Source organism: Camelus bactrianus, chromosome 19 (genome assembly GCF_048773025.1).
Source record: "Camelus bactrianus isolate YW-2024 breed Bactrian camel chromosome 19, ASM4877302v1, whole genome shotgun sequence".
NCBI lineage: Eukaryota > Metazoa > Chordata > Mammalia > Artiodactyla > Camelidae > Camelus > Camelus bactrianus.
The window spans coordinates 29,613,397-29,754,678 of NC_133557.1; the positions used below are offsets into that span (position 1 = coordinate 29,613,397).

Sequence of the window (141,282 nt, forward strand, 5' to 3'; positions counted from 1 at the left end):
GTAGCTCTCAGGGGCTGGGGAGGATGGAGAGACGATTTGGTAGAGCCCAAATGACATTTAGGGCAGTGAAGATGCTATGTATGATACTGGAAAGGCGGATATGTAATTATAACTTTGCCCAAACTTACAGAGTACACAACAGCAAAAGGCAACCTAAGGTAAACTATGGGCCTTGGACAATAATGATGTGTCAATGAAGGACCATCAATTTTAATTTTCACTTCAGTGGGGGATGTTGATATCAGGGGAGTCTATGCAGATGAGGAAGCAGGAGGCACATGAGAAATCTCTGTGCTTCCCTTTCAATTTTGCTGGGAACCTAAAAAATACATTCTATTTGGAAAAAAAAAAAAAAAGGTAGTGATTAAAAAAAAAAAGAGGAACGTCAGTGGCCAGGTAATGAAAAGCCCTATAGACATGTATGGAGACCGGATCTTCTGGCTCTTATCCTCAGAGCGCTAGGAAGTGGCTGCTGGGTGTTTGTATTGGCTTCCTACGGCTCTGTAACAAAGTACCATAAGCCGGGGACTTAAAACAAGAGAAATTCATCCTCTCATCGTTCTGGAGGCTGAAAGTCTGAAATCAAGGTGTCGGTAGTCCTGTGCCTTTTTTGAAGGCTCCAGGATTTTTTTTTTTTTTTTTTTTTTTTTTTTTGGTCTCTTCCATCGCCATCTGGCTCCAGTACTCCTTGGCTGCTTCTGCTGAGGAATTCCTCCAATATCTGCCTCTGTCTTCACACAGCCTTCTGCTCAGTATCTCGTAAGAACACCTGTCATTGGATTTAGGGCCCACCCAGATAATCCAGGATGATCTCCTGGATTAAGTTAAGATCCTTAACTTAGTTACCTCTGCAAAGACCTCTTTGCAAATAAGGTCACATTTACATTCCAGGGATTAGGACATGGACATAGCTTTTGGGGGACCCCCATTCAACCTACTGGGATGTTAAGGCACTTAAACTACATCCATTGGGTTGCTGCATTAGTCAAGGCTCTTTAGGTGACATTTGAAACCTACTCTGGTTAAACAAAGCCAAAAAGGGAGTGGGGGAAAGAGAGTTATTGGAATATCACTGGAAAGGTCACAAAATTGAAAGGAAAGTGAGCAAGCTGGCCTTAGAGAGGTCTGTGGTGACTTTAAGGAACTCATCAGTGAGAAGTCACGAATTATGCTTTAGGTCAGGGGTTGGCAAATATTTTCTGTAAATGATCAGATTGCCAATATTTTCAGCTTTGCAAGCTGGACGGTCTCCGTCGCAACTAGTCAGCCCTGCTGTTTGTGAAGGTGGCCACACACAGGACGGAATAAAGGGGCACGGCTGCTGCCCAATATTTATTCCGTGTTTATTTATAAAATTTTCTAACTTATTTTCAAAAACAGGGGAGGGTCCGATTAGTCTACTGTGGGTCATCTGCTCACAGTATAGTGATGGATGTGCCCACCAAGACCAGAGGAAGTGCTGAAGCAGTTACTGCACACAGGAAGATCAAGATACTCCTACCAAATTGACAGGGGAAGATGTTTCTTTCCCGGTACCCTAGTGTCTGTACCAGTGAATGAGTGTAGGGATGGGTCAGGCATGGAGGACCTATACGAACAAGAACCATGGCCACGGTTGCAGCTCCCGTGAAGCTCACCATCACACTGGGACAGGCGCCTATTAAAGAAGTGTACCATGACTGTCCAGTAACAGCGAAGACACATACGCCAAAGGAGAGAACATAGATTGACAACAGGTTTAATTTCCAGAATATATAAATAGCTCATACAACTTAATAATAAGAAAAACAAACCAAACAACTCAATCCAAAAATTGGCAGAAGACCTAAACAAGCAATTCTCCAATGAAGACATACAAATGGCCAATAGATGAAAAAAATGCTCAATATCACTAATTATCACAGAAATGCAAATCAAAACTACAGTGACATATCACCTCACACCAGTCAGAATGGCCATGATTAAAAAGTCCATAAACAATAAATGCTGGAGAGGGTGTGGAGAAAAGGGGAACCCTCCTACACTGTTGATGGAAAATGTAGTTTGGTTCAGCCATTATGGAAAACAGTATGGAGATGCCTTAAAAGGCTAAAAATAGACTTACCGTATGATCCAGCAATCCCACTCCTGGGCATATATCCAGGGGGAACTTTAATTCAAAAAGATACATGCACCCCAGTGTTCATAGCAGCACAATTTACAATAGCCAAGACATGGAAACAACCTAAAAGTCCATTTACAGGTGACTAGATAAAGAAGTTTGGTATATTTATACAATGGAATACTACTCAGCCATAAAAAAGAATAAAATAATGCCATTTGCAGCAACACAGTTGGAGCTGGAGATTGTCACTCTTAAGTGAAGTCAGCCAGAAAGAGAAAGAAAAATACCGTATGATATCACTTATATGTGGAATCTAAAAAAAGACAAACTATTTACAAAACAGAAAGAGACATACAGACATAGAAAACAAACATATAGTTACCAGGGGGAAAGGAGGTGGGAAGGGATAAATTGGGAGTTTGAGATTTGCAGATACTAAGTACTATATATAAAATAGATAAACAAGTTTAGACTGTCCAGCACAGGGAACTATATTCAATACCTTGTAGTAACCTGTAATGAAAAAGAACATGAAAATTAATATATGCATGTGTATGTGTGACTGAGCTGTTATGCTGTACACCTGAAATTGACACAACACTGTAAACCAACTATACTTCAATTACAAAAAGAAAAGCTGTTGGCAGGTGGCTTCAGGTCTTTCCATGTGGGTTTCTCCGTTGACGGCTTGAGTATCCTCACATGGCAGCCAGCTTTCCTGAGTGAGTGACTGATCCAGGAGGGCAAGGAAGAAGCTGCAACGCCTTTCACTACCTAGTCTCCAAAATCACACATCACCACTTCTGCTTTATTCTATGCACTAGAATCAAGTCACCAAGTATAGCTCACACTCAAAGAATTCAACTTTCTTCCACTAATCTCACCTTTACAAAGTTTTCACCCTGCACTTAGAGTGTCCATTGATGAGACCATATGCAGAGATATGTCCTCTATTCCATTAATATATTGTGTTGCATTAGTTTATTTTTTTGATATTAAAACAACCTGGCATTCCTGGAATAAATTCCACTTGGTTACAGTCTACAATCCTTTTTATGTTTCTGGATTTGGTATAGTTTCTTCTTTGCCTCATTTTTTTTTAATGGAGGTGCTGGGGACTGAACCCAGGACTTCATTCATGCTAAGCATGTGCTCTACCCCTGAGCTCTACCCCCTACTCTTTGCCTAACTTCTTGAAGGGGGAGATTAGGTTATTGGTTTGAGACCTTTCTCCTTTTCCATCATAGGTATTTATTTACCCCCATACATTTCCCTTTAAGTTTTAGGCTTTTCTAGGTTTCTTTTTGTTGCGGGTCTCTATTTTAATTCTTTTCTGAGCAGAGAACTTACTTTGTCTGATTTCAATCGTTAAAAGTTTATGTCTTAGGGGGAGGGTATAGCTCAAGTGGTAGAGTTATCAAGGCCCTGGGTTCAATCCCTGGTACTGCCATTAGCTAGATAAATCAATAGATAGATAGATGAACCTGATTACCTCCCTTCCTCCCCCAATAATAATAAAATAAATAAAAATTTTAAAAAAAGAAGCCTGAGTCTTGTTTGTGGTCCAGCTGATGGTCTACCCTGGAGAATGTTCCACGGGCTCTTGAGAAGAATGTGTATTCTTTAGCTTGTAGGTGTTTTCCAAAAACGTCAGGTCAAGTAGGTTGATAATGTTGTTCAAGTCTTCTATGTCCTTGATGATTTTTTTTTTATTGTGATAAAAGCACATAACATAAAATTTACTATCTTCCCTATTTTTAAGTGCACTGTTCAATAATATTAAGTATATTTACATTGTTAAGATATAGGTCTCCAAAACTTTTTCATTTTGCAAAACTGAAACTCTATACCCATTACAAAACAACGTTCTTTATCCCCGCACCCTAGCCCCTGGTAACCATCATTCTAGTTTCTGCTTCTATGAATTCAATTACTTCAGATACCTCATATAAGTGGAGTTAGACAGTATTTGTCTTTTTGTGACAGGCTTACATCACTGAACATGATGTCCTCAAGGTTCATCCATGTTGTAGCCTGTGGTAAGAGTTCCTTCCTTGTTAAGGCGGAATACTATTCCACTGTAGTGTAGACCACATTTTGTTTACCCAGTCATCCGTCAGTGACCACTCGGGTTGCTTCCACCTCTGTTCTTTCCTATTGTGAATAAGGCTGCTATGAACATGAATGTACAAGAGTCTCTTTGAGACCCTGCTTTCAATTCTTTTGGGTATATACTCAGAAGTAGAATTGCTGGATCCTATGGTAATCCTATTTTTAATTTTTTGAGGAACTGCCATAATATTTTCCATGGCTGTTGCTCCATTTTACAATCCTACCCTTGCTGACTTTTTCTGTCCAGTTGTTTATCAATTGTCAAGAACGAGTTACTGAATTTTCCAACAATTACTGAGTTGTCTATTTTTCCTTTCAACTCAGTCAATCTTCCCTTCACTTACTTTGGATTAAGCAACAGAGATTGACACGTACATAGACATTTGCAGCTGTTACCTCTAACTCATGTATTGACCCATCGATCATTATGATTTACCTTTGAATCTTGAAGTCTCTTTGTCTGATATGGATAAAGAAATGCCAGCTCTCTTATGGTTACTGTTTGCATGGTATATCTTTGTTTCTGTTCTTTTGATTTCAACCTATTTGTGTCTTTGACTCTACGGTGTTTCTGCTACAGAGAGCACACAGTTGGGTCTTGCTTTTTGATCCAGTCTGACAGTCTCTGCCTTTGGAGATTATATGGTCTATGTATGTGTAAGGACATTCCTGACATGATTGGATTTCTGCATGTCATTTTGCTCTTTGTTTGCTATTTGTCATATGTCTATTTCTCCATTATTGCCTTATGTTAAATATGTTTTCATGCAGTACTTTATCTGTTGATTTTTCACTTTTTAAAGTTATTTTATTAGTGTTTGCTATCAGGGATTACAATATGCATCTTGATTTAGCACAATCTGCTTCAAAATAATATTCACCTAATTTCAGTAAAATATGGAAACTTTGCTCCAGTATGTCTCATCTCCACCCCACCCCTATTCTATGTGCGGTTAGAAACCCAACCATACAGTGTTACAATTATTGCTCTGACCAACCGTATGTATTTCTTAAAAGCAAGAGAAGACATGGAATCTATTTATAGAATCTTTTGTATTTACCATTTCTGGCATTCATTTCTTTTTGTGAATTCAAGTTACTGTCTAGTGTTAATTTCAGCTTGAAGAATTTCCTTTAGTGTTGCTCATAAGGCAGGTCTGCTAGCAACAGTTTCTTTCAGTCTTTGTTTATCTGCGAATGGATTTATTTCACCTTCACTTTTAATATTTGCTGGATGGAGAACTCTTGTTTGACTGTCTTATTTCAGCATTTTGAGTATGTCATTCTGCTGCCTTTAGTCACCATTATTTCTGATGAGAAGTCAGCCATTAACCGTATTTCCTTTGTTGCTTCCAAGAAGAGGAGCTTACAAGGCAAAAATGTCACAGATCCATGCTGCTCTCACCTGAAGTTTGGCAATTTTCATTAATAAATGCTTCTCTGTTTGTTGAAAGCCTTTGGTCAATTTGCACAGGGCTGCAATGGCTATTTTTGATGGGTTTGTGCAGCTTTATGGGGGCAGAATTTGCTGACCTCACTCTGCCTTCATGCCAGATATAAGAAAATGGTTTGTTTTTCTTTCAGGTGACATGGAAGCCATGGAGGAGTGTCAAACAGAGGAGGGACAGCATCTGATTTATGTTTTAAAAGATCACTCTGGATACTTGTATTCATTAATTTTTGCTGCATGAGAAATGATCCCAAATTTACTGGCTTAAAACAACACACATTTATTACCTTACTGTTTCTGTAGGACAGAAATTGGGAAGCAGCTTAGCTTGGTGTTTCCGATGCAAGATTTCTCACAAAGCTGCAGTCAAGAAGTCAACTGGGATTTGACTGGGAGTGGCACATCCACTTCCAAGGTCACTTCCTTGGCTGGTGTACGTGGTCTCAGTTCCTCACCACCTGGCTGTATCCATAGGGCTACCCACACCCTGGTGTCCGTCTTCCTCCAGAATGATCCAAAGGACGGTGTGACCAAGATGGAAGTCACAGTGTCTTTTTTTTTTTAATTGAAATACAGTTGATTTACAATGTTATGTTATATTAATTTCAGGTGTACAGCAAAGTGATTCAGCTGTGTATATTATATATATGTACATATATATGTACATATATATATTATTTTCCATATTCTTTTCCATTATAGGTTATTACAAGATATTGAACGTAGGTCCCTGTGCTGTATAGTAGGTCCTTGTTGTTTATCTATTTTGTATATAGCAGTGTGTATCTGTTAATCCTAAACTCCTGATTTATCCCTCTCCCCCCTACTTTCCCCCTTTGGTAACCATAAGTTTGTTTTCTATGCCTGTGAGTCTATTTCTATTTCGTAAATGAGTTCATTTATATCATTTGTTTTAGATTCCACATATAAATGATATCATATGGTATTTATCTTTCTGTGTCTGACTTACTTCACTTAGTATGATAATCTCTAGACCCATCCATGTTGCTGCAAATGGTATTACTCATTCTTTTTATGGCTGAGTAGTATTCCATTGTAGATACATACAACGTCTTCTTTATCCAATCATCCGTCAATGGACATTTAGGTTGCTTCCATGTCTTGGCTGTTGTAAATAGTGCTGCTATGAACACTGAGGTGCATATATCTTTTCAGATTAGAGTTTTCATCTTTTCTGGATTTATGCCCAGGAGTGGGATTGCTGGATCCTATGTTGTCTATTTTTAGTTTTTCAAGGAACCCCATACTGTTTTTCACAGTGGCTGCACCAATTTACATTTGCACCAACAGTGTAGGAGGGCTCCCTTTCTCCACATGATCTCCAGCACTAATTATTTGTAGACCATTTCATGATGGCCATTCCGACTGGTGTGAGGTGATAACCTCATTGTAGTTTTGATTTGCATTCCTCGGAGTGTGTTTTTATGACCTATCTTGTGAAATCTCACACTGACTCTGCTCTATTCCAGTCATTAAAATGGAATAGCTGAGTTCGGCCCACCTCTTGAAGAGAGGAGTATTAAAAAAGTTTGTGAAGGCAAGTGAGTCACTTTGGAGAAGCAGAAAGGAAATTAAGGGATGGAAACTGTATGCCCTCTAAATCCTTATATGCGCTACTGCCAGCTTATTCTCCTCATATTAAAGTTTGTTCATGGGATTCTCCTGCTCAAAAACCATCATAGTTTTCCAGTGCCTGTGCCCTCTAGGAGAAAGATTAAACCCTTTCACATGTAATTCAAGACATTCCATGATGGCGCAGAACTTTCCCGTCTTCTCTCCCACTGCCCTTTTCTCTTTCCTGTGATCAACCAAACCGAGTCACTCCTTACTCCTCATACCTTTCCCTCTTGTTTCTTCTCCTGCAAATGCCCTTCCCACCAATCTCAACATCTCAAATGCTGCCTAGCCCACTGGTATCTGCTGAAAAGCCTTTTCTTCCAAGAAACAGTGCCTAACCATCTCAGCCAGAAATAAAATCTTCCTTTTCTGAATGTCAGGAAAACTTTATCAGAACTTCTCTCATAGCAGATGTCATTTTCAGCCTCGTGCTGAAATGATCCATCCATGTGCCATCTCTCTCCTACTGGACTTTCAGCTTCTTGATGGCCCGGGTCACATTTACCTTGGTCACCTGGCATCCTCTGTGGCAAGTCACCTTGGATCTAGAAGTTCAATAAGTCTTTGTTCATTTTACTTGCAAAAAACAGGGTGGGGTGTGCAATCTTTAGATTCTTTTCTTTTTGATCAAATGATTCAGCAAAATTAAAAAAGAAAAAACGTTGTGGATGTTAGGAGAATGGACTGTCATAGAGCAAGGGCAGACATAGAGAGGTTATTTTGAAGCTCTTGGAGTATCTAGGTGAAAGTTAGAGAACACCTGGACCAAGATGGTGGCGGTGAGATGGGGAGAAGTGGAGAGATTTGAGGTAGGTTTCTGAAGTAGAGCTGATACAGGATTTGCCTTTGGACTGGATGTGGAGGGGGGAACAGAAATTAAGGATGACTTGCAGGTGCTTGGTACTGGTAATTGGAGCTGGTGGCTCCACATCCTGAGAGCCGAAGAAGACAGAAGCACTGTATTTGGGGTGATCACGGGGATGCTGAGATGCTCATGGGGAAACCTAACGGTGAGATCAAGGTAGATACACAAGTCTGGAGATCAGAGAAGACACAAGGGCTAGTGGAACGAATTTGAGAGTTCTCAGTGTATTGATTGCTTTAAAGATGGGGGATGAATGAGGTCCCTTAGGGAGAGAGTGGGAAAGACAAGAGTCCAAGTCTCTGTGCTGAGGCTCTGCCGTCTCTAGAGATCACATAGGTTGAAGACAGAGAAGTGTTCTTTGGAGGTAGAAGGAAGGATGGCATCGGCAGGAGACTGGAGACAGAGAGGCCTGGGCTGAGACATGAATAGAAGATGAAGAATTTAAATATGTGGGTGTTTATTACACTGGTACCGGATAAGACCCTTCAAACTCTGTCTGCCCAGACTCCTAAGCATCTCCCAGCTGTATTCCCTCCATTCCCCCGCCTGCCTCAATCTCAGTTACTGTCGAGTCTCACCTGGACGTCTCATCAACACATCCTAACTGGTCTCCCAACCTCTGCTTTGCTCCCTTCAGAGCCTTTCTCTATGGCAGCCAGGATGACCTCTGAAAACCCTACATCTGACCATGCCACGCTCGTGTTTAGAAGCTTTCAGTGGCTACCCATTATCCTGGCTAAAAGGATAAAGTCCAAACTACTTGCAAATTTCTAGGCCAACTGGCTCCTGCCTATCTCTCTGGTATATCGCCCCCCCCCCCATTTCATCTCCGCTCTCCAGTCATTTTCTTTTACCGTCCTCTTTTCTTTACTGTGCCCTATTCTCTTCAACCTCCAGGTTCAAGTCTGAAGTCTCAGATTAAACATCATTTCCCTAGAAGGGCTTTTCCTTGCACTGTCTTTGAGGTCAAGACCCCTCCCCTCTGCCCTTCCCTTAACATCGGACGTGGCTTTTTTTTCCCTTTCTTGGCCATTAGCACGAGATAGACTGGGTTCATGGTTTACAGCTACATCACAGCACACGACACCGAGTAGGCACCCGGGAAATACTTCTTGAATGGATTAAGTGAAATCAACTTCTGATTTCCAAGGAAGTTCTCCACCAGAATTTTTCTTAAGTAGGAAAATATCTTAAAAGACTTGAGAGCACTTATGTTAAGTAATGCAAGCTAATTTGGACACTTCAGACAAGGCTGTTTAAAAACGACAGGGCAACAGTATCTCCGGAGGCAAGACCGACAGACCCAACTATTCTAAATCATTGCTGCTTATAGACTGAATGTGATGTTTCCATTAGGGATTGTTTCTTAATCCATTTAATAATAAGTAACCTTTTGGTTGAAGGAGAGGCGAGTTAAATAATCCCTGATTCTGTAGATGCAATTAGTTGTACACATATTAATTTGCCTGCATTTAATTCAGGCACCATTTTAAAAAAAAAAGTCCAAGAGGAAAGGTAGTGATAACAGCAGCCATCCATTCTTCGTAACATTTTCAGGAAGCAAATGAAAATGAACCCTGAAACAAGCCAACAGCAGGGGCGCTCCTTAACTTCATACACTTTAATCTTGTGAACAGAAGCTGGAGCCAAGTCGCTGAATCAGGAGCCGTAGACCTTCCCCTCTCCGGGCTCCTGCACCTAATCTCGGTGCAGGTGTCCTGACGGCACCTTCAGTCAGCACGACCCAATCTGAGCTCATTATCGAACTCAGGGTCCCTTGCTGCAACCTGTCCATCTCCAGGGCTCCCTGCCTCCGTGGTGCGCCATCGCTGGTGCACAGGCTGCAAGTCTCAGCAGCATCCTTCCAGGCAGGCTCCTCAGTCCCCCCAACCAAGGCTGCAGCATCCTCAGGAGTTAACCTGGATCACAGCAGCTCCACACCAGCGCCCCCAACCCTGCCACTTCTTAGCTTCCGTTAACTCCCACTGAGGCCTCTTAACTTGCATTCTCACCTCCAGGCTCCCTCCAGAAGGCCTGTGGCCTCACGCAAGAGAAGCAATTTCAAAAACCCAGATATGATCTGGTCCTTCCCTCAAAGTGAACAAACCAAAAAAACAAAAAACCAAAGAGCACCCCACACATTTCATCCTCATCATAATAACTAATACTTATGGAGCACCTACTGTGTGTAAGCTCCATGCTCGGTGCTCTACATACATTAGTGCCTTAAATCCTTCCCAATAGTTCTCGGCAAAAAAACCAATTCCCCACCGGGATCTCACCCCACCTGCCTGGCCCACTTCACCCAGGCCTCTCCCTGGCCTGCCAGCTGCCAGCCTCGGTGGCCTTTGGGTTCCAAGGATCCCTGGCCACCTTCGTCCTGTCAGCTCTGCTCTCTTAGTGTCCTCGTCCTGGTCCAGCTTGCTTTCCTCCTTTGCCATCTGACTCAGCTCAAATAGAAGTTTCTGGGAGAAGCCTTCTCTGATCGCCCCAAGCGGGTCTCTCCTAATGGTCTCAGAACAGCAGCACCTGTCACCTTCTGTCCTGATTTCACTTGTTTTCAGATGAGGAAAGAAGGGTTGCATGGAAGCACAGTGGGGCCAAGCCCTCTGCAAGTGGGCTGTGAGCAGTCTTCTGGAGCTCTTGTCTCTAAGGCTCTCTCCTTACAGACGTGGGTGTTACCCTTCACAGGATCCAAATCTGGTGGTGGTAACATCCCTGCTCAAAACTTCCCCTGAGTATCATCAGGCTTTGATTTTTTGACCACCTGCTACATGTTGGGAACCAAGCTACTGGCTTTCGAAGCATTCTCTCAGTTATCCTTAGCAACCACCCCACGAGGTAGGCCCCCTTTTCCAGGCCGCTCTGTGACATCCGTGGGCCCTTGACACTTTTGCCTTCTTGGACCCTTCTTCCATAAAGAAATATTAAAAATTGTATTTTACACATTTGTTATAAAAAATTGTATTTTACATTGTATTAGTACTTCATACCAATTATGTTTATACAAATCCAACCCTGGCTGGATTCATTATTACACTACTCATTTTTCTTCTGATTTTAACAGATATTAAAACATTTTCATGGCTCTACACGGTGTATCTGATAAGTGGGCCCTGCCCCTGTGCCCAGGTGTCAGGTGAGGAAACTGATGCTCAGAGGACCAAAAATCGCAATGAAGAAGGGGCAGAGCCGGGACCCGAACCCAGGCCAAGTGTGAGTCTAGAGCAAAACTTCTATCGGGAGCCAATGGGGGCCCAACCAGGTTGTGTCCCTGGATCAGTTAGGGATGCTTCTATTTGCAGCAATGTGGATGGACCCAGAGATTATCATACTAAGTGAAGTCAGTCAGAGAAAGACAAGTATTATATGATATCACTTATATGTGGAATCTAAAAAAAATGACAGAAATGAACTTATTTACAAAACAGAAACAGACTCACAGACATAGAAAACAAACTTATGGTTACCAAAGGGGAAGGTGGAGGAGCAATAAATTAGGAGTTTGGGATTTGCAGATACACACTACTATATATAAAATAGGTAAACAACAAGAAGTTACTGTATATTACAGGGAACTATATTCAATATCTTGTAATAACCTATAATGGAAAATTATCTGAAAAAGAAAGTATATATATCTATAACTGAATCACTTTGCTGTATACTTGAAACTAACACATTGTAAATCAACTATACTTCAAATATATATATAAAATCAGAAAATCACTCATATTTATTTTTTTCTCTTTCAAAATTGTTTTTATTATCCTTTTGTTTTCCTGTCTCAAGTTTTCTTATAATTATTACAGTTCGACTGCACATACACATTATATTGCGTGTAAATACATATATACCCTATACTGCACTTTTTTTTGGTTACATGTATGTACTAATTATTGTTTCTAAGAACAGATTAGATCTTTGGCTTTTTAAACTTATATAGTTATCAAAGGAATAAAGCCAACTACAAAGTAAAAATCAACAGAATGCGGTAATCCAATCATAAAGGACAAATATACTTACACATATTCAAGAAATTAATAATAATAACCCATATTTAAAAAAAATTCGTAGGTTGCCTCTGCCCTGGTAGGCTGCCCTCTGCGCCCCGCCCCCTGCCTCGGCCACGCCCCCGCCCGGCCCTCTGCCCGCCCCCTCGCTTCCCGCCTGGGCGGAGGCGCGTGTCCGCTGGGGGCGGGGCCGCGGGGCCGCGCGTGCGCTCGCCCATCCGCCGTGCGCATGCGCGATGCTCGCGCGCGCGCTCGCGGTAGAGGATGGCGGGGACCGCGCCAGGCGCCATCATGGACGAGGACTACTTCGGGAGCGCGGCCGAGTGGGGCGACGAGGCGGACAGCGGCCAGGTGAGGGGGGCACCGGGCGCCCCCGACGAGGCCAGTTGGTCTCCGTCGCAGGCGAGCCGGCCCCGCCCCCGCCGCATGGTCCAAGCACAGCCCGCCCCGCCCCTTCCTGCCGCGCGCGCCCCGCGCCCCCAGCCGCCGCGGGCCCGCCCCTCACGCCGCTGCCGCGGGGGCCGAGCGCGCGACCTCTCGGGGGCGGCGGGGGCGGCGGGGGCGGCGCGGGGCCGGGCAGCGCTGCGGGGACCCGGGCCCCCGGGGAGGGCCTGGCCGCAGGGCCCCGCCCCCACTGGTGACCGCCGGCCGCGCTGGGGCGGCCTCAGTGCCAGACGCTGTGGCTCCCGAGTCCCCGGGTGGGTCGGACGTGAGGTCGAAGGTGGAGGAGTCGTCTCAGCCACACGGTTAAAAAAGATAGTAATACTCTTCAAAAAACAGTCCAGCCCAGCATCATGAGGGGGAAAAGTGGGAGTTGGGCCCTCTCCCGTGTGCCTCACAGTTTTGAAAACCAGACTCGTGGATGCCTTGGGCGGATTTAAGCCATCCGTGGGCTAAGTGACTAGGAAAGGATCGTCCATCCTGGACCATCCGGCGTTTGCTGTGGAAGCTGAGGACAGGTCATAACCTTCCCCCCTGAAGACAAGGGTTGGGAAGCCGGAACCCGGCGTTCTAGCTCAGTCAGGGGACCCCAGCCTTACACGCATCTTAAGACCCATCTGAAGTGCTTATTTGAAATCCTCTTCTCAGGCCCCTCCGCTGGAGACTGCGAAGCAGTTGGTCTGGAGGGGAGCCTGGGAACCTGCCTTTTATCAGGAGTCAGAATTTAGGCATGTTTAGGACGTACTGAACCGGTGCTGGAAGGAAGGAAGCACAGAGCAGAGCTTACTTCGTTGAAGGGGCGGGTGGTGCAAAGAGGGCTTGGAAGGAGAAGTCCAAGGATGCGAAGATCGACGCTCTGTTCCTGGAGCTGAAAGGAGCCCTGTGTGGTTAGATGCCTGGTGGAAACTGGCGTGAGGTCCGGGAGGGAGCCGCTTCAGAGGGGCCTTTGAAAGCTGCTGAAAAGTACGATTTGTTCAACAGTGTGGGACAGGGAGTGACACCGACACTCGAGTGTTGGGTCATTCCACGGCGTTGGAGGCTTAGCGTGGAGTGCACGGATTCGGATTTAGCTGACGGAACCCCTGTGCTGGCTCTGGGCTTTCATGCATTATCTCATTCCACCCTCAGGATACTGAGTTGGCTGTCACGCTGCTCATTTTGTAAATGGAGAGAGTGAGACAGGAGGCGCTAGTGGCCTGCCCAAGGTCATGAAGCTAAGAAATGGAGGACTGGGGGTCCGATGCAGGTCCGTTGTCTCCATGGCTGCTGTAGCTAACTGCTGACCCACCGAAGTGGTCCAGGTGTGAGAACTTCGGTGTCAGTCAGTTTAGTGGGGGGTTGCGGTTTCCAGCGTCTTGTTCACCATGTCATAGTACTTGTCACCCTTCTAGTCAGAGGGGTTTACAACGAGGCCATATCTGAGGACCAGTGCCTTCACTTATTGACTGAGCACTCCAGTGATTTGCCTTATGCAGTTGGGACTGGCAGACCCGGGCCCAGACATCCCCCCCAGACAGGAGGTTGGACGGGGTCTCGGGTTTGGAGAACTTTAATCATGATCCTAATTTGGCCCACCGACCCTAACAGGCTCTCATCGATGAGAGGGGTGGACTAGGTGCTCATTTCATGTTCATTCTAACTTACTTCATGGAAGAGGGAAAGAAAGTCAAGGAATGTGACACAAACTGGATTTTGAAAGACAGCAGTAGATCAGTTTTTGTGACCCAAAATCTGTTCTCTTGACTCATGTTCGGCAGATCTGGGGAGGCAGGAAGATGGGTAAGGAGGCTACTGTGATGTTAAGCCCAGATGATGGACGAAGCTACTGAAATGCAGTAGTTTAGTCTGGCTGCAGGTTGCTGGTGGGGAGTGGCAAGGGATGGGAGTGGCCAGGAGAACCAGTGGAAGGGGAGGGTCATGCTGGAACTTGGATGTCTTTTCTGAGGGAGAGAGGAAACTTTAATCAAGAAAGAAACACCAGATTTGTGGCTTCTGAAGGTCATTGTGGCATCAGGAAGGAATGAGACTGAGCCTCTGGTGGACCGTTGCTACTGCAGGCATGCACACTATAAGGAAGGGTGGAGGGAGGCGTGCAAGGAGGGGCCACATTGGGTAGACATGTGGGGGACAGAACTGATGGGTCTTTGTGACAGGATGTGGGGGTGGGGTGGTGGATGGAAATTGAGGACCACTCCTAGGTTTTTGAGTTTAGGGTAACGGGTAGATGATGGAATCCTTTACTAAAATACGGGTTGTAGGAAGATCTGTTAAGAGGGAAAAGAGAGGTCAGTTTTGGACCTCATGAGTTTGGAATGGGACATCCCGATGGAAATGAGAAAAGAGAATTCTCAAGTGTGGAGCTTGAGAGAGAGAGATCTAGACAGATTCTAGATGTATGAGCAGGGAGGTGGCATGACCCAAGAGAAGATGTGGAGGAGCAGAGAGTGCCGGTAGGAGCACAGGCGCACAGGGTGAGTCTCGGGGCGCAGGCCGGCGCCCCTTCATGGCCTTACTCAAGGCGCCCACTCAAATAAGATCTGAGAGGAGGCCCCTGGTCTCCACAATGAAGGGATCTTGTTCCCTCTGCCCCCAAAGCATGCCTTCAGGATGTAAGTCTAGACCAGGGGTGGGCAAACTTCTCCATAAAGGGCCTGAGAGTAAGTATTTTTGGCTCTGCGGGTCTCTGTCACAGTTCCACGCGCCGTCACAGCGGAAAGCGACCGTAGACAATGTGTGAAAATACAGGCGTGGGCAAGGTGTGTGCCTAGTGTCCAGCCAGGCCTGCTGATTCGAGGCAAGTCGGAGATCTTTCTGCCAGCAAATTGATGGCTTGTGCCTTCAAGAATCACTTGTTGGAAAGCGTTACGTGGCATGTGTGAGAACAATAATGATCGCTGACAGCTATTGAACTTCTACTAAATGTCAGGTACCGTGCTTGGCTCTTCCAAAAATTAGCACACGGAATCCTCCCAACAGCCCAATGGGAGAAGGCACTGTTGTTCTTTGTGTAAGAGAGGAGGAAACAGGTGCCCAGATAACGTATCTTGCATGAGATGAAGGCACTTGTGTGACTACCGTACACACATGTGCCAGCGTGCAGTTGAGAGACCAGCCCACTTGGTGTGCCTCTGGCTTCCCTCTTCTTAGCCTGTCGTTACTGGTCCAGCGTACTTCCTGAGACTGTCGTGAGAGGCAGGTGAAACGCGTGTGGAATACTTTTGACATGGACGGCGTCATGTGGGTTTAAGGTGAGGATGTCTGTATTAATGAACAGGTGGCATGGCTGTTTTTTACCAACAGCAGGAGGATGACTATGGAGAGGGAGAGGATGATGCCGAGGTCCAGCAAGAATGCCTACACAAGTTTTCCACCCGGGATTATATAATGGAGCCCTCCATCTTCAACACTCTGAAGAGGTATGTGAGAAAGGTGGTTTGTTCGGGAGGAGGCGGGGATAATTTAGACAGTTTTGTAATAGACCCAGAAGATGACATGTAAAAGTAAGAATAATGGGATATTGGAATGGAAGGCTTCTGGGGTCTTCCCCAACTTAAAAATCTCAGTAACCTGTCTTCTCCTCTGCCCCTCTGAGGGCCCCCACCCCCACGCCCTGTGCCGTTCATCTGAGTGGCATAGCTGGTTCGTTGACTTTTCTAGGTATTTTCAGGCAGGAGGGTCTCCGGAGAATGTGATCCAGCTCTTGTCGGAGAACTATACTGCTGTGGCCCAGACTGTCAACCTGCTGGCCGAGTGGCTCATTCAGACAGGTGCTTTGTGGGCGCCCTGGTCATGGCTCGTCACCTCCCTCTCTTTATAATAGACCATTGGATCATTATAATGCTGGTAAATGGGAAAGGCCTTCTTGGTTTTCCTGGTTTTTAAGACTTCTGTAAGTAAGAACTGAACTTCTCACTCATTTTCATCTTCTTGATTCTTACCTTTTTTTTAGGGGCAGGGGAGGAGGTAATTAGGGTTATTTATTTATTTAGTTAGTTTTAGAGGAGTTACTGGGGGTTGAACCCAGGACCTTGTGCATGCTAAGCACATGCTCTACCACTTGAGCTATACCTTCCTCTTGATTCTTATCTTTGATTCAATAATCGAGATTTGCAGGTAGCCTGCAAATGTGATGCTCCCCGCGCTGTTCTCCCCGCCCTGTTGTATACAGAATTAGACAGCGCATGTCTAGTGCGTCACTTTTGAGGTGTGTTACAGCAAGCGGTAAATGAGGGTAGTTTAGGACTGGGTATGGTGATGGCTTTTAGCTAATATGATCAAAGTAGAGCTTTACTGTAAATCCACTGAACTGGGTACAGACGACATCACAGAGTGAGTACTGCCCGGAAACTGGTCGGTTCCTTGCTGTCATGGTGATTACATGCGAATGTCCCTCTTGCCTGGCATCTGCTCTGTTCTCCTGCGCGGGGTATGGTTTTCCATCCTCCTACCTGTCTATTGTGGACGTTTGTCCTTGTCCTTAGCAAGGCTTCGAAGATGTCACTGTCCTTTTCACGTGGACAGACATCCTTGTGTGTTCTGCCCTGTGCTCCTTTTTGGGTCTTACCGTTAACTATGATTAATATTGATTTTTTAAGAGGCCCCAAATCCGAAGTGGTCAGAGGCAGTCCTGTGATACCTGATGCACTTGTAGACTCTCGATCTCTCTACTTGTTCTACAGTAACACAGCGAACTGAGAGACTGCCGCTTTCACCCAGTTGCTTTCATCTTCTGTCAGGTGTTGAACCAGTGCAGGTTCAGGAAACTGTGGAAAATCACTTGAAGAGTTTACTGATCAAACATTTCGACCCCCGTAAAGCGGATTCTATCTTTACTGAAGAAGGAGAGGTGAGGAACCTTTTTCCTGTTTCTAATACCAGTTCCTGGAGTCTTATGCTAATTCCGCGTATACAGTGGAGGGCGGCGGGCTGTGTGAGTGTCGTGAGAGTTGGGGTCTGAAATCAGGGTGTGAGACAGAACTTGCAGAGACAGAACTGCCCGTTAAATGCTCTACTCAGGGCGGTGAGATCTTGACGCCAGGAGGCAGCTAGGTGCTGAGCTTGCGAGGAGGAGCAGTGGGGTCTCACCTCCCGTTTCGTGCCACTCCCGGGGCCCGGGCCCTGGCCTGTCAGTCACACAGTCGGAGAGCCAGAGGCACATTTTCGTGGCTGCTCCACATGACGACGGACAAGACCACCTGCGTCATGCGTCATTTCAGTCGCTTTATTCTCTTTGTCACGGGCACACGGCTGACGGCCGAGAGCCAGTTGGGCTGCAGCCAGTTGGGCTCGCAGCGCACGTGCTCCCGCCGGCCTCGGGCATCCCAGGAGGCGCCTTGCAGCTCGCTCTCGCGGAGCTGAGTTTTACACCGGCCAGAGTGGGCGTTCAGGGCTCTGGCTCTGCCACTCAGCTCCCGCGTGTCCTCGCCAGCCCTGGGCCTGTGGGGCCACGCTGGATGCTCGGGGCTTCTCCAGCCGCACTGTTCTGTGATTGTTCACAGGGCCCCTTATCTTGCCATTTGTGTCTTGTCAGACCCCCGCGTGGCTTGAACAGATGATCGCACACACCACTTGGAGAGATCTGTTTTACAAGCTGGCGGAAGCCCATCCAGACTGTCTGATGCTCAACTTCACCGTCAAGGTGGGAAGAGCCCTGGGGTAGAGACAGGTGTCTGTGAACAGAGTTATTTGGGCTGCTTGGTTGGTAGTCTCTTTCCTTTGAAAGGTCCCACCGGCTTGTTTGGTGAAGGTCTTCATCGTTTCACGTTAGTGAGTCTTAAATTGAGCAAGAAAACGGAATCTGTATGTTCTGGGGTTGACGTAGACTGTTTTAGGATTTGGCAGGAACACATCAGAGCCATTTGTGTTCAGAGAGGAGCCATAGGAAGGCCTGGCCCGTCTCCTCCATCTCCCACATGAAGAGCCAAGGGGGTGGTTGGCTGGGGCCACAAACCTAGTTAGTGGTGAAGCAGGAATCCGGGTAAAGGTGTGACCTCGCGACCAGGTTGTGCTTGTCCCTCCTCACCCCCCACCCCAGACGTGGCGGGTGGGCCTGAGGACACTGTGTTTGGCTGCTTATTTCTGCGTTGTAGCTTATCTCTGATGCAGGATACCAAGGGGAGATAACCAGTGTGTCCACAGCCTGCCAGCAGCTGGAGGTGTTTTCCAGAGTACTGCGTACCTCTCTAGCTACAATTTTGGACGGAGGAGAAGAAAACCTTGAAAAAAATCTCCCTGAGTTTGCTGTAAGTTCTTTACTTTCTGAAGCTCTGATTACAAGGAGGCTGTTTTGGGTCCCACGCGTTCACACATGAGGTGCTCTGTGTGGAGGCTGTCTGGCTCGGAAGGTGCCTCCCATGCAGAACGGTTGGCGTCTCGCTCTTCTGTCTACAGGTGTCACTGCTGCGATCATGCGTCCTAACACTCTCTCCCTGCAATTTTTCAGAAGATGGTGTGCCACGGGGAGCACACATACCTGTTTGCTCAGGCCATGATGTCCGTGCTGGCCCAGGAGGAGCAGGGCGGCTCCGCCGTGCGCAGGATCGCACAGGAGGTTCAGCGCTTCGCCCAGGAGAAGTGAGCGGGGCTCCCGGGTGCTCCCTCCGCACCCCTCCCATTGCCCTGTTTCCGCAAACGAAGGCTCTCTCTTCCATTTTGACATATAAGTAAACATCCTGGTAACCTGAAGAGCTAGAAGAGTCAGGGTGGTTCTCACTACATGGAGACAGCCTGCATTGTAAAGTTCTGCTCTATTGAATATTTTGTAAAGTATCTGATTATCGTTTAATGCACTGTTTTTATGAACCTGAATTCCCAATGTATTGGGATTCATCAGTGGCAAATGACAACAGTCCTGAAACAGTTACTCAGTCGTCTAATTGTTAGATTGCCTGTATCTTTGAACAAAATTAGCCCTTACTAGCTTTATTTTCTACTAACAGAATCTTAAGATACACAAAAAGTACATGGTTCCTTTTGGGAAGTCTGTGAGCCGGACTGAGTCATTCTTCCCCAGTTAGCTGTAAACGCTGTTTTCTCGGGTCCATTAGTGAACATCCGAGTGAATGCAGAAATAGGAAGAAACAGAGGGACCCCAAGAGTTGAAAGCATAAGTGTGAGAGAAGGAGGGAGGGAGAGAGGGAAGGGGAGGGCGAGGTGGGGTGCCACCTTGTCGATGATGGGGTATGTGGTTTTTTCCTAGAGGCCATGATGCCAGTCAGATCACGCTCGCCCTGGGCACAGCTGCCTCCTACCCCAGGGCTTGTCAGGCCCTCGGGGCTATGTTGTCCAAGGGCGCCCTGAACCCGGCTGACATCACGGTCTTGTTCAAGATGTTCACAAGCATGGACCCACCGCCTGTTGAACTTGTGAGTTGCCTTTCATTTTAATAAGATGGAAAAAAATAAATAAATAAGATGGGACACCCTCAATGCCAATTGGAAGTACTGCTTTGGAAAGTTGGTGTTCCTCTTACTTCTCTTAAGTCAGTGAGTGCAAATTCCTATTGAAATATCTCTATCCTTTCCCTGGTCCTTCCTCATCACGCGCTTGACCCTCGCACGCCCAGGGCGCCTGCAGGGGTGGATGTAAGCCGGCAGTCCCCCACAAGTGTGTATGGACTTACCTACCTTCTCTCTCTTTCCTTCTCAGTGAGTTGTGTGTTTCTCTGCAGATTCGGGTGCCGGCCTTCCTGGACCTGTTTATGCAGTCGCTCTTCAAACCCGGGGCCAGAATCAACCAGGACCACAAGCACAAGTACATCCACATCTTGGCGTACGCAGCCAGCGTGGTGGAGACCTGGAAGAAGGTGCCCTCAGTTCTGCGAGTTCTTGGACTTTCAGGGAGACAAGACACCTCTTCTCCTTGGTGTCATTTGGGCATTTTGGCTGCAAGAAATCATGAGCCCAACTAGTGTGAGAAGTATCTTTCCTAGTGTTTACACATCAAACAGTCAAAGTGCTAAATGTCTCAAGAAAATGTGCATCGCATCTATAATACTAATTCAAACTGTAATTGGAAGAGACTTAAAAGGTGAACTGATTTCCCTAGCCACAGGCAAACGACGGTCTCCTTGGCTTTCAGTTTCTGTGTGCCGTATGTGGCTGGGAAGTTTGACCTGGGAGATGGGGAAGATGGTTTGCAGAGAGAAGGGCGGACACAGGGTCACTCCCACCCCCAGGAGGATGTGTGCCCGTCGGGAGTCACCGGCTCTCCTGTGCTTTCAGAACAAGCGGGTGAGCATCAACAAAGATGAGCTGAAGTCAACGTCAAAAGCTGTTGAAACTGTTCACAATCTGTGCTGCAATGAGAACAAAGGGGCATCTGAGCTGGTGGCCGAGCTGAGCACGCTCTACCAGTGCATCAGGTGAGCACAGGTAACACTTCCAGACGGGGTTCTTTCGGGAGGGGGCCGTGTGAGTTTTCATGTTAAAAGCTCAGAAAGTATAAAAAGATTCAGAGATACTTACTCATTTTATTTATTTTTTCTTTGTTAAATGTATATAGAGAAGTTTAAACTGTTAGCATGAGTAATTTTCAGGTATTTACTTGCCAGAAGTCTGTTCACAAAAAGGAAGGAAAAAGGAAGGCCAACCAGAATACAGAAATTGATTTGAAGCAAAGGGTCTAGTTACAGTGAAAGATAGACCAATGAAGTATTGCCTAGATGGAAATGATTTGTGATTATGCCAATTATATAAATTAAGCATTTACTAGAAAAGCTTACAAGTAGGGTGCCCTCTTAGGCATTTGAATCTTTCCCCCGTTAATTTGTTCTAGGGTCAAAGAAAGGGTTTGCTAATTAAAAGTAAACTTCAGCCCAGTCCACCAGGCTCACTGACTTTCGCTTGAAAGCAGTGAAGTGGCCCCCAGTCACTGGGGGTGGAATTCGGGCTCCTGCACCGCACGTCTCAGAAGATGCTGGCTGAGCAGACGCAAGAGCGGATCAGTGGGACAGACAGAGTTGTTGTTTTGTAAATCTTCCCAACCATTCAGCATCGATGTTTGTTTTTTTTTAAGTTTTGTTTAAAGGAAACATTCTGCCTCATGTACCTGTAGGTTTCCAGTAGTGGCAATGGGGGTGCTGAAGTGGGTGGACTGGACTGTGTCAGAACCAAGGTATTTCCAGCTGCAGACTGACCACACCCCGGTACACCTGGCGCTGCTGGACGAGGTAGGCGGGCTGCGTCCTCTGCGTCTGTGCCTTTTCTTGTTTATTTGCCTTGTTGGAGTACAGTCAGTCGCAGTGTCAGTTTCTGGAGTACAGCGTGGTGTCCCGGTCGTGCCCGTGTGTACATACATTCATTTGCATATTCTTTTTGTTAAAGGTTATTACAAGATACTGACTATCGCTTGTGCCTGTCCCTCCAGCCCACCTGTTCAGTGCATTCAGAAGACATTCTTTTCAAAGCTAGTTATTTCTATTCTAAATGAGGATTTTCCTTTTAAGGAACTAGTCTCAGTGACTCTATAGATTTCTCCACTTTTATCAAGTGTCCCTGTGGGGATGAGGAATGGTATGGAAGCTGACCAGCCCGGGGCTGAGTGGTGGGGACTGCTGGGGGCGGCCGTAAGCCGTCTCTGTGGCCACAACGGTGATGGCGGTTATCCGTGGCTGAGGGTGCGCCCAGAGACCCAACCGCAGTGCTCAGGGAGGCTCCCTTTGGCCTGTTTGTAGATCAGCACCTGCCACCAGCTCCTGCACCCCCAGGTCCTGCAGCTGCTGGTCAAGCTGTTTGAGACTGAGCACTCCCAGCTGGACGTGATGGAGCAGGTGAGCGGGTGGCCCCAGGGTGTGGCATAGTGGGGGAGATGCCCCCTTTCTAAGAGACTGTTTGCCCCCACTCTTGTAGCTTGAGTTGAAGAAGACGCTCCTGGACAGGATGGTCCACCTGCTGAGTCGAGGTTACGTACTTCCCGTGGTCAGTTACATCCGAAAGTGTCTGGAGAAGCTGGACACCGACATTTCACTCATTCGCTATTTTGTAACTGAGGTCAGCAACACACCGTTTGTTTCCTGTTTCATTCTGTTTACCCTAGCAGTGCCCTTTTTGTCTTAATTTCTTTGTACCTAACTATGAGAACTGTGCGTTCTGATAATTGTGGTGATGACAGTGACACAGATAACAGCTTACCAAACAGCTCCCACCTGCAGGAACGTATTGTGAATTTTACCTGCATTAACCCCTGGGTGTCTTAGTGTTGGAGGTGGGAATTGTCGCCTGGAAGCAGCAAAGTGGGGAGGGAGGGTGGTTGCCCCACAGTTGCCACTTCCCCAGCTCACAGTCCGGCCCTCCTGCAGGTCCTGGATGTCATCGCCCCTCCGTACACCTCTGACTTTGTGCAGCTTTTCCTCCCCATCTTGGAAAACGACAGCATCGCAGGCACCATCAAAACGGAAGGCGAGCATGACCCTGTGGCAGAGTTCATAGGTAGGGCTGGCGGGAGGGTCTCCGCGGGTTTTATATGTCGTCATTTCCGTCGTGTCTAACCCAGTGCCTGTTTTCCTTCTGTCCCCTGAAGCTCACTGCAAGTCTAACTTCATCCTGGTGAACTGACTTAGAGCGTCCTCCAGGGCTGAGCAGAACATTCCAGGAAGCCAGCTGTGGAAGAACCCTTTCCAGAAGCTACGGTTGAAGAGGCCCAGTCAGCATCTTGGAAATGGGCTCTGGTGGGAGGAGGTGGGTAACTCTTTTAAAAAGGAAACTGTTAGCAAAGTGAAAACCTGCTATTATGAACGGTCCCCTCTCCTTGTAAGTCCAGGGCTGCCCATGAATCCTGTTTCCAGAATTCACTTCCCCCAGTATCGGAGCTGGGTTCCCATTACCTCTCGGGGTGTAGCCACCTGTCAGCCCCAGGGCGGTGGAAAGTCAGAAACCGAGACTTAGGTGAACTATTTTCAAAGATGACTTAAGGTTTTCACCAGACCTGATGGTTCGTTCATATTACTGTGACGCGTTAATTTTCCAAAAACAAGGAGAAGCCTGTCTGCGTTGGAAGGCGCAGGCCCTGGTGGTGCCATACTGCTGTGTAAATAAAGCACACGGGCTCGGGGCTGCTGTGAAGCTGTGCACTTTATTCATCACTGGGGCAACATGAGACCGCCGCCCCCTCCCCCCCTTTTCAAGGTGACTTAGGAGTCCGCGAGACGTCCGCAGTTTCGCTCTTCGCCACCGCACTGCAGCCCGGTCGCCAAACCATAGGCGGCAGGACACGGAGGTCGTGCGGATGGCTTCTCCGGTGGTTCCTGCCGCCTTCGTGGCAGGACGCTGTCCCTGCGGGCATCCCAGTCCTGCCCTCTCGGGCTCCCCTCGGGATGCTCCTTCAGCCTGTCTCACACTTGACGGCGCCCCCTGGGCGCTCAGTGCCCTCCCAGCCGTCAGGTATGTGACTGTGACCCCCTAGTTCCTTCCGCTCAGGCCTGAGACGAGGGAGCCTCTGGTCCCAGCTGGCGCTCTCATTTCCTTGGAAACTGCTCCTTCAGCGACATCCCTCAAACGATGGGGTCCCCGAACGAACACTGCCCCTCGATAGCAAGGTTGTAGTTGGCGCCCTTGCCATCCTTGTAGGTGCTGGTCACGATCCTCATCCAGCCCCGCTCGCCCTGGGGGTGGGACCGCAAGTCAGCTGTGTGTCTGCCCCCCCCAACCCCCCTCCCGGCTCTCCCTCCACTCTCGGCCCCAGACCCACCCCCTCCGCCTCTTCACCCACCCCAGGCTCGGGCACCTGAGCATCCAGGCCGCCCACTCGGCTGCCCCTGCCCTCTCGGGACCCCTATTCGGAAAGCGTTTGTGAAGCATTTAGCTTAGCAAACGTTTGACGTGAGGGGTGCTCGGCCCTGTGTGCCAGAAGCTAATCAACGCAATGAAACGCTGGGTCTTTAGACCGGACGCCTCGCCTGCTGCTCCCCCGTCTGTGGCCGTTTAATAGAAACTGCCGAGATTCATCGCTTCGACGTGAGTCATTTCCCCCCGCTTCATAATAGTGAATTTCTGTATCTTAAGCTGTTAATGGTTAATGCTAGGTCTTAGAAATGAAAAGGCAGTTAATTCCCTTAGATTTTTGACCCAAGTCAAAGTATTTTTGAAGAAACTCCACAGTGTTACTTAGGAGAGCTGGAACTATGACAGGAAAAAGAATGAGATGGTTGTAAAGGAATAAGCGAGCTAAACGGACACCTCCCAAGCAGTGCTGCTTAGCCGGGGCGGTCCCCCGCCTCCCCCAGGAGACACTGGCAACGTGTGGGGACACTTGGTTGTCACAGCTGGGGGGTACAGAGAAGGAACAACTGCCGTCTTAACGAGTTGGGGCCAGGGATGCTGTATGCCCAGGACGGGGACGGCCCCATGCTTGCTTCTGCGCGGGAGCACCAAGCCCCCCCCCCCCCCGCTCGGGGCCGCAGTTCTCAGCTACAGAACCGACAGAACCAACAGAACCACCAAAGGAAGCGGGGTCTCGGGGAAGGCGTCTTACCCACGGTTCTCCCCACGAATTGCGGACAATCCAGTACTCGATGCCGTTGCTGACACCCCACCCAGCCACGGAAATGATGTGGTTTATGAAGGCCCTCTCGTGGTATTCTGCGAAGATCCCTCCAGTGTAGTTAGACATCTTTTCTGTTGCCATTATACCGCAGCTGAGAGCAAGCAGTTCAAGAATGAGCACTTAAAAGAAAACAGTAGTATCTGCAAATCCCAGACTCCCCATTTATCCCTCCGCCCTCCCCATCCCCCCCCCGTTAAAGATGATGTGATGTACGTACATACGTACGTACACACACACACACACCACTGCCCAGCCATACAAAAGAATAAAATGCCATTTGCAGCAACATGGATGGACCCGGAGATCATCAGACTAAGTAAAGTCAGGCAAAGAAAGACAAATACCGTATGATATCACTTAGGTATGGAATCTAGAAAAATGACACAAATGAACTTGTAACAATAAAAACAGACTCACAGACACAGAAAACAAACCTACAGTTACCAAGAATTAGCACTTCAAATGGAAACTATTTACCATTGTTAGAAACACTCACGTACACCCACCTTGGGGAACGCGCATCCGATGACTGCCCAGACCTCCGTGCTCACCCCCTCGGCGCCCCCAGGCCCCAGCCCAGGCTGGTCCCGCGGCCCGCCTACCCCGGGGACCTCCCCGCGTATGTGCTTCACTCCCAATCCTCCTACGCCGGGTGCCTGGTCATTTCAGCTTTGCTTTGGAGAACTCAGTGGCAGCTGTGCCTCCGGCCTCGTGAAAGGGGCCAGAAGGAAAGGGGCGAGACGCCCGGCGACCAGCCCGGCGGGGTCCTGGCGCCTCACCTGATGGGCCCGTTGGCGTAGATCTCGGCCATCATCTTCTCCCTCCCGGAGAGGGAGCCGTAGTCGCCCACCTTCCAGAGGGTGTAGTTCTGGATGACATGGCACTCCTTGAACTCCGTGCACGTCCCACACTGGTTAAACTTGTCACACGCTGGGGGGACAGCAGGAGAGCCAGCGTGAGGCTGTTTCCTCATTCAGCTGCTGACAGGAAGCACCCAGATCTCACCTCCACCTTTCTCCCTGCGCTCTCCGTCCAGCAGCTAATTAATAATGGAAATCAGCTTGCCGGCGGGGCTGTTTAAATGACGACCTTTCAGCTGCAAAGAACTTAGGAAAAGCCCTTCCCCAGGCCATGGCGGAAAAGACAGATAAACATTAATTAGCGCATAGTAGGCCCTCAAAAGTTTATCTTTTCTTTTCCTTTAAAGGCCAGGAAAAAGGCCTTTTCACGATACTCTACAGCTGAGAATAGCGTGTACTCAAATCATTAGCTTTTAAGATGATAGTGTTTTTGGATAGTGAGCAGGCCCACACGTCTTTGAAAAAAATAAGTTTTTTTTGTTGTTGTTATTTTGGTTTGAGGAGGTATCAAGAATTAGACTTTTTTCCTTTTTTTGTTTTGGTTGGGGGAGGTAATTAGGTTTATTGTTTTATTTTTAGAGGAGGTACTGGGGATTGAACCCAGGACCTCATGCATGCTAAGCATGCGCTCTACCACTTGAGCTATACCCTCCCCCCAGAATTAGGCTGTTTAAAAAAAATTATAATTATAACTGTTAGTTCTGGAAGACTCCACACCATCACCTGCATTCTTCCTAGACCCTAGACATTATCACTGTTTACCCCACCCATCCTGCCTTGGGCCCTCAGCCCCACTTTTTACTGCTTTCATGTTAGCTGTTTCTGTTTAGTTTCTTATCTGTCCAGATTCCTCCCCCCAGGACATTAAATTCCTCGAGGATTAAAGTGTTGGTTTAATTCGTCCCTTGGACACCAAATGCCCAATACAACTGGGAAAAAGGTGGATCTGTGCCCACATTTGATAAGAAAGACAAGAATATTCATTGCAAACAACAGGTGATTAGCTCCACCTGGCCCTGTCCTGCTGCGTGGGCCCAAGGGCCCTGGGATGGACAAGACCAGTTCCCGGTGGGTGGAGCCCCAGGGACCACCTGATGCCCAATTCCGAGTCTTCAATTCCCCCATCCTCTTCATCAGGCATGGGCACCTCTCCTTGGTTCTCTGACCCCAGCTGTATCTACCAGTTCAACAAGACTCACCCAACCTGTCTGGGGGGATTCCTTCTGGCTGGGCCACATGGCCCAGGAGGCAAGGCGAGGGGCCCCCGTGGGCGTGCGATGGCGCCTAGGGTAGGCCCAGGGGCCAGAGCATACCTTTTATAGACGGAGATGGCAGAGGCAGGGAAGTCCCCGGGCTGCTGGCAGTCCTGCCCCTCCTGTCTCAGGCGGCCTTTTGAGTTTATCCTGGCTCTCTGCTCTGGTTACGAGGAAGCTCTGACTGGGACAGGTGACTTAAATCTACCCACTATGAGTGTAGGGCTTTTTTTCCTTTGGTTTCCAAGGGGAACAGCCTGAAGAATGTGCTAATTCCAGGCCAGCTGGGGTCCCCTGGTCCATGCAGTGCCCCCTCAGCTCCAAATCCACCAGAATCCTGGGTTCCAGTCGGAACTGCTGCTTCCATTTTGGGGCACAGCCGGCCTGCTCTCCCCATCCTGCTCCTGGAAAACTTACTCTCCCCTCGACAAGTGTTCCCCTAACAAAGGCCCATGAAAAACCACCAGAATGCCAGCGCATCAGAACCCAAATGCCATGGCCAGGCCTGGCCGCAGGACACACAGTCTGGAGACCCCTCCCCAAGTCTTTGTTGTTGGTCTTCTCAACAAGGACCCCAGGCCCCAGTTCCCTGATCCCCCAGCGGCAGGGGGCTCCCACCTCTGTCCCGCCGACCCCCAGTGCCCTGGCCACAGGGCCTGAGAAGTGTGTCTCTGGGGAAGAGGGTGACAGGTGTACGGGGGGCGGCCGGCCTACCTTGGTCCTTGGCCTGGTAGTTGTTGCAGGTCTCGTCGGGGATGCCGTGCAGGTGGGCGTACTCCCACACCTGCAGGTCGTTGCCCCCCTCGCAGGAGCCGGCGTCTGCGCAGTCGATGACGTGCTGCACGGACAGCAGGGCCGAGGGCCACGCCCCCTTCCTCTTGATGTTGATCCGGTCTGCAGGGCAGGGGCGGCGCCACCCGGTCAGCCTGGCCGCCCGCGCTCCCGGTGCCGCGCGTCCCTCTCCTCCCGGGTCTCCCATCTCCCGGGAGCACTCGGGGCCTCTTCCCCACGCTGGTGTGTCTGCGCACCACGGGGGCCGGGCCAGGAGTGTCCTGCCTGCAGGCTGATACAGACCTGGCCCCGAGGGAAGGTGTCCAACAGCACAGACCGCCCCACGGCACCCACCCAGGGCCCGCTGGCCCATCTCCCTTCTCACGCACAGACAGAATCCTGTGAGGCCCTGCAGCCAACCCAACGTGGGCCAGTCACCTCACTTTCCACTTTCCCAAGGCAACGACTCCATAGCCACACACCCCGCCACCCGCCGCGTGGCCTCGCCTAATGTTCACACCTCCAAGTCAGATCTCACCACGGCCCCACCCGTTCTTTACCTGATGACAGTGGCCAGGCCCTCTGCCCACGCCCTCCGCCCACAAGCGGCCCCCTCCAAGCGCACCCTTCCTTTCTTCCTGCAGCCCCAGGCCCACCTCACATCCCCAGGGTCACACCGCCCAGGCCCCCCTGCCCACAGGGCTCTCCAGCTACTCATCTGAGCAGCCCTGTGCTTTCTGGAACCTACCACCAGTCACCAGCCACGTGCCCGCAGCCTGTCCTTCAGGCCACCCCCAGCTGCATCTCCCCAGTGCTCTTCCCGGGGACACCCCTCTGTGGACATCCCTCCTTGGGCCCTCTTTCCAGGTCTCCCCAAGCTCCCTTCTCAGCAGTCCCCCGGCTGTCTCTGCCCCTCCCAGCGCCGTCCCGAGCCTCGCTGACCCTCCAGCTGGCACCACTTCACACACTCACTCTTCCCCTTACTTTCCTGGTCCGCGGCCCCTCCCACGGGGCTCCGTTCACAGCTGCAGCCCCTGGTCCCATCTGTGCTGCTCAACACACAGCAGGAGCTTCGCAAACGGCGGGAAGCCTGGCCCTGGCTGCTGAGCCCCTGGCAGCTCCGCTGGGAGCCTCGCCCCGTGCTGGGCAAGGCCTGGAGGTGGGGGACGGCCCCCTTCACCCCCACTGCTGTTACCCACTTCGCTTCCGCTGGAAATCTCCTGTGTCTTGGTTTTCTTACATGCTGTGGTTACGCAGGGATGACCCCATCCAGGGGAGACACTCGCTCAAGTATCGGGGTAGAAGCCAGAAGGCTGCAGCCACTTTCAGACTGGCTGAGAGGAGAGTACGTGTCTGTACACAGGGCACACGGGGCCTGGTCCTGTCCTCTGTCCTCCAGCTTTCCCAGCACCCCTGCACACTGTGCCACCTCCCTTCCCTCTCACTCGTTGTCCCTGCGGCCCCTCCCTCATTCCATGATGACCTCAACTCCACCTGCGCTGCTCCAGCCAGCCTGGAGAGGCTTCCACATCCCTGCGGACCACCCGGCCCACACTGGCCTTCTCCGCATTCCCCCAGCCCCTGCTCCAGCAGACAACCGGACGACCTGCAGCATCTTCCAGACCTCGGGTACCAGCGCCCTGCATCTCACATCGCCCATCCTCTCTTCAGCTCGCTTACCCCAGGGTCCCCACTCCAGCATTAGATGACCTTATGGGACCCCCACCCAATCCAGTGACAACCCATTCTTTTCAACATCCACCTCCTGCTATGTGCTCTCACCCTGCACCCAACTCAGGTCCCCAGCACGTCATCATCCTGCATCCCCCCAACCCAGGCCTCCCTTCTGTGGTCCTTGGTGGCTGAGCCAATCTCCTGCTCCTGGCCTGCACAGAGACAGAGAGCCCGGCCGGCTGGCTGTCCTCACGCCAGGCCCACCAGTCAGATGGGCAAATTCATGAGGGTCCCTCCCTCAGTGTCTCTCAACTCGAGTCCCCTGGAACTGTCCCTGCTCCATCTGAAGACTGCTTCTACTTCACTGAAGACTCAAAAGCAGGTCCCTCATCTCTCTGCCACCCAGTTCATCAACTTTCTGCATCACAGACCTGCTTCCTGTGACAGCAAGTGGCGTGTCCGCACCAGCCTGCCTGCCTAGGTCCCTCCGGCCCCTGGGTCCCTCTCTCTCACTGCATCAGCACCCACACATGCGTGTGGACCCTACCTGAAAACAACAGCCAAAAGCTCAGGCGACCCCACACCCAGCTCCACTCACTGCCCCTCTCTCTGCTGCTGAGCTCAGCTCCTGAAAGGGTGGTCCTACGCCCGCTCCCCCCCATCTCCGCTGCTGGCACCTTCTCTCTGATGCCCAAGCCATGCCCGTTTTTGTCCCTTCCCCTCTGCTGAAGCTGCTGGGGTCAAAGCCCTTGATCTCCAGGCTGACAGTTCTCTAATTCCTCATCTGATCTTGCCCCTCCCCAGCAGTGGTCAGCAGACTGGCTGCCCACCCTCCGGAAGCAGGTCCTGCCCTGGGTTCCCAGGCTGCATCTGTCTCCTATCACCCCCCTGCCTCACAGGAGCCCACTCCTTCCTTCAGGTAAGGGTGCCGCAGCCCAGTTCTGGCCTCCCGTCCACACCTGACTCTTGGATCCAATCCCTACCTAACCCACCCCTCGAGGGTCTAACTTGCTTCTCAGCACAGCCCAGATGCAACTGACACATCCCCTCCCCACCTGCTCTCTTGTCTTCCCCTCCCATCCACAGCGGCCCCTTCACCTGCAGTGCAGCAGGCTCTGTTCAGCAAGCAAAACAAAGCTCCCACCCATGTGAGGGTGCCTGGTGGGGAGATGGGACAGTAGACAGATGTAAACGTGAAAGCAGGAGAATGCAGGGCCGAGGAAAACAGGGGAGAAGATTTGGGGTGGGCAGCGCATCACCTACAGAGGGTGGCACCCATGGGAGGGGGACAGGGATCTAGCCTGAGAGGGGACCTCCTGTTCTGCAGCTCTTGGCTTCCAAACTGGGTCCCAGTTTACATAGGCTCTGTGGCAACTAAGGATTTTGTTTTATCGGCCTGAAATCTTGGGGGGTTTCAAGCAGAGCAGAAATGGACCCGATCTGGGTCAGAGCTGGTGAAGCTGGTCGAGGCCTGAGGCAGGGCGGCCAGGGGGCAGCAGCGGGACTGGTCAGGTAGCTCTGGCAAGAGCACGCACGGGGTATCTTAATGGGTGAGTGGGACTGGATGCTAAGGAGCCCCTGGGCTTTGGCCTGAGTCAGGGGAGGATGGTGGTCTCACTGTGTGAGTGGGGAGGCCAGGGAAGAACTGATTTGGGGGTGAAGGGGGTAGTGGAAGGACGAGCCTGTGAGGTTGGAGGTGTCAGGTGTCCAAGCGGGAGGGAAGGTGGCAGGTGGGTGCACAGATTGGGTCCAGATGAAGGGTCCTGGGAACCCGGTGTCCAGAGGTTAAGTTGGAAGGATGAGGAGCTGGTGAAGGGACAGAAGGAACGGCCAGGGCGGGAGGGAGAAAGCGAAAGGTGAGGAAAGCGTTTTGGTGGGGAGGGTGTAAGCAGGATGGGGACAGGGTGACCACTGGCCCTGCCACATGCAGCCCCATACTGGTGACTTTGGCCAGGACAGAACCTGTGGACTCTTCTAGGAGCCCAGAAATGGGGTGGCAGCAGGAAGCGGGGTGGCATGGAGGCCCCCTGCCCATTTGTTCAGCGAAGGCCGGGTCCCAGCCCCCAGGGTGGGGGGTGGGGGGGCGGTGGTTCAGATGTCAGACACCCAGGGATGAGAGGAGCCCGGCCAGTGAGGTGGCAGCTGGGCCGGGCGCCGTGGAAGTCCCCTTCTGGGAGTTTCTATTTTCTCAGTTAAAGAGGAAGAAGATGCTGGCTGCGGGGAAATCGTTAGAGGTCTGAGGAGAGAGGAGAGAAGCAGGCATCTGCCCAGGAGATTTCGAGGCAGTCAGTGGAGGTCTGACCTCTGAAAAGGCACCAGGTCAAAGGAGGGCTCGGGTCAAAGGAAGGCATCCGCCATCCCCTCCCGGCCCCGCCCTCCTTGACAAAAGCAAACCTTGGCCTGTGACTCCCTCTTGGAGAGCCCTTGAGGCTCTGACAGGCTCCTCCCCTGGGGGTAGGGCCCCTGGTGACCTTTTCAGCTTCCCCCTCACCCCACCCAAGCCTCACCACAAGGCCCTCTCAGTTCCTCAAGACCCAGGAGCCTTCCTGCCCAGCCTTTGCCCAGGGCCTCAAGGCCTGCCCACACCCTGCCCAAAGTCTGCCAGTGGCTCCACATTCTCCAGGGCCCATCCATCTCTACCCCAGTTTGCCCCGAAGCGCTCCAGCACCTTCAAATACCAGCCCCATCCTCCTCCTCCCTGAAGGGTCAGAAGTACAATCCAGCCCCAGGGATCTCCTCACCAGCCCCCAAGAAAGACCAGCAGGGCCACCAGGGAGACCCCACCAGATGCCCCAGCTACAGCGGGCCAGCCCTGGGGTCCAGACCCCATCCCGACTCCTCACCCTAAAGACAGCCCAGCAGAGGTCCTGGCCAAAAGCCCAGGCTTCTGGGCTCTGTTCTCAGCTGTCACTCACACATGGCCAATTCTCCCTGCCAGGAGCCTCAGTTTCCTCATCTGCAAAGTGGGAGCAAACCCAGGGCAGCTGGGAGGCTTAACTGGCATATTGCTTGAGTCCTAAGCCTTGGCCGGGACAGTGGCCACACTGCTGTTCATCTGATTAACACAAGGCCACACCTACAGCAGGCCTGCCCTATGAGCCACCCAAGTCAGGGAGTCTCTTCTGCGGTGGAATTTCAGCATGTCTGTAGGCTCTGGGAACCCTAGGCTGGAGATGGCAGAGCCCCCCACCTCCAGGCCGCCAGGCCGGCCTGCGGCAGAAGAAAGCCTAGGCTGGGGTTCAGCCTCTCAACCCCATCCCTCCCAAGGCAGCCCAGGGAGGCACGGACTCCCCCTCCTTATCGGCCACGAGCCTCCCTACCCTCACTGTGGCCGGATGGCTAAGGTCCCAACGGGAAAACGGCCAGCCTGGCTCAATATTCCAAGCCCAGGATAGACATTCTCTCAAATATTCACTCAGGCTGAAAATCGGCTTCACTTCCGGGCCCAAACACCAGCAAAGAGTTTAGTGAGTTTGCGGTCTGATCCCTAGGGGCCGAGGTGGGAGAGGAAAGGCCCTGGGAGCCATTCGTCACTGGGCTTCAGTCCTGTGACTGCTGGTCACCCACAGGGCCCAGGGAGGCCTGCCCCACACGGCACGTGTCACCGAGGCCTCCCCTAGGTCAGCTCCCCTAGGCCTGAGAGGCTCAGACACCCCATCACAGGCCCAGCCCTGGCATAGAAACACAGTCCTCTGGGACCCTGGGCTGCAGCCATGTGTGCAGACATGAAGGCAGCTGGACAGGCCCTTCTGGCCCACAGTTGAGGGGCCATGGGCCCCCTACCTACCCGCCATGGCGCTGGTGCTGCCGTGGGCCCAGCAGGAGCCGCAGTACTGGGGGATGTGCTGGTTCCTGGTGACACTGGCATAGTTGACCCCGTTCACGTTGCGCCAGTCCCAGCTCTTGGGCAGATCAGATGGAGACAGGTACTCATGAGGCCGGGGGTATGTCCTGGGAACAGACCACCACCAAAAGAATTAGCAGTAGGGCTCCTGGGTGTGGGGGTGGAGGCCAGGCAGCGCTCCCCAGAGCCCTCTCCCCTCCCCAACATGAGAGGGAGTGGGAGTGAGCCATCTCACACCAGGCGACCCCCGCCCTCTGGGGAGTAAGAAGGAGGCAGGGCCCCATGAGCGGCTGATCTGCTGTCTGCACAGGTGGGGCTGGTCCAACCCGCCAGTGTAGGAGAGCGCATCCCCAAAGCAAAGGCGCTGCATTTGACCCTCAGAGGTCAAGGGAGGCAGGGCGCCCCTGTTCCCCGCATCCCGAGGAGGCGCCAGGGGCCCCTAAAGGCGGGAGCACGCGCGAAGCCCCGCGAGACGGGCAGCCCCCCAGGCTGCGCCGACCTGCGCCCCAGCTGGGTCAGCGGGTCCCCCAGCAGGGGCCGGTAGCAGCTGCCGCTCGGGCGGAAGTGGAGGCCGGCCCGCGCCGCGCCCGCCAGCACCACGAGCAGCAGCAGCAGCAGCGGCGGCGGCGGCGGCCCCGGCCGCGCCGGCCCGGACGACCCCATGGCTCCCGCGCCGATGCCACTCCGGACCCCGATTCAGATCCCGCGCCGAGCACCCCTCCGTCGGCCTCCGCCCGCGCCCCGCCCGGCCCTTAAGGTGGCTGCGCCCGGGCGGGACACTCCCCCGGGGCGGGGCGCGCTCCTGTCCCCGGTGACCCGGCCCCGCCCCGCCCGCCCACACGCCCGCACGGCCGGCCGCCCGCCTGGGGTCACGCGCCAGGCCCTCGGGCCGGACCGCAGACCTGATCCCACCGCCAGCCGCTCGCCTCCCACGGAGCACATCGCAGTCAGACCTCGTTCACTCTCAGGGTCCTTGGATTCTTGGGACGCTGGGCCCGGGAGAGGCTGCCGCCTTTGCCTTCATCCCACCTGGACCCAGGCCTCCCAGGAATGATGGGCAGGGATCTCCCCAAGTCCTGGGAGGAGAGGCCGCTGTCTCCGTAGAATTATGCCCCGATCTTTCCTTATGAACACCCTTTCTGGAGGTCCCCGGCCCTTGCTGGGGAGGCAGGAGCCTTGTAGAAAGTGCCCCTAAAGGAAAATGTCACTTGACACATGAATCATTAATTCTACATTCCAGCTTCCAAAGCTGCTCAGCAAGGTTTCTGCCAACAAAGCGTTTCATCTCCACATGGAGAACCCAGAGCAGAAGTGGGACCCCCCCCCCCCCCCCCGCACGCTCCCGGGGCCTTGGTTTCATAACTCAGGAGTTTCCCTTCCTTGAGTTCTACCCGGGTGGTGGTCATGTGAACCAGCCACAGACTGGCCTCCCTCGTCCTGGAAGGAAGGGGACCAGGCATTTTGTTCTAGGGCCCACAGCCTTTGCTACAGGGTCCTCAGAGGAGAGAATTCTCTCCCGGGGACTAACAGGCACTGCCAACCCTCCCCCCCCCCCGTTTGTCCCCCTGCCAGTGCTAAGCCTGCAATCAGAAATCAGTGTCTGTCTTGTGTACTTCCAGCAATTTCCATGACCACCCATGGAAGCGCTGAGGTGACCACGGAATCCCAGGAGGGCTCAGTCCTGGCTCCTGAGATGCCATCACTGAGGCAAAGCTTGGACTCCGGTTTTACCCCCTGAGGTGTCTTTCATCTTCCTGGAAAGTCGGCTCCTCAGAGCCCTTAGTGCCAGTCAGTTCCTGGTTAGGAGGCGGGATGGGGTGGCCACCCACACGGTGAGAAAACGCTTGGGTTTGAGTGGAGAGGTTGGAGGCATGGGAACCAGGTCTCCAGAGGCTGGTTTTCCCCAGCAGGTGCACTGGGCCCGGCCCCAAAGCCTTTCGCTTCCCTCGTGGGGAGCTGCCAGTTGGGGCTGCCCTTTCCCACGCCTCCGCCCCCCACGGCTAAGGTGAGCTGACCAGGTGGTCCGCAGGAGGAAGGACGCCGGCCCCGTGACACCCGCCATCCAGCTGGGGTCTTCCTAAGAGGTGGGGTTTTGGTCTTTTCTAAAGAAAACGCTAAAAGCTCACAGTTGCTGAAGAATGACCAAAGTGGTCACAGTATTGCCCAGTGACAAATATCGTGGGGACTCCTGAGTCCTCATAGGCTGTCAGGGCCCACGAGGTGCAGAGTCTAATCGCGGGGTTTACGACATGGGAAACAGATGGCCCCCAGGCCTGGCCTCTGAAGCTGGGGCTGCGAGGTCCAGGGCCGCACCCCTGATGTCAGGAAAAAACAGCCCCGTAGCAAGCTTTTCTGTCCCTGCGGTGCTGGGAGACCGGCATGTTAGGCAGGTGCCCTGGGGCTCTCAGGGAAGGCCACGCGCTTAGGTGTTCCGATAGGCAGAGCCGGCCTCACAGGCATGTGACTCCTGCCAGAACACAGGGTCTCAAGACCTTGATGAGATATCAGGCTGCATGAGGCCCCTGGTTTTTGTTTTGAGAGGCAAATTCCAGAGCTGGGCCTGCCTGATGATCTGGCCACAACAGGTGGGGGCCTGCAGCAGGGGTCAGACAGCAGAGGGGGTGGTCATTGGCTCTGGAGGAGGCAGGGGAAAGGGAGGGATGGTGACATTTTCAGGCTGGTAAAGAATAGAACATCCAGAATTGACAGATGGCGGTACACCAGGGTTTCCCTGCCCTAGAAGCGACTGAGACTCAGAGTGATGGAAAAATCAGGCAGTAGGAGGGGGAGGGAGTCCAGACATCTGAAACCACAACTTTCAAGGCAGGGAGAAGTGAATGAGTTCTCATGTGACCCACTCCACCTCTTCAGCCCCTACTGACGGGTACAAAACACAAAGCCAAGCACCTGGGCCCTTTCTTCACCTCTGAATTTGGCTGTGGTCCTGGCTGATGGCTCCGAGGGTGAGCTGACTGTGTCACTTTGGGGGTGACTGAAACTTCCCTATGCTTCCTAACATGTTCTGCTGAGGGAGGTGGCTGCCGACCCAACTGCAGGATCTGGGGGAGCCTCGGCCCCCTGCCCGGCTGTTAGCCAAGGGCGTTTGGCCCCGGGAGCTCTCTGAACGGCACACAGATGTCATTCAAAGGCTGCTGGGATGGAGGAAGAGGAAGGACACTCCAGAGAACAGGCTGGACCGGCCGCCCCAGCCGCCCGCCCATCTCTCTTCAAAGCAGGTGCACCTGAATGGAGGTTTCGGGCCCCTGCAGACCTGGAGGCTTCTGTGTCCCTTCCTGACGTGGCTCTGCATGCCTGTGAGGGCATTTTGCAGCTCATGACTCATCTTATCTGCCTGGAACAGAGGACACTCCTCGGGGTAAGGCCTCGGGAACCGCTGCCCTCTGAAGCCCTTCTGGCCCGGGGCTGAGCCCGGACAGCTATCTCCCATGCCGCGTGTGTCCCTGTCCCAGGCCAAGCACAGCCAGTACACACTTGAGGCTCACACTCTTCCCTAAAACCAAGACAAAACTCTCTCCCTGGGAAACCGACTGGGAGTTTGCAGGGAACTGAGTCGTACCTGAAAGGCAGCTGCAGTGACATTCTAGAAGATTCTCCGGTCTGGGAAAGTCTTTTTCTAGTTTGATCTTTGGCACAACACTGTGAGCTGGGATCAGACGCTGTCACCCATTTTCCGGATGGGAAGACTGAGGCCCCAGAGAGGTCAAGACACTTGTACTCAGTGTGAGGCTCAGGGTGAGGCGGGGGAGCCAGGTTTGAATCTAGTCTCTTTTTTTAACATCCTGAAAAGTCTTCTGGCAAACCCCTGACCCAAGGCCATGACCCAAAAGCCTATTCATTTCTAAAAGTCAGGTGGATTTCTCCCCCTTGTCCCGATCGAGAACACATACACTTTACCGTGAGGCCGGGGCCAGCCCCCTCTCCCAACCTGCAGGGGAAGGAGATGGGGTGAGTGTCGACTGTGGAGTCGCCCCCATGTCCTCTCCTTGCTTCTTCCTTCGGGCCATGCTGTCTGGCTCCCACCCGGCAGGCCACACACATTTCCTGTGATTCTACATTCTTGAGTTTAGCCACATCCTGGAGACCGGGGGTTTGTTTTCCTGGATGCTGACAGGGCTGGCAGGCAGGTCTGGCTTTGCAGGGCACCACGGCTTCCTCACCGGCTGTAGGCTCCTCTCCATCCAGGTGGACACTGGGGCAGAGAGATGCTCATGCTGCCTCCCAGACACCTTTGCAGTGAAGGTGGGTCAGGTGTGGGGTGGCCCCTGCCACCATCCCCTAAAGCCACCGTGACCGCACCCTCTCCTGGCCTCACTCGGGAGGGAACTCCTGGGGGTCACATCCATGAGGCTGGCCCATCGGTATCACCTTCCGAACACGCTGGCCACTGCCCAGCAGGCCACATGTAGTCCACCCACTGGCTGGCCAGGAGCTCTTGCTGAGCAGCCTTGGTCATTCTCCCAATTCATTCTCTGAAGTCGGGTGGTTGGCAAGCACTGCTAGGTATCTGGTATGTGCCAGACCAGTGTCCCAGCCCCGGGGACATGGCAGTGTTAAGCCCCTGCCTGTCAGGAGGGACCACGCTGGTAAGGGGACATGCAGAAATGGGAAGAGGCTCGGAGGCAGGACGTGCTTGGAAACAGATCAAGGGGATGTGCTGAGCCAGGGTCCTCTCAGCCTTCCAGTAAGTGGGATTGACAGATGAGGACACAGCCCTGGACAGTGCTGGACTTTTCAAGCAGAAGGCAGAGCATTTCGAAAGGCCTTGAAATGAAAACTTAGAAGGATGACCAAGTGGAGGTGGGGAACATGGGGGCTTGGCAGCAGAGGTGGGTGGAGAAGAGGTGGGCTGGCCGAGGTCACTGAGAGCTCCCAGTGGCCGTAAACTCACCCTTGTCCTCTGGGTGCAGGACTCCTCTCCGGAGGACGGTGGGTCAGGTCCCGATGTTTTATGAGATCCCTCTGGAGGATGGGCAGATGGAAGGAGGACGGAGGGAAGGAGGCAGGAGTGGTCATCAGTTCCAGGCCGACCATGTGGTCATGGATGGGAGAGCTGGTGGTGATGGGTTAGGGATTCTGCTGGAGGGATGGTGAAGGTGGGCGGGTCTGTCTTGGAGGCAGGGCTGGCCAGACCCAGTTATGGGCCAGAGGGGAAGGGGTGGCCCAGCGGGGGGCCCTCTGGCCAGCCTGCCTCCTGACACCTCGAGTCACAGCCCCAGAGGCGGGGGTCCGAGGACCTGCCCCCTGTCTCTGGTCCTACCGAGTTACCCTGGGACCTGAGCATGCCGGCTCCCTCTTGGAGCCTCAGGCTGTTCTACACAGCGGAGAGAACCCCGCCCCTGCTTGGAGGTGCGCTAAGCAAGGGACGGGGTGGAGAACTCAGGAAAGGCCAGGGAAAGGGAACTCAGTGGATAGGGTCCCTCAGCCCTGTGTGCAGGGCCCACAGGTTCTGCTTCTCCGAGGTCCCTTGAGCCCCCGAATAGCACTCGGCCAATATTTGTTAGACAAACCAATGGGTTTCTGAGCCTCGTACGGCAGAGGTTTCCTGGACTAACCCCGGGCTTGAAGAAGTGTATGTATTGTGTTTGCTTTCAGCTCCAGGTGCTGCCCCCAGTGATGCTCCTCTGTCTGTCTGACGCTGAACACTGCTCCTCAGGGGCTGCAGACCCTGGGAGATGGGAGAGATGCCGCTGAGAAGTCAGTGTTTCCATACATACATTCCCAGGAAGTACGTGTCCTCCTTCTAAATCAGAGGTGCCACAGCCCAGGACGCTGATTCTCAATGTACCCAAAGAGGTGGCACAGGGTTCCCATTCTGGGCTTGGAAGCTGCAAAGGGGTGGAGAGCCTTCGGTGCGGACCCAGGGCGGCGGAGCACAGCGGGACAGGGGTCTAGAGCTCCTCCGCGTAGCTGGGCAGCCTGGTTTAATGCAAAACAGTGATATCCTCCGAGTCCCTTCCTCTGGCAGCTTCTTATTCATCCTCCCAGAACTTTCTTTTCCAGTGAGAGAACACACAACGAAGCAGAGCACAAGAAAGTGGAACTCGGTTCATCTGATATCTGCCCACACCCGCTGAGTCACTCATAATAGCCCCTCAGATATCATTTTCTTGCTAAGACATTTGGAAAAATTTCTGCTGCTGAATCACAAGCAAACACTCTAATTCAACAATCTTCTCGAAGTTATTCAAGGCACTTCGGTGCACTCAGAAGAGAAGATCAGGGGCGGATGAAATCAATGAAGTTTCTGAGAACTTTGTTTTTCTCCTAATTATGTTTCATTTGTCAAATAGAGGGTGGGGGTAGGGCCATCTGACCCCTGAGGGACATCTCCCGGGGGAAGTCTGCCAGCACCTGATCTGGGCTTTCTGGATGACACTGGGATTTCCTTATCATCTTGGTTCTGTTCCCATAATAGACCCAAGTATCATCCAGGAAGGGGTCGGCTCCTCCCCCCCGCCCCCCCCTTCCTCCCGTGGACGGATGGCTCCTTGCATGGAAGAGGGCGGGCCCGTGGTATGTCATCACCCCAGGGTCCCCAGGCGGCAGGCACCCCATCCTTGCTCAGGGAGGCTTTTGCTCCTGCCCTCTGCCCTCTGGAAGCTCTGCTCCAGCGCCGTCACTGTGACCTGCTTTGGCTGCAGCCCTTCTCAGGGGAAGAAGACAACTTTGTCATTCATCACCGATGGCCACTTTTAATCACTTGCTGCGGTTCAGGGCAAGGGGTCACCTTCAGCCTGGCAGGAGAGCAGACCTTGGGTCTCGCCAGCCTCTCCAGAGGCACCGTTCACCTGTGTTGCGAGAAGAGGTCGCTTCTCTTGGCCCAAGAAAGACATTGGATATTCAGCACCTCGCTGGCTGTCACTAACCTGCCAGCTGGGGTGGGGTGGGGGGCTTTTCTTAGGGGAACAGGAACTTCATGAATAAGGACAAAGGAGCAGAGCCAGGATGCACTGCCTGGCCTGCCACTCTGTGCTCCCCAGACGTTTTCAACTCAGGCAAATGGCCCTGTGTGCCTGCGCCTAGATGGAGCCTGGTACGTAGTCAGTGCTCCATACCTGGGTGCTGGGCGATGGTGCCATCTACACGGTCAGCCACATCGTGGCCTTCCATCCTGCGAAGCCGACTTGGAAAAACACTGGCCACCCAGGGGTGTTGCAGGCTACTGGGTCCTCACAGTCAGCCTGGGCCTGGGACCCTTATCCTGCTTTACAGCTGAGATGACCTGGGTTTGTGGGGGAGGTGGGCCCCACGGAGCTGCAGGCCTGCGGGGCCCAGGACCCGCACAGCCTCCCTGCCTGGTCTCTGCCCCCACACTCCACCCCTGGCAGCGTGCAAAGCTCAGCACACGCCGCAGAGGCTGAGTAAACACTGCCCGCCGTGCCCAGAATCAAAGCAAACAGGGTTTCTCTTCTTCCCCACTTTTAGCCAACTGCCCCATTAACAGAAAAACCTTTTAAGCGCTCATCTGGAAACCTGGCGTCTTCCCTCCCTGAGCAAACTGAGGTGACCAAGAGGACTGTGCTCCAGGGGGAGGGTGGGGGCCACCTAGGACACTGGACCCTGCTCCTCTGGCAAAGACTCAACACGGGGAGAACAAGGATGCCCCCGGGGCAGGGAGAGAATCGTGGAGGGCGATGGGTAGCGCTCAGGGGTAGTGCACACGCTTAGTGTGGGCGAGGTCTTGGGTTCAGTCCCCAGTACCTACATTAAAAAAAAAAAAAAAAAAAGAGTCAAGGATGCCCCTCTGGTCCCGCGGCAGCCTACGTGGCCCCTCCCAGCAGCTCTGCCAGCCACTGTGACCCATAAGGTACCGAAATGTCACGTGAGGTGACTCCACGAGCGACCCCAGCATTCTCATCGCTTGGAACAGTTCTTACTCTCAGCCTGGACCACCTCTTAGAGGACAGAGGACAAAGCCCTTGGCACCCTGCCGCCGCTGCACCCATTAGGACCCACTCGTGAATAAATACATTATCCACCCCAAGAAAACTTGCCGCTCTGAGCGAGGCGGCTCCGACTTGCCCCGCTGTTGGTTCGCACTCAGCAGTGACCGAGGCCGCGCTATGCGCGCCAGGCACTCTGGGGCCTCAAAGGTGAAACGACAGACACCCGCCGCCCTGGGCGGGCGCGGAGATATGGCAGGTGTAAGTAATTAGCAAACACGACCGTGTGTGGAACTGCCACGAAAGTGCCGGGGCCAGCGGGGGCGACGGTGTCCCTGCCCCTGGGGGCGGCCTGGGGACGTGACAGCCCCGCAGCTGCCTTGGAGCTGCAGGGGTCTGACGGGCAGGCGCAGGGGGGGCAGCGCCGGTGGGCGCACGGAAGAAAGAGGAAGGGATGGAGGCACCCAGGGAGGGAGGGCGCGGTGATTTCTACGGAAGCCGAAAGGTTCATCCTGCGTAGGTTTTTTTAATTTGTGAGAAATCCTGCTAAGCATGTGCAGATTTCTCCCTCTTGAATTTACACGTTGGCCTCTTCGCCTTGGCAGGGGGTGGGGGTGGGGGAGTTGCAGCTGAGTTTGGACCAGAAGCATCTGTGAATCATGTGGTCACTCAGATTCCAGAAGAAAAAAATCCCAAACTTAGAGGAATGTTGCAAGAGCACTAAACTTGTTTTAAATTGGGAAAGATTCACCACAGGTGCTTTAACCTCTCTCTCTACTTACCTCAGCGTTACTGTCATCACTTGGCTGTTTCAGAGAAAGTTGCATGGTGACCCTTGACCTTAAATACCTCATGACATCGCCTGAATATGAGGATTTGCGTTTGCATAGCAGCTCCCCACCCCCCACCCCCCATGATGAATTTCAGGAAATCCACAATATTATTTTCCAGTCTACATATTGTGTGTGCAGATTCCACAGCTGTCCTAGTGGTGGCCCTTACAACAACTTTCCCGCTGGTCCAGGACCTGACCCAGGGTCACATGGAGCCCTTAGTCGGCACGTGGCCATGAGGTCACCAGTTGATGGAGGACCACAGGAGGACAAAGTCCTTCTCCCCCTGCCCCAGGCTTCTCTTCCTATGCCCATCTCAAGATTTTCCTCTGTGGTTGAACTCCTGGGAGTAGTTGAGGCTGTTTTCCCCCAGAAAGAAAACCCATTGTTAGTAACTTCCCTGCCTTTATCACCGGCCTCACAGCCTGGTCCTCATCAGGCCTGTAGAAAAGGTACACAGTTGAGGAATTGATGGTCAGGATGGAGCTTGAGGGGTGAGAGGTGATGGGGCCTGGGGCTGGTTTGGTGACCCCTTGCTGGGGCATCAGGGAAATGTGGCAGGGGGTCCGTTTGCCTCTGGGGGACTTCATCCGATAGAGGAACCAACAGCAAACAAGGAGCCCCAGACAAAGAGACAACAACAAAGGGGCAACAAAGTGTGGCGTCAGGGAGGGCTAGGGGTAGCCAGACCCTGACCAGGCAGAAGGCCGGGCAGGACAGTGACAATATTTTGCAGGAAGAGAGGGCCTTGGTATGGCAGGGAGGGGATGAATGGACACTTGTGTGAATGTGTGTGATGGGAAAGTGCAGTCCTGGGCCAAGAGCCCAGTGGTCCAGCGTGGAGGTGTCTCTGGAACCCTCACCACACAGGACCACAGGGGACTCTGGGAAGGAAGTCTAGGGCCAGGTTAGGAAAGGTCTTGATGGCAAGTTAGGGAGTTCAGATTTTCTCTCTTGATTTTTGTTTCTCAAACTCCCAAGAATCACATGTCACTCTTACAGATTTGGCCATGTTCAAAAAGTAAACTTTCTCTTATTATCTTTTTACTATTTTAAATACTAGTTTTTTTCTCTATTAACATTACCGTATACAACAGAAAAATAAAAACCTCAGACTAGTCCTTAGGCTGGAGACAATGGGAGCCATGGCAGGTTCTGAAGGGAGGCGGGGGAGATGTCTTACTGGCTGTGTGACTGTGGTGAAGTTACTTCTCTCTCTGGGATTCCTAGTTTCATCTGTCAAGACTTGACTTTAGACTACAGGATTTCTAAGGCTACAACTGGCTTGGATGGGGAATATTCTCTGGAGGTGGTCCTGGTCACCCGAGCGAGCCCAGAGCCTGCGCTGGTGCCCAGAACCCACCATGGCACCTCGGCCAACTTCCAGGCACTGGGCACAAAGGCAGCCTTTGGTCTTGAACTCTAGGAAATGACAGGGCAGTATTCTGTGTTGGGAGAGGAAAACGACCCCCCCACCCCCGCCACCCTTCACAAGGGTGATAGAGAACAGAGAAGGGCTGGGGCTGGACTTCTGGGCCAGACACACCCTTGGGTCACACTGGGAGGGTCGCTTGGTCAGCCGGTCCCTTCTTTGCAGAGACCAGAGTTGCGTGGAGTCACGGCGGTGAAGACAGCTCACCCAGAGACTGAGGACTCTCTGAAGATCTTGTACTTGTGTGCAGAGCAAGGATGCGTGAAATCGTACACATTCAGATCGGCCAGTGTGGTAACCAGATCGGGGCCAAGGTAAGGAAAGTTCCATGACTAGCGCTAGCTTTTCCATGCTCCGTGGTGTAGGCAGCTCGGCAAATGCCCTAAGGTAGCAGGGGGAACAGTGAGCCTAGAAGACTGATGTGTTTGTGGGACGTCTGACTTATTAAACAATGCCTTTGGTTAAAGAGATGGAAGAAATAGTAAAGGCTTAAAGGGTTAATTTCATTCATGTTAATTTTGTTGACAGTTACATGTGTATAACACACCTGTCAGTCATTTTTGCTTTTACCACCTTAGCAATGAGCTTTTCCTATCTAAAAACAGTAATTCGTCTCAAAAACGTTTTCCAGAGTTTCTTGGGAAACTTTTTACACCATATCACTAAGATTTCTTTCTCTCCCCTCCCACGTTTATATTACAGAGTTTAAAAAGATCCACTACTGTTTTATTTCAAATGCAGCACAAAATTAAAGAGGTAAACCTAAAAGCTTTTTGTGTCCAGCAACAGAAATAATTAAAATATATCCTCTGGATTATAAATGAGTTTTTCTCCTTACCCCCTTAAGTTTTTCTACAAAGTACCTGGTTCTGTTGGCTGGCACTAAAATAGAGATGACAGCACAAGGCCTTTAACTTGAATTTTAATATGACCAGTTCTACTGTGTAACAGCTGTCTGATCGTTCTCTTTGCTATTTTGAAATTACTTTTACTAGGTAGGAATTTCATTAAAAATTTAATTGCAGGGTGGAGGGTATAGCTCAGAGGTAAAATACATGCCTAGCATACAGAAGGTTCTGGGTCCATCCCCAGTACATCCATCAATAAAATAAATAAATAAGAAAATCTAATTACCTCCCTGTGCAAAAAAAAAAAAAAAATGACTGCATTAAAATTTAAGGGGAGTGGGTATAGTTCAGTGGTAGAGTTCATGCTTAGTGTACACCAAGCCCTGGTTTTGATCCCCAGTATCTCCATTAAAAAAGAAAGAAAGAAAAAAAAAAAAAAGGAAAAACACCTAAAATTTTTTTGACTTGTGGTAAAATACAGCATGAAATTGACTATTATAACCATTTTTAAGTGTACAGTTCAGTAGTGTTAAGTATATTCACCCTGTCGTGCATCCAGACTCCAAAATGCTTTTCTTTTTGCAAAACTGGAACTCTGTACCCATTAGGAACGCTAAATCTGCATTTCCCCTTCCCGCAGCCCTGGCAACCACCCCTCTGCTTTCTGTCTCTGCGAATCTGAGTACTTCTGGTATCTTATATAACAGTATTTGTTCTTTTGTCACTGGCCTTTTTCACTTAGCATCATGTCCTCAAGGTTCATCCCTGTTGCAGCCTGTGTCAGAATTCCCTTCCTTTTTAAGGCTGAATAATAGTCCATTGTATGGATGGACCACATTTTGTTTATCCAGTCATCTGCCAGTGGGTGCTTGGATTGTTTCCAACTTTTGTCTATTGTAAAGAATGCAGCTACAAAAACATGAAAGTCTTTTAATACAGGTGTTTAAGACCTGGGCAAAAAAAAAAAAGACTGCTTGAAAAGAAGTTGTCATCCTTCCTTGCCAGAGTGATAAGACGTTCAAAACTAAAACACATAGAGAAGTGGGAGGCACGAGCCCTCACTGCCCTGAAGGTGGAAGATAATATAGAGAAAGGACCTCAAGGGGGAGTGCAGGGTCTAGATAGGGCCTTAGCTCTTGCTCCAGAATTGCCTTGTCTAGTGCTTAGAGCCCCAGCAACTCCTTACTATTTGGGGCCATAAGAGCTTTTTAAAAAATTAATTAATTAATTTTAAATTTACATATATGTACTGTTCATTGTTTCTAAGAGCAGTTTAGAGCTTTAGCTTTTTAAACTTATATAGTTATCAAAGGAATAGAGCCAACCACAAAATACAAGTCAACAGAACACAGTAATCCAATCATAAAGGACAGTCAAATGTGCTTACCCATAGTAAGAAATCGTCATCTAAGCTGTAAATAATAAGTAGTTCATTTGTGTTCCTTGTTTCCTTAGATTCCACATATAAGCGATATCATATGGCAATTTTTTTTCCTCTTTCGGGCTTATTTCACTTAGAATGACAAGCATTTGGGGCCATAAGAGCTTTAAGACACTTTTCCTTTGTGGTGTCATAGAACTTTATTTTTTTACACCCTGAACAGTGCCAATAATTTACTATAAAACAGAGCCTTGTCAGTAAGGCCAAAGCAGAGCCCTGATTTACAAGATACGGTTGGGAAAACACCCTTGGGGATGTTAACATGAACAAATGTATTTTCATTGCACTTTTTTTTTTCGTGGGATGGGGGTGGGAGTAATTAGGTTTATTTATTTACTTATTTATTTTCCAAACGGAGGGACTGTGGATTGAGTCCAGGACTTTGTGCATGCTCGGCATGAGCTCTACCCTCCCCAACTCTTTGCACTTCAGTACGTGCTTCTCCAGGGGCATGAAAAGGGGCATCTCAGTAACTGTTTCTGTGGGAAGAGCTGGCAAACACCTATATTAATAAATACTTCTTATGTGATTGAAAGCGTAATCTCTTTCAAATTGTTACGAGAGCATGTAGATGTCCCAGTTACAAGATTTGGGGAAAACTGCACAAAAATAAATCCGTGAAGTGAAATGAGACATTGTTGTGAAATCAGATAAGAAGTCCGTTTATTTTCGTGTAATGGGATCTACGCTGGCTGGAAGCACTGGGAGACGAGACTAGAGACACCCTGTCTGATGCGAAATTCCAAAACAATAGCTTTAATGTAGACAAGGGCCTGAATTTAATAGGAGCAACATCCAATCTCATATTGTATGTGTTGACATTTTATTTAAGCAGTGCGGGTGGGTATAAAACGCAATCATCATATTCATGGTTAGCCGAGCAAGAGGAAAGGACACAGTGGAGCGGGCAGTTAGGAAAAGGGCCCCAGAGGAGGCTTTGGGAAGGGAAGCAGCCCACAGCCCTCACTTTCGGTCTTTCTGCTCTATCTGCTGGTGCCAACGTGGCTTTTCGGGATCCCCTGTACACTGACCTTCCCTCTTGCTTTCAGTTCTGGGAGGTGATTGGCGAGGAGCATGGGATCGATGTGGCTGGGAGCTACCGTGGGGACAGTGCCCTGCAGCTGGAGAGAATCAGCGTGTACTACAACGAGGCCCACGGTAGGACCTGCACTATTAGCGATGATCGCCAGCCCTGGGACACGCAGAGCGAGGAGGGCCCCCCGAGAACAGAAGGCCAGAGGAGTGATGTCCAGGCAGAGCCCAGAGTCCCAGGGTGACGGTCACCCCCGTCCAAGGACAGGACTGCCGAGGACATCACTGAGGGTGGGGCAAGCTCTTAGCACCAGCAGTTTAAGTATCAACCTTCCTTTCTGATGTTTTAATGAAAAGCAGAATTGTTTCCAATAGGAGCAAAACCTCTGTCACTGGTGAGACAGCCAACAACATAGACAGTGATGGAAAAAGTATTCCTGGACTATTTTACTGATGGGTGTGATTGCTGTTGAGGTCAAAGATATGATTTCAAGTCTTTCTACCAAAGACCTACCTTCTAGAATCACTTTTTCTTTTTTGTTTTTTTTTTTTTTTTTTTTTGAACCAGTGTCACAAGGTTTTGTTTGGATGAAACATTAACCTTTAGAAAAACAAGTTTGCTGACATCCTCCTATTTTTCTACCCAGGTAAAAAGTACGTGCCCCGAGCAGTCTTGGTGGACCTGGAACCTGGGACCATGGACAGCATCCGATCCAGCCGACTAGGAGCCCTTTTCCAACCAGACAGCTTTGTCCACAGTAGGTTTTTCTGGGAAGGGTCGCCCAGGAAAGAGAGGAGCATGCCTGCGGGGGAGGGGAGGGGAGGGGAATGTCCTGGCTCCGCTCCCTGCCCCTCCCCCAACCCGGCCGGGGTAACCGGAGTCCCTTGTGCTGCAGGTAACTCCGGAGCCGGCAACAACTGGGCCAAGGGCCACTACACGGAGGGGGCCGAGCTGGTGGAGAGCGTGCTGGACGTGGTGCGGGGCGAGGCCGAGGGCTGCGACTGCCTGCAGGGCTTCCAGATCGTGCACTCGCTGGGCGGGGGCACGGGCTCGGGCATGGGCACGCTGCTGATGAACAAGATCCGCGAGGAGTACCCCGACCGCATCCTCAACTCCTTCAGCGTCATGCCCTCCCCCAAGGTGTCGGACACGGTGGTGGAGCCGTACAACGCGGTGCTGTCCATCCACCAGCTGCTGGAGAACGCCGACGCCTGCTTCTGCATCGACAACGAGGCGCTCTACGACATCTGCTTCCGCACCCTGAGGCTGACCACGCCCACCTACGGGGACCTCAACCACCTGGTGTCCCTGACCATGAGCGGGGTCACCACCTCGCTGCGCTTCCCGGGCCAGCTCAACGCCGACCTGCGCAAGCTGGCCGTGAACATGGTGCCCTTCCCGCGCCTGCACTTCTTCATGCCCGGCTTCGCGCCGCTCACCGCCCAGGGCAGCCAGCAGTACCGCGCCCTGTCTGTGGCCGAGCTCACCCAGCAGATGTTCGACGCCCGCAACACCATGGCCGCCTGCGACCCGCGCCGCGGCCGCTACCTGACCGTGGCCTGCATCTTCCGGGGGAAGATGTCCACCAAGGAGGTGGACGACCAGCTGCTCTCCGTGCAGACCAAGAACAGCGGCTGCTTCGTGGAGTGGATCCCCAACAACGTCAAGGTGGCCGTCTGCGACATCCCGCCCCGGGGGCTGAACATGGCCGCCACTTTCATTGGCAACAACACGGCCATCCAGGAGCTGTTCACCAGGGTCTCGGAGCACTTCTCGGCCATGTTCAAGAGGAAGGCTTTCGTGCACTGGTACACGGGCGAGGGGATGGACATCAACGAATTCGTGGAAGCTGAAAGCAATGTCCATGATCTGGTGTCTGAGTACCAACAGTTTCAAGACACCAAAGTGGTTCTGGAGGAGAACGAAGAGGTGGTGGCCGAGGCAGACCAGGAACTAGAAGGTCAGGGACATTAACCAGAGAGAAGCTGTGTGAGTGTCGTCTGCGGCGTGGTCACCTCCAGAGCAGTTTCTCTCAAGTCTTAAGAGGAGCATTTCCCCGCAGTAAAGCCAAAGCGATTCTGCACCGCAGCCCAGCGAGCCACAGCAGCGACAGCAGCCACCCAGTATGCGCTTTGACACAGCACCACGGGGCTGGGTGCGGGGTGGGGGGAAGTCAGTAACTGATGGGCATTGGGTCTTCGGCTGGCATTTACTAACCTTGAAGAGTTTGCTCTTCAATGCACACTCTAGTCACTTGTTTTTAACAGCCAAGTGAATTCACCGTTTGTTTAAAGGTCGGGAGGGGGCAGTTCTGTACGCATAGCACGGGGCCAGGCATCAAGACTGCACATGTGGACACGCGGGGAGGGCGCCCACTGCCCTTGCCTTTAGGTTGTAAACGCGTTAGCGCCCCGGTGAGCGCTCCGTAGTCTGTTCTTGGCCTCCCAGGGCTGCTTCGGCTCTTCCTGCAGGTTGCCTCTTCTTAACACGCTGCCCCGCACCCACCTGCTGGCCTCCAGAAAAGCCGGGTGGCTGCTTGGTGTGTGGGAGCCTCGAGATAAATGGGAGTCAGTGTCCACTAGCAAATCATGGAGACCCCATGTACACTTCAGCATCCTAACTGCAAAGGGGAGAAGGGCAGAAAGGAAAGCCGTGGTTCTTCCCACAAAAATACCCACCAAAAAATAAAAAATGACAAGCAAAACTCAAGAGCTCCAATCTTCTGAATAGCTAGCTTTCAACATATATATTTATATACTTTATGTTTCTTATTAGTCTTTGATTCCAGGAATTCATTAATCATCATCTTTGGTTTTCCTTGTAGAGGCTACTTGGAAGTGCCCTTTTCACTTGCATTCAGTAATCACCTCCTGAAAGCTGCTCTGCTCTTTAGAAAGGGCACACGCACGCCTGGCGACCATTCAGATGCAGAAATGAAATAAGCAGCAGCGGCTGCAGTGTCCTTCGCATGCTCAAGGAGGACATGGTCTCATTAGGGAACTTCTACAGTTCAAATTAATTTGCAGAAGTTGCCATAAATGTTTGCATGATGACACAGCTTTAACCATTACATGATTTTAATCTGCTCCCATTACACCAAGACCAGATACACAAGAGCGTAATCAAATCATCCATAACTTCTTAATTACAGTTTACCTATTTCTGACATACAGTGCTGCCAGCCCTTCCAGCACTGTTAGGGTTTTAATGGCCTTCTTGAATTACCACGGAGCTATACTGTTTAATCCACGGATGGCCAGTGATGGGAAGATGCTGTGACCCTCGCTGCAGGAAATAGGTGCCTGCAGGCAACTGGGTTCTCCTCTCCCGATCTGCTTTGGAATCTGCAGTAACGAGGCAGCCAGTAGATGGATGACAGCAGCTCATTTTGAGAAACTTCACTCTTTTCACATATGCATCATGAGGAAATAACCAAAATATATACTAAGAGGAAATGAAGTCTTGCTGTTTATACCATGATAGGCCTTGTATTTATGGAATTTTTAAAGAAGTTTTAAACACTTTCTACTTGTGGTTCAAGAGGCACTAAAAAAAAAAAGCAAATTGAGGAAGAAGCTGCACCTAAACTTAGTCTGAAGTTCGTAACTTCCTTAGATGCTAAAGAGACTTCTAAGTTGTGATTATATAAGAATTTATACACGTGCTTCCTATAACACTTTTCCCCTCAAATCTAAAAAGGCAATTAAATAGATGCAAGAAAGGATATAGATCTAAAAGAAAAAAAAAAAACCTGCTGGTTTATATTACTGTAAAGATTTTTGTTTGCTTGATGGTAATCATTAAAGTACAAAGAAATTCAATTTTAAGTGGTTAAATTACTTTATTTCAGACTAAATAAATTCCTTTTCTTGGAGCCTAACCGCCCAGACTGATTAATATGAGTTAAAAATATTTCAAAATGCATCTCACCATCCTACTCTTTGGTATGGTAGAAATAGATTCAAACAAGAAAAAAAAAAAAAAAAAAAAAAACCACAAGAAACCAAAAGAAATATGTCCCCTCTGATTTTGAAGAGCCTGTTTCTTTAGCGGCATGGTTGCTACAGCGACACTGGTCTCTCGGAGACCAAGACAGTAGAATCAGAATTTTAGAGCTTGTCCGAGTCCTTCACGTCACACACAAGATCACCGCATGAGTGAAGAGACCGACTCTCAAAAATCGCCCAGTTAGTGAGTGAAATACCCACCGCTGGACATGATCGAGGCCCCTGGTAACCTGGACACAGTCGTCCTGCCGGCTGCCCAGCAGGGCTGGATACAGGTCCTCCGAGCATCAGTTCAGCATTTTTTTTAATCACAGAGAGCGAGCCTTAAAGAATCTTTACTGAGCAGTGATTCTGTCTTTCACTCAGTTACTTGGAGCCTTTCACAAGCCCCAAGTCGCACCTCTATCCCACAGCCTCCCTCATAAATGACTTATCTCTAATTAACTTGGCTGGAAATAATTTAGCCCTTTGCCTACCAGTTACTTTATCTGGTATCAAAAAGGCCGGCCAACCTTGTGATTCATTTATTCCTGTCCCTGTGATGAAACACACGCTTCCTGATACCTTCATCTTGGGGACTGAAGCACTAACTGAGGGCCATGACTTCAACCAGCAGGACAACAGCCCTGAGGTACAGGGCTCGAGGGGCCCGCGGGGCTCAGGAGCTGTTTCTGGCCAGCACCCCAGCGCCTCGCTGTGTCCCCTGTGCTGAGAGCCAGATAAAACCTATGGGTCAAGGGTCCCGGGGCAGGAAGTCCAGAAGCTGAGAACAAAGATGTTTTCTTGGGCTCCTCCTTCTCTGCACTGTTGAGTGACCCTGGTAGATTATCCTTAGCTTAAGGACCAAGGTGAGAACCGGTCCTGGTGCAGAAACTCAACAGTGCTTCAAGATTTCCTGTCCAAATGCATTACTCCATTCTCCCAAAACAGTGAACACTCAAGCAGCTAACTCTGCAACGGTGTTTCAGTCGGCCAAGTGCTTCCGAGTTTCAAAGACAGAAAAACACAGCACTTGCAACAATTCTTCACTCCTAAACACTTAACGAATAAATCACCACAAACACTACAGGGCTGCTGCCATCACGCCAGAGGCCTCAGTCCAGAAGCTTCGATTTTCAGCACAGCTGGGCCATCAACTCAGTAAGCAAGTCGCTGAAGAGCTCTGCCTTGCTTCCTGTGAGAAATGCTTCCAGAATAGGAGGGTTAATTTATAATATAATGTGAAAAGCATTTTTTTTTTTTGGAAAAGCATTTTGTGCTTTGTAAATTCCAACATTAACAGTCCCTCTCTATAGGTTTTAAGTGCACAATAAAAAGTGGACACCGCAGTTTTGTTTCTTCCCTGCAAATCTATGCTTTTAGTAATTAGTCCCACTGAGCCTGTGGGCGCAGCAGCATCCCCGAGACCCCGCCGCGTACACCGCGGGGTGAGCCAGCAGACAGGTGCCCGCACCGGCTCCGCATGGCTTCTACAATTCAAAGACGGCCCGAGAGAGCCTCGATTACAGAGCCTAGTTCTGTCTTGAAAAAGAGAACTTTCTATTTTGAGACATTTTCAAAATGTCTCCTGTATTCCTTTGGTCACTAGATATGATATCTGCTCCCCGCTTTAAAAAACCCCAATTTCTATGGTCGTAACTCTGCAGCTGTGCAGACACTCCCTATAAAGAGAAAGTCTGATGGACACCAAAAACCAACAGCACGAGTGAGCCACACTTCAGTTTATTGGCATCGTCAACCTATGAGCGAGACAGGACGCTCCCCATGAGGTGAGATTGTTCTCCCTCTGCCGTCACACGTGCCCACACAGCTTCCCCTCAGAAGGGCAGCATTTCAAGCTGAAGTTGGGGTCTAGGAGGAAAAGAGAAAATGCAGGTTGTCAGTCTGTCATGCTTTCTTAAAGATCCAGTATGCATGGGGGAAGTAACTTCCTTATATTGGAAGGTACAATATGACCGTGGTTCAGTTTACTCGGGTGGTGATAAACCTTGTCTCTCAGCTGTAAAAAGTGCTGGTTCCCGTGCTCGGCCTCAGTCCAAGAGGCACTTCCCTGCTAAGGAAGTCAAACGTTCTCCTGGCAATGCAAGAAACACTCTTCCTTTAAAAGATGCTAAGGCCCCTGTGCTGAGATGGCAGGGCCACATCCACTGCAGGACATATAGAGAACGGTCATTGTTCTGTTTACATTCCTGGCCCCAAGGATATCACAAGCGCAACGGAGTTCGCTGCAGAAACTGGCTCGGCCATGCTGCAGACAGAGGCCGACTAATTTTTCTCAGCTAGCTCATTGTTAAAAGAAAACAACTGGACCTAAAACCAGGTCTCATTCCTTAGAATTAGGAGATTAGACAGAGAGCCCCAAGAACAAGGGGTAAATTCAAAACACTGCATCTTCAGACCTGTAATAAAATATTTACTAATTCAAAATGAAAATGAGAAGTGCCTAGGGGAGATGGTTCCAATAAGTAAGATTGCTCATCACCACAAGCTGCCAAACGATTAATATTTATCACATTTCCTTGCTACTGGAGGTCTGAGGCTCTTGTAAAGCAAAACAAGAAAATTAAATCTGAAAAACATATCTGGTAATTGGCCTCTCTTATCTTTGAAATAATAGTGTCAAGAAAGTGGTTTAGAGATCAAATCACTTGAGTAGTTTGGAGACAAAAGTCTCAAACTTATTAACTGTACAAAACTGTCTTTTATTGCACAGAATGTAACTCGGCATTGCCAACACCTTTTGAGACGTAAAATGAACCAAACTCTGAAACCACAGTACATTTAGCAAAGCATTGTTCACTGCGGGGTCTTGCAGACTTTAGTGCCTGATAGAATAGCGGGACCCTGGCCATACTTGTAGCCCTTATGCTCAGGAAGCAGTGATTTGTGAGAACATTAGCAGATGTGGGGGAAATAAAAACTCAAAGAACTGTAATTTTTCATGCTCCTGAACTGTTATGTAACTCCAACAGCAATTATTAAAGTGGGGAGTCTATCCTCTGAATTACTTGATTTTGTGCAAACGAAACAGGTTTAATTAAAATAAGATGGCCCTCTACATAAGCATTGCTAAATGAACTGACAATCAATGTGCCAATTACTTCTGCTTGTCAGGGCCCCAAAATGACATCCTTTGATTACACCACAGGACTTCTATGAGCTGTATGCCTTAGATGATTGCCCCACTAACTTCTAAACGTACTGATTGATCAGAAATGGACAGACCTCAAAACTAAAATCACTCTGATTTTAATAAGTGCTCCGAAAACTTAAAATGTAACTCTTTCTCTAAATCAGTCAGCAACTTACAGATTATTTATTCCTTTTTCACTTTCACAATTTTTACGTTGCTGCCAGAAGCCTTCTCAGCGTTTGCTCTGAATTCTGTCTTCAGGGCATCTCTCACTGCTTTTGCACAGATCTGGGAGTATCGGATGTAGCTGGGACAAAAGAAGAGGCAATATAAAGCTAATTATCAATGATCCAGCCAGACTGGCCATGTCACTGTGTTTTTGTTTTTCTTCCTATGCTTTTAATTTTGGTTTGAATGTACTATGATTATAGACCTGAACTTAAAAATGACCTAATGCCAAAAGGCATCTATACAAAGAAAAAGACCAGAAAAAAATGTATCAAAGTCTTAATTCGGGTTAGAATGGGTGATTTTTGGTTTTTCTTCTTTGTACTGTTTTCTCTCTTTAATATGTACTGATTTAAAATAAAAAAGGCATAGAAGCAAAAAACCAAAACACAACTCACAGCGCAGGAAATATTCCTAAATATTAACAGAGGCTATAACGTTAAGTGACTTTTTTCCCACTTCACTACTTAAAATTTATTATTATTCTCACAAGGTTTTCATGAGAACACTGGATTCCGTTTCCTAAGCCTGCTGTTGAGAACGCTTCTCAGTCAAGGTTTCTAAGCTCAACTGAGAAGCCCTTAGAGAACATCGTCAACTCTAGAAAATATCTAACAGTCTGCTTCCTGTTTGGTAGACGGACTCCTATCAACATCTTATTTTCCAAAAAATGTCAGCTCACTTTTTACACTTTTTGAAAACAGGAAGGAGGGGGAGGGTGCCGACTATATGCTCATGTTTCAGACTTGTTTTTTTGAGCCAGAGGTAGGAGTTCCAATTCCTGCTTGCACTCTTACTAACTGGTGACCTTCAGGCTGTTCAATCTTTTCGGCTAATTTATTCACCTGTAAAAAGCAATAGAATAAGACAGAGAGATAATAATATTTGCTCCACTGGTACTTGGGGGGAGGAAAGACAAAGTGTGGAAAGCAAGGATCACCACCCTTGTCTTGTAGGAGGTGCTTAATAAATGGTACCTGTGACTGGGATCATCATCCTTCCACTGCTACAGAACCTCGCTTGACCTGGGAAGTCAGAAAACTCCTGGGTTGCCCGGTCATATAGCCACAGAAAGTCACCACTAGGAGGTGCTACTCAATCTGGCTAAGTAGCAAGGTGTGTGACCTGGAGCCAGGTGAACTCACGTAGGTCCACAGGTGCACAGGTAAAGAAATCAGGAGACACCTGGATGCACGGTTTCTCCATCTCATTAGAAGCCATGTCCTCAAATGGGCTCCGTATCTGAGCTCTCCAAGCGCTAGCACTCACCCTTGTGGAGTGCCCTTTACAGTTTACTCGTTTAACCCATAAAGTAACCTGACAGCAAGATGAGTTAATTAAAAAAAAAAAAAGCGTGTACATCTTGACGCTGGAAAGAGAGGTCAGTTATGGCGAGTGGTTAGAGAGACCTCTCTTCACTCCGAGTTCCCACGTTTCAGGTGCCAATGTAACTTCTCCAACGTGAGGTGATCCGGCTCTCGAGGACACCGGCCCTGCCCGGGAGGGCCGCTGACCTGGAGCAGGCACGGCGCTGTCGAAGCCGGTCATGGCAGCGCGCAGGTGCTCGGCCGCGCGCGCAGGGCAGGTGCGCGCAGGTGCACGGTCGGCGCCTGCACCTGGAGGCCGGGACCCGGGGACGCCGGACCCCCGGCCGCAGGCCGCCATCTTGGGCCGCGCTCGCCCGCCCACCCCCCACCCCGCCGCGCTCCGTGACCTCCGACCCCGGCCGCGCCGGGCCCGCCCGCGCCCCACTACCCGCCCCTGCCGAGGCCCGGACCTACCTGAGTCCAGCCTGTCGCCAGTAGGCCACCATGATGTCGCGAGGGTGGGCGCGCTGGGTCAAGTCGCGAGGACCGGTCAACGTCGGCTCAGCGCACGGCCCAACTGCCGGAAGGTCAGGCCCAGGGAGCGGAAGGGGCGGGGCTCCGCGCCTGCCAGTCCCATCGCCTCTGGCCCCGCCCCCTCCCGGGCGGCCTGGCTGCCCCGCCGCTGACGCCCCCGCGCCGGGAGCCAATAGGGGCGCGAGGCCCGGACCTCAGGTGCCAATCCCCGGGCGGGCTGCCGGCCGCGCCTGCCTATTGGCTCCGCGGGCCACGCGTTTGTGCCCCGCGGGCTTCCGTAGCGCCCGGTCGGCGGCCCGGCGGGAGACGCACAGGAGAGAACCCGGGGGTAGCACGAAACATGGCGCCGCGGCCGGTGTTCCCCCGCCGACCGGCCCCGGGGTCACGGCGGCCAGGCGGCCGGGCTGCGGCCCGCATGGAGCACCAACCCCAGTTACAGTGAACAAGTGACCCTCGGCGGGTCCCCGGTGTGACAGCCCGGGACGGGGCGCAGGAGACCGTCGGGGAGACAACCCTCGACTCCGGGCGTCCAGCTTGGACGGAGCCGATCTCGCCGTGCGACGCCCGCTTGTAGCCTGTGGCAATTAAGCGCATTATTACTAGGAGAAAGTTTTTTTTCTTCTAGGAAAAACATTACTTTTGCTCTTTACAGTTATTGAAAACAAATTATAATCAGGAAAAACATCGTAGTTAAAAGGAAGTTTTTATTAACAATAAAATTTTTTCTTAATTCATGTAAGATCCATCTTTAATAAAATAGGAAAATATGTTCCATAGTCCGAGTCTAATTCTAATCCACGAGCACTTTGTTCCAGGTCAGTCATCGCAAATGCTTTCTATGTTACTTGTACTTAAACAGGTATAAGCCACAAACTACCAGCTACTTAACTAAAAGAAGAAACTGCTGGAAAATAAAAATTTATAGAATTTTATCATTGGATCAGAGTAAAAAAAAAATAAACAGGATAAAATTTTGTTTAGAAATCCTTTTATCGTTAGGGTGTTACCCCCTTTCAGAACAAGTATAATTTTCAGAAATTATACAACGCAACTTATCAAATATCAGTATTTAGCAATGTTTTGCTTAGCTGAAATTTTATTTTAATTGTAAAAACCATCTCTGGTTACAAAAAAATAATCATAAACCTTATTGGCTTTAATCTGCTTTTATAAATGTCTTAAGAAGTTGTAAGCTAAACAATATTTTAAGTAGAAAACCAGTAATGTAAAAATAGTTTGGAATACTATTTTTGTGGTTTATATACATATTTTAACTGGTTTCTTCTACAGGAATCCGGACACTAGAAGTTTATCACATTAAGCATTGTAAAATAAAGGCAAGGGCTGACCACCTTCTAACAAAAATACTCTGCAACAATTCCAAGTATCAAAGATATTCTTATTTAGTGGTTGATAATTTATTGCCTGCTACAAAATACAAAACAAAATACATTTACTGGGTTGTTTTTCAGATTGCAGCTGCCCTCTGGCATCTAAAGCAAGGATTTCCCATAAATAAAAGCTGCAGTTAGCTTAGGTCAATGCCTTTTTCTCCCTATTATTTTTTCTTCTCCACCGTCCCACCCCCGGCAACGACACAGTATTATTAAAAACATTAAGTACCTGGGATTTATGCTTCAGATCAAGATATCATTTGAGTAGTTTCAAATGATGTACAGCTCTTCACGTAAAAAAAGCTGTTTCATGGTCACAATTACTTCAAAAGTAATTATGTTCAAATAACCTGACATATCATGCTTTAGCAATTACAGAACCATGATTTTGACACATGGCAATTTATAAGTTAGGCAAATGTGAAATGCTAAAAGATGTGAACAGCTGTTCTTCTGTTTAGAGTGCTGCAAAATTCCAGTAATGACTTTATTTTTTTAGTTAACAACCAGCCCACGACACAGCATACTAAGTCACAAAGTACAAAGCCAAGGAAGGTAATACCTTTACTAAGTTACAAGACTTTGGCAAGTCAATACAGTACTCTTTAACACAATCAAGTGATATTTTTGTTGGAGTCATTTCTACTTTTGTGATAATTTTTACTCCAAGAATGTTGAGTACCAAATTAAAACACTTAATTTTTAATGGTAGTTTATAGCAGAGCAAATTACTTATATGTCTTCTGAAAATTAAACAATTTCTCCTTTTAAGTGAGTTCCCTCATGAAAGTTCTTGAAGTTTACTGCATCAGAGCAATTGTGTGTATGTAAGAGGTGGCTCTGCTTTGTTCTGGGGTTGGTCCAAAGCCAGGTAGACTTCCAAAATGTGAAAAGCTTAAAGATTCTACCTGAAGGAGATTTAATAAGCCAATACCAATTTTCAAGTACTTTTCAAAAATTGTTAAATTTTCACATAAACCCTGGAATCCTCAAAATTAGAGACAGTCATTTCAAACAAAACTAATTTCAGATGATCCGTTTTATTTAGAAACCCTGCACCTCTTTGTTTTGATCAAGTCACATAGCCTTTCTTCAGCTTATTAAAAAAAAAATCTACCTAAAATATGGTTGTATTTTTTAAATAACAAATAAATACACTGCCAGCTTCCAGGGACCTGGGGAGCCGGGCGCTGTGCATCAACCTTCATGATCATTTCTCCACAAGTGCCGCCGCAGCCATTGGTGTCCTTATGCTCCCTCTCGCTGAAGCTGTCAATTCTTCAATTTCAGCATTTAGTTTATGTATTACCCATTCCATTGCTTCTCGGCCCTTAAAAAAATCCGGTACATTTATTGTTACCAAGTGAGAGCAAAGGCACATATCAAATAAATGGCATATCAGGAAGTAACAAGGAGCATCACAAACCTCACCATAACTAAACCTCACTAGGAAGGATGGTTTTTATCTTTGCTTTTTCTTCTTTAATGTTATTTACCAAATATCAAATGCCTTGAGCAACAGGCTTGGTCTATACACACTGATTTTGTATGCAAAAGATGTTCTCAAAAGAGTCTACAATTAAATGACAGTGATATTTTACTATGATTAGTGATCCCCCTTTGGGCTGGTGAGGTCAAACTCCTTTCTTCTTTTTATGTCCATATTTTAAACCAAAACCCTGTACAAGGCTCTGAAAGATCTGGCCCCTGACTTCCTCTTCAACCACTCCCTCCTGCCACTCTATGCAGTTCCCTGAGGAACAGAAAGAGGAACATTCCCTGCTTCCTGTCTCAGGGCCTTTGCACATGCACTGCCTCTTCCTAGCATACCCCTCACAGCTTACCCATCCCTCATTCAGAACTTGCTAGAAACATCACTTACTGAACACCCATTAAACACTCATACCTTTCTGTACTTTTCCTTTCCTAATGACGTGTTGTATGATTAATGTCGCCTTCCTCTTAGCTCCACGAGGGCAGGGACCACGTTTGTTTTGCTCCCCGCTGTATCCCCAGTCTAGCCTAGCACTCTGCCTGGCACAGAGAAGGCATCTATGAATATCTTTTGACTGCTAAATGATTATATTAAACATGTGTTACAAAACAGTGCATTAGGCATCTTTCTCTAAACTTTATTTTAAATCATGCATTCTCAGTGGGGCAAAAATTAGTTGAGGGGGCGGATGGAGAAAAATCTCACTCTTTTAACGTATAAAACACAGGCATATATATCTACATATCTATACCCACAGATACAACCTGTGGTATTAATTCCATGGGGTGGGAGATGATAATGGAAAAAAAAAAAAAAGGCTCAGAATCGATGTGTCCAACAGTGACACACAGCTACACACCATCAGCATGCCCCATGAGCTGGGCCCTGGGCCTTGGGCCTTCCATGTGGGATCGCATTCACTCTTTATGCCCAACCAAGTGAGGTGGGTCATCGGTCCCCACAGACAGGAAACGGAGGCAGAGAAAGACCACTTCAAGCCCAGGGTGAAAGGCTGGTCAGAGTTACAGTGTGCGCATGACTCCAGGCGCGCCAGATCCCAGAGCCTTGTCAGTAACCGCCCCCCACCCCAGTGGCTGAGACTCAGCTCACAAGGACAGCTCTGGCAGGGAACAAAACCCAGGAGTAAGAGCAGGCGGGGAGCAGCCTCACTTACTTTATTCGCATTTGAAGATATTGTACTTGCCATCAGTCCTTCAAGGTAACTCCCGAGACTGACCCCTTTCACGGTGATTATGGCTTCTTGCGTCAAAACAGTTCTGGAACAAAACACATTCACACAGTTTCAGGATGACCTAACTTTCATTTTTTAAAGAAATATTTGATAGAAAAATTAAAACACACTGTAAAATAACTTTGCTAAAACATTTTCTACTCACTTTTCTGGGTCTTGAGGATGTGGTTTGTATATAAGTCTCTCATCTACTGAAACCATATTTGTAAACGAAATCTACAGAATCAAAAAAAAGCCACATCATTTTGGAAACCAAGATTGAACACATGTCCAAAATTAATTCACAAACCAAAATCTTGCCAGCTAAATACACAAAGCAGCAGCAGACAGCCCACTTTCGTGCTGCTGTGCAAACAGAGCTTTTCACTATGTGTTACTTCCTTTCATTAAAAAAACAATAAATTTGACAAAAGTATTATAATGGTAACAACACGCACACGAGTCCAAATTCATTTCATCAAGGGCCGCCCCCTAGAAGCGATCAGCAGGCTCACCAGGGCGGTGAGGCTGAGCTGCGAACAGGCGGAGACAACAGGGCATGTAAGCTCTGATTTTCTAAACCAAAGTCGAGAAGCACAAATTCATTTGTATGTCAACTACAAAACAGACGAAAAAATTAAGCAAAATAGTTTAAAAATAAAACAAAAGGGAGCTCACACTTACATTAGTAGATTTCAGTTCCATTGTTTTCTCTACAGGATCCACCACAGAATGCTCCTGCACGTACGTTTTGGTTCTTGCTGCGCCAATAAGCTAGGTCAAACACTCAGAGTTAGTAATCAGAGGAAGCAGGCTTTCTCAACAAGGGTATCAATATTTTATTTGAAGGTAAAAATGTGTTAATATCTTGAATCAAAAATCTGTTTCATAAAATACACGCAGAATCAGCAAAGGTCAGAAAGGAGGCCCACTGAAGGGGAAAAGGAATTCACACACACACCATGGAGATGAGACTGCCAAACACTAAAGCTCTCCTCAGGGGCAACGAGCACCCAGCCCACTGAGAACGCATGGGGAGCCAGGCAGGATGCTGAGACCACCCGGACGTGACGGTGGAGCAGCGAGCCCGGAACGTGGAAAGCATAACATTCGGGGGAAACGTGGCATCGAGAGAAAGGAGCGCTTCAGAGTATCTGTCAGTGTTTCCTAGAGCAGCCCAAGGCAGAGGATGTGTGGCTCCATTCTCCACACAGAAAACCAGCCCTCTCACGGGGGAGGGCAACACAGCAACCCTGCAGTGCCCCCACGCTCGGGTCCCAAGTCTGGCCCAGTCGTGCTCACAGCTGTGTCCCCACCACCGAGGGCGGTGGTTCGGACAAAGGAAGCAGTCAGTGCATTTCTGCTAAAAAATGCGTCCTTTAGTTTTCTGAGTGGGCCCACCTTCTAGAAAGAGAACCTCTACGGAAAACGGGGTCCACTTATCGTAGCAGGATTCTCTCACATTGTGATAAACTGGCATCTCAGGTTTTTGCTGGTGAAACTGGCTCACTAAAGCCTGCTCATTTGTGACAGCACAGAACTCTGTGTTTAAATGTGTAGGGAGAAGGCCCAGATCTTGGAGCAAATGGGGTGACAGCAAAGCCCGAGAGTCTGCTCCTCACTTGCTGTGCCCCTCCCTCCTCCATCAACCACAGCAAGCGCCAGCCAACCATCATGGCGACTCCGGCGCTGCCACGTCCACCGCTGGCCTCAAGCTGCTGGCAAGGCAGGAAAAGCAGAACCGAACTCTGAGATTACAGAGCATTAGCTGGCTTCCTTCAGAAGGTTTTATCAGGTACCTTCAAGAAGACTGTAATAATATTTCCAATTCATTATACACTCATAACTCAAGTTTATTATAATACAATTTGAACTGATGCAAAAATGACATTCAGAATCAGCTCCCACAACCTACTTGAAATTATAATGTGGTTTAGAAAACTTCTCTACAGCAGTCACATTCCTCCAGGAATAAAGACACACTTACAGACTTCACGATGGAAGGCAGTCCCCACTCTGTGCTGAGAAGTCTGTGGCTGTGCAGCTTTCCAGAGGGATCTATATGTCTGTCCAATACATCAACTCCAACCACGTTCGGGTTCATAGGGTTTGGGTACTTCTGCATTGCAGCTGTTGTGACAGTTTCCCATGGGTGGCTGCCAAAAAGAATCAAAAATCAAACATTTAAAAATATGAATATAAATTCAGCCATTTTCATAAGCCATCATTTTTTATAATTGAAGTTTAATTAATTTGCCTAGGGAAATCATTTTCTGAAATACTGACTGAAAGACGATTTGGGGGGGCTCAGACTGCATCTTGGGTATGTACAGGCCTCAGTATTTTTTTCAGCACACAGGCTCTATGGTACAACTGATGCCTAAAAGTTTAAAGTAACCTACAGAGCGTTTCAATACAGTTTAAGTAATCTTTTCTATTCATGTGTCCACTCTCACATGTAAATTTTGTTTCTAAAAATCAGATTCATAAAAATGTATTTAAAAATTATGTTCTACAGAAACAGACAGCAAAAAATGTTATTACACCATTTATTCTTTTATCTGACCCTTCTGTGAAGCTATAAAAAATTAGTAAGAGTCAACGAACTTAGAGGCAATGTAAATTCTTACAGGGATTACAAGACCCAAAGCATTACTGTTTCAAATACCATACTATTAAAAATGTATTTTTCTCTATTAAGGTTACTTTCCTCAAAGGAGTGATTTCTGAGTTGTTTTGAAAAGGTCACTCAATACAACAACATGTTTTTTAAGGTGTTGCTAATGTGCTATTTTCTAATATTCTCTCTTAATAAGCATTTGCTTATCATTTAGGATTGAAATGGTAACAATATCACGGAACTTGCAGCATCTTTATATTCTTGAAAAAGCACATGTACTTGGGTGATTCAAAATGTGATGTACATTTGTTCTCTTCACAACTTACCTGAATAAAATGCTTGTACAGAAGATACCCTACTCAAAAGAGCCCCTTATTAGCCACAATGAGCATTAAAAGTGACTTAGGCCACCTGCAGTCCGATTCCACATGTCTTCACTGAGAGGAAAAAGACGAGATCTGGAGATGATGTTTCGAACTAGTTACCGATAAACCACACAGCATTACTTTTAATTTCGATAAAAGCAAAACAGGTACACAGTACTCTATTTCAACTTTTCAGAGAACTAAGCCTGACAATGCTTTTTGTGGAAGGAAGGAAAATCTCAACCCCGTTCATTTCTCAAAACCCTGGATAACCAGTGATTTTATCTTTAATGTTTTCATTTTTGCTATAACATTATATATAAGTGAACCTCATTCTGTTTTTAACCTCAAGTCTTATTCATCAATCAGTGCAGGTATATAAGCAGAGCTATTTCATAAATCTAGCAAGCCCCCGCACACAGAAGTGACACAGGCCAAGCACTCTGACTGTTACCAAGGTAACTATCTAAAATGAAAATCAGACGAGCCCTCCCCTGAATCCATCTAGTCATATACCACGGTTGGCTGGCTTCCTCGCACTTCTCTCTTCCCCCCACCTCCTCTAAAAAAATTAATAATTGTATGGCTTCAGGGTGGTTATGCATGATTTGTAATTTAGTCCTCTCCTCTCTGAGCCAACCTGAAGACACTGATGTTGACTTAGCTTGGACTGAGACTGCTTTATGAAACATAACTAGCTCAAAAGTTACAAAGGCTGCATATTATGATTAACAGTCTTCCAGCAACTCATTTTAACTGAATTAATGTAATTATGTGAAAAGACTTCACACTGGAAGACAGTCAAAGATGGCTCCAAAGGGCAGTCAGTAGAACCTAGTGATGGCTTAGAGAGCTGTCCAGTTTTTTTAACCTATAAAACCAGGTGGGGAACACTGTTAACTCCATGAGGCAGCAATAATGTCTTGATTTATTTGCCAAAGTGTAACCAATCTAAGGAACAGTTAGTTCCTGGCCCAGAGCAAGCTTTCATATTTTTTGAAGGCATCAATGAATGATTTCAGCTGGATACCAACTACATGCTAGGCCTCAGAAGGACGTGTTGGAAAATGAAAGGTGGGTAAGACACAGAATGATGACTTAGATGTTGTTGTTAGTAACATCCTTGAGATGGGAAACACAGGGCAACTGGAGCCTGAGGGACATGTGAGTGGAGATACCTGCTAAAGCCTGAAAATAAGGATTTGAAGTTCAAGAGAGGCTGGAGCCCAAGGTACAGATTTGGGTGCCATGTATGTGCATGTATCAGCTGGGACCTTGATCAAAAAGCCCAGATTATCTGGGGAGAATCAGGACCAGAGCTCCTTCTCCCAGGACAGACACAGCATTTACGTGAATATGTCTATCTGCTGGGAGGAGAGTCCCGGAGTCCCGGTCATCAAATTTCAGAGAGGTCTGTGACGAAAAGAGAGAAAGAAAGATTAGGAACCTCTGATGAAATGCAAGATAAGAAGGCCAACAGTATTTCACTGAACATTCACACTGAAGGGAAAGGAGAGAGGGAAATATTACAGAAAAGGGTAGAACTGGGGGTGGGGAGTAGGGAACAAGCCAAAGAGAAGAGTGTTACAGTTCTAAGGAGATACAGCTTGTTAAAGCATTTAAACCCAAAAGAGCATTGCAAAGAAACCACCCATGGTCCCAAGGGCTGAAATGGAGTAGTGAAGAATGTGACCAGGTTAAAGAACACCAGAAAGACTACAAATTTAGGGTCTTTTCCCCCCAGAAAGGCTGTAAAATATTAGAAAAGAAGTCTTCCCTCTGATTCTAACTTCCTATACTTTCCAGGATCCAGTGGACTCTGGGATGTGTCTGATTCACGGAATATGTATAAGGTTACAACCTCTTTTAAAAATTGCCTTCAGAAACATTGTTCAAAACAATTCAAATGGTTGGACTAAAATATATTTCAAAGCTATAAAAATTAAGATGGTGTGGCAACAAGATCAAGTTCAGTGGAACAGGGAATAGGGCAGATGGCTCAGAAATGGATTCAAATACAAACCACAGCAGTGTTCAGGGCACGGGTGACACTTCAAATCAATGAGAGAAAAAGGTCAGTCAATAAAGAGTGATGAGATAATCGATCAACTATCTGTTTAGGCAAAAATGATATAGTGGGTTAAATGTGTGGTTCTTTTGTACAATGAATCACGGACCCAGAAGGGAATCTAATTATCAGCGTTCAACAGATTTAAGGCCTATTTTCGTTACTAAATATTTCTCGCTAACCCAGAGATGTTAATGAACGTGACCTCAAAGACATATTATACCACCAGGCCCTGATTACACCATTACCTTCCATGTCTCAGACGAAAATGGGTAACCCAAGGTCACACAGCTTGTTGAAGCCAGAAGTGGAACTTGGACTTCAATTCCAAGGCCATAAATTGCAATTCCTCAGGTCAAGGAAGTGCCAGAAAAGTTTCGCCTCCCCGTCTCCTGAGCTCACGCTAAATCCACATTCCGAGGTAAGGAACTCCACCCAAAGATGGTGGGGAGACTAGACTCGACAGCCCACGCCTTGCTCGGGGGTTCCTCGGCTCCACAACCCACACGGTGCTGCAAGGCCTGACACGGCAAAGAGGGGCCCTCCCACCCCGAGTGCAGTGAAGGACCTCGTGCTCGGCGACGCCCCCAGCGCCCGAGGGGGCGTCGCCGGGAGGATGACCGCCAGGCCCCTCCTGGCCGGGCGGGGACTGGGCCTGGAGGTTAGGTGCCTTCTCCCCTGGGGGCCCACTCCTGGGGCGTCCCCGGGGTCGTGACCTTGAGCCCCGCCGCCAGGGCCCCAGGAGCTCGGGCCCGGCTTCCCCTGCTAGGCCCGAGCCTGGAAGGTTCCTGAGGGGCGCCTTCTTCGGCCTCGCCGCGACTCCAGGCCCGAGCTCCCTCCCACCCCGTTGCTGCCCCGTGCCCCTCGCCGACCCGCCCCCGCCCCAGACTTACTCAAAGACGTGCTCCGAAGTCCAGATCTTCATGGTGCCGGCGGCCTGCGAGTTGTCCGGGCGGCGCTAGGGCACAATGAGGCGAAGAGGCCACTCTTGCCCCCGCCCCGCTCCCCAGCCACCCCGCCGGCCGCCCAGTGCGCACGCGCCGTCGGGCCCGACGCGAGGGACGTCCCGACGCGCTGCCCCACGCCCTATCCCGGCCCGGGCTTTGCCCCAGCCTTGCGCGCGGCGCAACGGAGCCCCGCCCCTTAGCGCCCGGCGCACCGCGCCGGCGCAGTTCCGAGGGCAGCGATCCGGGCCGCTCGCGCGGCCGCTGTGCTGCGCAGGCGCGGCACCCGGCCTGCGGTCCGCCCCCTCGCGGGCGTCGGCCGGAGCGCGGACCTCTGGGCAGAGTTGGGCCAGGTCCAGCCGGTTCCTGGGCTCGCTGGGCGCCTCGCCTTGTCTCCTCGCTCCCGGCCGGCTCACCCTCGCCTCGAGTTACGAGGCCTGTTGCCGGGTGCAGTCTGCCCGCTTACACCGACAGTCCCGGTGGTGGTCGGTGTTCTCTAGAGCAAATGTACATGGCGCCCCATTAGAAAATTCCGGCTACCTCCTGTCTCAGCTCAGACTGTGGAGGGTCCAAAGGCAACCAGTCAGCCAGCTAACCAGCCAGACAACTAACCAGGTTATCAGCCCTGGGCGCATTCCACTTGCCCGCGCAGAGACTTGGACGCTCGGTTGGGAGAAGATACAGAGTGGACACGCAGAGGCTCACATCAGGTTTGAGTAGTGCCCCAGTGGAGGGTGCAGTTAGGAAGCATGAGTGCGCGATGGAACAGGCGGAAAGCTTCCTAGCCCTGGGTTTATAGGATGTGTCTTAGCTCAGATGTCACTGCCCAGAGAGCCTTTCTTTCATCACCCTTCCTCAGCAGATTCTCCAATCCCTAGTTCGTCAGTCACAATGGCCTGTTGCATTTTTCTTAGTACTTTTCACTCTCTGAGATCATCTTGTGTATTTGTTTAACTTCCCCTCGAATTTGAAGCCCTTAAGGGCAAGGATCGTACCTGTGCTGCTGGTATTGATTCTCAGTACCTTGTGTAAAGGCTCAATTGCTATTTATTGAAAAATGAAATAATCAGTAATTATCTGTGGAATGAATGAATTACTGAAATCATCTACTTTATGTTTGGCTTGCACTCGACTGTAAGCTCCTGAGGGCGAGGCTCTTGCCAGACTTGTCCAACCATCCCCTATACCTACATAATAGTTGCTTGTTGCATAAATGAATGACTAAGATGTGAGGGGGAAGTCAGGAATGGCATGTGGTTGCATCCACAGATGAGCCTTGTTCAGTGGACAACTAGCTTTCAGGATAAGCCCTCCCTCCTCGGGTCCACACCATCCTCCACAACCTTGTACCCGCTACAGAACAATTTGCCATTTTAAATGATACCTGTGGAGGAAAATTTTTACATCTGGTTACTAGAACCACTGCCTCATTCTTGTTCTTAGCTCCTTTGATTGTTAAAAAAACAAATAAAAGCCAGGTTAATACAGGAGGGAGGATAATTTTTAAAAAATAGCCAAAGTCCTTTATATAAAGAAATAGAAGGGGAGAGGGTAGAGCTCAGTGGTAGAGTGCATTATTAGCATGCACAAGGTACTGGGTTCAATCCCCAGTACCTCCATTATAAACAAACAAACAAACAAATAAATAGCAAGAAACAGAAAAATTACATTAGACAGAAGAAAATAATATAATTGGGTAGCTGGTAGGTGTAATTTGTGGTAACCAGGACTTAATAAAAGCCAGAAAACCTACAGTACCTGGAGTGGTACCCAGGACTTAAAACAAAACAAAACACACACAGAAAACCTACAGTACTTAGAGTGAATTTTTGGGGAGGTGATGCTTTAAGGGCTGCTGAGATGCCTCAGCCTGGATTAAGATGCAAAGTTAACGTTGCTGGGTGTCAAAAACACTGGTTCAGGAACCACGTGCACAGAACAGCCTGTCCCTGCTATTCCTGGAGCTCCGTGAAGCTGTTCACCATCCAGGATTCCTATTCTGTTTATGCTAGAGAATGTTATTCTGCCCCACCAAGTTCAAAATTTCTGTTTTTTAAAGTTGTGAAAATTAAATGACACCTACCCCACACCCATACTATACTCAATACTCAAGTCTGTTGATTTCACTTGCTGCCTGTGAGTGATAGGGATGAGGGACCCCAAGTCTGGAGATCCAGGCCCAAGTATCTTTTCAGCATGGAAGTAATATAACCTTGGACTTGAACTTGGAGAGCAGGAGCTTTACAGAGATAATCTCCTGGAGCCTCACTTAGAAACACACGGAGGAAACGAATGGTTTATAGATACCTAAGCCTTGCGTCACTGACTGTGCCCCTCACAGAAACAGGGAAGTCATCAGCAGGTCATTAATTTGACTTGAAATTAAGTAGGTGACTGGCTCTTATGGCACTTACTTACAGAGTGACACACAATACCCAGATCTCCAGGCCCTTCCATGTGCCTTATAGGGGTGGGGGGAGGCGGGGGAGGAAGTTACAGATGGGATTCCTACCAGCAGTGAACTTCACATCTGGCTTAGGAGCCAAAACACGAGCCAAGAAATAATTAGAAGATATTTAAAGCAGGGTCAGGTGTTCAGAGCAGAGAGACCCATGGCTGTGAAAGGCAGCTCCCCTGCGGAGGGTGGTGGGTAGAGCATCTTCCTGGATCATAGAGAGGATTTGGCTGAAGGGCTGAGGTCAGGGGTTGGGCCGACCCACAGCATCAACGGTACCAGGCCCATGTGCATGGGGCGCAGAGACAGGCCTGGCAGGAGAAGTGGATGAAGTCACATGCCCTAACTTCAGCTGGGTGCTAGCTCCTTTTATTCCCAAACTTCAGTCATTCACATGCCATCCTCACAATTTGCCCTGTCTTCATACCATCTGTTCCATTATTACTTAAGTTTTTTATGTCAGCTTTTTTACAAATACACTTAAAATGAAACTTTATATAACTGCTGCCAAAAGAAAATTGGTAATTTCCCCCCTGCTTTTCACTAAACATGAAACTATTAAAGTAAAACCGAAAGCCAGTGGGCTCTCTGGTATCTTTCCTGACTCCGGTTGTGGGCGTGTCTCCTGTTGGGGTCTGTTTCCGAGCTTCTTAACCGCTCTTTACCTCTCATCCACTCTCTTCAAGCTCCAAATCCATCTTTTCCTCTGAACCTCTCAGCCATGAGCTTTGTCTCTGAATTTAATCTGAGCTCCTTCAATTTCTCACCCACCTCCTCTTGAAAATGTCTTGTAATCTCGTTAATCCTCTCTGTATTTCTCTGGACTCAGAGAATGTATTTTCTTCTCTTCAGTCTTTTTGCCTTTGCTCTCTGTTTATTCAGCGAACAGCTACAGATCTCCTCTTCTCGGCCCTCCCTGTGCCCCTGTAGCTTACACAGCACCAGCGGTTCACAATCATGTTTCCTCCAGGAGGCAAGTGACAACGTCTGGATACCTTTTTGGTTGTCACATCTAGGGAGGGGGTGCTGCCTGACAGAGGCCAGGATGCTGCTGAGCACCCTGAAGTCCACAGGACAGACAGTGCCTCCACAGCAAAGAAGTACTCGGCCCCAAGTGTCAGCAGTGTCACAGCGTAGAGACCCCAGGCTTTGGCGAACAGGCTCTTACAATCTAGACTTACAATCAGGTGGGTCTAGCTGTCTGGACCCCATCTTTGTCCTTCCAGCGGCCAACTCACCTGCGCCCTGCAGCGCCGTCGGTTACCAGATGTCCCCCCGCAGGCTGCGCGCTCCGCGCCCCTGAGCTTCGCGCCTGGTGCTCTCTGTGCAGAAGGCACTTTCACCTTATTTGCTTTAAACCATCTCACTCACGTCTTGGGATATGATCTCAGTGTGCGTGTGCGAGTGTGTGTGTGTGTATGTGTGTGTCCGTCCCCGTCCCCACAGCTGCAGTTAGAGTACAAAGCGGTGACTCCTGGCTTAGTCCGTTCACACTGCTGTAACAAAATACCACAGACTGGGTGGCTTACAAACAACAGGAACTGATTTCTCACAGTCTGGGGGGCTGGAAGCCCAAGGCCAGGGTGCCAGCATGGTTGGGTTGCCGGCGTCTCACTGCACCCTCGCGTGGTGGAGGGGGCCGGGGAGCTCTCTCAGGCCTCTTTTTATAAGAGCGTTGATCACTCATTTGGGAACCTCCCAGAGTCCCCACCTTCTAGCACCATCACGTTGAGCACTTGGCTTTCCACGAGCTCTGGTGGGGGACACAGCCGTTCAGACCGTGTCAACCTCCGGGGGAGAGGGAGGGGAGGGCTTCCTTATCCAGCTCTTCATCTTCTGAGTCCTTGCTGTCATGCAGCCATCCTGGGCAACAAGAATCAGTCAAGACATGAAACTATTCACCCCTGAGCCAAATACTCAGAAACTTGGTGCCCACTGGAAACACAAGCCTAGACCCTCACCTGTTAAATTCAAGTGTTTGCTGGTTAGTCTCTCACTGGTTGTTCGTGGATCAAAATGTACCATAAACGGTTGGAAAGTGAAATGGAAACTCTGGGAAAGGGTGCTGGGTTTCATCAGGTTGAACAGGTGATGCCCAAGACCTGCCCTACCACACACGAACCCCCCGGAATTCCTGTGGAATTAAGGCCGTTAACAGCCAAGAAGAGAAAATCGACAGGAGATGATTCCCAAAGTAAAAGCGTGTCATACGGCGACGAGCTGCAGAGCTAAGCAGTGGGAGGGACCCCCGGGAAAACTAATCAAGTCCCTGGCTGTTTCTGCAAAGATCTCCATCACCGTGGCAGGGCTGTGAGATTCAAACACACTGTGCAGTGCTTTTTCCAGCTTGGTGGGGAAAATTGGCAACAACTGGCACTTGATTCATTCTGTGTAATTAGAATTTGCACAGTTAAACAATTTTAACCTCAATTGTGTGTCTATCTCAATACATATAAACATATTACCATGACTGTGTATAGATGTGCCTGTATGTGTATATAAACCTACTATGGTTATTTTATATTCCACTTTTCAGGATAAAGTCCTAGCTATACTTTTTGTTTTTCATTATTTACTATGAAACTTCGGTGTTAGTTGTAAGTGGATCCAGTGGGCTTATTGGGCACCAACTATACACTAAAATGAGGGCTTTCTTAAACCCCAAGACCTGGCTACTCAGGGAGATCCTTTAAAGAAAGATGCAGAAGTACTTAGGGTGAGAAACGGCAAGGGGCAGAGGTGGAAGGAGGGGAGAGGAAGCTTGAGGCAGTTTTAGGAAGCCCTCCCGGCAGAGCCCTGTGAGCACACACTCACTTTCCACTCTGTGACTCAAGCAGCCTTCGTAAGTGGAGGGCCAGAGGCTGCATGGCCGCAGGGGGAGCCGGAGGGGAGCGACCTGTGCAGCCGAAGCCCCGGACTTGGGCGTCCTGGAGCCTCTCCTCCTTGGGGAACTTCATTGGCCTAGAAGGAGAGATCAGAAAGCGGGAGGGACTCAGAGGCCTGCAGGGATCCTGAGCCCTGGAGCCCGCCCACCGCCTCTACAAAGGGGACCTCCCCCCGGCAGGAATCTCACGTTGCTCCTAATTCAACAGGTATGGTGGGCCAAATCAATTTCGTTCCCACTGGTGATTGGAGGTTTTGGGTAGCTGTCCAGAGCTTCCGACCGATGTGATTTTTTTCCTGCTCCCTGTCTACCTAAGTATCTAACCAAGTTACCCCTAAGTTCCTGTCATAGGAAATGAATCCCTTCTCCCTATTTTGACTATTCCAGTAACTCCTCATCCTGAGAAATGAAGGATAATTCCTTAAAGCTAAACCAGTTTGTCTATGAGCAGTCTTCCCACGACCAGGCAGTCCTGTCGGAACCAGCTTCCCTCTATGTGTTGACAGCTTCTACTGCGGCAAGACTCCCTCACGCACGCGCCCGCACACACAGGCATGACGCCCAGCCAGACCCAGGCTGGGACTCCAGCACGTCGTCATGACACGCGCGCTCTGAGGTGACCGGTCCCGGCACTCCTTCCTCCCGTGGTCATTTCACGCTTGGTCCCTGTGAGCACACCAGGAGATGGAAGGGTGGAAGGAGGCCCCCGGCCAACCGCCGAGTGTCTGAAGGCCAGGCAGGGCTCACAGCAGGATCCACAGACGTGTGGGCGGCCTTTTCCTTTTTTCTCGGAGAGGACATTTCTTTCTTGAAGTCACCCAGACTGTGACCTGCTGTTTGGTGCCCATGGCTGACCTAGCAAGTTGACCGCTCGCCTCTGTGTCCTTGAGGGGTTGGGGGGTGACAGTGCACTGAGATCCACCTGCTTTGTGAGAGATGTAACTGAGTTTACAAAAGAGGCTGGCGGAACCTGGCTCTTTGCTGTCTGTCGAGTTCGGCAGACTCCTCCATTTTGCTGGAGACAAATTAGTTCTCTGTCTAGCCTGGAGGCAAACAGACCAATCCAGAAGCAGACTAGGCCTGTAGGGGTTTCCCCTTCCATGCACCCCCATCCACAGGGGATCTTGGAAACGGAATTACAAATGCAGCTGCGTAGTGGCCTGGACAGAGTCAGACAGCTCCTTTTTGTGCAGCCTTATTCTTGCTCGACTTTATCTTGGTGACTTTTCAGATAGAACATTTCAGTGGCCAACAGCGAGAACACCGAGGGAGTGAACAATCACAGCCACGATCCACTTCCTGAAAGCAGTTCAGCTGACTGGTTTCAAAGGATCAAAGCGTCACCTCTTTCAAACCCCTGGGGTCCAACCCATTCAGTAACGAGCATCTGTGCCGTACTCTGGGATTAATAAATATCTTGTCTTTCTCCAAGGCAGCTCAGAGCACATCCCGTACCTCCTCTCATTGGCCAGTGTGACATCTTGTAAAGAAAGGAGGCAGGGACTACTATTCCTGCTTTGCAGCCAGAAAACGGAGGCAAAGGGATGGCTGTGCCTTCTCTGTCACACGAGCCTTCACTTCCCAGCTTCGTTCTCTTGTCACTAGACTGTGGTGCAGGGACTGGGGTGGGGGTGAGGCACAACTACACAGCACTCGGGTGATGTGCTTGCTTCGTTTCCCAGGCTGTCGGTGGCAAGGCTGGCCACGCAGGGCTGGGATGCTTGAGATCACAGAGGTGACCTGCCAGGCTCCCCGTATCTATTCTGTAAGAAGGTGGGTGTGTTGCAATGTTGTGAACATATGTGGACATCCAGTATTTTCTGGATTCTATTCACAGAGTTTGGGGGTAGAGTCACCTTTTTTGCTTTATCGTGATCTGTCTGAGAGGTCCATTCTGCAGCAGGGTGACACTTTATGTACATTCAAGAAATTGTATTAAAAACAAGCACAAAAGGATGAGAGGATGCGAGGAAAGTCAGTGTTTTGCCGTGAAACATCTGGTAATGACCGACCTGGCCCTTTTAAAAAAACACATGATTTCATCATCCAGCCCCAGCCCCAGCCCAGGAGAAAGGAGTGATACCATGGAGCACACTGAGGAGCCAAACAGCGTGTGGGCAGGTTTTCGAGTGCTGGGTCTTTCCGAGGCCTTAGGAGTTGAGAATACTATCAGCAGGTACCTGCAGGCCCAGCAGGTAACCCCTCCTTGGGAGCCTGATGCTTCTCATGTTGCCACAATGCCCAGACCGGCTGAATCAATCAGTCCATGAAAGAAAAACTAAGCTGGGTTATTGGCATCAAGATGGAAACCAGAAGACTGGGTGGCCAGCGCTGCTGGCAGCGTGCGGGCACAGCCTTCATGCTCCTGAGCGTCGTGTTGGAAAACCTTTAGGAAGAGACGAGGCTGAGAGGTCGGCTACCATTCCCGTTGCGTTCTTGTGCCTCCTCCCACAACACGAGCCAGAACAAAAGAGTGTGTCCTTTCTGTCTTCACATGAGCTTCTCAACTGAGAAAATGGGTCTGTTCACATCTGGGTGCTTCAACGTGATGTGGGAGATTTGCCAAGAGAGGTTTCCGTGGCATATAAAGTAAACTCATACCTTTTACACTGTGACGCGAACCCAGCCCCAGCACTTAGGACCAGAGGGGTTCGGAGGCCTGTAAGAAACTGGAGTTTTGATCTTAGTTCTGAGTGTCCCGCTCGGACAGAGGGAACAGTCCAGAGAGATGGTCTGTCTGGTTCACAGCTGTGCCTCAGGTGCCTACCTGTGACCCAGCACAGTGCCAAGCAGGGTGGCTGCTCAGCAAGGGAGCTGGTGGGGGTCAAGAACAGCGCTGACAGATTTATGAAGTTGGATAATTACCAGAATTTGGAACTTGCGAGGCACAACATGAAGGTGTCAGAGGCAGAAAGAACACAAGGGAACAGGGAGAGAACAGCAGGTGCCTGAGTCCGAGCAGCGCCCACAGCAGCATAATGGGCCAGTCTGGGGAGGCTGGTCGTGGCGCCAGAGCAGAGAGCAGCAGGGGCAGCACCAGGCTGGGGGCTCAGAGCAGGCCTGGAGGGAGGGGTGCGCACATGGCCCAGACCGCCTCCATTTAAGACAGCAGCTGTCTGCTTGGGCTGAAGGCCAGGGAAAAGGCGCTGAGCCGTATGTCCTTAGAAAATCCGTGCACGGCCCTGTAAGACAAAGTGCCTGAACGACTGATTAGAAGCTCCCCAGCCAGTTCCTGCACACTGCTTCACTTGTGTGTCGCACGTTTGTTTAATGTTAAAAGTGTACCAAAATCCACCCTGCTCCATCCACTTCCATTTTCCGTCAAAGAAATATGTGACAAATACATGTGCTGTACCCACTGGGAAAGTAAGAAATTCTCTTAAGGGCTAGGACAGTAAAGGGACGCACCAGCTCTAACAGAAAACACCCCCTTTTATGGACTGTGTGTTACATTAAACAAAATGAAAACGTTTACGAGTGCCTGAAGGCTAACATATCATGATGGACTCTTAAATTTCCATGGATCCTCCTTCCAGACTCTTGAGACACGTAGCAGATGGGGAAACGGAGGCATCAGAGCCCATGACTGAGAATCTGTGGGATGCGGTGGAGGAAGACCATACTGGCATGTTGAGCCTTTACCTTTTCTGACTTGTCTGTTCACTAAATAATAATATAGAAAAAGCCTGCTGTAAGAAGTAATTCCAGTGGTTTCTCATTTCTTCAATGGCATTGTCTATAACTCTGAATAAGATGAAATTCTCATATAGCTTTTGTTATTTCCATCAGCCAAATGGTGCTCAGCACAGATAAATTCAGATATTTCCATTTTTAACAGAATTAATCAGGACATAGTATTGGTTGTATTGGATAATTGTGATTTATTTGAAAAGCTAATGTAGTATTTTGTTTACATTTTATTTAAAATTAATTTAAAAACACAAAAATCAGTAGCTTTCTTTCATGTCAGCAATGATCACTTATAAACAATAGTGAAAAATTTCCATTCAGAGTAGCTCCAACTATGAAATAAATATCTTTGAAGAAATCCTAACCAGAGATGTACAGGACCTATATAGAGGGAGTCCTAACATTTTTCAGAGGAACATAACAGGGAACTTGAATAAAGGGAGACTTACCATGCTCCTGGACAGAAGATTGAATGTTCTGATGATGTCAGTTCTCCCCAAATTAGTTTAATGAAATTCCAATCAAAATCCCAACAGGATGCTTTTGGAACCTGACAGAGTGATTCTAATGTTCATTTGGAAGAATGAAGAGGTCAGAATTGCCAAGAAAGTTTTGAAAAGGCAAAGAGGAAAATTCGATCTACCAGCTATTACAACACATTATCCAGTTAAAGCAGCTGCAATAGTGTGATACTGGGCAAAGTGGGTAGAGAGCCTTAAAATTAACCTTAGTATATATTGATATTTTAGCATTTGATTTATATTGGCATTTCGAATTCAAGGGGAAGGGATAGATAAGTAAATAAACGGTGGTGGGACAGTCTATTAAGTATTCGGAAAAAACAAAGTTGTATTAGTTCAGACTGTATTATCTAGATTAAGGAGATAAGTATTAAAAATCTAATTATTTATACAGATTCAACTGCACAAATAGAACTGATTCACAAATACGGAAAACACCAGTAACAAAATTAAAAGGAAGATATTGTATAGAGATACTTACCACAAGTATGTTGGGTTAAATGTTAATTTTCTTATAATTAAAAAATAACTCATACAAACTATTAAAACCCACTAAAACCTTTTAGAAAATAAAAATACCATGTACAGACAATCAGTAGAAAAAGTAAAAATGGTTAACAGATGTGAAAAAAATGCTCAACCATAATGGTGATCCAACTATAGCTTTTTGGGGGGCCTATTAAACTAGCAGTGATTAAAACATAGCTTTTATTCAGAGTTAGTGAGTGAAGTGAAATAGGCACTTTTATGCACTTCTGTTGAAAGGATAAACTGGTACAGTCGTTCTGGAGACCAATTTGGCAACATCTCTTCAGAGCCTTAAACATTTCTCTTTGTTTCTGTGATTCCCAATGCGGGAAACTACTATAGTGAAATATTCTGAAATTGGACAAAGATCTAGATGATAGAATTATTTGTAATAATGTAAAATGGGAGAAACTTAAATGTTAAAAAAAATTATCCCCTGGTTGGATCATGAAGTAACAGAAGTCCTTCAAGGGGAGGGAAGAGGAAGAGGGAATTCTGCGGAGAAGGGAGTGCATGGCGGTACGAGGGGTGTGAATGTTCTGCGTGGCTGGCCTGGAGGCCGCAGTGCGCGCTGTCACGGCCACGTGGGCACGAAGCCGGAGTAGGAAGAGGGGAGGCTCAGGAGCCCTTGTGTAGTTGTCTGTCTCCCTCATGAGAATTTAAGCTGTAGGGATTCTGTGTTGTTCATCTTTATAGCCTCCCAAGTTCCTACTAGATGCTTAATAAATGTCTGTTAAAAAATAAACAGATTTCTTTCGGATGGTGAGTGGCTTTGAGTTCCATGTTGTAGAGCTGTGGTGTTACTCTATCGCCAGTGAAGATCCAATGAAGTTTCTTAGGAAGAAAACTAATCAAGACTCTTCCTAAGTAACTTGATTGATTTCTATGACATGCATTAAATATTTTAAGATAAATTTATTTGGACTTCAGTCAGTAGGGGGTGCACCAAAGCTGGAAATTCTAATATTAATACCCATAACGCTTACTTATTAATCTTATAGTTCTTCATTGTGGTTACTATTGATCTCCTCTGTGCCCCTCTTCCACTCTCTGTGCCCCACCCCTATTTTTTCACTTCTCACTACCACATACACTCACTACTAATAGATAAATAATGCCTCAAAACCACCAGTTACAAAACTGGGTTTTAAAAAGAGTTAATTTAATACTGCTATTTATTATAGTTGTTACAAGTAAGTTTGACTTTTTAAGAAATTAGTGCTATAAGGAGAAGAGTTTACATTGTGCTTGTCATTTACTCAGGAGAAATTTTCCATCAGAATAGGTGAGAAAGTACCAGAAAAAAATGGGAGCTGATATTTCAGTGGTCTATGTAAACACTAATACTATCAAATTGGAACAATAATAATAATGACCTTAAGAGAAAGAATATTTCATAAAGTGTTCATTAAAAAGAAGGAATTGGCTTTTGGAACATTATTTTCTCAAAGTTCTTCATGAAACAGAATTAATAAAATGCTATGGTTTATTGAGATTTAAAAAAAAATAAAAGAAACTATGGAATTGTGTAGAAGAATTGAGAGAAAAGTAAAATGAGCTTTGTATATGGTATTTTTGGTATTAAAAGGAACCTGAATGGCATATTTAAAGTTTGAAGATGATAGCTAGAAATATTGTACCAGAATAATAAATCTTGAGATCAACACATAGGAATCAGCATGTGGTGGAAGACAAATGGACAATTACAGAATCAAAGAAAGCACAACCTGAATAGGAAAAGGAGCTATTTGTGGTGGTGGAAAGTCTGGAAACTTGGAGATGCCTATATTTTATCAGACATTGCTCTGCTCTTTTGGAATGATAATGTAGGGAACATCAGGGATCCTCTCCCCCTCAGAGCCTCTAAAATGTTTATAAACTGGCTTAAAACAAAGAAACATATCAGCTATGAAAATGATCACTCAGGTGAATCAAATTTAATCAAAAGTTTTAAAACTTCTGTAGAAGGAAGAAGAAAAATACCAAGTGGAACTCCCAGTAAAAGGCAAAGATGCTCAAAAAGGATTCTAAAAGATACTTCAAAATTGTGCTGCTCACAAATAACATAAAAAGTCATACCGACAACCTAAATTAAAAGTTGCTACAAAGATATACCAGTGATAATAAATATAGAAAAGTGAGAGTTGAAATAACAATTTCAAATAATTTAAGATAAAACATATTAAGTGAAATAAATGGGTAGTTATACAAAGATAAACACAGTACATACTTAAGATCTAATAGTTGTGAATTCATATGCACCAAACAACATAGCAACAAAACACACAAAGTGAAGAATATAAGAATTCCATGTAGAAACTAACAAAAATTCTGTCATGGGGGGAATCAAATTCCTTGTAATCAAAACCACAAGTAAAGTAGACAAAATTCTGTAGTTTATAAATGAGATAAATTTTAAAGAATTACTCAAAAACACTTAGCAATCTAATCTCTTGCTAGTTTACATAAAATTAAATGAATAAGCTTCATCAGGGTTTAGTAGTCTACAATCTAACTGAAATATAACTAAAACTTAAAATTAGTAAGACTTAAGAATAATCAAACAAAACTGCAAACTACTCTGATATTTTAAAATACTCTCCTAAAGAACAGTTGGACAATGGGAAAATCAAGAACTCAATAAAAGGCAATTTAGAAAATTAAAAAAAAAAGTACTACATATCAAAATCAATGCTTAGAGAAAGTGTCAATAAAATCTTTATTTTATTGCCAAAATTAAAAATAGAAAGTGCGTAACTAATTCAACTTAATATCCCAGAGAAGAAAAAGACACAATGAAAGAAATAAAAGATAGTTATAAATTGGAAAGTAAAAAATAAAGTCAACAAGAGTTGATTCCTTGAAACTTAATAATATAGAAAAAAACTTCTAATAAGTCTAATCAAGAAAAATAAAAAACACCTAAAAATAGAAATTAGAAAGGAAATAGAAACTCTACTGAAATAAAAACTATAAGAAATATCTATAAGTATGCTACTGTATTTGTAATTCTCAAATTTCATACAAAATGAAAATTCCTAAAATTGATGCAAGACAAAGATAATATTTACCAACTGAAAAGAGAAGGAAAAAATCAAGTCATCGGAGAACTATTATAATGCCACAAAAAAGGCATTTAACATGAGTGAATTTTTAAAATATTTTAAGAAATAGAAAATACTGTTACAAAGAGCATTTCTGACAGAGAAAAAACAGCTAATACATTACTAATAAGGATAGGATAAGCACTCCAAACAAACAGTCAGTGTCATAAACATAGTTGGGGAAATCTTAAATAAAACTCATAAATGGGGCATTCAATTGGAAAGTAAAATGTATCCCTGGAATTCAAGGATGGTTCAATTGTAAAGTCTTATAAGACATCAATGAAATAAACAAAAGTCCACATGTGGTCATTTCTATAGGTGCTGAAAAGTGATCTGAAAAAATTCAACACACATGCCAACTACATTTTTTTGACTCAAAACATTTCTTTGTTTATTTTGGAGAAGGAAAGGGAAAATTTGAGCATCACCGCCTTTTATACTTTTTTTCCTAAGGGCTTAACATATTATGGAACTTTTTTTTAAAATCAAGAGACAATGTTATATGAGTGGACAATCCTAGAGACTTTTTTTTTAAAAGCAGAATGAAATTAAGGTGCTGCCTTAATTTAACATTGTTTTATTCTCTTCAATAAATTAAGAACCAAATTAAGATTTACAAAGAATACATATTGGGCTCATAGAGACAAAATTCAATTTCAGGTGATGAGAAGTACCAATAAACCTGCCAGAAGTTGACAGATATAGAAGAAATTGTGCAAAATTAGTAATATTCTTATGTACCAGTATTAGCATCTCATAAATTATAACAAGAAATAAATTATAACAGGAAAATTAATGATAAGTTTATTACTTAGAAATAAACTTAACAAGGGATAGGTGTATGAAAACTATGAAAAAATTTACTGGAAAGTACAAAGGGAGATGATAGAATTTAGAATAATTTGTTCTAGAAGAGAATAAATTTTCTGAAGATGATCATTTCCCCAAGTCTAATTAAAACCCCTAGAAGATGTTAAACAGAACAAACAAATGAAAACAACTGAAGTAAATATAATTATAAAATTCATTAGGAGAGAATGGCCATAGGAATATATACATAATTTAAATATGTGGAGAGTAGCCCAGATGGCAGAGGTGGATTTCCCATGAAGCTATGAAGCTAAGAGTTCCATGCCCTCTCTGTGCAGACCTTCCCAATGTCCTGGGAGGGGTTCTGGCAATGTGTTCTCATGGTCACATGTTTTTGTTAATTTCACAAGAGTAAATATATTTTCTTTACGAGCCTCTGCTCCCAAAACTGTGTAAGCTCCAGATGCCACGATATTTGATTCAACCATGGCAGACAAAAAATTATGTTATAAATCTACAGTAATTAACAGGTTACCTGAGTGGTGTAGACAATAAATCATTAGAATAGGAAAAAAAAGCTACAAATAATTCATTGATATGTAAAATTTAACTGTATGAGAAAATGTCACAAAAAAAGTATAATTTAATACATGGTTTGGGTAACAATCCAGGTCATGTTCAAAATATTCACAACAGTATTAGAATGGGTATGAGAACAAGTGGTGGCCATGCCCACCAGGTGCCTCAATACAGGTGGGTGTGAACTTAATCCAGCCCTGGTTTAAATTAGGAAATTGGGAAATACTCTTTAGATCCATATTCTATACCATATTGAACTCCAGATGAATTAGCACATTAAATATAAGATATTGATGCTAACTAGATTCTTGGAAGAGTGGTACAACTTTCTAAGGAATAAAGCAATAGAAGAAACAAACCCTTGGCTGTTAGACTGTAGACCACTTTTTAAACAAATTTTTACTTATTTATTTTATTTTCAATTTTTTTGGGGGGAGTTAATTATTTGTTTACTTATTTTAATGGAGGTACTGGGGACTGAACCTAGGACCTCATGCATGATAAGCATGTGCTTTACCACTGAGCTATACCTTCTCTCCACTGTAGACCACTTTTATAAAATGAAAATTAACACAATAAAAAAGGAAACAACCATTTGGGGAAAATGTGGGAATCAAATATGACAAAAGCTTAATATGTAAGGAAGCCACTTCAATATACATTAATAAAATGGAGAGTCCAAGAAGCAAAGAGACAAAGTTCGTAAGTGGACAATGGACACAAGAACAGAGTAAACAAAATGTGAAAAAGTGTTGGGCTCCCACGTGAATTAAAGAAATGCTAAGTGAGGTACAATAGGTTAATGCTATTAAAACAGTTTATGTTAGCAAAAATATTTAAAAAGATAAAACAACAAGGTTCTACAGTATAGCACAGGGAACCATATTCACTATCTTGTAACAGCCTATAATGAAAAAGAATATTTACATGTAACTGAAACTCTATGCTGTAAGCCAGAAATTAACACAACACTGTAAACTGACTATATGTCAATAAAAAAATGAAAAGATAATACCTATTGCTGGTACAGCTGTAGTTACACTGATAACTCTGTTACAGGTAATTTTCTTTCAAACAGAAATAAAAAGTATATTGCCAATATTGGCAATATTAAAGATAGAATAATTAAAATGTGTCTGCCTTTTTACTCCATAATCCCACATCTGAGAAAAGGCACATACATGAAGAGAATGTGGAATTTTGAGTTGGAAATTCTAGGTTTGCATCCTAATTCTAATACTTTCAAGCTGAGTGATCCTGGGAAAGCTATTTAATTTCTCTCTGATCCTCAGTTTCCTCACTGGCAAAGTTGGGATTACCATTTGCACCTCAGAGGGTTCAAGTGAGGGTTAGAAGCAATAGTGTGCATGCCAGCTAAAAAGTCCTGCATCTTCACGGCACTTTGTAGCCTTGTCCATGAGCCTCAGTTTCCTTAAGTGCAACGCGGGGATAACGCCCAGCTCACAGGCTTGTTAGGATGGTGAAATCAGATCATGCGTGCATTCATTCATTCAAGCAGCAGGCTTGAACAGTTACAGGGCGCTGACCAGCACGGCCAGACTGGGGTGATCCAGGAAACGCCATCAGCCATCCCGTGTCCAGCTGGAGCTGAGCCCGGGAATGGGTTTACCCCACGGCGATCATGCCGCAGATCTCAACAAACACAATCACACTATAATTAATTAGCAGTTCTCACTGTGGAGTGCAGACCACACTTGGCGCTCCTCAAGGATTTCACATTTGCATGTCTTTTCTGTGCCCTCTGCATAGAACAGAGGCTTCAATTAATATTCCATCCATTGGATGCATACATAAATGTTTACAGGAGGGTTATTTGTTTTAATGAATAATCTGAAGTCATCTAAATGTCCAATACAAGAGGAGTGGATAAGCAAATGATGCTGTAATCACTTAGCAGAAGAGTTTGCAGGAATTAAGATGGAAAATTATAAGGGTCACGAAAGACAGGAAAATATTTGATATAGTATTACAAGGGGAACAAAAGCAGAATAAAAAACAGCATATATTTCCCAATCACAACAATATGTCCAAAGAGCAGATACTGAAAAGCAAACATTTTTATTACAGTAGGAGGATTCTGGGTGAACTTTTAAAATTCCTTTAATTATTTGTAAATACTGTGTTGGCAATAGAATAAAAATAATGAGAAAGAAAATGGCTGCACTGCAGATAGAAGAAAACAGGTGATTTTATTTAATTTTTTTGTTGAAGTATCAAAATAAAGTGCATATAAAGTGTTTTTACATATGCATTTTTTCACACACGTATGCATCTGCTTAGCCTCCACCCAGGTCACTTACAGAACATTAAGAATGGGGGACTTCAAAAGGGAAAAACAGTTTTGGTATATACTTGGGGGTGGACAGAAAGCTAGCCAATGACATTATTTTGCAGAAAGATATCACCGTGTTGCTGATGAAAAGATAAAAGGTTAGAACGTGTAAAATTAGCAGAAAATCTAGAATGTAGAGCCCATTTGTAGATGGAGTTCAGAAGCTGACAGATTTTCCCAGGTAAATAATGTGAGCAGACTTTCCTTTTACACTAAAAGGCCCAAATGGAGCAAAATCACTTTAGAATGATCACACATACGCACACGTACAAAGCTGACACCACCTAAATAAGATGCGTAACCTTGGTTTTCCTTCCGGAAGAATAAACAAAGCAACACTGGAAAACTCCGACTGGAATTGTGACTTTCCTATGCTACCCCCCATTTGGGGGCTGGGAAAACAGAGGAACGTCAAAGCAGCAGTCTGGGAGCTGGAAGCCCATGCCGGCCCCTTCTCCCGCCCCCAACCCCCGTGTATCCCCCCCTCAAATGCAAGTCACTCGGCTGTGTTCCTCTCACAGCCATCCTAACTCCCCCACCGCAAACACTGACGCCTTCTGTAATTTCACGGTGTTTTCTTTTCCGTGGGTAATTTATCTGGAGTGTTGCTTGGCTGCTTTATCTTTCTCTGCTCGGCCTCCAAAATTGCTTCAGCAGATCCTAACCTCTCTGGAGACAGGAGACAGGCACCGAGCTTTGTGCCGGACGGAGCAAGGCCCCGCGTCCGCGGGGGCGTTGAGTGACTGCTCGGTGACTGCGGAGTGAGTCACCGAGATTTAGGGGGAGCATGTGGAGGAGGGTGGAAATGAAAGGGCTCTGGCACCGCGGGAGATGCGCGCGGGTCAGGAATCATGACGTCAGGCCCGAAGCCAGTCTTTAAAAATAGTGAAACTCCACTGTGAATCAAGATGATTCTATGGGGGGAAAGCTAAATGGACGATGGAAGGTTAGACTGCTTTGTGAAAGTAATTTATACTCGACCTCAAGACAAGCGAAAGGTGCAAATCAAAACAGACTCGGAAGTGCTTTAAGTGTTCAGAAACTCATCAAGAAGAGTTGGAGTAAACTCACCCTGTTCTGCACGGTGACAACTGAAGATGACTGGAGGATATGAACAGCTGAGACACCTGCCCCCCTCCCCCCGGCAGCCACCTGCGCAGGTGGGATTTCTGGCTTCTGCTTTAGGATAAATGACACATTTCTGGTGGATCCTTAAGAGAAAGGACTCAGGATCCGAGTATCAATGGGTATGATGCAGAAGTTAACCCCAAAGAGGGAGGTTCCGAGTACATTTTAGGGTTACACAACGTGCCCAGACCTGGAGAGCCCAGGCTGTTTATTCATATACGCCTAGCATGCCAGATTCAACCAGACTTAAGCAGTGCCAGCTTTAATTAATTTAACTGACTTTCTTCTTTTGACGGAAAATGGAAGTATTTTAGTAACTACTCCAAATTACTCCCCTCCCCGGAAAGTCTTTGTGAACTCTGTATGACGCAGTGGTTAAACTCTTTAGTGAATGATTCTATACAAGCATGTAATCACAAAAATAACATTTTTGACACGCAGCTGGCATTTAATAAATACCAAATAACTAGTCAGACCACATCAGTAGTTCTAAATTTAAAAATCAATTCTGTGACATTACTAATAAAAACAATCACCTGTGGGAATTAGGTTTTTTGTTTTCTTTTAGTGATTCACAAGCCTGTGGTAATAGGTGCAAAAATAGGATTTACCTACTGAATAGAAAATGTTCTATTTATGAAAACCAAGTAAGGCCAATAATTAAACCCTATAGTTCTTTAAAGTACAGTTTTTAATTTTTGTCTTTTTATAAAATTAGCTCTAGTTTTTAAATTGATAAATAGTACAGGAGGCTAGAGAAAATACTTTATTTTTTTTTTCCTTAAATAACCTGAAGAGCTTAGGAACAAACACAAACAAATTAATTTCAGTTTCTGTTGTTAGTTTTTATATACCATCAAGCTGTTGTCATAAATTCTGAGATGAGGGGGAATCTGTGGTTTTAATGAGGCACAACTGATTTTTCCCGTTCCTTTCAAGTACATTTTATCCATATGACAAAACATCAGTGTAGAATTAAATATTATGCTAGCAGAAAAGATACAGAAAATAAACATTTTCTTTTACCTTTGATTTTCTCCCCTTGCACTCAGTACTATCAATGAGTTGCAAAGGACAGCTAACAAGTACTAATTTGTGCTGTTGGGTGGAGTTCTAATAATTTACATCAATAGAGGCCAATAATAAATGGTGCAGGGAAACCTAGGTACGTCTATAGAGAGAGGCACAAACACACGGCGGAAACCTGAGTTTGGATTACAAGATGAATAGAGTATGGAATAAAAAACTTTAGGCTGCATTAAATGTTTTAAAAAATTAGGTGGCTATCAAGAAAGGTAAAGATTCTGACTGTCAAACTGGACATTACGACCCTAATTCTCCCATCACCACCAAGATGATGTATAATGGTCCAAGGGGATGAAAAAGAGAATTGTTTCTTCAGATGGACCTCATGCCTCCTCAGAGGGAAGCCACGTTCTGCGTCACACTGAGGGAGAGACAGTCATTGCGTTGCTCTTCTCAAAGGTTTCAGAAGCATAGAACACATGTATAATAAGTAGGCAGCTATCACATTGAAACAGTTTGGAGTCTACAATGGTTTAGAATGGTTTAGGAATGAAATATGTTTAAGAGCACTCCTGCATTCTTTCCAAGCAATTCTGAATTACTGACTCTATAGACTGGGTGAAAATTTTCAGCCTTTAATGTTACTGAAGGATAAATAGCAAGGATATTGGCTCAGAATAATTAAGTTAAACATTCTCCCTTATGACAGGGTAATGCCTTTACTTTCATTATTACAAAATATTATCAGAAATATTTTAAAAGATGTTTTTGAAGAAGCTAATATAATCCAGAAACTGCAATGTATTGTCCACAATGTCTGGCATACAGTAAGAAATTAGCTGATTTAAGAATAGACAAGAGCCGTGACTATTAAGTAAGAAGATCAAAGAGTCAACAGAAGCAGACCCAGAAGTTGTCTAGATTTGGAGTGAGTAAAAAAGTACTTCAGAATAACTACAATTAACATGCTAAAACAGAGGCAAATGTGGATGGATGAAAAGATGAAGTATTCAAAAATGAGTTACAATATATCCAGAAGCTTATAGTACTGGCTACGCTCTCAACACAGTGTTGACTAGCTGTGGTCAGAACAGTCACCAGCATCTTCCTCCTAATCTCAGTGATGATGTTGGCTCGAGGGTTTTTGTAGTGGGGCCCTTAAGATCTGGGCACTGTACGATGTGGAAGTTGTACCACAATAAAAAAGGAAAACAAGATAAATAGCCTAGGAGGTGTTTTCATTTGGGTGTTACACTGTTCCAAAGGAGTCTAACCTCTACTTTTTATTTTTAAAATGCTAAAATGCTCAGTCTGATCTTTTCTCAGTTACTGAGAACTGCAGTTTTAGGATCCTGATGGTCTCCCTAAGTTATTAGTGACATCAGCTGTAAATAAAACAGGAAAACAGTTGCTTGGAAACCTCAAAACTGATATAAAATTATTCTGATCAGAATATTTTTACTGAAATGTTATTGTTTCAAAATTTGGCAGTTGATTTCTGGTCTTCCCATGATGCCAAATATTGGTAAAAATTAAGTATTCAGTGTGCTGTCCAGGTGGGCCAGTTAACACAGACTTGTTAACATCACGAGCACATGTCCAGATTGCTATAAATGTCAGCAAACAGGTTAGTAATTGTGGCAAGTGGGGCAAAGGGGCTGGACCGATGGTGTCAGTCAGCGACAATCTGACTCAATATCCATTCTTTTTCTCAACCCAGGCCAGAACCCAGAGAAAGCAGAATGCCTTCAAATCCAGACCGCGGGAAGGGTAGGGGGCCGGTCCGGGGGTTAGGGGAGAGGTCTCTATCTCTCACCCCTAGAACCTAAGAAGCAAAGAAAGTCTTCATTTATTGCTCTCATTGGAGACTCAAACACAGGATATCAAACTTGCAAAAAAATCTTTTTCACATAAAAGATTTCTGATGGCCATTCCATCACTCGTTTCAATTTCCTGTTCATCCCAGACGCTGCTGTCTGGCAGCGGCATGCAAAAGGAAGATACCATGCATTTCCCCTCAAACACTTTCAGCTACCTGACGGGAAACATCATGGCCTATTTTAACTCGAGCAGGACGTTTATTTCCTTGGTTTTCAATGCTGTCTCTGGCATTTCAATTTTGTGAGCATTCAGAGGCTTCTACTGACTGATTCTCCTTTCTTAAGAGACTGTCAGGGCTGCCGCAGGCCTAGGATGCTGACTCTCTGTACCCAATAGGCAGGGATTAGATTCTTGCTTCTCGATTTGCTGTAGGCATATTTTGGAGTTAATATACGTCCATGTACAGAAATCCTGCGGGAAGACTGCACACGGATGCTCTTAAGTACAAATGGACAGAATGTGGCCCGAGGGACAAATCCAGCCAGCCGCCTGTTTTTGTATAGCCTGTGAGCTAAGGGTGGTGGTTTTATTTTTAAATGGTTGGGGAAAAAAATTAAAATAATAATACTTTGTGGCACATGAAAATTATCTGAGATTCAAATTTCGTTGTCAGTAAAGAAAGTTTCATTGGAAGGGTGCCACCGCCACTTGCTTGCGCGTTGCCTGCCACAGATGTTGCGCTGCAGCACTCGGGGGTGGCTGCCACAGAGACCCCACGGCTGGCAAAGCCTCACAGACTTACCCTTTGGCCCTTCACAGAAGAAGACTGCCCATGGTTATAGATTAAATTATGCCCCCATCCCCTCAAAGATGCTAACGTCCTGATCCCCAGACCTGTGAATGCGATCTTATTTGGAAATAGGATTTTTGTAGATGATCGTTAAGGTGAGGTCATGAGGGTGAGCCCCAAACCCATGTCCTTACAGAAAGGGAAATTTGGATACACACACAGACACATGTAGGGAGAAGGTCACGTGAAGGTGATGGCAGAGATGGGGTGACGCCTGCACAAGCCAAGGAACACCAAAGGCGGCCAGCAAAGCCCGGAAGCTGGAGGAGAGAACAGACGTTGTGCGGATCCACATGGAATCCTTCCTCCACCCTCTTTACATGTAGCTAGACTAACAATCCTCCTTTGAGGTGAGGCTGAATTAACGCCCATCTCCTCCCTTGTGGTTCACGACAGCTGCGAGGACTTTTGTCTGCTCGGAACACTGACTGCACATATGAATCTTTCCATCCACTTAGCCCTTAACTGTATAATTTTCTAATCTTTGCAAGCAGACTCAAAATGAATTCCATAAATTTACTGAGTTCAAAGTTCATGTCTCAGTGTATTTTTCCCCCCCATAGCACCCAATTTAGAACTGGGCATCTAGAACCTTCTCAGTAAATCTTTTGTTTGATTAGGATTTGGATTTTTTTTTTTTTTTTTTGGCAATAGATGTACCCTAAAATAACCTAAAACCAAACATTTATAAAGCAAATCATTTACAAAAGAAATCCCAAAGCCCTGTTGGTCAAGTGAATAATCACACCTTAGCTTATCTTTTACATACATCTCGACGGTCACACTGTATTACATTAACAGCTCGTATCTGTATTGGACTGACTTCTGCAAATGATTTAAGCATTTTTATAAACTGTGACTAAATTGTAGAACATAGATGGGGAAAACGTATTGTTTATTCTCAATGGTAATTTTGTTTTCATCAAAATTTGTTTTTGGTGGGGGAGGTAATTAAATTTACTTATTTATTTATTCTTAGAGGAGGTACTGGGGACTGAGCCCAGGACCTCATGCGTGCTAAGCATGCGCTCTACCACTTGAGGTATACCCTCCCCCATCAAATATTTAAACTGAAACCTCTACTGAAAGCAGGTTTGGTTTCTTAAAATGTTTTTTTTTAAAGGAGCCCCAAACATTTATTTCATTTTGTCATCTGGGGTATTAAATGAAAAGCTGAGAGTTTCTGAATGTCCTGGGATTCTACTGGGCATATCCATTGGTGAATGTTCTCGAAAACAGTGGTGGAAAGAACATCACATGGAGTCATCCTTGTTTTATCTTTTAAAAGAAAGCCTCTTTGCACGAATTTTAATTTTTGAATAGGAGCCTATGAGAAGTTGGTTCAAGTGGGAGTTTAACTGACAGTTCTTGATTCATCTGTTATTGGGAAAAATCAGGTGCGTGTCAAATGTGGGGAGAGTGAGAGAGCACAGAGAGGGGCCAGCCATTACCCAGCACACCCCATTACCAGGACAGAGCGCGGCCACTCCCAGTCTGAGGGAAGGGAAGACCTATGTGTGGCATGGTTGAAGTCAGACACTCTGAGGAAGCTTTTCCGTGATCGGAAAGCGGTGCGAGCACCTCTCTGTGGATGATGGTTGTGTTTCAGCGTGGGGGCGAGTGTTTCAGTTTGCTGGGGCTGCCCTAACGAAGTACCACGCACTGAGGGGCTCAAACAGCAGAACTGTACTGTCTCAAGTCATGAAGGCTGGAAGCTGCACGATGAAGATGTTGCAGGGCTTCTGGACAGTCTCCTCCCCACTATATGAGAAAGAGAAGCCATCTCCATGGACTGGTGATCGAGGTGCCACCAACCAAGAACTGCCTGGGGGGGGGGTAGTTTCAGAATAAACCTGAGGGCAGTGAACAGACTGGCAGGGACGGGAGCAGCCTAGAGGCTGGGGACATGTTAACAGCAGTAGGTGGCATGGGGCTGGGGGCGATGCAAGCATTAATTAATAAGAGGTACAACTTCCAAGTCAGCTTGCACTTTGCTCGAGGTTTTACCCAGGTGATAAATCCTGTCGTTCCTCCTTCAACTGTCTTGCCCTCGGTTACCCAGACTGGAGGCCTCGGTTCCCGGGACCCCTCCCTCTCCTGCACTCTCACCCACCTTCATCCAGTCAGTACCAAACTTGAACATTCAGGCTTCATCACTGATGCAGCCACTGTTCAAGTTCAGAGACTTTAACAAAAATTTAGCCAAGGTCACAGAGCTAATCACTGGAGAATCTCCAGGCTCCAAACCCCACTCTTCCTCCCTCATCAGTCCACGAACGGTTAAGCCAGCACAGTTCCCTCCTGATACAGAGCAAAGATTCGTAAGTGTTTCTTGACCAAATGAAGAATAATATCTTTTTCTCTGATTTCACTTAGTAGCTTCTTTCAAACAGGATGTTTTCAGACTTTGAGGACTGTCTTATTGTTTGGTCATAGGGGGCCTGATCTTCCCCACTGCTTTGTGTGGCTGCCTTTAAGGAAAACAAGGCATAAACGGAATTTCACAGCAATCTCTGGAGTACATGGAATTGCTATTAGGAGTTCATAAATCTCTTTCTTGGGGAGGTGGGTAGGAGAGGTAAGGGCAGGGGAAGATGAGCTTAGGAAACACAATTCTTAGGTCAGAGAGCAAGCATCGTTTTGAGAACGGTAAAGAGGAGGATTAGTACTTTAAGTTCTGGAAAGGACGAAGCATGGGAAGGCTCTCACGAGTTGGTAATGACAATGGTGAGATACACAGACACCAAATTCCAGCAAGTCACTTGGTAACAGAGATTCAGTGAAAATGATGACATGCATCTTTCTACCTCTCAGAAGCAAGTGAAGGGCAGCTCAGATCAGCTCAGAAACAGTCTGCTGAGAAGCTGGACGCCTCTCCTCATGCATGCTGCTAATGTGATCTTATGAATTCTTAAGAAATCAGAATCAAAATCCAGCCGGGTTCAGTGAAGCAGCACATCAATATACTGTGTAAGGAAGCCTGAAACGCATGCAACCGAAAGGTCACAGAAAATTCCCATTTCACTGCCGGACACACAGTAGCACCCCACACAGTATGCGTCTTACCTAATGTGAGTCCTCTAAATACATATTTTTATGCTTAACATTCAGTATAAATATATTAAATGTACTTTATTCTGATCAACTCAGTAGCGCTTCTGAGCTAGAAAAACTTGCCCGATACCCTCCCAGCTCTCACACACCAAAGGGGAGAAAAGGAACTTTCAGAATTACCATATTGAACTCTGATGCAACTCTCAGAAAGTTCCTGCTTAATTCTGCGACTCTTATGCAAACTGGGTGGCACACGATTTCATTTCAACTTATTAAGTCAATTACCTGAAAAATAGACACCAAATTACAATGTATACTGTTTTTTTTCCCCACTCTATAGAGAATCAAAATGTCACAGGTAGGTGGGATACAACAGAATTTAAAAAGTTTTCTGCTTATGAATGATACATCATTTCAAATGACTCATAGCACTTGTTGAAATAAAGTATCCAACCTGGCTGACTCACAATAACACTGACACTGGAGTTTCAAATAGAGTTTCAGTAATAACAAAAAATTGACCCAACGTATGCACTGCAGAGAGTTATCTTGACCATAATAAGAATGGTCAGGCTATCAATCATTTAAACAAGCGATACCCTCCCCAGATAATGCGCTTAATTACCTAACCCCATCCAGAAGTTCCGTAGAAAACACTTCTGTAACTTTAACAGAATGCTATGGGGACATTTTAAGATCTTTTAAAATACAGGCTCTATTGTCAAGCTCTAATGAGAAAGCAAGGCTCTTTATTCGCCTACAATTTTGAAAATGGCCTCATTTATTCTCCAAGAACATTCAAGACATTTTGGATAATTTAAGAATCCTGTATTTCTTAAAAACACGGTGTGAGAAATGTCAGTGTCTGGAGAGATCTGGGGTGGCTTTGTTTGTTTCATCTCCTTTGGCACCGACAGGGCCTGAAGAGATCACACAAAGGGCTTTTCACTTTGGTGTCTTCTCAGTGACAGGGTATTAGAACGGGAAAACAGAGCCCTAAGTAATTAATTCACACTTACCAGCTCACAACTGTGTTCTACTGACTTCTCCTGACTAACTTATAACAACTTTGTGAAAAGTCAGAGCTCTCCAGTTCAGTTTCCTGTTCCAATATGGAAATGGAGATTTTAGTTTAGCAGCAAAACTTCAAAGGGGCAAACTTTAGAAAGAGACCAAGTGACCTGTGTGTTCTTGTCTTCAGTTATATAAGAGCAGGGAGCCGAATGGATTCATGCGAGCAGGCTGAGCAGGTAAGCTTCCATCCAAGTCCTACCTGCAGACCACTCAGCTCTGCGGTGATTATAAACACTTCCTCCACGTGAAAGGGGCATCTGTGAGTTTTTTCTCCCGAGGGAAATGTCCATGGAGGAATCACAAAGTTCTGAGGAAACAGTAAGAATCTCCGAAGAGCTGGTTCTTTCAGTTTCCTAGTGTTCAGATCATCTCTTCATTCAGCCTGGTACCTATGACGTGCCCACTACAGCACAGAACAAAGATGACACAGCACCTGACCTCATGGGAGTCCACCCTCCAGTGTGGGAGAAAGCTTTTTTTAACAGGCAAACAAACACTTTTATCAATTACAAACTGTGGGGAAGCGTGAGAGAGACACGTCTGGTTGAAAAACCGAGGCTGCTGTGTGGGAGGGGAGAGGGAGGCGGATGGCTACTGAGGCAGATGGGTTTGGCTACCTGAGAAAGTGACACTTAACCTCAGATCTGAACGATGAGAAAGATGCAGCCTTGGCCAGCAGGAAGAGTTTTCCGGAGAGGGGTCAGGTGCGGGGTGGGGGTGGGGGTGGGGAGCTGGCTACCTGAGGTCGGAACAGCTGGGGTGTGTGAGCACGTAGGAAGTAAGAGCAAGCAGGGCACCGAGTTAGGTTCCAGTCAGGCGAGGGAGCGGGGACTTGATGCAGTAGGGATGAAGCAGCCCTGAGGGCGTGTGTTTCAGAGAACATGTGCATACACATGCCCCTCGGCGTGTGCAAGTGTGGGCTGACCCAGGGTGGACCAAGCCTTGTCTGGGAGGCTCAGAATCTCTGTGCCACCTGTGTGTTCTCATGTAAATTAGCCTACGGTGAATGGCCCCTTCAGATGTGGCGCAGTGCACAGCCCAGACATGGGCACGTATCTGCCCCAGGGGGAGGAGAGCATCAGAGATGCTGCAGGGTTCTGGCTTGTTCCATCAGCGAGCTAGGGAGGACTGGAGGACAAAGTCGAAGGGGAAAGACGAGGAACACCCATCCCCTATTGCGTGGCTAATTTTTTTCCAGTTACACAACGTAAAATGTCACAGGGACAATATGCAGTCTTGATTTGTCTTTTTACCCTTTAAGCTCAAGATGAACGCGCGCTCCAGCACTGCTGTGGATGTAAAAAGGTCGAAACCCACAGGTCTGGGGTCAGACTGCTTTGCTTTCTGCTGGGCCTTGCCGTCCGCCAATAGTAGGTCCCTTAATCTTCTGAGCCTCAATTTTGCCATTTGTAGAGCGGGAAGTTCATGTGGCTGATAAAAGAGGGCATGTGGGTTGGGACCCAGGTCTTTGTACTTTCTAGGTGCTGGCTTTCTATTATTCCATCCTTCAGCTTTGCCTACATCTCCTCTGTGTCTGGATTTGTAGAACCCACGTTCTTAGTTGGAAGGGCTTTCCTTTAAAGCAAACATTTAAATTTTTTTTTTACCCTACAAAAGAAATTAAGATTTTCCAAGTAAATGAATTTTTAGATGTAGCACATCAAATTTAAAAATATAGACTATCAAATACCTCCTCTTGGTCCCTGTAACATATGGTAGCAATTTGCAAATTATTCCAAAATATTTCTATCCTTTGCTATAGGAAACGAGAGTTGAGAAGTGGCTTCATTTTTACCTTGCTCAAATATAAAGTGGTCAGCTGAAATGAGAGGCTTAAGGTCCAAGAGCACAAGGTAGTCATAACGAAACTCAAACTTCTCATGTTCTGTTTTTCTGATTCTTTCATTTGTGTCTCTAATTTTGCGGGGAGCCAGTACAGCATGAAAAGAGTACTCAGACTTGGAGGGGGGAATTCTGAGGACTTTGGAAACAATGCCAGTGTTACCAGCAAAAGGAGTTAATGGCACAGGAATGGTCCCCTCAGCCTTCAGCCGAAGGTGAGAAAGACCTGCAATGAAACCAACTATGTATTTTTTAGTGGAATGACTGGCATTTTCATAGCTTCACTTTGTCTTTCAGTAGGAAGAAGGTTTCCTTCTTCACAAGGACACTGGACAGCTGGTCTCATCGGGCACTTCTGCCCTCAGCTCAGAGAAGGCAGGAAGGGGGCTGGGTACTTCCGGGAAGCAGTGACGTAGGACCACGGTGTCCACCCTGTGGCAGAGATTATCCTGTTTCCAGTGATTTCCTAGGTAGACTGGAGTTTCAGCTCAAGAGTTCCCTGATGTACTATTCTGCCATGTCAAAGGTTTTGGGGTTTTTTTCCCCACCTCTCCCCACGAGCTCTCAGCACATCACTGTCCTCAACAGAACATGCGGTGGTGCTTTCTGACAAACCTAGAGGGATGTGGCCCAACTCAGGTCTCATCTTCTTCAGAAAGTCTTTCTGGATCAGTCAAGTGAGAGTGCTTTTCCCCTTTCTTGGGGGCCCCCAGTTCTTAGTTTCTACTTCAACTGCAGGACTTGGTGTGATCTGCCCCATAGTGTGATCAGATGTATTGTGTCCTCACTAGATTTGGGGTCCAAAGAAAAACAAACTGAAGACATCTTTAGCCTTTCTTCATTCCTCAGAATAATGCCTTACACTGAATTGTTCCTCAACAAATATTTATTGAGTTTGAATTTCAAATTTATTTTCTATTAATAGATTCAATCAGTGACAAGCCCAAGGTTTGTATCTCAAGTTTAAGCTGAGATATACATTATATCAGTCAAGGGTTCTGATTACCAATAACACAAACTGATTCCGTCTAACTTGAGAGGACAGGAATTTATAGGAGGGATATCAACAGCTCACAGAACCAACGAGAAGGCTGGTAAAATAGTCCTGGGATGTGAGCAAGGTGTGCAGGGCCAGGAAGCCAAGAACATCCAGAGCACACCATCAGGAGGGTCTGGCTGGGTCTCCCCTCGTGGCATCTGTCTGTCCGTGCACTGGCCACCATGCTTAATGACCTGTAGGGGCCCCTGTTTGTTAGGGCCACTCCCTAAAAATTCAAAGCTATGGACAAGAGCATGCAGTAGGCTGAGCCTAGTATATGCCCATATCCTGGCAGCTGGGAAATGGGGAGAGGATACACCTGCATCCCGTCTTGGCTCCCTTCTGAGCGGCAGGGACCTTACAATGGAGAATTTCACCAGGATATGAAGGGTATTATCAGAATGGAGAGAGCATGGAGAGGGAGAGAAGACGGGAGTGAAAGGGGGAGGAGGAGGGAGAGGAGGCAACGTCCACTAGGATAAGGAAGAAATTTTGCTTTTGTCAACCACGATTTTTAAAAGCAGGTTGAACAGATTCTTTTCAAAAACACATGAGCCTTTTCTGAATAAATTGATCTAAAAAAACCTAAATGGTTTGCGTGAGTAGAAACAGCTTAAGTGATTATACAATCTAAGTGATAAACTCCATGTTAACAACACAAAAGACTAAAAACTTTAAACATTTAATAAAACCAAAATGCAGAGAATGAAAATTGTTCATTATTTCAGTACTAATAAAGAGGGAACTGTTTTAGAATAGAAATCAGAAAATAGTCATTAACTAGAGAGTTATTAATTAGGTCCCAGTGGTTGAAACTAATGAACTGTAATAAATATTCTCGTATTTTAGCTCTGTCTGGGACATTTCTGTTCCGAGATAAAGACCAGTTGTGACACTTGGAAGCAGTGCTCCCAAAGCATGCTAATATATTGGGAGTATGAATTATAAATCACTTTGTCTTCTCACACTAAATCAGAATTGTTTTTCCTAGGGCAGAAATGACTTGTTCATTAGGACCATAATGATTGTCTGTGCCATGCATCTAGGCTGAAGGTTCCCCTCTTTAATATCTTTCAGTTTCTCCCGGTCTTCACGAATTAGCTATTTTAATGTTTTCAAATAGTTCAGCTGACTCTATCCCTCTGCACACTCCTCAAGCAGTAACAACAACACTTTCCTTTAAAAACAGGGCCTGCCATTCCTTCTGTCTGTAAGCTTAAGTCAGGCTTCGAAAAGACAGAAACCTGTTTCTGTGAAATAACATGCTGGACAAAATATCACCAGTTCATAGTTATTAAATTTTTCTGGAAGTGGGTACATCCAGATTCCTGCTGTGTGATTTATTCTTAATATCCTAGAAATAACAAAAACAAATTAAAAAAATTAAAATTGCTATTCATCTTGTTCACAGAATATTTTTTCTTCAATTCCCTAATTATATGTAGAACTTTCAAGCTGCATGAAATAGCATTTCTTTGGTAAAGAGTGACACAAGTTATCAACTCCATGCACTAGTTTACTTTATGTTCCACGAAGGGAAATCAGGTCATCAGAGGAGCTTCACTGTCCTAAAGGTAAAAATACATAAACCACCATCGCCTTAACAAAAAATTAAAGACGTCCAACATTACGATGGTCACACAGCAGAGGGAAGAGCAGGTACTGCCTCTAGAGAGTAGAAATAGTGGAGTTTCAGGAGTGGCATCTGACTGAACAAATGAAATATCTAGTTTTAGGATTTAATCGATGAGTTATTGCTCAAGCCATATTACTGAACCTGGACAACCCAAAAGTTATACTCGACTGTTCATAAATTGAGCTGTCCTGATAAAGGGCTTTTTACATACATTTAAGAAAGTGTCATATCTCTCAGACATGTTTAAAACACAGTAATGATTGTCTGTTTTAGCAAAGGATAGGGAAAAATCCATATGTGAAAATAAGTGACAAAAATCTCTGAAGGCTTAGTGCCAGCAGGTTTTAACGCAGGCAGTAATTTCTTCCAAAAGCCTGTTACCTGTTTTGGCAGAAATGAGTAACTTACAAGAAACTGGTCAGATATGGCAGGAAGTATAAAGTTGATCTATTTTTGAAGGCAATTTGTCAATACATGTCCAAAGCCTTAGCTTTATTTTTGTTCCAACAAATGCACTTTTAGAAATATATATTAAAGACATAATAATGAATTTGTTTAAAGATTGTGGTAGGAAGATGTTCACTACAGCACTGTTTATAAAAACAGAAAATTATTAATTACACATCTACCATCAGAACACTAGGAATATACACCCTCCACGACGGCACGGCCTGCAGACATTCAAGATGAGGCCGGGAGGCGTGTGCACGTCAAACCCACAGCGGGGTGCCACTTCACACCCACCAGGATGGCTGTAATCAAACAGCTGGGGAACGACGCCTTGTGGTGAGGGCTGGAGAAACTGGAATCTTCAGATACTGCTGCTGGGAATGTAAAATGGGTCCACATCTGTGGAAAAGAGTTTGGTGGTTCTTCAAAAAGTTAAACAGAATTATTATGCAACCCAGTAACTCTACTCCTAGGTATTTGCCCAAATGAATTGCAAACAGGGACTCAAACACTGGAACGTCCATTCATAGTACCACTTTTCACAGACAAAAGGTAGAAACAATCCAAATGTCCACCAGCAGAGGAATGGGCAAACAAGTTGTGGTCTACCCAAACAATGGAGTCGTCGTCAGCCATAAAAAGGAATGGGGCACTGATAACACACTACAACGTGGATGAACTTTGAAAATATGATGCTAAGTGAAAGAAGCCAGACACAAAAGGCCACACATGGTATGATTCTGTTTATATGAAATGTCCAGAGTAGGCAAATCCACAGGGACAGGCAGCAGACTAGTGGTCACCAGGGGCTGGGAGGAGGAGGTTGGCGGCGAGTGAATGCTTACAGAGCCCAGGGTTTCCTTTTGGGGTGATGAAGATATTTTGAAACTAGAAAGAGGTGATGGTTGCACAACGTTGTGAATGCACTAAATGCCACTGAACTGCCTGCTTTTAAAATAGTAAATGGTTAATGGTTAACTTTATGTTATGTAAATTTTTCCTCAATATAAAAAAAAATGGTGATGGAGAAGAGTATCTCATGATAAGGGAAATGCTGACCGTGTTTAGTGGGAAAAAAGTGGAAAAGTAGGTAAGAAAACAGAGAATACATGAATTTATTATCGTACTTGCTAAAAAAATTATTGAAGTATGTATGGTTACACAAAGACTGTCAACAGTGGTAGTTCCTTGCTCAGTAGGGGGACTTAGGGGTCTACGTGGTGAGGTTCTAATTGACTGAATTCCTTCATTATCTGTATTTCCAAATATCGCATAATTAGCAGGTAATACTTTGTATTAAGAAAAAAGTAAAGGTAATACAGTAAAAACAGGAATAAAAAATCAGGATTAGGTCCCAGGACTCACAGAGTACCTCCACAGAACCCAGAAATGACCTGGATAACTTTTACAAGAGTTTATCTGTATTACTAGGCAAATTACGTCCTGTGAGACATAACAACACAGTGAAAAGGCCGACACAACATGCAGAACAAACACCCAGGCGCTCCGAAGTGCTCCGCTGTGCTTCTGTGCAAAGACTTCTACCTCTTAGTTGAGATGATATTGAGGCAATTACAGTAACACAATTAAGTTACATGGGTTTTGAATGCACTCAGAAGAAATATACTTACAAGAAATACATCAAGAAAATAAATTCACTAACTGCATTTAATAAAATATAATCTAATAAAAATATAATTTTCTTAACATCATTAATAAGAGCTCTTTCTTTTATTCATAAAGTATATTAAAATAGACCAATTTAACCAGAAGGAAATAAAATATACCATTTTTCTACTGCTATTTCAGATCGCTGTAAATCTGTCCAAATGGAAATGCCTATATTTTCATGCTGTAAGAAAACTTGGTAAAAATGCAGAAGCAGGGAAATCACGGGACCTGTAACGGCACTACTCAGAGGCTGAGTTAGTCTATGAAAGCATGAACTCTTCCAATGCATTTTGAAATCTTCCCCTTTTCTACTTGTGCAGAGTTACTGCAACTCTTTAAACTTCTGTCTACAGCATGATTATTTGTCTAGATGTTGTATTAATTGTTATCAGGAAGCTTCCTCTTGATGCCTGATTTTCTTTCTTATTGGCAGAGGCTGATACCCACTCATCCACCGAGAATTTAAGGCAAGGCGCTCAGTGCTGCGAGGCTGAGTGCCACTGGCCCGGCCCTCAGGTCTTAAGTGAGACACTCAGTAGCAGCAACACCCAGGAAGCAGTTGGTAAATACGTGCTGAACGCTAGTGTTGGGAGGAGGAGTCTGAGAGAATCTGGAAACGCACGTGAGGGCCTCTCCCAGGGTCAAGTGCAGGCCATGCAGACTTGTGTATCACATATGGCAGGTGGGTACCAGCTGTCATCTACTGAGTATCTACCCAATTCTGGGCGTCACTCCAAGTACTGTACATGCACCAAGTTATCCACACCTTTAAAAAGTCCACTGATCTAGGAACCAGGATTATCCCCACTTCATAGATAAGAAAATTGAGGTTCAAGAAGTTTAAATAACTTGCTTGAGCTCTGATGTAGTGAAAACTGGAGATGACATCTTCCTGCCAAGAGGTGGGAGAGGATTGCACTGAGGACCAGGGGTAGGTTCCTGGGGACTTCCCACCTCAGGGGGGAAGAGGATGGATGGAGGGACAGGATTAAGAGCACAGGATGGGCTTCCTAAATGTTCAATAAATGCAGAAGATGCTTCAGGAAAACCTGGCTCACAGGGCACAAGTGCTAAAGAGAGGTGTGGGGTGAGATGGGCAGGAAGGCCCAGAAACACCTGGTATTTAGAAATTAAGGCTTTTCTGGGAGCACCTTCAGTTATCTGTGGAGGACAGGGCAGCCCCTGGGCCTTCACACCTGACATCTCTTTGCAAGATCCTTGGGGTGGATGGCATGCATGAGCTTCAAAGGATGTCCCAAGCCAGGAGAATTCAGGGAAGAATTATCGTAGGCCAGATCAAGGTCAGTAGAGAGAGAGGCTGGAGATAGCAGGGGACACGCAGGGAAGAGTACTGGCCAGAGGAGAGCTGCGGCCACGGGGTAAGGTCCGACCATGGGGAGAGGAGGACTTGGTCCCCCGACAGGGGTGGACAAACAGGGCTTCTGAGAATATTAGGTGGAAAGCAGGGACTCCGAAGGCCCTGTGCCCAAAGCAGCCCACAGCCACGGTGAGGGCTACAGCCCCCCCATTCAGGCCATTCTAACTCCGGAGAATGAAGTCCTCAGACGGCAGGTTCTTATGTTTATCGCAGGGGCTTTCATCTTAGTAGAATTTCAGGCAATGTGGTCTGGAGCCAGGCAGGAGACGAGAGGAACAGAATGGGCGTGATGGGCCCGCACACCTGACAGCTACTCAGTCATTTCACAGGGTGACTTTCTGTTCCAGGCAAGTGATACTGGTTTTTCCACCCACAGTAATTTCACAAAGCTCTCTTTTACAACAAATCTACTTAGGTAAAATAAATAAGTTCAGTAACGGAAAAATGTAAAGTAAATAATGATACAGGGACACAGCAAAAATTGTAAAGGTGGGTGTAGATGAGGGAAGCCTGGACAATGCTGAACTCGGGAGTATATTTCCTAGTTAAAATCATTTGAAATTTAATGTTTTAAGAAATGTACCGTTAATTGCTTCACCTGGCTAGGTGGTTCCACATCTCCGCCAAAACCAATACGTGCCCTGAGAGAAGAGGGGCCCGTGTCCCTGGCAGGGTTTCCAGACCGGAGCTGGCGGAGACCGCAGCCTGGAGAGGCCGCCTGGCCCGGCGGGGCACGCAGAGCTGTAGCTGTGCACCCAACGGTTCATGCTATCCGTTTTTTTTAAATGAAACAGCTACCCTTATTTCAGTGCTCCATTAAAACAACTTTCAATGTTTCTTCTTAGGCATATATCATTTCATCTCACTCTGTATCTGTAAAGTATTTCAAAAGAAAGTGGAACAGTCTTTTGCTCTGACAGCTGAGCACCGAGTAAACCAGCTGGCGGTCTTGCGGCGCTGCGTCATCCCTGGCAGTCATCCCCGTGTCTCTGGTAGCAGTCAAGACTTCTGCTGGTTCTGGAACTGCTTCTGGACACCAGGACATAGAGACTGGGGCCTTAAGACAAATGCTGGCTTCTTACCAGGGTTAACCTTCTGTTTAGGCTTCCCTTGGAATACTGAGTTGACTTCTTATCCCCACTTGGGTCTAGAAAACCAAAGGATGCCTGCCTGTAGCGATGAGACGACAGAAAGCTCTAGAACCCCTTCCCTTCTGCTAGGACATTCACGGCTGCACGGTCAGTTTTGTAAGTTACACACATATGCTGAAATTAAAGTTCTAACAGAAAGGGAAAGCATGGACCTGCCTTATATTGTCAGGTTTAATTCACACATGGGGAAAATTACCCTTTTTCTCCTATTCACTTCATTGCCAAATTTCTTCCAGTGAAATCCCATTAGCTATTGAGAAAAGAGAAAGCTAGGATTAAGATATTCTAACCTGTGTCTTCCAGAACTCCAGCCGCTGTTGACAGATCATGGTTGATAGCTGTCTGGTCAAAGAGTAGTCAGGCTGGAGGTTTTCTGGGGCAAAATGAATACATAATTGCATTTAACAATGATTCTGCTTGATACACACCCCACCTGTAAGATTCATAAAGAAACTGGGTCACTCAGCAATATATAAATTCAAAATAAAGATATTCCGGTTTATTCATGAGGGAAAAGTACGGTTCAAAATGAAGATCTTATAAAGGAAAATTCAGCTAAAAATCCATTAACTGAAACATTAAAAAAAATCAAAAGGCACAAATTAAAAAAATTTTTTTTTACTTTATTTTAAATTTTTTTTTCCTGGGACAGGGGGGTGTAATTAGGTGATTTACTCATATGGAGGTACTGGGGAATTGAACCCAGGACCTGTGTACCCTAAGCAGGCACTCTACTGTGGAGTTGTACCCTGTCCCCACAAAAGGCACAAATCTTGATTTTTTTCCCTTTGCTCTTATCCTCTAGACAATTTTTAAAACATCAAAATATAGCTATATAAACTGCTTTCAAAAATAAGATCCTTGATTATTAGTGCCGTGAAATGGATGGAAAACAAATTTCAAATAACATAAAAACACTAAATCTGATTTTACAGCATTCTCTTCAAAACTCTAATTAAATTAAATGCAAATAATGTAGGCATATATCAGCCACAAAGCTTATAACCCTTCTAATAAAATTCACAGAATTCTTTACATTGTTTTATATAGAGCAAGACAGACGTTAGAATGAAAATATAAAAAAAAGTACTTGTCTCAAACTTTTAAATAATAACCAGACCATATGCCTGGGAGAGCAAGACTTTCTACAAGTAGAAGAGAATGATGTTTTCATCATTTTCATGTCTGTTAGGAGGCTGGCCAGATAATAATAACCAAAAACAAAGGGATGGTAAATTTTTGTAACTAATCTATAAAGGTGACTTACATACCATGTGACAAGGTATAACTATTGTAACTTACTCAGATGCGATCAAAATATTAAGATTTTATATATTTATATAATAATTAAAATATTATATTTCTTTATAAATACTTTTCAATAAAAATCAGGAAAACACCAAGTAAATACTATTACAAAGGAACAGAATTGAGAAGTCTGCATTATTATTAGGCGTTCTTAGTATGAATTTTCCAGAATTGTTTTCCAAAATGGAAGGCGCCAATCAAGAAAAACTGTTCACTACGTTAGCAAATTATGGCATGCAAGCCAAATCTGGCCTGCCACTTGGTTTTGTAAATAAAGTTTTATTGGAACATGGCCACATCTGTTCATTTACATATTGTCTCTGAAAACTTTTCTGCTGTAACAGCAGAGTCTAGTAACTGTGGGAGAGACTCTCTGGCCTGCAAAATCTAAAATACTTCCTCTCTGGCCTTTTATAGAAAGTTTACCAACCATTAACCTAAAGAATTATTCAGAATTGTGATGATTTATATGTACTTTAAGATTCACTGATGGTAGCAGATTGGCAAATTAATTAATTTTGCTTCTCTTTGCTTTTTAAAACTCAAAATAAATTACGTGTTTATTTTAGAACTCGTGGCTGATCAATGCTCAAAAGCAAATAAGCAAAATCATTCACGGGAACTAAAAACTCTGCAAGTTATTTTCACAGAGAATAAACAGGCCATACAGTGGATAATATAAATAACAAAATACTCATTCAGAGCTGAAGACTACCCTAAGGCTGCTAAGATAACGTAAGTTACTTATAGGAAATGATTAACCTCCCTTGTAATGTATTCATCCTCTTCTTTGTGAAATAAACATTCCCCATCAAAAGCATCATGACAATGTTAATTTAAATAAAGCTCGAAAAGTTCTCCACTGAGCGGGAGATGGGCTTGGATTCTCTTGCTGGGTTGTTGTTGTTTCTTCATGAGAAACTCACGGTAAAGAGCTGAAATTTTAATTCTAGGTTTAATTCTACTACCAAGTTTTGAACTTGGAATGCAATGGTAAATAAGTATATAAAAATAGTTTCTGAAATACAACATACTAATCACAAGGGCTAAGATGAAAATAATTTCAACGATGAAAACATAATTTAAAAAATAGAGATAAAAAGAACTGCTTGGTGCATCCCAGTAGGTGAACAGAATACTCCGGAATGGGGCCATGGTCCCTGGTCAAGAGGACCACCAGGGGGCGCCTTGTTTCTAAGATTTCCCCAGGGGTTGTTCTTGTTGGTTAAGATTCCTGGATTCTGGATCCAAGTCAGTCTTCAGAGGGACTGAGACTGATCAATCAACTCTGAGGCACTCAGTTCCTTCTCAAGCCTGGGACTCAAATGCTCCAACGGAGTCTTGAAGTACAGGGGGATGGTTATATCCCTGAGGTTTTGGACCCTGTATTTCAATTGATGTAGCCTTCAGTCTACACAATCTTTAAAAACTTATGGTCAAGTGGAGCCCCAGGTCCTTCTCACATGAACTGTGCTTAGGTTAAGGTTTATTCTGTTGGAACTGTTTGTGGAAAACAGGAGAATGGATTTTGGAGGTCTGCGGACCTAGAGTAGCATTGCTTCACATTTACAGTATGTAACTTTGAGCAAATTCCTTGAACCTCTTGGGGCTTCAGTTTTCCTATTTGCTATTTTACAGGACAGTTGTGAGGATGAGAGGAAACAATGCCAGTCAAATTTCCAGCACTTAGTGGGCACATCATACCATTTCTGCTGCTATCCTTTAACTGTATTTTAAGAAAGAAAAGAAAAAGAAATCCGAGTCTTTACATTCATTCCTGTTACATTTCTTAATTTTGGTCCAGCTTCCACCTGTGAAACCCCTTCTGAATCTTGACTTGTTTTGTTCATCAAAGGATAAGTGTTTCTTTCCATCTCTGGGCTACGTCCAGCTTGGATACACATTCCTTCTGAGTCTTCATCCTAGCTGATCCAGGGTCAAGTAGAGCCCAGGGGTATAACGAGGCACTCCTTCCACTCCTTCCAGGTTGATCTGACACTTGAGGGGAACCTGTCTTTTTTTTTTTTTTTTAACATTTTTTATTGATTTATAATCATCTTACAATGTTGTGTCAAAGTCCAGTGTTCAGCACAATTTTTCAGTCATTCATGGACATATACACACTCACTGGCACATTTTTTTCTCTGTGAGTTATCATAACATTTTGTGTATATTTCCCTGTGCTATACAGTGTAATCTTGTTATCTTGTTTATCTATTCTACAATTTTGAAATCCCAGTCTATCCCTTCCCACCCTCCACCCCCCTGGTAACCACAAGTCTGTATTCTCTGTCTGTGAGTCTATTTCTGTCCTGTATTTACGCTTTGTTTTTGTTTGTTTGTTTTTGTTTTTTAGATTCCACATATGAGCAATCTCATATGGTATTTTTCTTTCTCTTTCTGGCTTACTTCACTTAGAATGACATTCTCCAGGAGCATCCATGTTGCTGCAAATGGCATTATGTTGTCGGTTTTTATGGCTGAGTAGTATTCCATTGTATAAATAAACCACATCTTCTTTATCCAGTCACCTGTTGATGGACATTTAGGCTGTTTCCATGTTTTGGCTATTGTAAATAGTGCTGCTATGAACATTGGGGTGCAGGTGTCATCCTGAAGTAGATTTCCTTCTGGATACAAGCCCAGGAGTGGGATTCCTGGGTCATATGGTACGTCTACTCCTAGTCTTTTGAGGAACCTCCACACTGTTTTCCATAGTGGCTGCACCAAACTGCATTCCCACCAGCAGTGTAGGAGAGGGGAACCTGTCTTGAGAATCCTAATCTTCCCAAGACACAGTCGTGGGCAATGGCCATCACTTGAGATCCCACCGGGCCCTGCCCCTGGAGCCCACTCTTCCTTGGTCTTCTTGCTTTCCTCTTAGATGCCAGTCAGTTAAACAAGACTTTGGTGGTCCTGGTGTCTCCCCAGTTTCTTAGGCTCTAGGTGGCTTAGTGCCAGGACAATTTTGCACTCCTCACTGCTTCAAAGACTGGAGACTGGGGACCACTATTACTTGCCTCTCACCTGCTTCTGTCTCACGGCTCCTCTTGAGGTGCACGTCCAGTGCTGGGGCCTGGCTTTGTCCCTGCAGTAGACACCTCTCCCTCCATTCACCTCAGCCAACGTGGCTTTGGAGTGCTCACAGAGCTTCGCTCACTGCCCAACCGTAGGTGCAGTTATTTTTAAAGTTCTTCAGTTCCTTCTACCATGTTACTTGCAACAAATTCGCAGGGGGCAGCTCCAAGGGCATTTGAGGGGTGCTGCCTAGGACCACAATTGTAGTTTGAGTCAACTCGGCTGCCTGGTCAGTGCAGAGGAACGCAGAGCCCTCCCAGCTGGAGAATGCCTGGCCTTGTGAGTTTCACAGACAGTCAGGAGCTGGGGCATCGGTCCCCTCTCTTTAAAAGACACCATCTCCATGGTCCAGGGACCTAGAGTCCTATTGTTTCTTTTTGCTACTTCTCCCCAGGGGTCTCCCGGGTTCTCAGGCAAACACGGCTACTCATCAGCGTCAACCGTCCTGGCAGCTCAGAGCTCTGGAACAGGCCCCAGTTGAGACCCCACCATAGTTCTCAATGATACTGTAAGAACGAAAGCTGGGAAGAACACAACATACTTTGGAAAAACTATTATCAATAATGCTGTAATTTTTTCCTTAAAACATTCAAAAAATTTTTATTGAGGTGAAATTCACATAACATGAAATTGACCATTTTAAAGCAAACAATTTGGTGCATTTATCACATTCCCAATGTTGTGCAACCACCACCTCTGTCTACATGTTCATTATCCCAAAAGGAAAACTTGTGCCCACTAAGCAGTCACTCTTCTTTCTCCCCTTCCTCTGGGCTTGGCAACTACCAATCTGCATTTTGTCTCTGTGGATTTTTAAATTCCGAGTATTTCGTATGAATGGAATCACGTAATATGTGACCTTTTGCATGTGGCTTCTTTACTTGGCGTGTTTCTGAGGTTCATCCATGGTGCAGCACGTACCCATGCTTTAATCCTTGTTACAGCTCAGCAGCACCCCGCTGTGTGTGCTGACCACAGCACACTTATCCATTTGGCCGCTGAAGGGCATCTGGGTTGTTCCTACCTTTTGGATATCGTGACTGGTGCTGCTGTGAACATTCACGTGCAAACTTTCTGTCTACTGGTTTTCAATTCTTTTGAGTACATACACCTAGGAGTGGAACTGCTGGGTCGTATGGTAATTCTATGTTTACCTTTTTGAGGAACCACCATTTTTTTTGCCTACTTTAAAATGATTTGTCTTTTGTTGTTGAATTGTTCTTTATATATTCTGGAAACTAGACTTTTATCAGATATATGATTTGCAAACACTTCCCTCCATTCTGTAGGTTGTCGTTTCACTCTCTTGACTGTGTCCTAATCACTTTCCCCTCCTTCTAAGAGGCAGGTTTATCCAGGCAGAATTTACATACAATAAAACTCACCCTTAGCAGTGTTAAGTGCCATGACTTAGGACAGATGTTTACAGCTGTGCAGCCAACACCACGACCAAGATGGAGCACTTCCATCCCCAAGCAAAAGCAAGTCTCTCTTGTGCTGAGAGTCAGTCCCCTCCTGATGCTCAGTACTTGCTAAGTTTTGTCATTATACTACAAACTTTAGCTTCCTGAAAAATTTCCATGGCACATCGAACAAAACAACATTAGATAAATGATGCTTGATTGTATTTTTTGCACCGACACCACTTAACTTGAGGAGTACTGACATTTTATATTTTTAATTTTCTCTTCCCTGGCACCCTGCTACCAGGGTAACACTTGTTTCAGTCGTGCAGACTTGGAGTGCCAGCAGGAAGCATCAGAACTCAGCTTCTCTCCTCCTGATGATTCACCAAGAAGACCCACTCTGGTAGAAACGCAGATAGAAATTCCATCACGAAATACATGCCACCCAAGTTACTCCACGTACAATCTAAAAAGATGTAAGATAAAGGCTAAAATACCTCTTCAGCAATGTTCTTCTCTACGAGCAAAAAGGACTCATGATTTTCTGGTTTCTCACGAGACAAAGGAAATATTTAAAAAATTCAGCTGGAATTTTCACATTAGCATGAACTCCCTTTGACACTTGTCAATGTTTTTGGACACCTACCCTCAACCTTGAAGTTCCATATTCTTCCTTGGAGTTTTCTAATTCCTTGCTGAAACTGTCCGTGAGCTGTCTTGGGCCATCCTTACATTGCTGAAGGACTTCAGTTGTTATCTGTGCCCTTTATATGAGCTGGGCTGACTAAGCCTAGATTTTTTGAAACTCAGAGCCTGATCCAAATAGAATTGATCCAGGGAGGGAGGTTTCAAAGAACAGGCCGAAAGAAGGAAGAAGGAATCTGCGACTCAGGACACAGCTGGACACACGACAAGAAGCCCCTCCAAATACTACGATGAGAAGCTAGCGCTCTGCGGTGGTAAGCAGCAGAGCTGAGGCCGCGAGACTCACGCCAAAGGCTTTTAAGTATCCAGAATGAAATGAACCAGGGGCCCACTATGATGCTGCAGGTGAGCACAGCGGTCTTGGAGTTTACATCATTTACCACCTTGTACTGAAGCGATTTGTGTTCATAGTGAAGAAATCTGTCATCTCTTCGCAGGCAGGGGTAAGTTTATTTGTACTTGTATCCCTAATGCCTCAGTACCTTAACAGAGGGGTAACTTAGGTGACCTCAGGTAATGTCATGTACCTGAACAAAGAGGTCACTCAGAACACGTCCCCAAGGACTCAGCTGTGCCATCTTCAGTCCTTACAATGGTTTGCAAACATGAGCTGTTCAGCTCTACCTTTCCTGGGCTCTCTTTTCAACCCTAACATCCCTGCTATTTCTAAGATACCTCCATTTAAACTACATTCCTAGCATCTATGAACTAGGCCAATGGATATTTAGTGCTGAAAGTCCAAAACGTTCAAGTTGATAAAGAAAAAGTTATTTCTAGATGCAAAGCATGATAGCGGATTGGATATTGGACCAGAAAAAAGTCGCTCTGAAGTTGAGACAGTGAAGCTGGAACACGGAGCAACACTCGTCATTCATCTGCCCTCTGGTTCTGCCTTTTCTTTCATTTTCCCCTGGTTCTAACTGTAGATTAGGTAAGAGTATTGTATCAATATAAAACTTCTTGAATATGATAACTGTATTGCCATTATATTAGAGAAGGTCCATTTTCTTAGAAAATGAACACTGAGGTATTTAGGGATAAAGGGACATGATGTAAGCAATTTAATCTCAAATGGTTCAGAGAGAGAATATACAGTAAATGCGGCAAAATGCTAGCAATTGGTGAATTTGGGTAAAGGATATTGGGAACTTTTTGTACTATTCTTGTAACTTTTATATAACTTCATCATTATTTCCAAATAAAAAGTTAATAAAAGGTAGTCATTTCTAAGATTATTAAGCATCTTCTTAGATGTACTGTGAACAAAAGGCACAGGCCACAGACGGTCAGGACTTAGCAACTGGAGCAATACCTCATTATCCATCCACCACTCTTTTATTCCTCCTTCTCTTTTATCCACCTCCCCCCATTACCTTGCTCTGTTATCTAAACGTGGACCTGCCATGAGGCCCCTTTGCTGTTCTCTCTACAGTGTCTTGGTGCTCTCAATTGTGCTCTCTGATGACAGTCACCCAGTGCTACTGAACAGTATTGTGAAGGGTGTTAGTGAGACTTGCAGATGTTCAATTTATGGTAGCGCAGATAAGGCAGGTGCCCATAGGGTGCTTCTGGTCTGGGTTTTAAAGGAACCATGGATACTAAATGAAAATCGAGATCTTCACGTCACTGCCTACTCACCTCCCCACCTCCCCCAGAGCAGACCAGTTTTGGTTTTTCATCACCATTCAGATCAATTGCCCTTGGTAGGGTCACCAAGAGCTTCCAGCTGGAAATCCAACGGACAGTTTTCAAAGTCCATCACAGTGCCCTCTTTGAAAGCTGTGTGATCTAGGACAAGAGTAATCACAAAAATCTCTACAGCACATACAGACCACGGCAGGCTCTGTTCTAGGCACCGTTTGAACACCTGCTAACTAAACTCCCTCAGCAACCCTAGCTCTGTATTACAGCTCGTCTTAGTCCAGCTGGCTGTCTCTAGCAAAGTACAGAAGCAACTCGTCTTAGTCCAGCTGGCTCAGCAACCACAAATTTCTCTCTCGCACTTCTAGAGGCTCGGAAGTTCAAGATCAAGGCATCAGCACGCTTGGGGTCTGCTGAAGGCCTTCTGAGTTGCAGACTGCCAGCTTCTCACTGTGTCTTCATGTGGTACACGGAAACAAGGGAGCTCTTTGGAGCCTCTTTTATACAGAAAAGGGCGTTAACCCGCTTGTGAGGACTCTGCCTTAACTACCTAATCACTCCCAAAGTCCCCACCTCCCAATACCATCACCTTAGGAGTTAGGTTTTCAACATATGAATTTAAGGGGGACACAAACATTTGGACCGTATCATTATCATTCCCACTTTACAGCCAGAAATTGAGGCACAGAGACGTTAAACAACCGGCCTAATTTACTAAGTGCTGGTGCCAGAACTGAGGCCTAGGAATCTGTGCTTATCCCCATTATACTGCACATAAAGTGCTTTTCATGGTCCCTGGTATTCAGCCAGGGCTCAGTACATGTCAGCGATAGCTGATCACTGCTGTTAAGAGCTCCCTGGACTGGAAGGTCTAGACCCGCTACCACCACCCCCGGCCACATGTGGCTACAGAGCACTTGAAATGTGGTCGGTGCAAATGGAGACATGGTTCAAGCATAAAATACACATCAGATTTAAAGATTTCTCTCTCTCACACATACACACACACATAAGGACTATAAACTATCTTGATAATTACAAAATGTATCTGATAAGCAGCATATATACATTACTATTAATTTTACATTTAATTTTTCACTTAAAAACGCATGTACTAGAAACACTGAAATTACCTACGCACCTTGCACAGAATTTCCATGGCTCAGTGTTCGCTTAGTCCCTGGAAAGAAAACATGAAGCTTGGAGCGTCCACGAGGAAGAACCACGAGGCCCTTCCGGACTTGGCCTGGGGGTGAGGAGAAAAGCTGGAGGCAGCTTTGGGGTGAGAGGCCCGAGGAACCCGCACAGCAACACACACGGCGTCCTCCAGCCGGAGAGTGAGGGCCGCGGAGGCGGGAGGCTGCACAGCAGCTTTCTGTCTTTAGTGTAACTGCTTCAAATTCCGGGACAGCAAACGGGGACCACGAGCCGCCGCCATGTTGCCCACATTCTCGTCGTCGAAGAGAAAAGCTTCTTCCGGCCGCAGCGGAAGTTCCGCCCTCCCCTTGGAGTGAGGTCGTCCCCCCCCCCCACCAGCCGTACTCTCACCGCGCATGCGCAGCTGCTGCCGCCTGTGGATTTTTCTGGAAGCCCTGATTTTTTTTTTTTCCCAGGATACTTGGAGTTTTCAGAAAAAGGGTTGTCTCATAATTTACCCTCTTGTCTAATAGTTTATCCTCTTTGGGTAAAGGGAGGGTGGGGGACTCCCATTCCTTGCAGTAGACTCCTTCTGAAGCATCTTCCCCGGCTATGCCCTCTGAACTCCTCCAAGTCCATCTCTCCAAAACTGATCTCAGAACCCGTCCCTGGAGCTTGCCTGTCTTGTGTGCCGGCCCCTGATAAATCCCTCTGCCTCTCCTCCAGCCAAAGCCTGGGCCTCATTTTGGTCTCTCCGTGCTCGTCCAATCCATCAGCAAGTTCTGTGGACTGTGCCTTTTAGGTGAATCATCTGCCATCCTGGTCTAGGCCACCTGAATGACTAGCAGGGTCTTCCCTTTCCACTTTGACCTGCACGCTGCCATCCCGACTCTGCACTCCAGCGAGTTCTTTGCAAAGCATACAGCTGATGGTATCACATGACTGTTTCCATGAAGTTCTAGCTCATACACAGGCCTGTAACCAACCGGCTTCTCCCTGACGCTCCCTTCTCGTTGCTAATGCTTCTCCCTCTCCCACTTTGCAGTTCAGCCATGTAAGTCTTCTTGCCTTTCTGCCGGAAATTCGCCGTCCATCCCGCACCTCCACCCCAAGACCTGGCAAGCTTGCTCTCTGTTCAGGTCTCAGTGTAGCTATCCCTTACTTATCCTCTATAAGAGCATTTTGTACCCTGCTTTATAGGCTGACTTTGAGCATGAACTGCTTATTTCCCCCTCTTTTTATTGAGGGAGGGCGTAGTTAGGTTTATTTATCCTAATGGAGGTGCTGGGGATTGAACCCAGGACCTTGTGCATGCTAAGCATGCGCTCTACTACTTGAGCAATACCCTGCTCTTGATCTCCATTTATATCTTCAGAACTAGCAAAGTGCTGAGGAGATAGCAGTTGCCCATAAGTATTGGGGATGTAAATGAGTGGATTCAACACAGATGACTATTGCCAGTGAGCAGCTAACATTCCGGGCACGAAGTCTTTAAAGCTTATGTAGCTGTTGACACTCGGGTTGGACTGATTTCCAACCCAAAAACCCTTATTAAAAAAAATAAAGCTGCCAAGGTCAAGGGCATTAGCTGCTAAAACCCAAACGCCTTTCTTGGAGCTGATGAAATGTTCATCTCTCCAATTCCCAGGGTTGTTACTTGCTCCCCTTTTGCTTGTTTTTTTTCGTTTCGTTTCGTTTTTTTTTTTTTTTTTTTTTTTTTTTTTAAGGGTGGCCAGACTAAGAGTGTGTCAGCAGAGGTGAGCCTGGGGAGAAATAGGGTAAAAATCATTCTGCTTGGCCTTGGAGAGGGAAGCAACTTTTCAAAATTGTTAACTACTTGATACTTTTTTTTTTATCAGTTTACTCTTTTCAAGTATTGTTCCCAAATTAAATTTGAGTCATTTTGGGGACCCAAAATATCCTTCTGAATTATTGGATGTGGCTGTGAAATGTGTTCTCAAGGAACCCCTTGTAAATTTCCATGAGCGGCTATTACCCTAAGTCATATGAAGGCAGTAATCCATCAGAGTTACCCCATGTACACAAGGAAGGACTGTCTAGAATCTAATTTTATCTCTAACTCTATAAACAGCCAAGTGGCACCATTTATTATTTTACATAAATCAGTCGGGAGACTAAGTTCTCCTTTAAATGTGTCCTTCAGTCTTTCCCAATATTGCTCTAAAAGCCTCAATAGCTTGAAATAGTTCTATGGCTTCTGTATTTGGGGAGGGAGAGAAGGGCGGGAGGAAGGGGGAGAAGTGGAGGGTCTTCAGAGAGAAGAGGAGACCCCTCTCTAGCAGGGTTGCCCGACACGGCTCTGGCCCCGTAAGCATCTAGATGAAAAGCAAAGAATCGAGTTGATGGCCGGCCTCTTCTCAACTTGGCCAGATGCCTTTTTCTATTCTCATTGAAAATATCTTTTGGAAAATAGGAAATTGTAGGTCTGCATTAGTCACTGTTAGGAAAACTTGTACAGGAATTTACTCTCTAGTGACTTGACTTGGAGAGTGGCCTGTATCCATGGGGCCTTAATAAATGTTAGTGAGGGATCAGAGCCCTGATGAAGATTGATGCTAAATGGGCCATATGCTTCCTGTGGCTCTAATGGAAATAACGTTGTATTTAGCATAATGGCAATATGGAAAATCCACTTCCTTCTCCCAGCCATATTTTTACTAATATAATATTATAATATGATTCTCTCTTGTTTATCCCCTTATTTTTTATAGTTAAAATTTTAATTTGGTGTTTAAATGTAATTTGAATACTGCCTAGAGCTCTCCAGAGGCAAGGCGATATCAATTCTGCAGAACAGAATCATCGTAATTTTCACATGGTGTTGGGTGGTGACTAGGGAGGTGTGCCGCCTCGTGACTGGGAATTTATGAGCTCCTACCATCAACTTCAAAAGCACCATCGTAAGCAAATGAGAAACCGATAAAAATAAATGGTTCTCTCCTTCCAAATTCAGTTACCAGAGTGGAAAATGAACTTGTTATCTTTTCTTGCCATACTTTATAGGGTGAAATTCTGGTCTCTAAAAAACATTTAGGAGTAAATAGCCTGGTTTCTTCTTTCCATTCAGCCAGGGGCTGAAATTCTGGGCAGGTAACTCAACTGTAAACTTAATCCTTTCCTGTCTGATTTTGGATGCTGTGCTTGGGGACAGATTAAATTCTTCTTGTTGTTTTCCCTTGTTTGTCATTCTCAGTCCAGTGACTTCTCCTCTAACTTCAATCTAGAGTTAATTTACATTCCCAGTGTTTGACGTCCTTGGATGAGATCAGAAATGGCAAACAGCTTTGAGAACTTTGTGCTCCTATGGTTATAAATGTCTGCCTGTTGGACGTTTTTGGTTTGGGTTCAGTTGTAAGCCGATATTGGTTTTGGAAACGGAAAAAGATATCCCAAGGAGATGTCAGCATCATAAAAAATCAGTTACTCCAGGAACATTAATTATCTCATGGGTCCCAGGCCCTGTCCTGGCAAAAAAGGTGCAGAGAGGAGTAACACAAGACCCCTGCCTGCAAGGAGCTTCCTGTTGTGTAGGGGGCGCAGGAAGATGAACCAGCGGTTACCCCCTTAATACTGTACTGGCCATGGCGATTGGCGGTAGGGAAGTCCAGTTACTTCTGTGGGTAACTTTGGGTACCAGAGCCTCATCTGTAGGTTCAAATCCTGCTTATATCACTTAATATATCTGTGGTCCTGGGCATGTGGTTTAACTTCTCTGAGTCTCAGTTTCTTCATCTGTAAAATGGAAGGTATTCATAGTTCCACTCGCATGGTACAGAGTAACTGAGTTACTCCATATAAAGTGCGTAGCCCGATGCTTCGTGCATTGGCACAGCTCAACAATCTTGACTGTTGTGTTCATCATTACCAGTACATTCAAGGTGCTACGGGAGGTGGAAGGGGGTATACTCAACTCTGAGGTTTCATAGAGGAGGTGGTGTCTAAAAAGCATCCTGAGGGGTGAGTAGGAGTTTTCCAAGAGAAAAAGGGAGGGCTTTCTCGGCAGAGGAAATGGCATTGCAACCGTCAGGCTCATGTTTGGGAACTGCAAGTGCGAGAGGATTCAGCACAGAACAGGCACTCGTTCCACACTTCCAGGGGCCGGAGACTCAGTGGTGAAAATAGACGTGCTGTCTGCTGTCGTAGCATTTATAGTCCAGAGGAGAAGACAGTCAATAGACGAGTAAACGCGGACGTCCGCGGGATGGTTTTAGGTACTGGTACATGCTGTTTGCATAGCTTCTCTTTCGGAGCCCACTGTAATAAAGGTGGGAGGCAGAGTGCTTACTGAATGAAAGAGTCCCCCAAGGACAAAAAGAGTCCCTTATCTGAAATGAAGATCAAAAGAGACTGCTATAGACAATTAAGTGCCCCCGAACAGGAAATCCCAGAAGAAATGGATAAATTCCTAGAAACATACAACACACCAAGACTAAGTCATGAAGAAACAGAAAATCTGGACAGGTCAATAACAACTCAGGAGATTGAATCAGTAATCAAAAACCTCCCAACCAAGAAAAGCCCAGGGCCAGAGGGTTTTGCTGGTGAATTCTACCAAAGATTTCGAGAAGAATTAATGCTAATCCTTATTCAAACTCTTCCAAAAGTTAAAGAAGAGGAAACACTCTTAAACTCGTTTTATGAGGCTAGCGCCACTCTGATAACAAAGCCAGATAAGGACACAACAGGCCAACATCCCTGAGGAACATAGATGCAGAAATTCTCAACACGGTACTGGCAAACTGAATTTAACAGCACATTGAAAGGATCACTTACTGATCAAGTGGGATTTATCCCTGGGATGAGATAAATGCATCTGTAAATTCTAGCATTCATGGCAGCATTATGCACAATAGTCAAGATGTGGAAACAACCCAAGTGTGATGATGGGTGAATGGATAAAGAAAATGTGAGATATATACATACATATATTCATTCGGTGGAATATTACTTAGCCGTAAAAAGAAGGAAATCCTGTCATTTGTTACAACATGAGTGTAACTTGAAGGCATGATGCTAAGTGAAGTAACTCAGACAGACAAAGGTAAATACTGTGTGGTTTCACTGATGTGTGGAAGCTAAAAGAGTCAAACTCATTTCAACAAATAAAGGTTGTCAGGGGCTCCGGGAGGGGGAAATGGAGAGATGCCAGTCAAGGGTTAGGAATGTCCAGTTATAAGGTGAATGAAGTATGGGGATCTAACATAGAGCAAGGTGGCTGCAGGTAACAGGACTGTACTGCATGCTTGACAGTTACTGAGAGAGTAGATCTTCAGTGTTCAGGTACCTAAATGAGGCAATGGGTCTGTTAACCAACCTGAATGTGGCAATCATTTCACAATATCAGATCATCAAGTCATACACCTTAAACTTACACAGTGTTATTATATATCAGTTGTATCTCAGTGAAGCTGAAAAAAGCCTTCATCTCCCCTAGAACGTGATGCTTGCATTTTTGGGGTAGGGACTTACCTCTTCTTTTTTCTTAAAGAAGCTGTTTCTATTCCAGAGGACTGTCAGACATTTGGAAGCAAAGGTTCTCTCTCCGAGGGGAGGTCAGTGGGTAGCCTCTCTCTCTAAACTCCCGGATTAATGATTTTGGGGCTCCTCTCCTGCAATAGAGACCCCAGTACATACAGAGTGACATCTGGTTCTCACTGGGTCCCTGTGGGGCATTGGGCATGGGAGTTGGGGCAGCTATTGCTGTAAGTAATAACTCTGATCTCTCCTCCAGGAACTCAGGTTTGCTTCCAGGATAACAATGAAAAACTCGAGATGTTAGAAACTTCACAGGTGATAGCTGACAGAACGCCCGTAACCTCCATGGGTAAGCAACTTCAGGGCTTTAAAAGTGACTTTGTGTCATGATCTTGTTGGACCTTCTTGCACGTTCAGAACCAGCAGAGCAGTGAGGAGGCTGTCTGACGAATGAGGAAAGTGAGGCTCAAGTGAAGGACTTTGCTTGAGGTCAGACTGCTAGTAAGTCACAGAGCTGCTGCTTCTCAGCCAGGAGGATTCTGCCCTCCAGGGACATTTGGCAAGATCTGGGGACATTTTTGGTTGTCACAGCTCTGGGGAGGGTGCCACTGGCATCTAGTGGACAGAGGCCAGGGATGTCGCTAAACGTCCCACAATGCACAGGATGACCCCATGCAACAGATGTCAATGTCGCCAAGGCTGAGAAACTGCTTCTAGATTCTTCCCGCTGCAGTCCTGTGCCTTCCCAGTGCTCAGCTTCAGCCTCTTGGATGCTACAACTTTCATTCCGCCTCTGAAGGAGAAGCAGAACCTAGCTGTCAATCAAGCCCTCCCGAAAGAGCCCGCGGCTGTGCCTGGAAACCCCTTTTGAAGTTTTCTTTAGCATATAAACAATCCTGCCTTTATTATAACGTTCTGCCAAATAATGTGTAACTCAGTCCTAACTGAGACTATTATATGCATATGTGTGTTCTTTAGGAGCCTATTATAATAAAATAAAAAGGCAGTGAAGCTGACTGGGTGAAACAGAGCCTGCCGGCGCTCGGAGTGTTTAGAGGAGGGACGTTCATCTGTCTCTCACCAGCTCCCTGCTGCCCCTCCCAGGGCACTGTCTCACATGGAAAGAGATGGCATTTTCCACTGTTCTTCCCTAGAGCATCCTGGCTCCACTTACCCCCATGGCCTCTTTTCTTGGCAGGTCTCCAGATTCAACCTTTCCATCCTATCAGGGTGAAGGGGAGGATGTTTTGGCCCAAACCCTGGGGCACCAGGCTGGATGCTGGATGCACAGATTTAATTTTTGGAGAGCTGAGAATTCTAAACCAGTGGATGGAACCGGGTCCTGGGACAGTCAGCGTAATGAGAACAGGTGGAATTGGATGATTAATTAGGTTTTTCAGCCTCGTCCTGGCGTCAGCTTCTCCCTGGGGCTTATGGGAAACCTTTTGCAACGGTGTCATTGGATTTATTGTCGGCTTAGTATTTTTGTTTCTTTGTTTGTTTTCTTTTTGGTTATTGTTACTGCCCGGGGGTTTTGAGGGTGCTAAGCAGACTCAGAGACAGTGAAATTGGATCTCGTGTCTGGGGCTAGTTTGCTGTGACCTGGAATGGCCACTTGTGGGGTCTACCAGTTCACGTCTCAGGTTCCCTAACTAGAGTCAGCCTCTTTTCATCTGCAGGTCAAGAAGATGCTCTGGGAATGATTTCTCAGGAGATAAGATGCTCCCCCATCTCCATTACTCTGTGTAAGAGAATGCTTTCCTGGAGTCCACACACGAGACCCTAATTTGCCCTTCTGCAGCATAATTCAGCTGAGCCCCCAAATACCGATCAAACCTCTGAAAGTTACCACCCTCGTGAGTAAGGTCAAAAGTCCAGCAGGTAAGCGCGGAATCGGGCTCTGGGATCCCCGCACTCTAGGGACTCAGCCTGCCCATGGGCATCCAGCACGGCGGCCCTCCTCCGAGAGGCTCGGCTGGGTGCTCCTCCTGTGTTCGTTTCCCATGCCCCGTGGCAAATCAGCGCACGCCTAGTGCCTGGACGCAGCACGCACGTCCACTATCTTACAGCTTCTGTGGGCAGGAGTATGGGGGTGGCTCCCCTGGGTCTCCGCCCAGGGTCTCACATGGATCAAGGAGTTAGCTGGGCTGCATTTTCATCTGCGGAGGGAGGTCCACCTTGCCTCCTCATGTGGCAGTTGGCAGAATTTAGAATCCATTTCTTTGTGGCAGTGGAACCAAGGGCCCAGCTTTTTGTTGTTTTGTCTGGAGGCAGCTGTCGGATTCAAGAGGATGCCTGTAGTTCGCTGCTGTGACGGATTGAATTGTGTCCCCTAAAGATACTGAAATCCCAGCCCCCTGGTACCTGTGAAGGTGACCTTGTTTGGAAACAGGGCCATTGGAGCGGATCACGTTCGGGTCAGGTCAGAGGGTGGGCCCTAATCCAGTAGGACCGTGTCCTTAGAGAAAGGGGAAGTTCGGGCGTAGAGACAAACATAAATAAATTTCTGTGGCTTAAAGCACCCGGCTGGAGGCATTAGGTTACGGCAGCCCTGTGAAACGGTCACACCTGCTGTGTGCACCTCCTCCACACGCCGCTAACTCCGTCAAGGAGGGAAGGCGAATCTTCTCCAGGCAGCCAGGATGAAGTCTTGTGTAACATAATCCCGTCAGCGGGGCCACCTCCCACCACCTTGGCTATATTCCTTAGGTTATAAGTCACAGGTCTCAAAGGGAGAGGATTGCACAAACATGGGGCTACAGGAGGGGTCGCTGGGGCCATACCGCCCCACAGACGGAGGAGCTTTGACGTCACCCCAACCAAATGCCAACCTTTGGCCAGGCCTGGGGGCAGGGCTCCCTAAAAGTTGGTCCAAGACCAGTTTCTTGCTTCTGTGGTGAAACAAGGAGAAAAAAGAGGCCCCAGGTAGCGGGCTTTTCCATCCAGCTAGCTTTATTCAATTTTGAGGGCTACCCGATTTTTCAGTATGAAACCGCTCCCCTCCTCCTTTTAAGGAAATAGTAGTGTATAGAGCATCTTGGGGTCTATACTGGGCAAAGTAAAGGCTGGAACCTGTATCATTCCCCTTACAGAATGGAATTCATCACGTCCCGAGAAGCCGAGGCCCAGCGCGGAGGCTTCACTGCGAACAGACAGCCCCGCAGCGGGGTGCGCGGCGCCCGGGCGATCCTGCAGCGCAGCCGCGGCGTGGGTGGAAGGAGCCGGCCCTCGACGACAGATTGGCGGCTGGTTCTCTCCATTCTGAGAGCCCCGGCCCTCGCCTGGGCCGGCTCTCGGGACAGACGCAGACCCAGACAGCTCCCCGCAGGACTGCCTACAGAGGACACGACTTAACGTGCTCTGAGCTCTTATCCGTGGTCGACAGGAGAAAGGGGCATTTTTGGAGAAACTGTCCTCAAAACCACCGTCCGTGAGGTTGTCCTCTGCCTTTATTATATGGAGCCACTGGGATGAAAGTCTCTTTAAAGTTAGGGCTTGGAGAAAGTTTGCTTTTCTTGGCAAACTTTTCTATATTTTTTTCTTCTTTAGACAATGAGAGCTCTGTAACAATTAGATTGTTTCTCTTTTCGCCTTGGTTTCCAGGAAGCTTAGAGAAAGTTTCTGTGTTTAACTGGTATAGTTTTCCGCAGCAAGGTTCTCCTTGACTTGCTGTCCTCACTCCCCCACCTTCTGTAGACTTCTCTTCAAAGTTTTATGGGTTGATGGTGTCTGTGCCTCTAATCGTAGCTCAGTCTTTTGGGGACGTACATGGATCACGTTTCTCAGGGATGCTGTAAGGATTAACGAGGCTGTGAGTGTGAGAATGTTCCGTAAAGAGTCAATGGCTTTATAAAAAGGGATAAAATCATACCATTTGCAGCAACGTGGATGGACCTGGAGATCATCACTGTAAGTCAGTCAGAAAGAAAAAGAAAAATACCATATGATACCACTTCTATGTGGAATCTCAAAATAAAAAAGGACACAAATGCACTTATTTGCAAAACAGAAACAGATTCACAGACATAGAAAACAAACTTATGGTTACCAAGGAGGCAACGGGGTCAGAAGAGATAAATTGGGAGTTTGAGATTTGCAGATACTAACTACCATATGTAAAGTAGATAAACAACAAGTTTGTACTGTACAGCAGAGGGAACTATACTCAGTAACCTGTAGTAACCTAGAATGAAAAAGAATATGAGAAACAAATATATGTCTGTGTATGTATGACTGAAACATGATGCTGCACACCAGAAATTGAAACAACATCATAGACTGGCGATGCTTCAATTTAAAAAAAAAGAGTCAGTGGCTCAGGACACACATACATGCAGCGCACACAGACACACACGTGCCCACACACTCATGCACATGCACATGCACTCTGGTGTCCAGGACCATACAGCAACCGAAAAGGGGGTTTGACATCGGGTGATAGTTAGGACATTTCAGAAAAATCCAAGTGTGGTCAGAACGAGTACTTTCCCGAGGTGTAGGGTGTCATGTTAAGTGGAAAAACAGATACGAATTTGAATATATACTTTTCGTTGTAGAAACAAACAAGGGGAAATGCCTGTGCTTCAGTTTGATGAATAAAAAACCATCATGACACCATTTCTACAGGTGAGGATGACTTACACATGTGCGTGTGTATGTTTAAGTTTTGTGGGAGTTTTGTTGTTGTTCTTTTAGTTTTCTGTTTGTTTCTTTGTGAGGGGAGCAGGTAATTAGGCTTATTTGTTTATTTATTTTAATGGAGGTGCTGGGGATTGAACCCAGGACCTCCTCAATGCTACGCACACGCTCTACCCCTGAGCTATACCCTCCCCCAGTGATTTATATTTTAAAAATACAATTGTGCTTATAGCAAAGCACTAGAGGGAAATTATGAAAAAGGGAAATGGTTAACCCTCAGGGTTGGCAATAAGAATGGCTTTCAAAATTCTCACGTGCAGGTTTTAAATAATGGTGAGGGACTGCCCTTGCCCTGCTCTTTTCCCTGTGTTGCAGGATCTGCTGCAGCCCTGCTCAGCAGGAAGAAGGGGCGGGTTGAGGCAAAAAGCACAGGGGACGTGTTTCTTCCGAGGACGTTTCCTGGAAGTCCACAGCGACTGCGGCGTCCCTGTCTTGGCCAGAGCTGCGTCCTGTGACTAGCTCTCTTGCAGGGAAATCTGGGAAATGTAGTTTTTTAAAGATGGGCAAATACTCTTTCCTCCCTGCTCTGCCCCAAATACTATTCTGTAAAGTGAAGGGAACTACATTGGTTTCCTAATTAGATCATGGCGTCTGTAACAAAGTGCCACAAGCTGGGTAGTTTAAGAGAGATTTATTCCCTCAGGGTTCCGGAGGCCAGAAGTCCAGAATCAAGGTGCTGGAGGCACCATGTTCCCTCTGAAGGATGTGGGGAAGGATCTGCTCCATGCTTCTCTCCCAGCTTCTGGAGGCTACTGGCAATCCTCATTGTCCCTTGGCTTGTGGCAGCATCCCCCTCCGCTGTCACCTGGTCTCTGCCCTGTGTCTCTTTTCCTCTTCTTACAAGGACACCCATCATGTTGGATTTAGGGCCCACCCTACTCCAGTATGACCCCCATCTTGACCCATTACATCTCCTAATGACCCATTCCCAAACAAGGTCACGGTCCAAGGTTCAGGGAAGGACACGAAGTTTGGAGGGACGCCATCCAACCGAGAACAGGGCCCAAGGCCACGGGTTAGGGCATGAGCTGTCTCTCCACAAGATTTCAGCAGAGACACCCCTTCCCCTGGGGAGCCTTCCCTGACCCCCCCCCCCAAACCAAGGTAGCTGCCCCTCCTCGAGCCCTGAGAGCAGGCTGCTCTTCCCAGTGCGGCAGCTGCATTAGGACGGCCCACGTACTGGTCTGAAGCCCTCACACGTCGGAGGCCAGGGAGCTCCACTGGTCCCCTCCCCGGCCCCCCATCCCAGGAGCAGACCTCAGCGAATGTTGCTTGTCTCTCACTTTAAGTAACAGACTCTTAGACTGGCCACAACAGAAGAGAATTTGTTTTCCTGCCCAGCAGGGAGTCCGGAGGTGGGTGAGCTCCGGCCTGGAGGCTCCAGGGCTTCGGCTGCGCTCGTGGCCCCCTCAGCCGTGAGCTTCAGCCTCGGGTGAGGAGCGGGATGGTGGCCTCAGCCCCGGCGGGCCTTTCTCCAGAGGGGACACTTCCCAGGCTTGCCTGCGGTCGGGCTGGGTCCCAGGCTGCGGTCAGCCAGCCTCTGGCCAGGCCGGGCGTGGCCTGCTCATCAGGGCTGGCGGACTTCAGGCACTCAAGCCCCAGGTCCGCGTCTCTGCGTGAACCAACACTCTGCTGTCGGTTCGCTGCCTCCGCCCGGGGCCCAGGGCAGTGCTCTGCTCACAGCGGCCTGCTGGGCTCAGGGTGACTTTGAGAACCCCGAAGGCCCAGCGTGGAGCCCTAGGGGCGTCCCGCAGGGCCCCAGGAAGCAGGGGAAGGACGCTCCCTCTGGCTTGGGCTGGCACCTCCTGCTGTCCACCCCTTCCTGCCGGCGCTCGGGAGGTCAGCTGAGGGGATGGCTCGGTGTTCTTTCTTGGCAGGGACCGACTTCTTTCTTGGAAAGTTACATGTTTCTCAGCCAGAGCTCCCAGGCTGCTCTGAGGTCACCGCTGTGGGTGAAAAGGCTCCACTGAGGGTCTGAGTGAGGGTGGCTTGGCCTGGAAGCTGGTCAGGGGACAGACGCCTGCCCTCATTAACTCAGGATTTGGGCCCGGACTGGTCAGCAGAAGAAGGCGGGGTGGGGGATGGGAGGTGACTGGCCACTTTCGAAAGCCAAGAATTTGCAGAGCAAGGCCAGTCTTTATTTGGCGTGTTCCCGCAGAATATAGAAGGTGCTGGTGGTATTTCTACTTCTAGAGTAAGAGCAGGATGAATAAACCCTCTTCGGGGAACACTGACCTCCTATTACTCCCCTACCCGAATACTGTCAGACAGCTGAGGGGGGCCAAGTATTGATTCAAGTCGCACAGGGGTGCCTGCCTGTCCCCTGCTTACAACAGCCTCCTCCTTCATCTGAGGCCTCCTAGTTTTATGATAAAATATTTTTAAAATAGGAAAAAAGAGATAATGATAATAATACACACATTTGCCAAGCAGTGACTGTGTGATAAGGTCTATATGTGAGAAATCTCATCTAATCTTGACAGAAAATACATTTACCTCTGAGGGTATAGGACAGTCATTCTCCGTCTTACATTTGCTGGACCTGAGGCTCACAAAGGCAAGGTCACCTGCTCAGGACCCCTGTGGGGCCGTGGCAGGGTCAGGATTTGACCGCAAGCCTGAGCTCTGGACCGCCACCCTGTTCTGCGTCTCAGAACCAAGCAGCTGCACTTTGATCACCTCTGAGGTGTATGACTATGTAAAGATACTCATTATTTTTAAAATAACTGCACAATGCTGTACTGCTTGGATTTGCCCCAGTTTATTCAGCTGGTCCCCTATTGATGGGTGACGTTTGATTTTTCCAATCTCTTGCTCTTGCTAATTAAAAATTGTTAAAGTTATTGTGTTGTTTTGTGAAAAATGCATATTTTTCTCACTTAGCTTACAGTTAAACTAAAGGATACCAGTGGGAAGAACCAGTCCAGCTTTTACCATTAAAGTGCAATGATCTGTGAGCAGAGCACTGCCCTGGGCCCCGGGCGGAGGCAGCGAACCGACAGCAGAGTGTTGGTTCACGCAGAGACGCGGACCTGGGGCTTGAGTGCCTGAAGTCCGCCAGCCCTGATGAGCAGGCCACGCCCGGCCTGGCCAGAGGCTGGCTGACCGCAGCCTGGGACCCAGCCCGACCGCAGGCAAGCCTGGGAAGTGTCCCCTCTGGAGAAAGGCCCGCCGGGGCTGAGGCCACCATCCCGCTCCTCACCCGAGGCTGAAGCTCACGGCTGAGGGGGCCACGAGCGCAGCCGAAGCCCTGGAGCCTCCAGGCCGGAGCTCACCCACCTCCGGACTCCCTGCTGGGCAGGAAAACAAATTCTCTTCTGTTGTGGCCAGTCTAAGAGTCTGTTACTTAAAGTGAGAGACAAGCAACATTCGCTGAGGTCTGCTCCTGGGATGGGGGGCCGGGGAGGGGACCAGTGGAGCTCCCTGGCCTCCGACGTGTGAGGGCTTCAGACCAGTATGTGGGCCGTCCTAATGCAGCTGCCGCACTGGGAAGAGCAGCCTGCTCTCAGGGCTCGAGGAGGGGCAGCTACCTTGGTTTGGGGGGGGGGGGTCAGGGAAGGCTCCCCAGGGGAAGGGGTGTCTCTGCTGAAATCTTGTGGAGAGACAGCTCATGCCCTAACCCGTGGCCTTGGGCCCTGTTCTCGGTTGGATGGCGTCCCTCCAAACTTCGTGTCCTTCCCTGAACCTTGGACCGTGACCTTGTTTGGGAATGGGTCATTAGGAGATGTAATGGGTCAAGATGGGGGTCATACTGGAGTAGGGTGGGCCCTAAATCCAACATGATGGGTGTCCTTGTAAGAAGAGGAAAAGAGACACAGGGCAGAGACCAGGTGACAGCGGAGGGGGATGCTGCCACAAGCCAAGGGACAATGAGGATTGCCAGTAGCCTCCAGAAGCTGGGAGAGAAGCATGGAGCAGATCCTTCCCCACATCCTTCAGAGGGAACATGGTGCCACCAGCACCTGGATTCTGGACTTCTGACCTCTGTGACAGAATAAATCTCTTGTTTTAAGCCACCACGTTTGTGGCGTTTGTTATAGCAGCTCTAGCAAACTAATACAACCAGGGTCCCTGGGTTTCTGTCCCCACATCACCTGCCCAGTGCTGCCCTCTTCCCATGCTGACGAGAGGTGACAGCTATTGTCAAGAATGTTGATGTTGTAAATGACAGGGAATGTCTTCAAAATTGGGCTTTATTGCTCAAAATTGGGGTTCCTATCTAGGTTTCTCAATTTGGCTACATTCTTGTTACTCTAACAATAGTTCTGATTCGTTAGATATTTCCCATCCGCCACTGCATGTACACACACACACATGTACACACAGTTTTGCTTCTAATACTCTGAGCAACAGTATCCAGCTATTTGCCAGAATATCTCTGCAGTAATGGGACCCTGGGAAAGGCCCACAAGGCCACAGAAAGATGAAAAGTCATGATTTATTAATCAATTGGCTCAAATGAAACACTGCAAACCCATCATGCAAATGTCTGTTCCATGTGAGTTAATCCTGGGAAAAGACCAGATTCTGGGCCCTGAAATTGAGGCCATGACTCCTGGGGCTTGAAGGTTGAGATCTCGGCTGGGTGCCTTGGCAGCTCCCATACCTCAGTTTCCCCAAATGCCCTGTCTTCGTGCCACAGTCAGGCTGAGCCCCAAGGGGTAACCTTGACTTTGCAGAGTCCTTCGTGGTGGCTCTGGGAGTTTGGAGTCTGACGAATTTGGCCTGGTGGTTTGAAGGAGCTCCGTTTCCTGGGACCACTCTCACTCCTTAACTTCCGGGCAGGTTCCCGGAGCAGCCCGAGAAGTCACTCAGGCTGCCCCTCCCAGGAGCCAACGAGGCCCTGCTGGGAAGGGGTGCTGGATCCTAGCCCCGGGGGTCGGGGCAGGTGAGCCAGCAGGCCCAGTGTCTTCAGTGCCCGGAGGCGTGTTTTGGCCGACGGCCACAATCCCACCCCTGAAAGTTTGAGGAGACCAGTTTGTGCTACCTTGAAGACCCAGGGATTTCTTGTAACTATGGAAACATAAATCTAGGCATTAAGAAGCCGGGGAGAAAACTGCCTGTGTTGCCTTGACAACAGAAAAGAACCCAAGCCTTTGTTAGGAGTAGAGATAATGCGCCTTCAATCTTTTAAATGCATTTACTCGTGGGGAGGAGAGGCTGAAGTGGGCTTGAGCACCTTCCGGAAGCCGCTGATGCTTGAGAGCTTGAGTGGGGAGGGGGCGTCTTTCTGAGGTTTACTGCGTGTCCGATTCTGCCTTCCAACGGCTGAGATGTTCCCGAGCGCCTGTACAAAGGGCTGGTGTCCTCCTGCCCTGAGAAGGCCCTCGTTTCTTTACTCTGCGGGCCGTGAAGGTTGGTGACCTCTGCTGCTGTACTCCTTGCTGTTTCCAAGCTGATTCAGAGGGACTGGCCCCCTGCGGGGAGCTGAGAGCTTACTGTTATCGGGACAGATATTCAAACACCCTTTCCTCTCTCCCAGATCCCACCATTCTGCGTTTATAAGAACGGGTACAAGATTTACTTCCACTGAATCCATCTCACAGCCTCTGCAACCCAGGAAAGCTCACCCGTGAGCCTGCAGGGAAGTGCCCATAAATAGTCACAGCTCTGGGCCACGTGTCGGTTTAATCACCATGTGCCACCAAGAGATTATTTTCCTTCCTTAATATATTCAGAGGATATGGGACCTTGATGTGGCAGGAAACTTTGAGTTGGTGCCCAGACAGAATGTGCATGGAGAAGTCCTCCAGCTGACCCCAGGGGACCGGCTGCTGAGAGGCTTCCTGTTCCAACTGGAGGGGCGATGACGGTGCATCTTCTTTGAAGTGCCAGCTCTCTGCGTGGGGTGAGACGGCACTGACACCTGAAAGGAAGATTGGAGGAAAGGCTTTTTTGAAAACCATTATATTGCTGTGTGTGGGATTTTGGACCCCTGTTCCGTCTAGAGAACATTGAGTGAAATGAGAAGGAAGCCCACACCAACGTGCATTTATGACATGGCTGATGAGGAGGACAGGCGGAGAGGCTCCCCAGCCGTCCCTGCCCTGATGCCGCCCGCGGCCTCCAAGAAGGATGCTCTCCACAATTATGGTAATGTAATACGTTGCTCTACAGGGAATAAGGTGTGGAGAAATACAGAGCAGGTCTTCGTCTTTTAGCGCAAGCCCACCCCGGGGGTTCTCCCCATAATCTGAGAAGCTGGCTGCCCACTCGGATACTTCAGGAAAACTCCACACGGAGAATTCTGGATAACCCAGATCTGTCAATTCAAGGACCACTTGTTACACAACTGAAGGAGACTTTGAAAGTAGACTTCGTTCATTCAGCAGCTGTTGCCAGCCTACTCTGTGCTGGACACACACTGCTGGGGCTGTAACCAGGGCCAGCGCAGGACCTTGGGGAACACACATCTCAGCCGGCCGTGCTATAGTGATTTAATTCGCAAATGTGGTGACCTCATAAATGTATCATAAAATGTAAAGTATGCCTGTATCACTAAACAAACAAACAAGCAAAAACACACAAAGCCCAGGGAGATGAAAAGATATAAACTGGGTTAAAAGCAATTATTTACTGAACTCTCCAATACCATATTCCCTGGCCCACCAGGCGACCGAGCCTCATACATTTTTTTCATCAGTCCAATTTCCCCATATTAAATTTTGGCAAAAATGGAACATTGTTGTTGCAAATCAGCACATTTGTAAATTAGAAAATGATCTGAAAGCATTCAAGATGCAGGGGATAAATCAATTTTGACATATTGCTTTTTTTGTTGACTTTGGAGCCGTTGAACTTGCTGCTGAACTGAAGCACATTTCATAAACGCTGCTTTATTAATAAAGATCAGACTCTGGTCTCTCTCATTATGTCTCGGGTAAGAGGCGAAGCTGTGCAGGGGTTATTTCAGGTGATGCGTTCCAGCCTCTGTTTTCCACCCTGAGTGAGATAACGTAAATTAATCGTCACTGCCCCAGGATGCGTTCTGCAAGTGCGCTTAAAAAATAATACAGAGCAAGTGTCCGGAAAGCCACATCCATCATCTGTCTCCGACTTTTTCCCTTCACAGATTGTCATGACTTCACACGGTGGTACTCTTTTTGGCTTCCATCGAAAGCAACCACCTTTGAAAAAATAGGTTTTCAACCTGGGGATAAGGGAATGGATTATGTGGTGACACGGTGCTCCTGACATTTCTAAGTGTGGGAGGAAAGCGGGAATTTTAAAGTGGATGAATCACTGGGGAGTTAGAGCGGGAGAGAAGCAGCTGGAGCGGGGACCTTACAGCGGAGGGCACGCTCATCCCGAAAGGCGACACTATTCTGCTTTTTGAAGGCCAAACGGTAGAGAATGGTAGAGAATAACTTATTTCACTGACGCACAGAGAACAAACAGGGAATGGAAGATGGGTGACTGGGCGCAGCCGGTTTCTGCTCCCAGAAGCAGGTTAACTCTTTCCTTGCCACAGAGGGGGATGCGGGGAAGGGGTCTGGGCTTCTGGCTTAGTCCTTCCCGGCTCTTCCCTGCTGAAGCCCAGGCAGATGGGAGAGTTTTCACGTTCACAGTGGAAAATTCCAGGTTTCCCAAGGAATTCTGAGGCATGAGAAATTTCTTTTTCATGATCTTTGGTTCGCTAGTTCCTTTCCTAAGCACCTACCAGGTGCCAGGCACAATCGTAACTGCTGAGGTTTCTAGGGTGGGGCCAAGACATCCCACGAATCAACCAGAATTTAGAATGATCTTGGTCCAGACCAAAGGGGCAGAGAGATATGGGGTGGCAGGTGTCACCTGTAACCACTAACCTGGCCACATCTGAATCCACCTGCTTGGGTTGACCTTACTTTCTGCCTAGATAAATTCCTTTTAGAAATAAGCCAGTCTGGGTTGGGCTTCTGTTACTCACCACTCAAAGACTCTTGAGGAACAGGAAGCCAGCATTTGTGAAGTGAGGGCAGGTGGGGACCGCTTGTTGGAGGGTGACCTTCTCCCCCTCTGCTGGGCTTGCCGTGACCCTTCCTTGTGGACCGTTCTGTAGCACAACTTCCTTCATCAGCCTTGGGAGGGAAGCAGCTGCTCCTGCTTTCCTGGTCTGAGATTCAGGCAGCTGAGATTCCTAGAGTCAGGTTTTAAACTTTGTTTTGATAGAGAGCTGAGACCGGGCCCACAGTCATAGGTGGAGGAGGTTTTTGCCTGACAAGAATTCACCCCATTTCTCTTGCTGAGGAGCTGACTATTGACCTGGTATGGCTTCCTGCTTCTTGGCTGGTGGTGGTTGGGTGAGATCTGCTCTAGTCATCTGTTGCCTTTGGTTGTCCAGCATTCATGTCCTTTTTCTGGTGACAGCATCCCTCTTTTCTGCTGGGGACCTACTGTATTCTCATCCCATGTGGATCGGCACTGGTGGATAGGCACTGAGGGGGTGATGCTGCGGCTGAAGTCTAAATGGTCATGAGAAGGAGGGGCTCCAGATCTCTTCCTAGAGGGAGCTGGGGAGATTTGAGAATTCCAAGGGTTCCATTCCCTCTGTGCTGAGACTCTCCCTGGCTTTTGAAACTTGGTTTGCATGTCAGTGATGCCTGAATCTTTCCATGAGAAATAGTGGAGAGAGAGATGTGGTAGATTATTTGCAAAAATGCCACAGTTCTCCACTCCTCCCCTCCATCCACCCACACTTTTTGTGATGTGACTTTCCAAGTCCTCCAGTAACAAGTGGAGTCTGTTTCTTTATCCCTTGAATCTGGCCTGGCCTGTGACTGGCTTTGGCCAGTGGAATGTGGTTGAAGTGATCCTGTGGCAGTTCCAAACCTGGTCCTCAAGAACCCTTGTGGGTTTCTGGTTATTCATTCTCTCTCTCTCTGTCAATACCCAGAAAACTACCACCCCCATGTGAAAAAGCCGGGGCTTGCTGAAGGATGGGAGACCCTGAAGAAGAGAGCCTGGTTGTCCTAGTCAAGGCCATCCTGTTCCAGTCTATGGCAAGATGACCCCCAAATCCACAAGAGAGTTCAGTCGGGGTGAGCAGAGCTGTATCCCCACTTGCAGCTCACAACAGATGCATGAGTGAGCCTGGCTAAGACTGGAAGAACCACCCAGCTGACCTCTAGAGCAATCATAAATGCTTAGTGTTTTAAGCCACCAAGTTTTGGAAATATTTGTTACACAGCAAAAGCTGACTATTACAGATGCCCTCAGTTAGGTTTGTCAGGTACCCAATTGGTTGCTATGCTTAAGAAGTTGTCTAAACATAATTTACCTCCATAAGTCCCATGAAGCTTTGGGAGGTCACTGACTTTGAAAATGCAAGGTATTCCTGTTGCTATGGATACCCCCATTGAGACATGAGAGTGCAAAGAGAGAAACTTAGGGTTGCCTTGACAACAGGGTTGAATATCCGAGTCTGGCAAGGCATAAGACTATAAAAAATAGGAAGAATCAGGAGGAGGGCGGGGGGACATTAGCCTAAAAAAGCTTCTCCCCAACAACACTTGCCTCTATGGAGTCTCAGGCCATTAGAAGCAAGCATCGCCTGAATTGGGGGCTATAAAGTGAGCAACGGGAAACTTCTCTTTCCCTGGCCCGTACCCACTGTGGGAGGAAATCACGCAGCCAGGGAGCCACAGGAAGCAGAGTCGCTAAGTGCTGCCTTGAAGAGTTTGAAATTTGCTCTCAGCCAAGCTTCACTCCACAAGTGAGAGCTCGCCCAGGCTGGAAGGGGCCTTAGAGCATCTGGCCCCTCGCTCATTCTCGCCTGCAGAGAGGGAAACCGAAGCCCCAGGAGGACACGGGCTGCTCGGGGTCCACAGGACATGAGGATTTTGGTCTGGTGTGGTGGCTCTGTGCTCCAGCCTTGGAGCCAGCCAGCCCCAGGGGCACGTCCTAGTGCTGCTGACCAGCTGTGTGATGCTCCTCCAGCCAGCTGACCTCTTGCAGCCATTTTGTAAGGTGGAAACTGTGATAAGATCACCTTCCAAAGTGGCGAGAACTAGCTAATGCCTGAAAGGCAGTCCGCACAGCATCCAGCCTGCAGGTGCTCGCTCTTATTTTCATTACTTTTGCTATTACCATGTCACTCTGCCTCTCCTCCTCAGAGTCATCGAAGTAATACCAGGGAGGCCCAGCTGGATCCAGAATCTTCTCACAGAGGCTTGATGGTGGCTTTTAAGATGCCCCTTGTCATTTTCTGTATCTTACCGTTGGATGTCACAGCTTGTGATTTTCAAAGCAGCCACATCATTCATTTCCTCTCCTGGCAGCCTCGCTGGGAAGGCAGGAGGGGTCACCTGGCTTCATTTTTTCTCTTCTCACTTTGTCAAGGAGGAAATTGCCCAAAGTCCCCGGGAAGTTTCTGTCTGCCTGACGACTGAAGCCCTGCTCCCCAGACTGCCTCTCCTTCCCCCAGAGCGTCCACACAGAGGTCCAGATGTGGGGTTTAACACCGAGTGAGAGGAAGGAAGTCGGGGGCAAGTGCTTATGAGAGAACATTGCCTGCTGTGCGTGGAAATCGTATACACAGTAAAATAATTGCTGGGCAAACACCACTTGCGTGTTCAGAGATGAGTGTCAGACCTGAACATCATGCCCCCCCAAACAGCTCCAGCTAAGAACTTTTGTACGAGGCGGGGAAGGGTCTCCGTGCACGGCCTGGTGTGATGATGAAGAAGAGGGACTTAGTGGTCCAGGGAGATGGACACGGCCAGGAGGTGAGCTGAGCTGGTGTTATTTGGGGAAGGGTGGGTTTGTGCAGCAGATCAGCAACCTTATGTGTGACCAGCTCCAGCAAGGAGGCTCAAGGACAGGGTCAACACCGGGGAGGGGAGGGGGCTACCCATTCCTTCCCAGGAGGGTGGCGGTCTTCCCACAGCTGCTGGTGTCCGCAAGCAGCAGAGGGGTCTTGTTTTCGGGTGAGCATCTCTGATGTGGGCGTTCGTTTAACAGAAAACCTCTGGTTTCTGCTTCATCTTCTTGTTCAGTGAACAGAAACTGGATGAAGTTGGGGAGAGCATCTTGGAAGCGGGTGCCTGTTGAAAGGCTGCTGCAATTTTGACTCCTCACTCACTTGGCCGGGGTGCCCAAGAGCAGACCACGCAGCCCCCCTCTGCCAGGCGCTCTGTGTCTGCTCCCCACGAAGGTCGGCGGTGTTGCTTCAGGTGTGGGGAGCGAGGGAGGGAGGGCGCGGGGTGCGAATCATCCATGTGGGTGGCAACGTCAGGTGATCAGCCAACAACTCAGGAAAAACAAACTTGCTCCCTGTGGCTGTTTCTTTTCAGAAAGTTCTGAGGGGGAGGCAGACACAGGGCCGTCTGTGTTTATGTTCTATAACGCCGGCCTCCAGGGTCATGGCTCAGGCCCCGTCAGCGAGGACAAACGGTGGCTGTGTTGGCGGCCTCGTCTGGCCTCGTGTTAGGCGGGCTGGAAGCACAGCTGGGTACAGATCCTGATTTTGAATAAAATTGTTGCCTCTTTTGTCCCTTGGCAACAGCCCCCCATGCCACATAGGGGTTGTTTTTGTGTACCCGATGCTCCATCTGTCTCAGGGTTAGCAATCCAAGTTCGGTGATCATTCAGCCTCCACGGTCCTGATGAGCGGAGGGCCTGGCTGGCGTTGACCCTAAGCCCGCAGTCTGCGAGCACGGGTGAGCCTCTGTAAGCACGGCCACGTGGTCAGTGACCGCCTCCAGCACAGCACATCCGGGAGCGTCTCCTTCCTTCCCCGGGCTCCCCGGCCCCGCTAGGAGGCGCTGTGCTCAGGGTCAGAGGACAGCAGTCAGGTCAGGCTGCCTGCCTCCAAACCTCAGCTTCCTCCACGGAAAGGGGTGCCCCTTTGGGAGGCCCAGCCTGGAATGTCACAGCCGTCACCACAGTGGGCACCGCTGGCCAGCACCCCTCACCCTGGCTAGCAGAGCCTCCACTTGGTGTGGGTGTCCACCCTCCCCCGCGCTGGGGATGCGCTCCGGGTGACGGCCCCACCCCACCCAGGGTCACATTCTTTTTTTCCTTTTTGCTCTTATCCCTTTATTTTTGCAGGTAAAATGGTTTACGTTCTTGATTCTGCCTTCTAAGTTTTGTGCTCTGCAGAAGGGTTTTCATTTTTTCTTCTCTTTTTCTTTTTAAAATTAAGGTACAGTCGATTTACAATATCGTGTTAGTCTTTGGCGAGCAGCATGGTGATTCAGTTACACACACACACACCTTCTTTTTCATTATAGTTACTACAGAATACTGAGTACCGTTCCCTGAGCTCTGCAGCAGCACCTTGCTGTTTATCTGCTTTATATACTGTCGTTAGTATCTGCAAATCCGAACTCCCAATTTATCCCTTCCCCCCGTCTCCCCCTTTGAGGGGTTACATTCTGGTTCGAGCCACTCAGTGTTGGCAATCCCATTCCTCTGACCGGTGCCAGCTTCATGGGGAGCAAGGGCCCCAGGCCTGGCCAGTGAGGCCCTAGAAGGTGTCTGTGGGGTGGGGGTGGGGAGGCTCCTCCAGGGAAAGGCTTCTTTAAGAAAGAGGCTCACGGCTCTTTGCTTTGGCTGGGTGTTGTTGGGACTGAATGTGATGCCTGGGATGGCACTGGCCACCCTGTGACAGGGACAGCCCGAAGACAGAGCTTGCACTCCAGGGATGCAAGGTCAGAGAGAGAGAGAGAGCAAGATCAGAGACTCAGGTCCCAGCTAGGACCCCTGCATTTGCCCCCGCTGTCGCTGCCCTGGTCTAGGACGTTTTGTTATGTGAGGGCTGGCTGCTGTCGCTTGCAGATCCGTGCATCCTAAATGCCCTTTCCGCCCCATGCCCGTGGCCCTAGGCGCTGCTCTTCGGACGCGAGTCCAGGTGATTCACTTACAGCCAAGTCTGAGAAGCCCGGCCCTAAAGGCTGGACTCTCCCCACCAGCCCTACTGAGGAGGACTTCTGTTCTGACAGTGATGGGCTCGACTTCCCCTCCCAAGACAGAGTAGCAGGTGTGGGGTCTGCAGAGTCTGACTTGCTCATCCCAGGTTTGCCAAGGAGTCATGGAAAAGCTCTGAAAGATGGTGGAAGGTGGGAGGGAGCCTTGGCCAGCATCTCAAAGGAAAACACCAAAGAGTTGTTTCTGAGTTTCTGCTTTCCCCAACCATTTCCCATCGATCTGCTTTTGGATACAGCATTGATTTCAATCTAAAGCCGTGAGTGCAGGAAAAATCTCATTAATTCAGGCCTCACCAATGAGGACGTGATCATTAAAATGGGGGCCAGGCCGGCTGGAGTGAGAGGAAGATTGAGAGCAGACCGCTGCTAGGACGTTGGCTCGCTAAGTGCATGCAGTGAGATGCTCCCAATTAGACAGGGACCTTGGCGCGTTCAAGTTCAGCAGGAACCGCACTTGAAAATCAATCCATCGACAAATATTTATTGAGTGTCCCTTAGGCACACGTCCCTGGCTGGCAGAACACACGTTGTTAGAAGTTACTTTGAATCATTACCCACACTGGAAATTAATGGATTTCTCTAGGAAATGCGATTTCTTACACAGTCTGTGTTCCTATCGGCGGCCCGCTTTTCCACGTGTGTGTTTCCGCTCTGCTCTGCTGTTTGCCCCCTCTCCCTCCCGAGATGTCAGTCCTGCCCCCTCCCCAAGCTGTTTATAACTTGGTATTGTTTCTATCATCTCAAAAAAAGGCCTCGTCTCCATCCGCGTTCTCCTCCACCACCACCCCACTTCTCTGCTCACCTTCACCTGAAGTCTCTTCAAAGAGCTGACTGTGCCCCCCGTTTCTGCTTCTCCTCTATTTTTGCTCAAATCCACTGAAACTCAGGGCTTCATCCTCACAGCCCACCGGCATGGCTCTTTTCATGATCACTGAGGGCCTGGCTGGGGCTGCTAGATTTCAACCTTCGCAGCCTTTGACAGAGTTTTTCACTCTCTTTTTCTGGAAACATCTTCTGTCCTCGAGTTCTTTCCTGATTCTCCACCACCCTCACTGGTGGCTCTGTCTCGGTCTTCTTGCTGGATTCTTGCCTTCTGGGTCTCTGAATGTTGGCGTGCCTTGGGACTGGTCCCCTGACCTTCCTCAGTGAGGTGCTGAAATTGAGGCTTCACGTGCCCACCGTCTGCCCATGAGTTCCGAGTTGACGGCTATGCTTGGCCCCCTGCCCTTGGCTGCCAACCCGACGGCCGCCTTGGCTGCCTGCCTAACCCTGACGAATCGTTGCCTTACCTGAGGATGCTGCACCCCAGGTGGACGAAATTTCAGTTATTCTCGAGTAAATTTCAGCTCCTTTATTCCTGTTGCTCTGGGCAAAACTCTCGGAGTGGTCCTCCGCTCCTGCCTTTAGCTTGCATGCCTCATCCAGTCCATCCTCCTGACTCCACAGTTTGAAGGGTACCTGGAATTTCACCAGCGCCATCACCGTCTCCCAGGTGCAAGTCGCTGCCCCGCCACCCCTGAGCGAGGACCCTCCACATCTCCTCGCTCTCCCTGCCTTACCCGCGGGGTCCCAGTGAGCAGTTCACGCGATCCTGTTGAAACCCAAGTTGGATCCTGTCACTCTCTGGTCACATCTTCCTGTGGCTTTTCTCTTCCCCAGAGTCAAATCCCAAGCTATTTTTTAAAAAAATAATTCTTTTTTTAAAAGGCTTTTTTAAATTATTCTTTTTTTGAGCATTATTTTTTTTACAATTTCATGTTTTTATTTTTACTTATTTATTTTTGGGGGGGATAATTAGGTTTTTATTTATTTATTTTTAATGGAGGGACTGGGGATTGAGCCTAGGACCTTATACATGTTAAGCACTCACTCCACCACTGAGCTATACCTTCCCTCCACCCCTTGGTGTCTTTTCTCAAAAGGGCATGAATTCATTCATGGGGACCCCTCCTTCATGACCTCATCTAAGCTGAATTACCTCCTGAAGACCCCACCTTCTGGTACCATCACATTGAGGGGTAGGGTCACAATGGATGAACTTTTGGGAGGCCCAAATGTTCCATCCATAAGGGTATGAATGTACCACAGTTTAACCATTCCCCTGCTGAAGGACATTTATACTATTCTCACCATTAACTAGACTCAGGCCTCATGCAGATTCTAAGGTTCTGGACATCTGTCAAAGGTGGAGCCAACGGCACTTGGGTTGGGTGTGTGGTTAGAGAAGAAATGAACCTAACTCATGGGCCCCGTGTCCTCCTTTGTCAAGTGGGGGCCGTGACAGTCCCTTCTACCCGGGCCGGGATGGGGAGGGAGAGTGGGGAGGGCTTGGCATCTGGTGAGAACTGACCAGTGTTTGCTGTGATAGAAGAGAGGGCCTTGTGATGGGGCTGAGCCTGGGAGCACATTCCTGGGGCCGGTCCTGCTCTTCTTCACTCCTTGTACTTTTCCAACAGGGTGTGAACCACTGGAGCCGCTGGGAGACCCCTGGGGCTTTGAAGTGAGAAGGGTCCCCTCCATTTTCAGGAGTACTGGACTTTGCCAGAGTCCTGGCTTCAGTGCTCTGAGCAAGTAGTCATCTGACATGCCTCCTTCCATGCTGCACGACATGGAGTGAGCAATGGGAAAGATGTCTGGAGCCTTTCGCTCCTTTCCCCCTCAGTGAATAAGATGGGCTTTATAAATGTGCCCCGTGGCTGTTCCTGCGCTCAGCTCCTCTGAAAGTACAAGGGCATCTTTGAAATGCAAGGTGTTACCTCTCAGAGCCTGACGGTGGCCTTGGAAGGCACTGAGGAACGGGTTAACCCAAATCCGAGTCCCAGAAATGATACGATGTCCCAGATTCATGGGTGGGAAGACACCCGTGATTTGGGGGTTTAAGAGGTATTATACACAGGGCAGTCTATTCAATACCTCGTGATAGCCGATGATGCACAAGAATATGAAAAGGAATATATACACGTGTAACTGAGTCACTGGGCTGTACACCAGAAACTAACACAAAGTTGTACACTGACTATACGTCAATTTAAAAAAAATTAAGGGGAAAAAAAAAGGCAAAGAAAGGAAAGAAGTATTATAAATGGTCCTTAGGCAGGAGGTCTGGGGGTCCAGGGTGGTTTTCTGAGTGCTTGCTTTTGGGACTTGGGATGCGGTGTCTGGGTTGAGCTCCTGCCTCTGCACTTTCTGGCCCTGTGACTCCGGCTGCTGCTCAGATGCGGATATCTCCTCTGGAAGGAGGGTACCAGTCCCATCCCAGGTTATTGTGAGGCCCCAGTGAAGTGAGTGTGAGAGTGTGTGGCACACAGTAGGTTCTCAACAAACATGACTGCGTCTGAATGGGCCTCTGTGTGGAAAGCTCAGGGGAGGGCAGGCAGGGATGCAGCGATGCAGTGGTCCCAGCTGACCTGCCTGATCCCAGGCCTCCTCACACCCCACTGCAGCTACCTGATGGTTGATGCCCGGCCCCCGGGTACCCAAAGTTCACCTCCAGCTGGAGTCTTGACTTCCGGGATGGGGAGGGAAGCAGGCAGGAACCACACACCTAACAATAGTGACTCATATGAGTGGTCTGCTCTGGCTGTGAAGTCCAGGCCCCACTCTGGACGCTGTGCTCAGCCTATGTGTGCGTTTGCTCCAGGAGTCACCCGACGGGACAGAAGAGGAGGTGGAATTCCCTGCTCACTGACCCACGGCCGGCTAGTTTGGCTCCAGAAGCTTCAGCCTCATTTGGCTTCTGACTGCCCACTCTGCCCTCATCCCAAATGATGCCCCTGATGGTGACCTTTGCCCAGTCATCCTCCACCTCCCAGGCCCATGCACGTGTCCCTCTGGGGGCTGAGGTCCTCACCCAGGGAGGCCTGCTTCCTGTCCCGGGTGGCCCCTGGGGGCGGCAGGAGCAGCTGTGAGCAGGGGCGGCCTTGCTGTGTCCCTGCTCTGCAGGGTGTGATGCTGATTTACGTCCCACCCAGGCATGGCCAGGACCTGATTCTTTGTGCTTTGTTGAATTCGCTCCCTTCCTCAAATGGAACCCGTTGTTAGTGTGCTTTTTCTGATTATAAAAATGACACCCAATCATTGCAAAGAATTCAAATCACCCAGAAAAGCATAAAGATAAGAACTAACAGTGGGGAAAGAGGGGAGGGAGGGATAAATTGGGAGTTTGGGATTGGCTGATACAAACCACTATGTACAGAATAGACAAACAACAAGGTGCTCCTGTGGCGCACAGGGAGCTGCGTTCAGTGGCTTGCAGTCACCTGTAATGAAAAGGAATATGTATATAAAATAGAGCTAATGAACATCAAAAGAAAAAAACAAAAACCAACGGACACTAAGACCCCTCCGTTTCACCCCACAGAGGGGCAATGCTGTGGCTACGTCCTCTGCAGTGTCTCCTTGCACATGGCCCGCGCACACCCCACAGAACTGTAGGAACGATTTTGCAGAAATCGGATCAGTGTTATGCTCTGTAACTTGCTATTTTCCCACCCAATACTGGAATAGCGACGTCTTTCCCAGTTGGACAGTCAGGGTGACACTAGCGTTTTCCCTGACCGCATGGCATCTCTTTGTGTGCCTGTCCCACTATGTAGCTAGCCAAGCCTCTTTTGCTGGGACTTTTTAACTTTTTTTTTGGGGGGGGGGTATTTTCTGGCTTCAGCAAACCACCTGGTGCAAACACATGGTGAATGTGTCTGATGGTGTGTCAGGAAAAAAAAATTCCTAGATAATTAATCGCTGTGCCAAAAATGCCACATTGGATTCCAAAAAGCTGACACTTCCACTCCATCAACAGGGCTGGAGAAAGCCTGTTCACCCGCCCTCCACACCCCAAGTATTGGCAATAATTTACCTGGTTGTGACCTCATTTTCACATGCTTTTCTTTTCTTTTCTTAAATTAATTTTTTTATTGAAGCATAGTTGAATCACAGTATTGTGTCAGTTTCTAGTGTACGGCAAAGTGACTCAGCTGTACACGTACATATACACATTCTTTTCCATTATGGTTTATTACAGGATATGGAGTGCAGTTCCCTGTGCTGCACGGTAGGACCCTGTTGTTTATCTATTTTATATACAGTAGTTTTGTGTCACATGCTTTTCTCTTGCTCCAGAGGTGACGCACCTTTTCATGGGCTTCTGGTGCATCTGCAGGCCTCCTGGACACCTCCTTGCCCATCTTGGGTGCTCTGTTCTTTTCATGCTTGTCTGTAAACCACCAGATGGCTAAACTGGTGAACTGACTCAAATCCCCTACAAGCCCGCGACTCTGTCTCAAGCCTGCCTTGGCTGGAGGAGGGGGAGCCGGCTGGGGGCGACGGCTGCGTCTCCAGCCTCTCGGCCCTGGCGAGCTGTGCAATACCCCACTGGGCTGAGGTTCCACTTCGCTGAGGTTCCAGGACCTGACAGGGGCCCCTTGTGCTGCTGACCACAGCTGGAAGCATCTCAACTGATCTGTGAGGGCCTATTCAACCTCTGGTCCCGCGTGACTTCCGTGGGGTCGCCTCGGGCTCTGGCTCTGCTAGTTTTTCCATAGGAAAACACACCTCACCTGTCAAACTCTCACCCAAAGTCAATTTTTGAGGTGATTGAAAGCCACAAACACTAATGCAGATCTGCACACAGGCACCTCCGTGCGGAACTGGACAGCCCTGCCCATGGGTGGGCCAGGGGGGCCCCGTGTGTGGCTCAGGCTGACGGCTGCCAAGCAGGAAGAGGAAACCAAAAGCATCAATTTACAGTTGTGAATGCAAGGCTGGGCGCGCAGCAGGCAGGAGACCAGGGCCAGCTGTGTGAGTGAGGCCAGCACGTGTCAGAGTCAGGAGGTAGAGGGGACCCGCGAGGTCATCTTTTTTCTGACTTTCATTCTAGAGCTTGGAAAACAAAGGCTCAGAGAGAGAGGCAAATTACAGGGAATAGTTGGACCTGGATAGAAACCTCCTGCTTCCTCCTCTTCCTTCTCACTCTCCTTTAGGCCCTACTCAGCATCCATTCTGCTGCTTCTCAGTGTCCAGATATTGGAGTGTCATTGCCATGAAGTTTGGTCACCGTTGATCAGCAGGGAAGACCAGCATCCAGATATGGGGACAGACCTCTTTCTCGGTGCCCAGGGGATGTGTCTTGGGCGTTATCTCTGTGCCAGCTTCCCAGTGGCATAGGGGACCACTCCAGACCCCTCTAACATGGACAGTGGTGCCCAGAATCTTACTAAGCAGTGGACAGAGGGTAGTGGCAGCAGGAGCCAATAGAGCCCCTTCTCCAGCCCTCATGCTGGCCTCGATGCAGCAGGACCCAGGTCTGAAGTACGCCCTCTATCCGAAGACCTGACCTACTTATTTGGTTTACTTGCTTTATTTCAATCGTTTGCAATGATCTGATTTCCTCGCTTCTTGTCCTAATCTCCTTGCAGGGACCACGTCCATCTTACTCACCCAGCACCAAGGACAGTGCCTGGCACCTGGAAGGAGCCTGACATTGCTGAATAAATACACAGAGGAACTCTACCGGACTTTCAATCTGCTTTTCTCCTTTTTGGCCTTAAAACAAACGGAAGCTGTGGCTTTTCCGCTTGCACAACCTGCTCTTGGAAGCTGAGTGTCTGGACACTGGGCTCCCCTGCAATCCAGGAAGGATGAGAGAAAACCAGCTCCGCGGTGGGCTGAGAGGCATGTGGTCATCATGTCTCAGCCCAGGACCCACTTGGCTTACTGCGGACTTGCTGTGCGACTCCTGGGCTCCCAGCCTCTCATTGCTGGTCTGTACAAGGCGGGTGGATGGGAGCGTCTGCATTCCCTCCTCTCAGAGCTTTAAGCCACACAGCTTGGGGTGGCCTCTCAGTTTTGCCTCTTATTAGCTAGATAACATTTGGGAAAATCATTTAATGCGTTTGTGCCTCAGTTTCCTCTTTTGCAAATGGGGCTCAGAAAAGTCCCCGCTTTGTGTTGAGGACTGAGTAAGACCATGTGTGTAAGGCATCCATCTCCATTTGTGTCTCAACGGCCTGGGAAGAATAATCGCCTGTGTTGTAGCAGAAGCATTGGTTGGCTTTCCTCCACTTCAGCCTCCAGAACTGTCTTCTTTCAGCCTCGTAACGGCCCCGAGGAGTCACTGCTGTTGTTCTTTTTGCTGACCCACGGGGAAAATAAGCCACCAAGAAAGGACTTGCCCAAGGTCACTGGATTCATTTTCTATTGTTGCTGCTCTAGCAGATGACACCACACTGAGCAGCCAAAAGCAACATCCACGTGTTATCGCACCACCTGTCGGGCTCAGCTGGTTCTCTGCTCCACACCTCATCCAGGTGTTGGCAGGGCTGGATTCTTGCCTAGAGGCTCCGGGGAAGATCCTGCTTCCAAGCCCGCTCAGGCTGTTGCGGAATTCCGTTCCCCGTGGTTGTAGGACTGAGATCCTGTTCTCTTACTCACTGGGGGCTGGGGACAGTCTCAGATTCTGGAGTTCACCCTCATTCCCTGGCC

At 47.5% G+C, this 141,282-nt stretch overlaps 5 protein-coding genes and 1 long non-coding RNA gene across 8 annotated transcripts; 2 read left to right on the forward strand and 4 right to left on the reverse strand.

Moving 5' to 3' along the window:
- The first annotated feature begins 12,379 nt into the window (after positions 1 to 12,379).
- On the forward strand, positions 12,380 to 23,672 carry NELFCD (negative elongation factor complex member C/D). 2 transcript variants are annotated; one of them, XM_074347511.1, is made up of 15 exons: positions 12,380 to 12,533; positions 15,924 to 16,039; positions 16,281 to 16,390; positions 17,303 to 17,469; positions 18,154 to 18,261; positions 18,713 to 18,865; positions 19,066 to 19,196; positions 19,822 to 19,987; positions 20,293 to 20,427; positions 20,846 to 20,985; positions 21,678 to 21,792; positions 22,297 to 22,392; positions 22,472 to 22,612; positions 22,921 to 23,050; positions 23,142 to 23,672. In XM_074347511.1, exons 1-15 carry the CDS (start codon positions 12,447 to 12,449, stop codon positions 23,174 to 23,176), a joined length of 1,830 nt encoding a protein of 609 aa, XP_074203612.1. In that variant the 5' UTR covers positions 12,380 to 12,446; the 3' UTR covers positions 23,177 to 23,672. The 2 variants fall into 2 exon arrangements, with proteins under 2 accessions (XP_074203612.1, XP_074203613.1); XM_074347512.1 differs by having other exon boundaries at positions 17,360 to 17,469.
- Positions 23,673 to 23,674: 2 nt separating this feature from the next.
- On the reverse strand, positions 23,675 to 34,345 carry CTSZ (cathepsin Z). The gene is made up of 6 exons (XM_074347513.1): positions 34,065 to 34,345; positions 33,509 to 33,672; positions 27,991 to 28,170; positions 25,943 to 26,093; positions 25,092 to 25,254; positions 23,675 to 24,222 (listed from the first exon to the last, which is right to left on the reverse strand). The coding sequence occupies exons 1-6, from the start codon at positions 34,226 to 34,228 to the stop codon at positions 24,112 to 24,114; spliced, it is 933 nt and encodes a 310-aa protein (XP_074203614.1). The 5' UTR covers positions 34,229 to 34,345; the 3' UTR covers positions 23,675 to 24,111.
- Positions 34,346 to 43,831: 9,486 nt separating this feature from the next.
- Positions 43,832 to 49,496, forward strand: TUBB1 (tubulin beta 1 class VI). Its single transcript, XM_010958558.3, has 4 exons — positions 43,832 to 44,048; positions 47,073 to 47,181; positions 47,703 to 47,813; positions 47,952 to 49,496. Exons 1-4 carry the CDS (start codon positions 43,992 to 43,994, stop codon positions 49,028 to 49,030), a joined length of 1,356 nt encoding a protein of 451 aa, XP_010956860.1. The 5' UTR covers positions 43,832 to 43,991; the 3' UTR covers positions 49,031 to 49,496.
- A 3,273-nt stretch (positions 49,497 to 52,769) lies between these two features.
- On the reverse strand, positions 52,770 to 56,364 carry ATP5F1E (ATP synthase F1 subunit epsilon). Its single transcript, XM_074347516.1, has 3 exons — positions 56,206 to 56,364; positions 54,373 to 54,503; positions 52,770 to 52,914 (listed from the first exon to the last, which is right to left on the reverse strand). The coding sequence occupies exons 1-2, from the start codon at positions 56,235 to 56,237 to the stop codon at positions 54,380 to 54,382; spliced, it is 156 nt and encodes a 51-aa protein (XP_074203617.1). The 5' UTR covers positions 56,238 to 56,364; the 3' UTR covers positions 52,770 to 52,914; positions 54,373 to 54,379.
- Positions 56,365 to 56,951: 587 nt separating this feature from the next.
- Positions 56,952 to 66,500, reverse strand: PRELID3B (PRELI domain containing 3B). 2 transcript variants are annotated; one of them, XR_012500686.1, is made up of 7 exons: positions 66,332 to 66,500; positions 62,373 to 62,541; positions 61,070 to 61,159; positions 60,552 to 60,622; positions 60,329 to 60,431; positions 59,566 to 59,693; positions 56,952 to 58,989 (listed from the first exon to the last, which is right to left on the reverse strand). XR_012500686.1 is itself a non-coding variant. In XM_074347515.1 (6 exons), the coding sequence occupies exons 1-6, from the start codon at positions 66,361 to 66,363 to the stop codon at positions 58,870 to 58,872; spliced, it is 585 nt and encodes a 194-aa protein (XP_074203616.1). In that variant the 5' UTR covers positions 66,364 to 66,495; the 3' UTR covers positions 56,952 to 58,869. The 2 variants fall into 2 exon arrangements, 1 of the variants encoding a protein (XP_074203616.1); XM_074347515.1 differs by lacking the exon at positions 59,566 to 59,693 and having other exon boundaries at positions 66,332 to 66,495.
- Positions 66,501 to 97,184: 30,684 nt separating this feature from the next.
- Positions 97,185 to 111,089, reverse strand: LOC123617900 (uncharacterized). The gene is made up of 3 exons (XR_006726179.2): positions 110,709 to 111,089; positions 101,720 to 101,802; positions 97,185 to 97,628 (listed from the first exon to the last, which is right to left on the reverse strand). It is a non-coding gene; the product is annotated as an uncharacterized LOC123617900 (long non-coding RNA).
- Positions 111,090 to 141,282: the final 30,193 nt, after the last annotated feature.

Excerpts from the sequence above, each read along its gene's own strand:
- NELFCD (XM_074347511.1), top strand. The coding sequence starts at position 12,447 with ATGGCGGGGACCGCGCCAGGCGCCATCATGGACGAGGACTACTTCGGG. Across the intron at positions 19,988-20,292 it reads ACCCACCGCCTGTTGAACTT|ATTCGGGTGCCGGCCTTCCT; the intron begins GTGAGTTGCCTT and ends GTTTCTCTGCAG. Across the intron at positions 22,613-22,920 it reads TTCGCTATTTTGTAACTGAG|GTCCTGGATGTCATCGCCCC; the intron begins GTCAGCAACACA and ends GCCCTCCTGCAG.
- CTSZ (XM_074347513.1), bottom strand. The coding sequence starts at position 34,228 with ATGGGGTCGTCCGGGCCGGCGCGGCCGGGGCCGCCGCCGCCGCCGCTG. Across the intron at positions 33,673-34,064 it reads CTGACCCAGCTGGGGCGCAG|GACATACCCCCGGCCTCATG; the intron begins GTCGGCGCAGCC and ends GTCTGTTCCCAG. Across the intron at positions 25,255-25,942 it reads TACGCCAACGGGCCCATCAG|CTGCGGTATAATGGCAACAG; the intron begins GTGAGGCGCCAG and ends GCTTGCTCTCAG.
- TUBB1 (XM_010958558.3), top strand. The coding sequence starts at position 43,992 with ATGCGTGAAATCGTACACATTCAGATCGGCCAGTGTGGTAACCAGATC. Across the intron at positions 44,049-47,072 it reads GTAACCAGATCGGGGCCAAG|TTCTGGGAGGTGATTGGCGA; the intron begins GTAAGGAAAGTT and ends TCTTGCTTTCAG. Across the intron at positions 47,814-47,951 it reads ACCAGACAGCTTTGTCCACA|GTAACTCCGGAGCCGGCAAC; the intron begins GTAGGTTTTTCT and ends CTTGTGCTGCAG.
- ATP5F1E (XM_074347516.1), bottom strand. The coding sequence starts at position 56,237 with ATGGTGGCCTACTGGCGACAGGCTGGACTCAG. Across the intron at positions 54,504-56,205 it reads TGGCGACAGGCTGGACTCAG|CTACATCCGATACTCCCAGA; the intron begins GTAGGTCCGGGC and ends CTTTTGTCCCAG.
- PRELID3B (XM_074347515.1), bottom strand. The coding sequence starts at position 66,363 with ATGAAGATCTGGACTTCGGAGCACGTCTTTGA. Across the intron at positions 60,623-61,069 it reads TGGAACTGAAATCTACTAAT|ATTTCGTTTACAAATATGGT; the intron begins GTAAGTGTGAGC and ends TTGATTCTGTAG. Across the intron at positions 60,432-60,551 it reads CATCCTCAAGACCCAGAAAA|AACTGTTTTGACGCAAGAAG; the intron begins GTGAGTAGAAAA and ends GTTTTGTTCCAG.